This window comes from Acanthochromis polyacanthus, chromosome 7 (genome assembly GCF_021347895.1).
Source record: "Acanthochromis polyacanthus isolate Apoly-LR-REF ecotype Palm Island chromosome 7, KAUST_Apoly_ChrSc, whole genome shotgun sequence".
In the NCBI taxonomy this organism is placed as follows: Eukaryota; Metazoa; Chordata; class Actinopteri; family Pomacentridae; genus Acanthochromis; species Acanthochromis polyacanthus.
The window spans coordinates 11,810,548-11,954,726 of NC_067119.1; the positions used below are offsets into that span (position 1 = coordinate 11,810,548).

Here is a 144,179-nt window from a genome sequence, read left to right on the forward strand (position 1 = left end):
CATCGACATAAGGCTGAATGAAAACCATTCCGCTGATCTTTCCCCAGCCGCAACCAAACTGTGTTTATGCCTCAGTCTAACCAAACCACGGCATCGTCACATCACAAACAGATCTATTTTACAACCATGAAAACTCATGAAAATTAGAGAAACGTCAGATAGATGCTGAAGGGAAGCTGTTGTTTAATTTGGATGACTTTGTTGGGATTCCCAGATGATTTTACATCTACAGAATTCTAAAATATACTCAGATGAGTCACTCTAAGATGGGATAAGATGGGAGATAAGATAAAAACATTAATAATCCCAAAGGAAATGCTTTTGCCGGATATTGCTCAGAAAACAAAATTACGTAACACTAGAAATGCAGTACCCAGCAGAAAAACATTAAGATATAAGCACAGTGCATTATAGAAAACAAAATAAGTACGCTACAATAAGGCTATAGGAAAGAAAAGTAATACTGACAGTGATACTGAAGTAGTAAAATCCATCCATCCATCATCTATACACTGCTTAATCCTCAGCGGGGTCACCAGGGGCTGGATCCCAAATGACTTAGGGTGAAGGCAGGGGACATAGAGACAATTTCCCTCACATTCACACCTACAGACAATTTAGAGTGACCAGTCAACCTCAGCATGCTTTTGGACTGTGGGAGGAAGCCAGAGTACCCGGAAAACCCACACATGCATAGGGAGAACATGCAGAAAGATCCTGGGAAGGCTGGGATACGAACCGGGAATGTTCTAGTTACAAGGCGAAAATGCTAATCACCAAGCCAGTGTGCAGCCTCAAGTAGTAAAATATCCCACATAATGAAATGCTGCATATGACACTGACATTTAACACATGTTAAAGGAATATTATACATTAAATTTGGATATGGCATCTGGAAAATGAAATATTGCACAACTCACTTATAAAAGTGAGACATTGCACATGTAATTGAATTGAACAAATGTTAATGAAATATTATGAATGAAATTGCAATATTGTGCATGAAAAATGTCATATTGTACATGTACTGAGATGCTGAACATGAGAACAAACAATTACACACAATACTAAAACTGATAGTATGCAAAGTATTGAGAAAAGTAATATTGCAATTAATAATAACTGACATAATTGTTCAGGTTTGAATGTTTGACATTGGAGCTTTCTAGTGGAGAAGATAAATCTTGATAAGCTCATAACTCACAATCATTTGCATTGCTGTCCCAGACACCAAGTCTTTTTTAGGTGTTCACAGGTAGCAAAAGCATTCTGCAAAAGAAAGCTGTTTGAACTGTTTGCACAAGCAATCAGATGGGAGAACCGCAACGTGCAGGCTTGTTAATCAAAGCCGGTAAAAACATTTCACACTGATTCTGTCACCTGCACCAGTGCCATGGTGGCGATTGCATCATTTCAATGAGCTGTTAATGAACCCGTTTCGTCTTCGCCTCTGTCTTAGCCACCCACTTAACTTTAGTTTTTCTGGCTCGTTTCTGACACTCCATTTTCACCTGCCCATCCCAACAAGATGTCACACCCTCAGCAAATATCTTTGCTGCAAATCATCCCCAGTGCCACCGAGAGAAAAATTCCGGGTGAAAAAAAGAAGAGGCTGCCTGGAATGTGACTGTGGAATGAAGCCAAATTCTTTTTTAGATATTTCTATTTTAATGCCAAAAAAACTCCATATTGCAGCTCAAGCAAATGTTGCTATTGGCTCGGATCTGGCACATTTCCACATCTAAAAAAAACCCCCAAAAAAACCACTGATATTTCTCTACTGTGTGAGCATCAGCGCCCTGATTTCCAGCACTCCTGTCAAAAAACTAAGAAGAAATTTGCTTCACAAAACACCATACATCTCCAGTGCAGCAACAACACCCCATCTTCTGCACTGAAGAGCCCACAGAAACAGCTACAAGCTGTACTTTGGAGCTGACCCGACTCAGCCCCAGTGATTGACCCAACTTCCTGGGATCCCCGTCCCTCACCTCCCACAGCAATATTCGGAGCCCCTAATTGGGAAGACTGTGGGCTCCTAGCAAAGAATGAGCCAATCAGGATGTCTTCTTCTCCACAGGAGTGGAACTGCATGCTGGCTGTGGAGCTTGTTAAGGCCTAGTTACTGTTAGCATCATGGGAGCAGCAGCAGGCAAACACACACAGACGGACACACACCAGAAATACAGCGCAGTTACTCAAATCACCAACTGTGTCTACACCATTAGAAAGCACTGAGTGGAAATTTTATGTGGTGCATTTGAGGAAAGTGCATAACATCACAGTGAAAGATGCTGCAATTAATCATTTTATCTTAAAGTCCTTATCAGGTCCGGAGTGGCTGATCGGGAGGACCGGGACAATTCCCGGTGGGCCGGACTGATGTTTGGGCCGCGAGGGCCGGTGTTCAGTCATGGTTCTGGGTTTTTTTTTTTTTTTTTTGCAGACGCACCGTGACGTAACACGCCCATGCACACGGTCACAGGTGTTTGAAAGCTGAAAACAGGAAGAACAAGGATGGTGTGGAGAAGGTAAGAATAGGGTATATGCCCGAGCTAGACTGACGTACTTCCGCGAGATTGTTAAGCAGCGTAACCACTTCCGGTCACTCGTTTAAAATGGCAAAGTGCGAAAAAATCAAACTCCAGCGAGTGGTAAATAGTACTTCAGTGGAGCATTGTTCTGTTCCGCTGTGTCAGGCATCCATGGAGAGGATGACATTGAGGCAGCGGTTTGGCATCCATCGTTTTGCCCACTCAGACCAAGACATTCGGTTTTTCACAAGGTAAATAATATATCCTCCAGCTAGTCTTAATATGTTAAGCCTGCAGTAGCTACAACATTAAAGTAGTGATGATCCTTGTAACGTTACTTGGAATGCCATTATTATGAATATGTAACCCTGATTATTGTGATAAATCAGTAACTTCAGCTGTGTGTGCGTGGGTGCGTGGTTGGCGAAAGGGAGTGGGAAGTAAGAATAGTCCATAAGGTGAACCACATTTTCTTACACTTAAACTGTGGGGCTTCTTGCTTTTCCTCATAGATCTGTAGCATTCAGCCCTAACAGATATTTCTTCCGTATCAGGATCTTTATTTGACACTGACAGTGGAAATAACAATTGAAAATGTACAACAATGACAGGCACATGATCATATTAAAAATGCATCCAATGTACATATTACATATGCTATAAAAGCTTGCAATGTAAATTATTTTAACTAAAACGTGTTATAAAACAACACAGTTTCGGATCTTACCTTCGTACTTGTGAATGTAGCTTGTAACGTAAAGTTGGAATCCCTTGCTTTTTTTACTCGATGCGGCTCTTGTCGATGCTTGAATAAAACGACTTACGTCGTTAATCGTTATTATGGGCAGATCCTGGAGCAAGCGTGTGAAGAACGCCATAGCTACTCTGCAGCTACACAAGTGACTGGAAGTGGTTACGCTGTTTGAGAATCTAGCGGAAGTACGTCAGTCTAGCTCGGGCATATACCCTATTAAAAACAGGAAAGCTCTGGAAACAGACGCAGCTGAATATTCAGAAATTGGAAAATTTTTCACGAAAGCTTGCTGTTTGAAATGACAAATGAGGCTGAGGAAACGGATACGGACTTTGTTGAACTTTGCAAACCACCGTTCAAGTTAATTATCAAGTCAATTAATTGTGTGTCATTGTGGCGTAAAGCATAACGTTATATAATTTAAATAACCGTATGATGCAACCACATAACTGGGAAACTTTGTCCTGTAGCCCCTCAGAGTCAGAAGAAAGATCCAGCACCAAGCAGCAGTCAAGAGCCACAAGTCCAGAGTGGGAGGTAGGACTGTTCATTGAGTGAATATTATTAGAATGAACATAATGAAGAGTCTGGTGTAGACCTGCTCTATATGAGAAGTGCCCTGAGATGCGAGATGATTCAGCTCTACATTAATGAAACTGACCTGACGGCTTTGTAAAAAGTGGAGATTTGTGCTGAGAATTTTGACCATTTTAAAAATGTGATTTCGTGGCAACTCCGGCTTCCTCCCACAGTCCAAAAATATGCTGAGGTTAATTGATGACTCTAAATTGCCCGTAGGTGTGAATGTGTGTGTGATTGTTTGTCTGTATATGTAGCCTTGCAACAGACTGGCAAACTGTCCACGATGTCCCTTGCCTTCGCCCGAGTCAGCTGGAATAGGCTCCAGCACCCCCCGCGACCCTAGTGAGGATAAAGTGGTGTATAGAGAATGGATGGATGGATGGATGGATTTCGTGGCAGAGCCAGCAGTGATGAGAGGATTACTGCTGTCAGTATGGAAGGAACAGGTGAGCTGTTGGAACAGAGTGAACAGACAAGCATTAGTTCCAATACTTTCTATGCCCAAACCATAGCAGTGACCCATTTTACTTTTATCATTAAAAGATAGTACACAAAGCCCACAACTGAAAGGGAATAGGATGAGATGAAAACATTTACTTTCATTACTGAAGTTGTCCAGGTTTAATAAAGTTAATGCTACTTTTTTAAAATGATGACAGTGAATAAATTGTATTTCTGTGATCTGTGTTTGATTTCTGTCTTTTCTCCTGCTATCCAGATGTTCAGAGGGAGCTGATGCCACATCTGGTCCAGCCGATGGAAAGTCTTGAAGTTCTCTGACTGAAGATGGTCCTCTCACTGGATTTAAGGTTCAGATGCTCAGGAACAAACTCCACCGATGAGTCAACAAGGAAGCTTTAGGTTTATTAAATGTTGCGATGAAGCATGAAGACTAAACTCTCCTCAAGGATCCAAAATAAGTTGGACTTCTACATGAGAGCTTTAGTTATTCTTCATCTACTTCCTGAAAAGTTTGGTTAATAAAAAAGACAAAAATTAATATTTTCAGCTGAACTAAAGACAGACTTTGTGATTTTTCTGCTCACATATTGTGTTGTTGTAAACTTACTCTTTCAAATAAATATCCGCCTAACCCCCTGGAAACCAGCGTTTCTCCTGTTTTTGTGTTGTTCCTCGGTGACCCTAGACAGCCGGGTTGTAATGTTTTTTGAGCAATACACCATGCTATGATGTTTTTACAGTGAAGGTTCTACTATGGAACCAGTTTGACATGTTCAGGCGTTCTATGTGTCAAAACGCAGAGATTTCAGGTACCAGAAGGTTGTTTTCAACTTGGTTTGTTAACTTTCTGCTTCAACTTTAAACTAAATTTACTTCATTAAGCCAGCCCTCTGGACTTCCAGTAAGCTGTGTTCCTATTGGCTGTCCAGGTGGCTGCTTGGTGTTATCAGGAACACCTGAGTAGCTCACTGTCTTCCTGCTTTATGTCTGCAGTCAAACTTTTCCTCTGCTTCTCTTCACTGAACTGGGTTGGGTTCCAATGCTTTAGTTTGTTCTTTAGGCGTTGGCTTGCAGCTTCCTGCAGTAAAATCCTCTTTCATGTGTTTCTTGGTGAGTTTTAGGGCTTTGTACTGGATAGTTGGTAAATGTGGTTCTTTAGCCACAGTTAGCACATGGTGCTAACATATGCAGTGTTTAGTGGATTTGGTGCAGCTGAGTTGTGTTTATCTTGGCTGTAGTGAGTCTTTAGAGATTTTTGGTCAGACACATTCTGAGTTCTTGTTTGTGAACCAACATTGGTTGTCCAGAAGGTAAGAGTTCCTGTCCTGATTCTCTGTTTAAAGAGCTTCTCTGGTAGGCTGCAGGAGACTTTAGCATTTGGGTTGTGCTAGTTTGGTTTTTGTACGGTTTCATTTGGACGACTATCTTGAGGCCCCTCCATGTGGTTTAGTGAGGTTTTCTGTAACAGTTCTACAAAGCAACCTGCAGCAGAAGAGACTTTGAGAGTTTTTAGGAAGTTCTGGAGACCAGACTTTAGAGCAGCAGAAACGTTTGTCAGCAGTTTGAGCAGGAGAAGGTGAGCTTCAGAGTAGAAATGAGAAGAAAACCTTCTTGACCCATGTGGTGAGGTCCTGTACCAAGAGTTTGAGCAGATTGTGAAGAGTCTGTAGTTCTTTGGTCTGAAAGCACCAGAAGAGTCGACTCATTAAAGGAGAAAACAGGAGATATTGTTGGTTCTTCTGTCGCTCTGCAGTTTCCTTAGACTGAATATCAAGTTTATATTTTAAATGATTTGCTGTGAGAGCCCAAAAAGACTTCAATAAACTCCCTCCATCCCCTGGACACAACATATTTTATTACCATGTTAAATCTTTTTTTTTTTATGTTTTTGAGTTTTAATCATAGTTTTAGCATAGTTTTTTTTTTTATTTGCTTGTGCAGTTTTGACATCTGTGTGAAAGGTGCTGAACAAATAAAGCTGAATTGATAAACTGAATAATTGACTAACTCATGATTGTGACAACAGAAGTATTTTCATTGTGATTTAAGGGTTTGTTTCATTTTTAAGTTTGGGGTTAAAATCTTGACAGAAAAAGATGAAAGAAATAAACTAAATTTTAAAAAAAGCAATTAAATCAAAGGAAAATAAACATTTAATACAATAAAACTTTAAAAAAGAAAATTAAACATTAAATACAATTAAATTTGATTAAACAATGAAATGTTTTAGATAATTAAACATTTAAAAATACAATAAACAAGAATATTAAACAAATACAAAACATTTAGATTATTAAACCTTTAAAAAGACAAAACATTTAATTAAAAAAATTAAATATGTAATTAGAAATTTTAAAGACAATAAAACTTTAAATAGGAATTAAACAGAAAATACAATGAAGAATTTAAAAAGAAAATTAAAAAGGAAAAGGAGATTTTTCAAACAAGCTGATAAAACATTTGAAAAAACAAACATTAAAAAGTCAAAACATTTCGAAGTCAAATCAAACATTGGAAAAGAATGAAAGGTGAGAAAAGAGCAAAACTAAACATTTAAGAAGAATCAAACTAAAGACAAAACATTTGAAAAGACACCAGTTAGGCTTTAGAAGATCAAATTATACAGAAGAGACAATAAAACGATCAAAAAGAGCAAAAACAGATTAAGGTCTTAAAGCGTTTTCTAGTCTGAAATGAAAACATCAAGTTGTTTCTTCAAACATTTCCTCTTTCTGTGTTCTTGGTTTGATTGTGGACAGATTTACTAAGAGCTCATTTCAGAAAACTGCTTTCCAGATAACGTCTACTAGTACTTGAAGGCATTGATCAAACTCATGTCACCTTCTGATCTCCACAAACTTTACTGTTCAGTGAAGAGAATCAAAGTTTGTTCAGGATTTCTAAAAAACCCACAATGTTAATGACGAGAGAGTAGATTTACTGTTTTCTCCAGTTTAACTTCAGAGACTCGGCAGATATTCAGGACTACTGACAACACAGAACCTTAACCTTACTGTTTGAATCACAAATAGGTTTTCTCAACTTTACATTAATGTGAACCAGCATCTCCACTGACAGTTTCATTAACTAAATGTACCACATTACAGTAACACAACACATTTCAGTTGTTTACATGAAACACAACGCAAACATCGCAGTGTTGCCAACTTAGCGACTTTCTCGCTAAATCTAGCGACTTTTCAAAGCTCATAGCGACTTTTTTTGGTCAAAAGCGACTAGCGACAAATCTAGCGACTTTTTCTGCCGTTTTGGAGACTCTGATAGGAAAACTCGGCTCATTCTGCAGTTACTGTTTTCAACAAGCAGTAGGTCATATGCTGCTGTGAGCTTCTCCCCCTCCCAGAGCACAGGCTGTCAGTCCAGTAACCCCGCAAGCAGACCCAGTGAGGGGAGGGGGAGACCCACATCACTCCGCGGCCAGACGACAGATGAATCGCGCATGCGCAAAGTCACTACAGATCCCATCCAGACTTACGGAGCCATATAAACAAAAATGTTTCTTCACTGTCATACTAAAATATACTAAAATACTAAAATGACGTCATTTAGCGACTTCTAGCGACATTTAGGATAGCCAACAGCGACTTTCCTTGCTGAGGAGTTGGCAACAGTGAAACATCGTTAGCTGAGCTACATTAGCTTTAATCAGGCTACAACTGAACAGCTAGCTCGGTTAGCATCCCTAACATTAAAACTAATATTTACTGGATGCTAACTTTCTTCTCTGGTCAGCACACACAGAAATAAACTCCACCAACATCTGGAGTACATGGCACACATTACACACGTGGACAAAATTGTTGGTACCCCTCAGTTAAAGAAGGAAAAACCCACAATTCTCACTGAAATCACTTGAAACTCACAAAAGTAACAATAAATAAAAATTTATTGAAAATTAAATAATCAAAAACAGCCATTACTTTTGAATTGTTGATTAACATAATTATTTAAAAAAACAAACTAATGAAACAGGCCTGGACAAAAATGATGGTACCTCTATAAAAGATTGAAAACTATTTGACCAGAGTGACATGATTAACTCAGGTGTGTCATTTGATTGACATCACAGGTGTTTCCAAACTCATAATCAGTCAGTCTGCCTATTTAAAGGGAGACAAGTAGTCACCCTGCTGTTTGGTGAAAAGGTGTGTACCACACTGAACATGGACAACAGAAAGCGAAGGAGAGAATTGTCCCAGGACATCCGAAAAAAAATTATAGACAAACATCTCAAAGGTAAAGGCTATAAGACCATCTCTAAACAGCTTGAAGTTCCTGTGACAACAGTGGCTCATATTATTCAGAAGTTCAAGACCCACGGGACAGTAGCCAACCTCCCTGGACGTGGCCGCAAGAGGAAAATTGATGACAAATTGAAGAGACGGATCGTTGGAATTGTATCCAAAGAGCCCAGAGCAACCTCCAAAGAAATTAAAGGTGAACTCCAAGGCCAAGGTACATCAGTGTCAGATCGCACCATTCGTCGTTGTTTGAGCCAAAGTGGACTTCATGGGAGACGACCAAGGAGGACACCACTGCTGAAAAAAACTCATAAAAAAGCCAGACTGGAATTTGCAAAAATGCATGTTGACAAGCCACAAAGTTTCTGGGAGAATGTCCTTTGGACAGATGAGACCAAACTGGAGCTTTTTGGTAAGGCACATCAACTCTATGTTCATAGACTCAAAAACCAAGCATACGAAGAAAAGAACACTGTCCCTACGGTGAAACATGGAGGAGGCTCAGTAATGTTTTGGGGCTGCTTTGCTGCATCTGGCACAGGGTGTCTTGAAAGTGTGCAAGGTACCATGAAATCTGAAGACTATCAAGGCATTCTGGAGAGAAATGTGCTGCCTAGTGTCAGAAAGCTTGGTCTCAGTCGCAGGTCATGGGTCTTCCAACAGGACAACGATCCAAAACACACAGCCAAAAACACCCAAGAATGGCTGAGAGAAAAGCGTTGGACTATTCTAAAGTGGCCTTCAATGAGCCCAGATCTGAATCCCATTGAACATATGTGGAAGGAGCTGAAACATGCCATTTGGAGAAGACACCCATCAAACCTGAGACAACTGGAGCTGTTTGCTCATGAGGAGTGGGCCAAAATACCTGTTGACAGCTGCAGAACGCTCATTGACAAATACAGAAATTGTTTAATTGCAGTGATTGCCTCAAAAGGTTGTGCAACAAAATATTAAGTTATGGGTACCATCATTTTTGTCCAGCCCCATTTCATTAGTTTGTTTTTTTAAATAATTATGTTAATCAGCAATTCAAAAGTGATGGCTGATTTTGATTATTTAATTTTCAATAAATTTTTATTTATTGTTACTTTTGTGAGTTTCAAGTGATTTCAGTGAGAATTGTGGGTTTTTCCTTCTTTAACTGAGGGGTACCAACAATTTTGTCCACGTGTGTATATCTGACACTAAAGCTGCATATAAAGTGCATTAAAAGCAGCGATAAGAAAATAAACATTTACTTACCGCACAATCAGAGTCCTTTCAGTGTCTGCTGGTAGGATCAACCGAAGGCAGAAAACTAGTTAAAACAAGCCAACAGGCAGAAAAAAACTGTCTGTGGAAAAGGTTCTCCTGCTCCACCGATAAATAAACCAACAGTGATCGGATCAGAATTAATCCAAAGGAGGAGAACAGAGTCTGGGCTGTCTCCTCCATCGACTATATATCTTTATATACAGTGCCTCCTCCATAGGACCTGTCAAATTTTTACCATGAAAACTAACTAAAAAAATATACAGTCTACGCACCATACTCTGTTTGGCTCCACACTTGGTGATGACCACTTCCGGGCTCATAAAATGAAGAAAGGGGCCTTTATTCCTTTCTGTCTCTTTCTGATTTTATTTTCTTGTTATTGTAAATACAAAATGAAAATCAAAATTTCATTATCAAGTTATGTTATACTGTGAATAACAAACTTGGAGAGAACAGTGCAATAATTATTCTTTATTCATGAGGATTAGATTTCTGTGAACACTAAAATGCTTGATATTTGATATTGCAAAAAAAAATACATTGTGATGTTGTTAAGAATAGTGTTGGAGATTAGCCCTTTAACTGATGTTCTCATATTTGTGAAATTTAAGTTGTGATGGAACTTTTTCCTTGCAGAGGAAAAAGAGACAATAGTGTTATTAGAAAGTGCAACACCTTTTATTTTATTTTTTAATTTAATATTTTTATTTCTTCTTTAATTTCATTTTTAGCTTTGGATATCCTTGAACACTTATTTAAACAGAATATAGATTCTCATATTGTTGTAAAGAATAATGTTGGAGATGTGTACTCATGTTGGAATAAATCCTCACTGTGAAGCAACCCTTACTTGCACTGAATTGGAAATACTTTAGAAAAACACACTGAATTACAAGACAAGGCTAGAATTACATGATTTTAATAGTAATAGGTCATGATCTAAAGTGGGCCGGTCTGAGGCATGAAAGTCCAGGGCTGAAAATGAGTCCCACTCCGGCTCTGGTCCTTATTAATAGCATTCAATCAAATCAAACCAACATTCCATGCTGATGAATTTACAATGAAACAAAGGAAAGAAATGGAAAAGCTGACATGCAACAGCACAATTAATCAATCAAACAGTCATCAAGACATATGTCTCTGAACAACAAATGTCAGCCTGCAAATGTAGGAGTTCATTCGAAGTTGTCAAGATACGTCAGTCAGCAACAAAGTGGTGGAACTGACATCTCTGGCGAGGCAAAAAAAAAAAATTAAAATTGTCAAAAAAAAAAAACTAAAGCAAAACAACCAATTCATCCAAAAAAAAAAAAAAAAGTTATCAGAAAACTTCAAATGTGTGGAAATTTGAAGGACAGTGGCTGAGCTTCAGATAAGAGTGTGACATGAGTGACAGACAGTGTGTGAAAAGAGCAGAGCGCAGGTCACATCCGACTTCGCTGTGAAAGATGAGAGGCAGGAAAAAACCACACTCATCTGTCATATCAACTTTAATCTGCAGGGAAGCTTGTTTTTATGACTGCTGCAAGAGGAGTCATCAAGCAGGCAAAACAGTAAAAAAAATATGATGGCGATTCCATTTCACAGTAAAATGAAAGTAAGTAAAATGAAATGCTTCTCGACATGCATCACATCATATATTTCCATCACAGTTTTGCAACAAATATGACACATTTTTACACGCATTCGGTTGTCTGTGCGCTAATTGTTGCTGTCATTGTTGTCCGCATGAGGACTGATGTGCTGAAATGGTTAATTATAGCTACCTGCACACTTCACCAGCTGAGCGAAACACACATGAATGAATGACAACCTCACAAAGTTTGTTGCCAAAGTTTGTTAAAAGCAACTTCGCTCTTTTAATCATGTCATTTAGAGCGATTTTCATAATTTCATAACACTCAGCAGCTGGCACAAGCCTAAATGTGGTGTGCTTGATAGGTTTGACTATTTAGCATAATGCATAACACCCCTGGAAGCAACAGGGAGGCCAGATGTCTCTCATGATATGAAATACAACCGAAAAAGACCAGAGGGATGCGTTCGGCTCTCCCGCAATTTTAACGTGGGAGAAGTTTTGGGGGAAAGCTGCAGTCGAACGGCGGCATGCTTTTAAAAATGGAAATGAAAGCAGTGGGTTTAAATGATATCATGCTGCAACACAGGTGAGAGCTGGTCGGTACATTTGCGCATTGAAGGTTATTTCCTGGAACATGTGCAACAAAGAAATAAAAGCTCACAGGTCTTTAGCAGGTTGAGCTTTCAATCGTATCTCATGGTCTTTGTGCACGTCAACAAATTGAGAAAAGCTTCAACCGCACTTTGAGCTGAGATCAAAACATCATAACGAGACGTCAGCTTTTATTTCACACTATTTATCTGCACATACCATTTATCATTTTATACAAAAAAGATTTCACGTCCCCATTCGCCTTTTTTTTTTTGCAGATATGCAAGAGTGAGCTAATAGATGAATGTCAGATGAAATAAAAGTCTAATATTTGGCTGCGTAGCACTTTGATGTAATGATGGTATGAAATCTATGACCCACTGACATAATTGAACGTTTAGCATCTTCTTTGGAGATGCTTTTCAGCGCCTTCAAAGCAGCTGGCTTCAGTTTGATGTTTATGAGGGCTGTCTGTCTTCAGTCTCCCTTTTCAGAAGATAAAATGCATGTTTGATGGAGTTTCAATCCGGCGACTGACTTGAGAAAATCCAGTTTTTGTCACTGGTAGAAGCTGCACAGACGGCGTGTTTGAGGTCATTGTCTCGTTGCAGGATGAAGGTCTGTCCAGCGACTTTTGTACAAAGCCAGAGACAGTTTGCTTGTGCACTTCTGACTTCATCAGGCTGCTGCCATCCTCTGTTCCATCACCAATAAAGGCGACAGTACGGACATACATGTCCATGCCACGACACTACCTCCTCCATGTTTCACTGCTGAGGTGGGATGTTCGGATTCTGGCCAGGGCCAGACTTTTTCTGCACTTCTGGCTTCCTATCACTTTGGTAAAGGTTAATTTCGGTCTCTGTCTATAAAACTTTGCTACAGAACCTTTCATTTCTCGGGCTCGTGTATGCCTTCTGGTTACAACTGGAATATCTCTAACAGCTGAAAGGAGAGACTGAAATAAAGGTGAGAAGCCCTCTGCCCTTTTATGTGTGAACAGTCTGTGCGAAAGGAAACACCTGGGCAAGAAGTTACACTTTTCAACCAGTCATTAACTGAGACACTTTCTCACATGTGAAAGTAGGGACTCAGCCAATTACTGGAAATAGTTAAATATATGTGCATTGTTCCTTTGTTTAACACTTAATTTTTGATTTCAGTTCCAAACATGTTAACTGTAAAAATATCACATTTCGCTCTATTTAACTCACAAGTCTTTGAAAATCTAAATCTGAAGTTAAATCTAAATCCAACTCAAAACCTAAATCTAAGAGCAATGGATGATTTTAGTCAAGTCAAATTGGAAGCTTTTGTGAAATGAGAAAAATCTTTTTGTTGCCTCATCGAGCAGTGTCGAGAAAGTGCCCAAAAAACGTATTATGTGTTAACATATGTGGAATTCTGAGCTACTACAGCCATCTATGCGGCATAGTCAAATATATGTGCGTATGCAGTCCATGTTTCTTTAATTTAACAGTAAACTTTTGATTTCAAATTGAAACAAGGAAAGTTAAAGTCAAAAATATCAAGTTTCACTCTATTTAACCCGCCACATTTTTTGAAAGTCTGAATCTGAATCAAAATCTGAATTTGTATCCGAGTGTAAATATAAATTTAAATATGAATTAAAATCAGAATCTGATTTGAATCTATGTCTAAACGGAAGATTTAGGCGAAATCATACAGGAAGCCTTTGGGAAATTAGAAGATTTAGCTCCTGCACTGAGAGCAGGTGCTGATTCAATAAAATGTCAAATAAAATACTTTATATATCTACTTAAGTACAATTCTGAGTTAAAGTACTGGTAAAACTGCAAGTTACAGTCAATTTATTAATCATTAATCTATTAAACTGCATGATAAAACACTAAAAATGATCAACATAAATTATCATATACAATTTTTTTTTTAAAAAAGGGTACATCTCATAGAAATTATTGATTTTTTTTTTTACATATTTTGAAAGGAAACATGTTATTCATCATTGATACAGTGCCTACAAGTCATATTTGAACACAAGCACAATGATTATTCAACAAAAATATCAACAGATGTAATATTCTTCTATGAAGAAACTAATTACACCCCCAGGAGCTGGTGTTGCTGGCTCACGCAGAAAGAATCTTTGTAGGTGTTTGGCATAGCTGTCCACCAGTCTCCTCGAGATTAGCTCACTGAAATTTTTTGACCACTCTTCCATGCAAAAATTCCCTCTGTTGCAGGATGTGTGAGGATTTTCTTGCATGTACTGCCCATTTCAAATCCCCACATCCCTCACTGCATTCAGACTTGGCCATTCCATAACCCTCCATTTCTTCTTTTAGAGCTGTTCCTTCCTCGTGTGCTCAAGATCCCATCCATTCTCTATATACCGCTTTATCCTCACTAGGGTCGTGGGGAGTGCTGGAGCCTATCCCAGCTGACTCGGGCGAAAGCAGGGGACACCCTGGACAGGTCGCCAGTCTGTCGCAGGGCTACATATACAGACAAACAATCACACTCACATTCAGACCTACGGGCAATTTAGAATAATTAATTAACCTCAGCATGTTTTTGGACTGTGGGAGGAAGCCGGAGTGCCTGGAGAAAACCCACACATGCACAGGGAGAACATGCAAACTCCATGCAGAAAGATCCCAGGCCCAGGCCGGGATCTTGTTGCTGCAATGCGAAAGTGCTAACCACTACGCTACTGTGCTGCGCTGCTCAAGATCCCCTATATTTTATTTTTATTCATTTGAATCATGAAATAAAACTACAAAATGCCAGTTTTACTTGTCATCTGTTTGACTATAGCTCCTGCCAGTCGCTACAATTTCTGCACAAAAAGGGGTGCAGTAATGTTTTCAGTCTTTCCCTTTTAAATACAATCTTAGGGGACATTTTTCAAAATCTCACCTTGAAATATAGCACAGATTTCACTTTTGTTTGATTAGTTTCAGACGCAAATACAACTTAGTAAGGTTCGGGAAGACATGAGGACCTTTGGCATCATGGCTACAACAACAAACACCTAAATAAGGTCAGAGTTTAAAGTAATGCTGACCAGCAGTTTGAAACGGGAAACAAACAGCGGTGACCTCCATTAAAGTGTAATATTTTGTCAGCCCATCCATCCACCCTGACCTCTATATGCAGACTTTGTGGTTCTATAAACCTCGGTCACCTCTCTTCTTAATTTGTTAGTGTTGTAACTACTGTGGCCACTACATAATGTCACAATAAAAAGGTAATTATGGGTCATAATGAGCTGCTAGTACCACCAGCACAGTGAAGTTGGAGGCTGGACAACTGATCTATGACCTGAAACTCGCTATAAAGCTGAAGGAAACTGCAGAGTCTCTGTAGGTTAATCACTTTTTTTCCTCACATTGTCATTGCTATTATAAAAATATTAATGAGCAATTACCGCAAATCATCTGTGTCACTTTTTAAGACAAGGTTTTACACAGTTATTATTTTTCTCTTTTGAACGTTGCTGGTTTTATGATCGTCTCACTGCATCTGTAGCTGTTAACTCCCTCAAAACTGTGGCAAACTTGATAACGCCCTGAAAGATTTGGCATCTCAAGAGTAACAACAGAGTGTTGACATTGAGGAGTGATAATTAAAGCGCATGTCCTTCTGACCAACAGCACTCAAATCTGAGGCTACACCGCAAGGACAAGGGGCCTTTAATTCTCAAGTCTCTACATTATTGCTTCTTAAACTGGGAGCATCATTAGCACTCTGCAAAACGCCCCCAGGAGCTTTTTGCCGTTTTCAAAAGCCAATCTTCATTTAGTCTCCGTATGACAGATGCCTGTGTGTGGGGCTGCACGTTGCATATACCCACGACAGACTTTATTAAATCGCACAACTCCAACATTCAGCCAATCCCTCTCAACACAGCATCTGAAATGTAGCATGACCTTTCTGGTCCCATCAAACTGCCAGCCTGTCTGCTTGATGTGTTTGGGTCCAGTATGTGCTGACAGGAATCCGGAGGAGGAGCAGCGAGGAGCCAAATCAGAGATGTGAAGCTACTTATTCACATCTACCCTGTTTTGACAGTTTTCTTCCCCCTTTCTATACTCCTCTATTTAGCACTCCCTTTTAAAACCCTCCTCCCTCAAATTTTAAGTGACATTGAATGATCAGTATGTAAAAGGTTCAGACTAGTCAGAGGCATAGTGTTCTGTGAGGAATTCAAGATGCCTATTCATACGAGATGATCTATGAGTTGCCAGCAATAATTTTGGAATAACCCTGTCATTTTTATCGTAGGGCGACACGACCAAAGTGCTCATGGGATACGGAACTTAGATCATCAGTCGACTGTTCGGGGCGCACAAATGTCAAAAAATACAACATAATTAGACTTTGGCTTCTTTTTTTATGTGTGAACGTAATGGATGAGTGCACAGACTTTCCGTACATGTTCAATTTGTGAAATTTCAGTTTGTAGCACTTGAGGCTGATGGCTCACAGGCTATTTCCAAATCTTGCGTGCCAGACTAATGATGGATTATGTGAAAAATAAATAAAAGCATTTGTGCCTTTTAGCTTGACGGAAAACAGATTTTTTTCCCCCTCCGTGTAGTTGTATTGCCTGTGTAATCTAATGTAATGATGTTTGAAATACTTGTGACCTTGCAGCTTTAAGTAAATACCACAGGCCATCTGAATTATTAATTTATCAGAACCAAAAGATGTTATTTTGGAGGCAGCTCCAGCTGAATAGAAAGAGGCAGAACATTGTTGCTTTTGTTTTTTGGTTGAGATTTCAATGAATGTCGCTGTTTCCTTTTGTCTTTGAGTCTTTTGTGTCATGATCAAGGGTCAGATATGTTTCTTTATATGCTATGTTTATTTAGAAATGTATTTCTTCTGTGAGTTTACTCCAGAAGCAGAACTACAGCCACACTATAGCACCTGAGGCTGTACTTTGGCACAGCAGTGTTTTGATTCTTGCTCACATCAGCATGCTAAATTGCTCATTATTACCAAGATAGTGACAATACTGTTTAACTTTTGGAAAAACATCAGCTAATTAGGATTAAATACAAAATTCTGGCTGATGGGAGTGTTATTGGTTTTGCATTTTTCAGTATAATAAGCCAAATTACTGAAGTACAAATTTGCACATTTAATAGTTGTTGGTGCATTTCATTCTGAACCAAAGTGGTGTCTGACAGACCAACATGCCGCCCCCAGAGAAACACTGTTAACATGGCGAAAATTTGCTGCAAGCGAGAAACATACAAGCAACAAGTCACTGCTGAAGGTAAATAACACCACAACAAGGAATCCTAAGAGACAGTGGGAACAATATGATTTGGCCTTGGGGGGATTTCTGTATGGGATATCGATCCGCTGCACACTGAGCACCAGTGACCAGCAGGTAGCGGCTGTACAGCGAGAAACGGCTGCCATTAGGGATAACTGGACAGGACAGCGTCTGGTTCTAAACAATGTTCTGTTGAAAGGTCTGAAGCTCAGTAGACTGCTTCCTCCTCCTATTAGCTGCTAATGTTTACTGCTGGGATTCCACAGTATTTAACCTGCAGCCCTGAGCCGAGATAAAAACTCAAGAGTCTCCGTATTTTTTCCCTTCGGTCTCTGTTTGCGGTTGCAGTTACAGAAAAGCTTCTCTGAGCTCCTCCAACTGAGAGCCACAGCAGCCGTAACAAATTCATCATTGGTTTTGCTCACTCTTTCCTAACTTCTAATCTCCCTCATGGACATTCACTCTAATCTCTCATTTATATTTAAATCACAACTTTATGCAGAATGTCTGGTTCATGAGGCAAATGAGGCTTGTTGCTGTTTCAAGCTCAATTTAAGCGAACGATGCGACGATGAAGATGGAAAAGTCTGTGTTTTGCCCCGTGATGGATGCGTTGGAACACGAGCTTTGACCTCGATGACAAAGTCAATTTAATAGTAGAAATATGGAAAAAAGAATGAGGCAAAAATCCTACTTTGTTTTTTCCTCTCTAATTGAATTAGGCTGCTGAAGATGCAATTAATTCCTTATTAACTTAATCTCAACTAACCCAGCATCATTACAGACCAACATTTGCACCCCAGAGTGCATCTGGTCCTATGAAATGGGCTCATATTTCCCGGTTGCTATGCAGTCGTGCAGAACAAACCGTGGACCCGATGTCTCTCACCAGATGGATGCCTAAACCTCTGCAGATTGACCGTGTTTAATAGAGGGAAACAGACATCGCCGGTTAAATGCATCCTTTGGCTTTCTTCAAATTCAGACCCTGAAAAAGATGAAAAGATGAGTCATTATTTCCCCATCCAGGAGCCCTTCAGCGTTCCTGCACCTCAGACCGCATTATGCCTCTTTGTGTTGACCTTGGATACAAGCGGCACTCAAATTGCATTTCTGTTATAGATCCTGTTTGAGGATGCTCATGATGTGCAGGCCTGTTGACATCGAGGTGGAAACTCTAAACTGAATTGCGTTGGAGGCTAAACTGTATTTCGTGCTGGGGCAGTTTCTCTATGTTGCCATCATTTTAAAGAGCTCTCGCTCTGCTGCATTCTACACTTTCTTTCCCCTGGAGTTTGAGGTGCACATTGTTCCTCTCACTCTGCAACTCTGTTTACTGTCTTATGTTAATTTTCACACTCACACTCTCAGAACTCATACACTACACGCACTGCTAATTAGCACTGAAATTCATATAACTTTCTTGCATGACTGCTTTGTCATTGTGCTTTAGTTCATTTAGCTTCTTTTTTTCACAAGGTATTTGCATTTTATGCACTTCTTGTCATTTAGAACACGGCAAATTTCTATTGTGGAGAAGCTTGTGTCTATTTGTGACATTTTAAATTGGAAATTGTTCTTGACAATAAAAGAATAACATACAGTATGATTTTTACTTACACACACCTGTTTGTCCCTTTCTCCAGGGTTATTGTTTTAAAAAACAGCCTGAAGCAACTTGTAACACTGAAAGTTGCGAGAGCAATGTGTATGTATGAACATTCAGTAGGAAGAAGTACAAGTGTTTTACATTTTATGAATGTGTTCAGAATCACAATTTGTGCAAAGCAAATATGAGCAGCTAAATTTGAACTCATTATCATCTATCATGAATAAACACACACTGAATACTCAGACGCAAAAAATGTGGTCCTAAACAAACTGTTGGTTATAGTTTGGAAGTAAGTGCAACTCTTTAGATTACAATTGTTGAGATAACAGGGATGAGAATATCATTCAGGAGTTGGTTAGTCCACAATTAGCAAACGAGATTTCTGCACATACTCTTTATTATTTTTAGATTGATTTGAATGAGTGATGCATAATGTTGGATGACTTTTTTGGCCAAACTAGTGGCTACCAGTGGACAATACACTTACTGCTTACTTGTCATGTGTCAGAGTCACTAAACAGTCCTGTGACCATTTTAAATGCAGTTCCAGTTTCCTTTGCATCCTACACCTAGACAAAACCTCTCAAATTGCATTGGTTTATCAAGGAACAATGACAGATTTTAAAATTTAAAATCAGATCCCTTTGCTAGATTTTGTACTGCCAACCGACACTGTGGATTTTGTTTTCTCTCGACTCTGCTTGACCAATGGCCTTATTCTTGAAGAGCACCTATTTTCTTAGATTTACTCTATTTGCATCTATTACTGCACCTCCACAACTGCTCTTCTCAATGCAGTACTCCTTATTTGTTTCTTTAGGATTCAGTATTTTGGTTTGGCATCAGTTAGTCAACCTGCAGATCCAATATAGGTGTAGTTTGTGTAAAAAAAAAAAAAAAAAAGCTGATAAACAAATTTTTAATGTCTGGATTTTGACATTATTGTTATGTAGGTAATTGAAATATTAGTGATAATAAGGTTATAGTAAAGTCGTAATCTAGCTACGATTTGTCCCATTAATTCTGAATGAATTGGCGATATCGAACAATTTATAAAATGTAAAATAATTTCTGCCTGTCTTATCTAACATCTATGCTGCAGCTAAAACAAATAAATTTGAAAATAAAGTTAACTGTAGGCATGAGTAATAGTATTATATAGATCAAAATTATTTGTGATAAGACTTCCCCCAGAGGTTTCCTCCATGGGGATGGGGGGCATTTACTCCCCATTTGGCTTTAAAATAACAGGATTGCAGTACATTAGGATTTAAGTAGATTCTAAATATGTTTACTTAAGCATATTCCTTGTGTACTTATTATATTCATATTCAGAATGTACATATTTCGGCAGAAAATACACATTGTTCTTAAAGGAGGCGTCTTACCCCGATTTAGCGGTTTAGCTTCAAATACCTGCAGACCAAACGACGTTCCCATCAGCCATGGCTGTATTGTACTTTGCATTTTATGCTAATTAGCCTATGTTTGCATATCTGCATAGCATCAGCATGTCTGCACCATTATAAGCACGATAATAAAGTAATATTAGAATTTAGCTCAAAGCCCCACAGTCTCACAGACTTCCATGCATGACTGTGGACGTGTAGCTTAGTTTAAGTGGACCAGCACGCCAGAATGTAAGATAGCAAGAGCCAGACAAAATAAAAAGGAGCAAAAGTTGTATTTTGGCACGGTGCAGTTTACATATTTGAGTCCAGAACAGTGGCTCTGTGCTCAGACTGCAGAAGCAACAACAGCCATGCAAATAAGCCGAGCTGAAATCGCTCTCGTGCTGTAGGTTATGGTGTTTCAGAGTAATAATCCTGTTACGCTGGCAGAGAATCCATGAATACAAAGGAGATGCTTGCTTTGATTTCGTGTGTGGTGGAAGTATATGGATATCCGCTGTTTGAAATTTCAATATCTAAGACCTTGTCATTTTGGTGTAATTTGTCTCATTAAGCACCGTCACAGGCCTTTCATGCCTGCCAAGGGGAGCACGCCACACTCAGAATATTCAGTCTCTTATTACATGAATTCCCATTACTTGGGGTTCCATTGAAGTGGCCAGAAATATTCACAGTTTTACAAAGTTCTGTGCTGATTTAACCCAGAGTTTCATTTGGCATTGCGATGGCGCTTTATTATTCCTTTCAGTATCAGCAAGATCCTTTACGAACAGTGTTTCTTAAATCATCTGCTTGGGTTAAAAAGGGAAAAGACGGCCAGTGTGCATGTCTTTTTGATGAGATGAAGCAAGCAACAAAGACTCCAAGTTGTGTAGGATGTAGAATACCTTTTTCAGTTGAATATTTAATCCTTAAAAAATGAAATAAATGATGTAGCTATGAGTATGAATCAACACAATGTGTATAGAAGCAGAAAGCACAGTGTATTAGTCATATTGCTCTTATTTAGAAGCCTTGCTCTGCAGAGGCCCTCTTTCTTGTGCTTTTTCCCTTTTAAGCAGAAAAAGAGAAGTTAATGTAATAACTTTATATGGCCTCTAGTGACCTCATTCCATCATATTTTCAGAGCTCAACAGACAGTCTCTGGGTAAAGAATTGAGGCATAATTAGCTGCAGCAGTGGCGACTTTGGTAAAAATCCTCCATCTAGCCCTGTGAATAAACATTTTGCTTACAAAGCCTGAATAAAGAAAATGTTGTCATTTGATTAAGAGATTAGAACAAGTGTATGTGTGTGAATGGATCTTTGGTTTCTCAGTGATTCTCAGCTTGATTGCTGACTAAATTCACATGTACAGCACATTGCTCGCGTTGCTGTTGTTGTTGTTTGTGCTTATTTGAATATTCTCACAGGAATCGGTTGACATTTGGGGAAATATGCTTATCCACTTTGTTGCCAAGGGAAAAGTGATACCACTTTCATATTTGTTTATTAAATCTGAAGCTATAGCAGCACAAAACCTCTAAAGATTTCTATTTATATAATGTGTCTCTACATTTCCAGTCTTTAGTGTTAAATTAGGCTAAGAGTTTCTTGACTGTAGCTTTGTGTTTATCATACAGCAAGGAAAGGAAAAGTGATTAGGAATACTAACCACAGCACCAAACTATTCCTTTAAGGTCCATGGGAATTTCTTATACGTGTGACATCAAGGCCAGGTGCAATTTCCACTTTGCTTGCAGTACAGTATCTATGCTTGCCAAAGTAATTAATTCTTTAATCTTTTCTGAAATAATCTGTTTCTTGGTTGGAGCTTTGTATTTAGCATACAAGAGAGCAGTTCCAACCATTTAAGGACAACAAAAGTGATTATCCAAAGTAGTCAGACGAGTCTTGGTATTGGTCGTTGGAATAATAACCCCGGACACACCTCACAGAGGTTTAAAAGCTGAGGCAACACCAACCACCACCAGAACTGAAGAAGCCTCTTGGATGAGAGGTGAAACATCTTCAAGGAACTTTCTTAAAGTCCAGTGGATTGATTTAAACAACTTGGATAACCATGACCTGGATGAATGAGAACCTACACAGAAAACAAAAGTGATTAGAAACACTAACCAAAGCATCAAACTGGTCCGTGATGATATCAAGGCCTTGTGCAATTTCCACTATGCTTGCAGTAAAGTTTACACACTGGCCAAAATAGTAAATTACTTCAGCGTTTCAGTAATTATCTCTTTCTCGGCTATAGCTTTATATTTAGCATACAAGAGAGCAGCATCAAGCGTGTAAGGGCCAGAAAAGAAAATACGCAAACTACCCAAGCGGTTCCTTTAAGGTCCGTGATGATTTCTTATATCAAGACCAGGTACAATTTCCACTTTGCTTGCAGTGCAGTATGTATGCTTGCCAAAGTAATTAATTCTTTTATCTTTTCTGTAATAGCCTGTTTCTTGGCTATAGCTTTGTATTTAGCGTACGGCGAAGCAGCATCAACCATCTAAGGACAAGAAAAGTAAAGAGGCAAACTAGGCAAAGCATGTATTCCTTTAAGATCTGTGATGATTTCTTATGTCAAGGCCAGGTGCAATTTCCACTTTGCTTGCAGTAGAGTGCATACACTTAAGTCAATTCTTTAATCCTCTTGAATAATCTGTTTCTTGGCTGTATTTTTGTATTTAGCATACAAGAGAGCAGTTCCAATCATTTCAGGACAAGAAAAGTGATTAGAAATACTAACCAAAGCATCAAACTGGTCCGTGATGACATCAATGCCAGGTGCAATTTCCACTTTGCTTGCAGTAATGTTTTCATCGTTTCTGTAATTATCTCGTTCTTGGGCATAGCTTTGCATTTAGCATACAGGAGAGCAGTATCAAACATGTAAGGACTAGAAAAGAAAATAAGCAAACTGCCCAAACTATTCCTTTAAGGGCCGTGATGATTTCTTATATCAAAGCCAGGTGCAATTTCCACTTTGCTTGCAGTAATGTTTTCATCGTTTCTGTAATTATCTCTTTCTTGGGCATAGCTTTGCATTTAGGATACAGGAGAGCAGTATCAAACATGTAAGGACTAGAAAAGAAAATAAGCAAACTGCCCAAACTATTCCTTTAAGGGCTGTGATGATTTCTTATATCAAAGCCAGGTGCAATTTCCACTTCGCTTGCAGTACAGTATGTACACTTTCCAAAATAATAAATTCTTTCATCTTTTCTGAAATAATCTGATAAAAAAAAAAGACCTGGCATGCACACACAATAATAAATATTGAGGAGCTGCTGATGGATCACGACTAAAAAAGAATACAGCAAACAGTCATAAAACTCTCACAGCTCTGCTTTCCCTTACATAAGAAGAGAGATGCTACACATCGACAGTATGCTCTGAAGCTGCCTTCATGCTGCCGCTGTGTAGGAGAATTATTTATCTCTTGCTCTATTCCTGGGAGGATGCTGTTGACAGCGTCTCATCTCACTGTCTGAGAACCAGTAGCTTCCATTAGGACCAGGGATTGCAATGTGATGTCTTTGTGGGAGTTTGCGCTACGTTTAAAAGCTTGGAAAGCAGCAGAGCAATACTGAGGCAAAGAAAGAAAACATTTATTGTTCATGAATGTGGTGTCACACACAGGTCCTGTCAGAAAAGAACAGGGAGGTGAGGTCTTGGTTTGAGGTCTCTGAAGTAATCCTGCCTCCCCCTCTTCTCTTTCAACAGGCAGCTGGACTTTGGAATTGTTCCCTCCGAGAACAATCAGCACATTCGTGTAAAAGCGATACATTGCGATTGCAAAAGACAGTCTAACATTCCACATGACAACTAGGTTTTACATTTGTGATGCCCACTGCGGTTTATATTGTTATAAAAATTTACAGAATAACATTTTTGTGTCTCAGTGCAAAAGATATATCTCAAAAGAATTTCAGAAAAGCCGTGCCCTTGGTAAATGTCCACCCATGCCCCCTGCCCGCCCCCAGACCTGTGCCCCTAGAGTAAAATAATTGGCCTGTTTACAAGACCACCAATAAATAACCAACAGAAGCAGTTTTACAGTCACCGTCAGATAGCAGCAGTGTTTCAGCTTGACTTTTAAATACATATTCACAAACAACAGTGTGTCACTGTACACCCACGATTCATCAGAACTTTAACTATTGATAATAATAATTACATTTGTATCGATAGTAATTACCATGACAATAACAACAGAAAAAAAGGAAAGAAATCCAGTGTGTCACATCAGCATTAAAGTATTTACATTGCTTTTTTAAAAGTTCTGTGGCTTAATTTCCCATGTGTGAATTTCCCAAGTAAAAGAAGGCAATGGAGTGTCTCTAAGGTAAAAGGCTGGGGGTTTGGGGAGTTTATCAGCTGGTACAGATGCTGTTGATGGAGATGATGGCCGGGTCCACCAGGCCCAGCTCCTCGTGCTCGTTCACGCACAGCTGATAGCCGCAGCCCCGCCTGCGTTTCAGCGGGGTCACCTTGGTGTCAGGTTTGGCGCGGGGCGGCAGCAGGAAGCCCACGCTGCCCGCGATCAGCATGTGCCAGATGCTGTGGATGTAGAAGTAGTTCTCTTCAGTCTCCACGAAGGCGTAGAGCGCCACGGCTGATGTGGCGATCATGGTGCCCGGGAAGAGGAAGAACACCCAGCGCTTCCAGGTGGGCGGATAGCAACGCCGGCGACGGATGGTGCGCACCGTCTGACAGGTCAACAGACACACAACAAGGTTGTCAACCTCACAGCGTAAACCTTTTGTCGTTCTAAAGCAAAAGATGGCAAACTGTAGAATAAATGTATTCCATAGTTCATCTACTAATGCTAATTTAGCTTTGTCAATCATTCCACTAATAAACTTGCACTATTTTAGTGTATAGTGAGTAGAAGTACAATTGTGCACATTCTTAAATAAACAATCAAATAGTTAATAGTTATTTATATTATGTACACATGCTATGATGAGAGGGAAAATGTATTTCATAGTTTATCTGGCAATGCTAAATTGCTAATTTAGGTTTTTTTTTTCAGTGCATTCCGCGAATAAATTAGCAGTATTTTAGTATATAGTAAGCATAAGTAAAACGGAACATATACAAAAATGTATGTGGTTATTATTTATTTAAATGGTATATATATATATATATATATGTTATGACAAAAAGCAAAATTATGTCATTGTTTCTATGGTAATGATAATTTAGTTTTTTGAATACGCCCGTCCAGTAAATTAGCATTTGTTTGATAAAGTAGCATTATTTTAGTATATAGTGATCATTGGACACTTTCTAAAAAAATATGTACTTAGTATTTATTTAAATTAACATACATACTGTATGTTATAAGATAAAGTAAAATGCCTACAAACATTTAGCTATAGCTTTCCAAGAAGGTGGACTAAAACATGGCTATGCTAGCTATTCTTAAGCTGGATAACATATTTAAGGGAAATTATATTTGATCCAGTTTGATTGTTTTTTTTTTAACCACAGCATGTGTTTTGTGATCCTCAAGAATTTTATTTTATTACAAAATTCTCAGTTTTCAAAAGATCTAAAGGAGTACAGAAAAGATCCTTAGCAATGCTGATACATAATTATGTGGCATTTCAAAATAAAAGGCAGTGAATATTTGTTTTTAGAACAATATTTCATGTCAGAACATTGTCATTTCAGTTCCCGCTGTGATTCTGGGATCAAGAGTCAAAGTACGTGATGTCCAGTTTTGTGATGTCATAACCTTATGAACTTTTTCTTTTCATCAAATCCCTTTTCAGCGACTCATAAGCAGTGTTTCTGGATTATTTTGTATATATATTCCTTTAAAAGATACTCTCCGCAAAAAGCTTAATGGTTCCAATTTGCCAGGTGTCCCATTTAAACAATACTCATTCCTAATTAGGTAAGAATAACATAATTTGTGTGAGTTGAGGCCCATTTGCTGACCAAAGTAAATACTTATCTAATTTATTCCCATATGTTTTGAACCGCTGGTAATTTTCACCCTCAGAGAACCAGCAAAACATTCATTTTTTGTAATTATGTTTATCGGATGTGTTCACCGCTGACTAAAAGCTGGAATGTAAATGTTCATTTAAATTCACATGTGTGGTTTCTTTATATTTGTAGGATTAAAAGTATATCACACACTTCCCCAGGCACCAGTTTAGAAAACCACAATGTAAAGAAAGCACACCGTTTTCATTTCCACTTTTTGTTGTGAGCGCATTATGGTTGATTTTCTTTATGAATTGATCTCCAAAGCCCACATTTTTAATGTTCTTTCTGCCTTAATTTAATGCCAACAGTATAACATGGATATTGGAGTGGGAGAACAAGTAAGGAGGAGCCTTTCAAAAATAGACACCAATGGGGTTTCAGTCAGGGACCAGCTGGCATCTGACTTTTATTGAAAGAACAGAGGGATAGTGTTCTTCATAAATCTCCACAGACTTTACTGTCTGCAAATCGGCATTCATGCCTAATGCTGCAGCAAAAAGTCCACCACGCTGTTCATAATCAGCTGATGGATTAGTGATTGGCCAGTCACTGCTTTATCTAGTTTGTGATTTATGCTGGTGTTCTGTTTGGCAGTAACTGGATGTGATGTCTCCGTTTGTTTAATCCACGGAATGCGCTCGCTCTTTCTTTAAGTGGCCGAGCTTTGCTGCACAAAGTGACTCGAACATTTCATTCAGCTTATTTTTTCATCGCTTCATAAACAGTGTTTATGAAGCATTGTGCTTTTCCCTCCAAACCTTACCACAAAAAAAATTGCCCCTCTGTCAGGGGAGATGTAAGCTGTTCATGAATGACAAAAATAATTACCATGTATTCTAGCAGGAAACGGCTCTGATGAAATTATTATGCTGTATACATTTTAGATTAAAGCCTGATAATTCTATGTGAAGCCAAGTGAGGAAAAACATGGAAAGTGGTTTTACTGTGGTAGCCCCTTTGGAAGTGCATATTTTCCTGGTTAGGATAAACAATTCCAGGCCGGGATGCTCTTTTCATGCGGGAGTCAGTGAGCTCATTTAGTTTGGAGAATTAGGGATATTTGGCATTGACAGATTTGAACTTCTCCCCTTCCTCTTACTGCTAATGACACCCTTTGCACAGCAGCAGACGCTCTGTGCCCTGCGCTTGACTGATCTAATTCGGTTGTGCCTGGGAACATTCAGAATGCCAAGCTTTGCAGAAAGATGACAAGCCGAAATGAAAAGGGCTCTTGTCGAAAATGTGTGGCGCTCAAACTCCGAGGTGCGGCACTGAGGAAGAGATGTTGAAATGCAGGCATACGCTACTGAACGGCTGATGAATTATTAAGGGCCAAGTAATCCAACCACGAGCCCAGGTTTGTCTATAAAAATTGCGACATTAGCATGAGATCCGAGTGAAACGTTGCTGTGTGGAGTTCGTTCTTCTGGCTAGTTGGTGTGTAGTATACTTTAGCATAAGAAGATCGGAGCTTATGTCTGAGGGTTTTATTCTTTACAGGCTGTGACAGCAAACCAGACCATGATGTTTGCATTCTATATTTGTCAAATAACATATGTCAACAAGACATCTATAATTGAATTACAAGTCCGCCAAAGCCTAAAGAAAATCAGCCAAACAGTGGAACCGAGTGGCTTTACGTAAATCTCCCACAGTCTCGCCATGTGTGAATTTGAAGGCGTTAATCAAAGAAGAAAACATATTTCACGATGTAAAAAAAATAAAAAATACTGTTTCCTACTCTTGTGTTCAAGCTGGAGGGTTTACATGCAGGAATTAAACAGTACTTCATCTTCCACTATTTCTGTAGGATCCTCTGGCTCACAGAAAGATAATACTCAGAGCTACAACTCCCACACTTTATTCAACGCAAAGCTTTCTCCAAGGAAACCACAAACCTTGTTTTCAAACTCATGTCAGAGGTTTGGTGTTAAAGGTTTTTTCTTCTTCTTCTTTTTTTTTAGCAAGAACCTTGCCTGAAAGACTATTATTTTTTATCTTCTCAGTTCAGGGAGCACATTATGACTCGAAGAAGAGTCAGTGAAAGTACAAGCTGAGTTATAATGGAACTACAACCCATGACTAATACCCACAGGCTGCAAAACTTTTAAAGCCCCTTTCCATGCTAATGTAAAATAGCTTCATTGGCCAGAAAACCGACAGTTTTTAGCCATGCACATGTTCCAGCCCTCTGTTAGCTTAAATGACAGATTAAGTCCTGTTACACTTACTGGCATAAGGAACAATAGTGGGACAGTGCAGAGACATTTCATCTGCATGTTTGAACAAGCTTGTCAATGAATGTTAAACACACATTATGTATTAAAATAATTACGTTTCACCCCGTGTGAAAATATCCCTTGTACAGCAGTTGTACAATTTTACGGACTGTGTGCAGTTATAGAAATATTTTTTCTCTTGAAATACGGAACTAAAATTGCATTAATTTAATTACTGTTTAATATGAAGGCGCACAAGAAAGACTTAGGCGGCACAGTTGTTTCATTTATTTCTGATTTCATTCAATATTCTCTATCTTAGATTAGCGCTTGCACTGCTACAGGTGAATTTTTCAATTTCCTCCCTCAGATCAATGAACTTGATCTATTTTTTTTCCAATGCAATTAAATACATCATGAAATAAAACTGGAAAAAAAAATCTCTTCTGCAGTGGACTGCTCTTCCCCTGTGCAGTAAATGTGTGAATTTTCCTTACCCATGCCACAGCCATGATGCCCAGAGCAAACAGGCTGGGTCCCAGCAGGTTCCACAGACCGTGACGGTCGAGCTGCAAAGCCATGGACAGAGACATTGCCCCCAGCAGATACAGCACCTTGACAAAAAGCACACAGATCAATATGTGCCCTCCACAAGCCCTGTCAACCAGCTACATCCCCAGTAAATACAGGAAGATGTTTGTGCGGTCAAGCAACAGCAACTTCTGGAGAACTACAGGCTGGTGTTGGTTTGTCCAAATTCTAATCTTTCCTCCGACATGTGGTAGAAGAATTTCTATATCAAATGACAGACGGAGCCTAAACCACCAGGTGATGATTCCTGTATGTGGACTTGACTTTTATTTTTCCCATTTTGAACCAGTGTCCTCTTTTGTTTGGCAGCGAGAGCTTGACTTCCTAACCAACACACGCTGTTTGTGCCTTCATGGAGGTCTAATGGGAAACTGTGCAAGTGCAAAAAGGCTGAATGTACCATAAACAGGCAGGAGAGAGAATGTTGCACCTTACTGAGCGAAGTTGTAGATCTGTCAGTACAAGTGAGTTCGGTATGGTTATGGAAAAGGCATGGCACTGGGCTGAATCGCTTGTAATTTATAACGCGTAGCTATCTTCAATGCAGATATTTGGCTTCTCCCTCAGTATTTCTAATGCTTTGTTGTGTTAACCATAGATTGCATATAGAAATCAGACATAGGCTGCAGGTCTGAAAAGCAAAGCAGAAGTGGAGGTGCATAAACCTACATTATTTTTACCAGCCAGTAGGGGGCGACTCTTCATGTTGCAAGAAGCAGCTTGATTCTATAGAAATCTCGGGCAAAATTACTCTACCTTGATTTGATTTGTTGCTTCAGTAAACATTTTCCTTGTGCATTTGTGGCCTCAATTACTAGCTCAAAGCCTCTCCGAACTAAGCATGATGTTTATATTGTAAATTATGGTCACCTTTGGAATAAAAGAAGTGTTAAAGCAGGGTTTCTACAACAATCTTTTGTATGCCCTCCGTGACTTTAACCAACACACTCATTTTTTGCTTTATCATCTACCTAAAAATTCACGATTGAACTCCTCCTCTTTCCGTAATACAAACCTACAATATACAGCTTTTTAAAAAGAACTGCCGACATTTAACAGTTGTGATCTGTGGTTAAAGATTTCCATCTTTTGTAGGGACAAATAGGTTTGAGACTAAAAACCACAGCATCCAGAGGCAGTTTCATGTTTTGCAGTTTGCTTTGCTTTCTGTGATTTGTTGACAATAAGTAAAGCATAAAAAACAAATGCCAGCCTTTTTCTGCATTGTCAACAGCCACAACTAGAGTGGACTTTTGCAAACAGCATGCAAGCGTGTGCTACAAAACGGTAAAAGCCTCTCATTATGTAAATATGCCACCAGTTTAATGCACCAGTGGGGAAACGATCAGCACAGAAAATAACCGCGTCTACCGAGTTCAGGTGAAATCAAATGGGAAGTAATACACTGAACTTCCTCTGTATAGAAGCGAGCCACAAAACAACAATAAAAAGCAAATGCTAACAATAGAGGCCCATTCTATAAATAATACCTTTTCTTTTGCCAAGCTCGCAATTGGACATAAAGCCACAGGATATAAAAGAGATAAAGAGAGAATGGAAAAAAATCAATAAGCTGCGCTACACATGCTTTGGGAGAACTTAAGCCTGTCCAGGATGCCTAGGGTCCGCATTCTTCTGTGTGAAGGAGAAATTGTGGATTTTTTTTTAGGAGAGAGTGGGATGACCTGCCTGCAGGAGAATAGGACTAATTGGCACAAACCAAGGAGGAAAGGCGCAGCATGGTGCAGCCGGAGGACTGTGCAGCCACAGTCATCAGTCATGCTGCACCGCTGGATCATACAGAAGCACCCAAACATGCATGTACTGTATGCAGGCATGAACGCTCCGACACTCACAGGCAGGGCTTTTTGCTGTAATGAATTATTATCTGTCACTGTGACAGAAGGAGCTGGGAGGAATTCTGGTAGGGATGCTATTTTTATCTGCTACGTGTATTTTCATGCTTACCAATATAGATTAATATGGACTCCAGTGGTATTTGTACATGTGTAAATTACAACAAGCCCAATGGCAGTGACATAATGAGCTGTCATATAAGGCCTGAACATGTCTAAAGTTACTACAAATTGAAATAATGCGAGTCCGGGCATTAATTCGTGGCATTTCAAAGCAGTATGCAACGAAGAACACCTCAGAGTAAACTTGTACTTGTGTGCTTACCAGCTTTCAACAAATCTCCGGGTCACTTATTAAATATAAAATCATGTCGAAGCTCTTTGCTCTGATTTTACTGCTTACACTTCATGATTCTGATGTATTTCTATGATTGGTTGACACTAAGATTTCTCCAAATGCTATTTTTTTGTCAGGTTCACACATCAGGAGGGTGATTGTTGAGATTTTCTACCAGCACTGTTGACACTTTGCGGATTCGTTGGACCTTTTGTTGAGCTATTGCACATCACAGTGTCACATTACACTTTATTTAAATAACAATGAATCTGAATATGTATGAATACTGAAAAATGTCATTCATTTGATGGTAAATTAGCATCTCTCTTTAGACAAGCGATATCAATGATATAAAGTATATGTCATGTGTTTAAAAGCACAATTATGGCTTTTTTTTTAAACATAGTTGAGTTTTGTAACTGCTGTAACACTGTACCTACCTACATGAAGATGCTTGAGATCATTTGGCTATTTTTCTTTCCCTAATTGCCTAATAACGTCCATGTTTCATGTCCTGCTGCACCAAAAATCTCAGCAATCACTTTGCTGAAAACGATGTTATCCTAACCGCTCAATAAAAGGGCTCCAAAACTACCAAATATGCGATAAAATGTAATTATCCTTTAAACTGTTTTATATGTTTCCGACACCGCAACCTTCAGCAAGTTGAGACGAGCAGATCTCCTGCAGCTCTTTCTTTATGTGAACCAGTAAAAATGTCCTTGGAAGATATTGTGCTGACAAATTTGCGAGGACTTTTTGAGCTTTGAAGGTCCAAAAGTCACAAAACACACACGCGCTATTACACGCTGCTGGGTCCTTCACCCTCTACTGCTGCCATAGACATTACCAACTGTACACACACACACACACACACACAAACAAACAAACGGACTCTCTTTCTAGTACACAAACGCACACAGTTCCACTTGCCAGTCCTGACATGTGCGATTTGATTAGTGACTGTGTACTGCAGCGCTAAGCAAAAATGAAAACTCTAGAGGACAGCAGATGTTCGCGTACGCTCCCTCCCTCCCAATGCTCCCTCCCTTCTCTCCCCCACCTTCCTCCCTCTGTCTCATTTACGGACATGGACACACATTTACGCAAACACACACTTTTTTTTTTTCCTTTTCTCTAAGACTGCTCCATCTTGGTGTGCAGCCAGGGAGTGACCCAGGGAGAAGGTGCACCTGCTAGTGTTTACCGTCATCCAACGCAATATGTCAACAACCGGAGAGCTTTCGCGCCGCGCAATGCTGATCCTAACACATTGATCGTTTAATTTATAACCAAAAATTGAGCCATATGTGCTGTTCATTTACAGCCCTCCTATAAGGCTCTGCAGCTTCTCCATCCTATCATCTCTCTCTCGCTCTCTCTCTCTCTTTGCTTCAGGGCTTTTTCCTCAACTTGTCTCCCCGCTAACATGGAGCTCTCAGTTTAGGTGCTGCCAGACTGCATAACAGTGGAAATGCATTATGGTCCGAAGATGTCTGGCTCCACTTGTCTGAATCGCTGCCCACGTCTAACATTTTTTTTTTTTTGTCGAACAAATCAAAGAGGTCGAGTTGCTCTTCTGAGCGGCCGCTTCCTCGTTTAGAAACAGCACCGAGCCAATCGGTGCAATTTGTGGGCGAAGCTAAAGGTGGTGACATCGGCTGCGCTCTACGCGGCCATGCTGATGTGCCGCTTATTACTTAGAAGCCAGGGCAGGAAGGGGAAAAAAAAGAAATTCTCATCTAGAGTGCAGGCAATTTATGAGGTGACAGGTACAATGTTGAATCATTGTCAGCTAATAATAAAACTGCAGCAGGTACCGGAGATTCCTTGATAAGCTTCATCACAATAAGCCATGGAGAATATGTGTTTATTAGGCTGCCGTAAATTTTCTTTATTGGTTCATGTCGTCGTCGTGTTTTCCCTCCTTTGTGATTGCCCGCCTCATCGTCGCTGGGTTCGCCTATGTTCAATTAGTCTGTTTGTGCATTCGTATTCCCGTGCTTCCTCTTGTCAGTTGTCACTTTCTCTGAGGTTGTCCTTATTTATCTCGCTTGTGTCCTTCATGCCTCGTGTTCCACTACTTTCAGTTTGTGTTTTAGTTCGACTTTACTGCTTTGCTGTATTTCTATTTGTCTGTAATAACAATAATAACTTTATTTATACGGGACCTTTAAAAAAAATGAGTTTACAATGTGCTGTGCCAAGCAAAATTATAACGAAAAACAAGTCAGCAGGCCAAAAAAACAGAAAAAAACGGGAAGCCGAAACTGGAGAAAAGGTGACAGGCACAGTGAAAGATACAAAAATGCAAAATACACTATTTCAGTATAAACAAATGAAAAGAGCACCGATTGATACAAATAATAATCGAGCGCATTAAGACGCCATAGCATAGAGTAAAAGAGAGGACATCACACATAAGCATGTCTATGAAAATGGGTTTTAGGAAGTGATTTAAAAGGAGAAACTGATCCTTCCAGCCTTATCTGTTCAGGTAGGTCATTCCAAAGCTGGGAAGCAGTAATAGCAAAAGCAGGGTTACCCTTGGATTTAAGCCTTGAATTTGGAACAGTCAGAAGGTCCCCACCTGAGAGTCTAAGGCTGCAAACTGGCTTTAATGGGATCAGCGGTTCTGTGTAAACCTCAGCCTGTTCCCTGCTTTTCGTTACCTGCTTGGATTTCTGCATTTGAGCCAGTTTGAAGAAGAATTTGCCTTTGCTTTTTGAAGCCTGCCTCCAGTGCCAAAGTAAACGTTCTGTCAGTTCAAGACTCCGATATATTGTCATGGCTTACATGCAGAGCTTACAAAGCAGCGTACTCAACGTCCTAAGTAAAAAAATACAAGTTATGTGGAAACAAATGGGATATTTCAGTTTGAATAGCAGAACAAAAGTTAAAATGAATTGACAAACTACAGTTGTGTTTTTAAAAAAAAACTGCCATGTGATTTTTTCATTCCACCCATGTTCCCAGATTCGTGTTTAGAATTACAGCAGAAACATACCTGCTTGATGATGGACTTCAGCCGGGCCATAGCGATGACGGTGACCCACACTGACATGAGCGAGCCGAGGAAGTCACAGAACTGCAGCACGTCATACTCCATGATGCAAAAGACCACAATACCTGGCTGGTCGCATGCATGGTAGAACTGTGAGAAGAAAGGGAAAAGACGGCAGATATGTCAAAGTAATACGTGGAATAACTCCCATTAAAAATGTTTACTTCTTTAAAAATGTACTCTTTGTTAACAGGTAGGTGCATGGTGGGTTCTTCCTTCCTTGACAAACAACTACAGCTAATATTGTATGGTGTGCTGGATGTGGTTTGTTAGGCTCTAGGTAGTAAAGTAATCTTAGTTGACTCCAGTACAGGTTATTGATAACCACTTTTTATTACAAACTGACACTGGAACACACTGGAGAACCTTTCATGATAACTAAAAGCTAGCATTCACATTCAGGATTTAGGAATAAGTGCGACAGACATACTGGTAAACTAACTTTCTTGAATATATAAGTGAAGGCCGGCATGGATACATTATCTAACCATGTCGTTTTCAAATCTGACAAAAAAATCTTTACGCATACCGAGACAAATTTCAGTTGTGAAAGCCAGTGATAATACATACAGTTAGATATTATTAAGCCATCCTTTCTTATGGGTGATTGAAGCTTTTGGAATTTCATTCTGGGGCACTTATTTTTTGAAGTAAATATATGAACTGCGCTATGTGTTAATGTAAAGCAGCTTTAATGGAATACAACAGGGAATAAAAGAGCATCTATATTCAGTATAATAAGTGAGGAAGGACATTCATTTTTTAAACTGCAGCCATTTCTGAGTCTGGTATGTATCAAATAGGTTATTCATAACTAGGACTGTGTCATCTGCATACAGTGAATTGTTTTCTGTATTATGTGTCAGTTATTTTAGCCAAACGTGTCACAACCTAATTACCGTCTCAAAACATCTACTATTGCAGTTGCTGTCATGCTTTAATATTTTTTCTACGAATCTATTCATACAAACATCACTCCATATTTAATGGCCATAAACTCTACAGGCAGCTTGCTGTGATGACTATAATCAACATATTTCTTTGTGTAACTGTTTTTTCTCTCTCTCATTTCTCATCACACTATAGCTATGAATATATACAGTCACTCACAGTGGAGAAGAACATGGTGAAGATGTAGACTGAAGCCTCCAGCAGGTAGTGGCTTCGGATGGCGATGGCCACAGGTGGGACAAACATCAGGTTACTGAGACAGAGCAACAGAGTGGAGAGGAGCTGGAAACTGTAGGAGTAGGCTTCCGAGTTGTCTGTGCATCCCCAGCCATCCCAGCCTGACGGTACACACACAAACACTGTCAGTACTATGCACTGACCTGAGAAAAAGAGATCCAACAAACCTATAAAAAGCATTCATTCTCCTTAAACGTTTTACCTGTTTTTATTGCTTTCCATCATTAAATCTTGGTGATTACAATTTGGCTTTTTTTAAAAAAAAGAATTTACAAAAAAAGAGACTTTTTCCTGGCAGCATGACAACAGATTTCTACAAGCCTACAAACCAGTATTTATTAGGTGCACCTTTGGCTGCAAATACAACACTCAGCCTGAGTGGATATCTTTCAATCAGCCTTGCACATCTGGACACTATAATTTTACCACATTGTTCTTTGCAAAACTGTCAGGTTGCACTAGAAATATGAGTGAACCGTCTTTTTCAAGTCCAGCTACAAACTCTCAGTTGGATTTCAGTCAGGCTTTAACTTGGCCACTCCAGAACCTTCACCTTCAACCAGTTTTGGCTTTATGCTTCGGTTGATCTGCTGGAAAACTTCACAAGCTTCACAAGCTTTCCAGATCCCTCTGCCTAGAAGCATCCCTACATCTCAATGCTGCCACCGCCAGGCTTCACAGAGGGGCCGGTGTGTTTGTGATGATAATATCTATTCTAACGGCTGAAAAATTCAATTTTGGTCTCATTAGATCAAACAATCTTCTTCCAGTTGACTTCAGAGACTCCCACATTCCATCAGGTGAACTCTTGTTTTTTCCAACAGTAGCTTTCTCTTCTTCTCAAGCTTTGACTTGTGAAGAACGTTCAACTGTTGCTGTTTAGTCTCTCCCACCTCAGCTGCCAGAGCTTGTACCTCCTTCTATACGCTAATCACTCCAGACACATTCTCTGCACTCAAATTATCTTCAAGTCGTGACCTGTGTGACTTCTAGCACTGATTCTCTGCACCTGTGTTGAATCCGGTGAGTCACTCGAAAGAGAGTTAAAACTTACAAAAGAACTTCTTTTATGCTTTCAATTTATTGAAATGACTTTGTAGAAATCTGTTTTCATTTTGGCATGAATGAGTTTTCCGTTTTGTAAATTCTTCTCAGAAAAACAAATGAAACTGACCATGTTTCAATGTTGAAAAGAAATAAAAGGGGAAACAAACATCCAAGCGAGGTGAACTCTTTTACAGACTGTAAGAGGGCTTTTGTGTTGGCAGGCTTTATAGGCAGAAAAAAATGAATTAAATAGTTCCTGTCTTCCTTAAACTCGAATAAATCTTCGGAAAGAACTCTTAAATGTTTTTGTTGATGCATGCGAAGGAACGCTCCAGTAGATGAAACAGTTTATTTCAAAACCTTATGCTTTGAATTTATAGCATCTCTGAAAATGTATAAAATATTTATCTCTTGACAAAATGAATACTTCAACAGCTCTTTCTTGTGGACAGATATTTTTCTGTAAAAATAACCAAAAACAAACAATACGTGTGAAGTTGTTTATCCCGCACAATACAGTCTCCTGGTGCGAACTCCCTTCTATTTTAAAACACTCCTGCTTTGCCACATTGGATCCTTATCAAGTGGTGGATTGGATAAGACAGTGTGAATTAAATATTCCTGAGCTGTTGAACAGAGGTTTTGCAGTGCGAGACGGGCCAAGGGCAAGTGCTGAATGCAAAGTGCCTGCCAGGAAGCAGTCACACATGTGAAGTATGACAATGAATTTAACTGAAGAGAAACCAGCTATGATAAAAGAAGATCAAAGGCAGGATTTAAAAAAGCCTCAGAGGACACGCTTTGTTTAGTTTCATAAGCTCATCATTTATTGAAAAGCTGTTCGTAATTAGGAGTGTGTTTTATTGTCTTATCAAAACGGCTTGTATTAAAAGATTAATACCAGGCCGCTGTATGACTCATTGGACAGTGGCACATACAGTTTAACTGCGGCATTGTCGGTTCAGTTCTTAAAAAAATGACCCATGCCACCCCACATGGCTCTCTCCCATTTTCTTGTCACTCTGCATGATGTATTTTCCAACAAATGAGAAATTCTTTGTAGCAGTGATGACCCCGTTTCTTCAAAGAGATTTTTGTCTTATTTTGCATGTGAAAAAAATCTTTTGACCCAAAGACAAGTCCAATTATTTATTCATAGTTACACTGCCTACTGATTATTAAATGCTAATAAATAATTTAGGGCATTGTTCAATATCCTGTACTAACGATAGAAAAAAAACCTCACTGGCTTTTGACAGTAACTGAGTAACTTGGATTTTAAGTTACAATCAAAAGAAGACATTAGTAGACCACACAATCTGAATTTAATTCACACTGTGCATGAATTCAATCAACAAACACGGAGGAAAACACACTTATCATGTGAACTTGAGAATTACACTGACAATGCAATAAGCCACCATGGATTTTTAAAGTAAACTGTTACCTGCTTTGCATTCACATGCAGCGTATAGGTAGTTGTTGGTGCGCAGAAGCTTGCACTGTCCATACGTCCCACAGTCATTGATGCATGGAGTTAGATAGGAGCGCATGTAGACTTCAGCAGTCACATTGGTGCATGACTCAAATCTGGAAAAGGCGCAGACAGGATGCTGGTTTATCATCTGAACAAAGTCTCCAATTTGTCCAATACGGCTAAACACTTCCAAACTCGAGCATCTCTTCACCCTCAGCTGCTGGTGGCGTTCGCTGACAGTTGTTAACATGCTGAATGAAGACGGTAAACATGATCCTTGCTAAATATCAGCATGTTAGCGCAGTCATTATGAGCATGTTATCACGCTGGCATTCACATTCCACTTCAGAACTCTCCACATTTGGCCTCGAGAGCTGCTAGTGCACCTGTGATGCTTTGGTCTTGTTGTTCCGTGTCCCCCAGCTCTCTCATCCCCACAGCCCAGTGGAAGATCAAAAAGGCTGTTTTTAGGTTTGTCAGATGGAACACAACTTTACTCTATTAGGCGTGTGCAATTTCCGACTTCATCGGGCAACTGCAAAAGTAATTTTCTGTAAATGAATGTGTTCCATACAGACCAACAAGAAAACTAGAGTTCGACTGCGATAGTGGTACACCTTCATTAGGTGTTTCAATTAGGTAACTCAACTGGAATATTTGACATTACCTATAATCACAGCCTCCATTTTTGATTTTCTCCTGCCATTTTTAAGGAAATGTTTCTGAAAAAAGCAGCTTTTTTTCTTTCTTTTTTTTTTGTAATTACAGCCTGACAGAGGTTATTGTTATGCAGAAAACTACAGCCTACTAATTAACAACTGCACATAGACCTATACATAATTTATCTCTGACACTACATGGGATAAAAGGGAGAAAGAAAGACAAAACGAATGCTTGCATTGTATATTTTCTAATTGCTAGCTTCTACAATCAGTTACATAAAATGACACTCCAGGAGGTAAGAAACGTGGTTCTTTGTATTTTCCCCACAACACATTTTCTTATAATTGACACAGCTGCTTGCTCCTTTATTTTTCAAGCTGTATCAATCAACTTAATTGTAGCCTTAAAGAGCACCTGTCATTCACACCACCACTTTTCCTCCCTAACAAGGTCTGACTGATTCAGCAGGTGGAAATGCGTAGAAATGCAACGCATAGCAATACGAATGTTGTCCGCATTTTCATACCTCCGCGTGTGAGGATGAGTCCATGTCCCACACCATCTGTTATTATCTGTTATTCAAATTCAATTGGAAGTCCCAAGTGGCCAAGCAAAAGTCTGCTTAATTTCATTCCGTTCACATTTTCATGCCATTACGGGTTCGGCAAAAACAGCTCAATCTGCTGAATAGCTAATACTTAAGAAGTCATGGAAAACACTGCGATGGACAACTTAATGGAAACATTCTCCCCCCCCAACTTCTCTTTCTGATATTTCTCGTAATGACTTTAATGAACCCTCAGAGAAAAAGCGTGTACTTATTCAATTCATCTGTGGAGTTAAAAAAGAATGTAGGAGGGTGGAGAGAATAGCAGAGATTGCAAGATCTTTTCGAACAAAAGATAACAGCTGTGCCCTTCTAGCCCAGCATAACTAGTGGAAGGTGGCAGAAAATGATGGCTTTTCACCAGTCATGCTTTATTACGTAAACATATTTACAGAATTTTGCTTGGAATTCCGGAAATGCAAATGCAGGGATATAAAAAATCTGGCTTTTAAACCACTAAATCTGACCCTCTTCCATGTCATATGTTAGGTGTGCGCCATAAGGACATTCGTAAAGCCGATGCCAAACCAGTCTGCTGGGTGACAGATGGGAGAGGATGTGGCTGAACGACCGTTCAAACAGTAAGAACAGTGTCTTAATCAGGGCGCTGAATTATTAATTTTTGGTAAACAAACATGGGATTGTTTTACGAAGATGAGTTCAAAAGACATATTGAATGTCCTATTTTGCAGCTGTTTTCCTGTAATTGACAGCAAATATTGCTTCACAGAGGTTGCTGTGGGGCATTGGGACCAAGCCTAAGAATTGATTATGAGAGTGTCAAAAATTTATGAGCAACAGTCATTCAACTGGTTTCAATGAATTTCTGCTTGTAAATCATGTTTTTGAGATTTTTTTTTTTTTGGTTGAGCACTCCAGAGAATACAATTTACAGGGTTGTTTATATTATAGAGGCGTAGTTTGAAATGTTGGGAAATGTATTTATTTGCTATCCTGCCAAGCGTTGGATGAAAAAAAATAAGTACCCGTCTTGTCAGGCGTCATTTTACATTTCGTCGGAGATGTTCAACCCTGTTTTTACAGACTTTTTGCACTAAGCTAAGTGAACAAAGTGCTGGAAAAAGCTTCATATTCAGCATACAGTTATTAAAGTGATATCGATCAATTCTACTGGGTCAAGACAGCAAATGTGGGTCAGTTTAATGCTTTGCGGGTCTTTGTTCTGGCTGGCTGTGGAGTCCCCCGGCCGATCAAATGGCACAGTCCAACCACACAGAGCAAAACACAGACATGGAAAATAAGGATAATTAGTTTTTTTTTTTTAATGTTTACTCAAAAAAATTGAATTCTGAAGCAACAACCGAAACATAGCCAATTAAATATGAAATTAAAAGGCTGTTATCCCATTTGTGAAGTAATCAAAAACAAAGGATAATTAAAGTTTCAAAGCCATTTTTCATTTGATCTATTCTGATGATACAACTTGTACGGAGGATCCCTGTGCCAGCTTAAAGACATGCATGTTGGGTTAATTGGTGATTGTAAATTGGCTGTAGGTGTGGTTGTCTGTCTGTCTGCACTGGCAATCTGTCCAGGATGTACCCCGTCTTTGACTCACTGCTAGTTAAGAAGCCTCCTATGACCCTCTACATAATGTGGAAACAGCTAATAGATGAGTGGATGGACTGGAACAAAGAAAGTGTTACATGGACCAAATATGTCTTTTCAAACTTTCCCTTTAAAGAGCCGCAAAGCAGATTTTGTGCCAGTAGATTCTATTTATGAATAATTGCTTTAATGGTGTGAAGTTTTGCTGTGAAGCAGTATTGTCTCGCTCACCCGTGCTCGGTGGCGCATAGAGAGCGCAGACTGAGGTACCAGGTGCCCGTTTGTGGGTAGGGAATCCTCAGTTTGGTGATATTAGCAGAGGCGTTCACTGAAAGGAAAAACCCAGCCACAGATTCTGGAGACAAACAGAAGAAAACCATGAGACACAGCTTTACTTTGTGCTCTACTAATTGGGGGATTACTAAACACATGGCTATTGTGTCCAATTTAAAGTCGACGTACCTGATTCACATTTCAGCGATGAGTTTTCCCGCAAGAAAAGAGGCATGCCGTGGTTCAGGCAGCCGAACACGGTGAGATTGGCTCCTTTCAGCGTCGACTGCAGAAGAAGCACAAACAAAACGTCATTCATCCGTCCAACCATCAACCATCTGCTGCCATCACGCCGGTGTGCAAACACCGTTCATGATTACCTCAGGCCTCTTTTCCCCCTCAGCGATGAGATAGTAAACTTTAAAACTAACAAATCAAGTGAAACTGCTCTCTCTCTCCCTCTGCCCGAGGCACCTAAATGAAGATGTTGGCAGTTTATCTCCTTAAAGCATCAATTATACATTAACATGCTCATACGTTGAAAAAATGCAGGAGAATTATTCAAGCTTTGGGAACTGCATACGCTTATACAAATTGGCTCATTCTGCAGAGAGGTGAATGGAGGCCACCACAGTCCAATTTGGTGTATCAGTGGAAGAACACCAGAAGCACAAATAACAGCAGCACACGAGATGTGTTCAGAAATGCACTCAAGCACCCAATCTGACACTTTATTAAATCCTATCTTATTTACAGTGTCTTTTCGAATGAAGAGTTGGCGCATCAGAGCACTGAATTGATTTACTACTATCGCAAAAGTTACAAAGTGCACTCGAAACCAGTAGAAGTCCTTTAAACTCAGACAAAAACTTTATTGAACAAGATTCAGCACATTACATGTACTGTCTTTGTGTGCGGAGGGATATACACTTGGTGGTTGGGATAACTTTAGGCAATTATTTCTTGAATAAATAAGATTTCTACCGCCCCCTTAGCATAAAATGAGCATAATGTATATGCAGGGAGTTGGCAAAGTTGTTGATTAATGCAATGACTAACAAACACTTTGCCAGGTGCTGAGATTTCAGGCTTCTTAAACTCACCATCTGGCCTGTACTCTCTCGGTAGTAAGACTAAATCACGCCCACTGGCATTTGAGATAGTACCTCCCCTCTCCTCCCCTGCTCTCTTCCCAACTATCTCCTACAGTTTGAAGATTTAGGAAGAAACACTCAAGTATGGAAAATGACCCGTCCAACACAAAGCAAAGGGGACAAGAGGCCTCCAATGCCGGATTCTCAGCCAAAAATTCAGATGTTTTTATCCATTCTTGCAGCATGGCAACATTGGTGTGTCAGTCCAGACTAAAATATCTCAACAAATATAACATGGATTGGTATGGAATTTATCAGATGTAGCCAAGATATCGAAAGACTTTGGTGATCTTTGGACTTTTTCCTTGAGTGACACCAGAAAGTATAATGTAGAATATATAGAATATATCCCCTTTGTGCCCTACAAGCTGTGTCCTTTTCCTCAATGTAAGCTGATCCATTCCAACTCCACAGTGTTTGGAATAGGATCCTCATCTTCCAAGCATGATATCCCAATTTTCCTAGCTGTAATTCTAAACGGATGGTTGGTTTTACTGCTTTGGGAATCAAGAGAAAGAATGACCTGTTTGGCTCTACAGGCAGCCAAAAAAGGCACTGCAATTGGTCAATGTTCCTAGACGTCCTACATTTCTGCCCTCCGATTGGTTCCCTTGTCTCGACCAGCTGTATCCTCCTCTTCTTCCTCATTATTGTTCATGCCATTTCTGTGATCTCTCTCCTTTTTTGGTCCTTCCTGGTGTTTTACTTCATCCTGTTCTGGGTTCTGTTTTTTGGCTGCCAGTAGAGACACTCAGGTCATTCTCTCTCTTGATTCCCAAAGAAATAAAACCATCCATCCATTCAGAATTCCAGTTGGGAAAATCAGGATATCATGCTTGGAAGATGGGGATGCTATTCCAAACACTGCGGGGTTACAACAGACACTGTGGAAAAGGACACAACTTGTAGGACGCAAAGGGGATATATTCTGTTTTTGTTTTTTTGCACAGGAATTCATGGTCCCCAGAGGGTGAATCCAACATGAAATTGACAGTTTTGCCACAGAGTTAAATGTCCACAACTGCCATGAAGTTTACAGCAGACCACTGAGGTGCATAGAGGATTAATTCTAATGATTTTGGTGATTCTCTGACAATTATTCTAGCACCACAAGTAAGTCAAATTTTAATATCTATTGGATGGATCAGAAGAAAATTCAGTTCAGACTAATGAATCCCAGTTGATGTATTGTAGAAACTTTATTGACTTATTCTTTAGCATCACCATAAAGCTGACAATTAAGTTCTTTACTAATATATCTCAAGATCTACTAGGTGACAACTACTGATTTCTGTGAATTAATAAAACATTCATGGAGGCTGTAATGTAATGGCAATAATCTCCTGACTTTTCATTCAGCGCCATCATCAGGCCAAATGAGACAGAGGGAAACCCTGGAAGTTGTTACCCGTCTTCCTGGCCCAGAAAAAGCTCGACAGAGGATATAAGAGACTCCAGACTCTTCTTTTTTTTTAAAAATTGTCAGAGTACATCATCGAGCCTAAACAGAACAAAAAAAAAGATTTTGTTTTCTTTTGTTTCAACATCTCATTCCTTGTTGTTAAAGTCACCGTCCAGTCAAAGTTGCATATTTACAAGTGTTATTTTTTTCCAGGATAATGATCCTATCCTGCCTTACATTGGCCTAGATGGAACTGTACACTGTTGCTTCCTTTAGAATGTGCAGATGCACTCTCAGTGGGGGTCAACCACACCAGCTCACCTACAACTCCGCTCAGACACTGTAAAACCACTCTGAGCTACACAAACTGTAATGTTGCAGTAATTCAGAAGTGCATGTCCGAACTGGAAACGGAAATCCTGAATAAGAAGAATGATATGGAAAGTCTCACCTCACAAGCTGACAGAATCGGGAGTTTTTATGGTTTCGTACATATAAAACTCTATAAATTGTAACCTGTGTAGTTGAAAATCTCCTTGGTACAATATGGCTTCAAGGGAGAAATGCTCAGCCGTAGCACGGACTGTTTATTTCACTCATGATGCATCATCTAAAACATAAATAAACAACATATGAACAAGTTAACAAGGCAGAAAAACTTAACTGAGGGGGGTAGTGGCGGCTGGTGGTGAAATTTGTTGGGTGGGCTAACAAATGCGTAATACCGATTAAATGGTTAACACAGCTGCAAAAGCAACATCACCTATGATACACACAGTTACATCAATTACAGGTACACTATACTTTTTTAGTGCCCTACATCAACACTCTCTCTCTCTCTCTCACTCAATCAATCACTCACACACCACTACAAAACGTGTTCCAACTGCAACGACTGCCCACAGATAGCCTGCTGCAACTGTCTTATTACAACTGTTTGGCAACATGTAGTGCAAAACACGCCTTCAATACAACAGATGACCTCAGCAAAAACAAGGTGTCACAGTCCTTTAACAGGTCAACATGGGCCCACCTTATTTAAAAAGAAGCTCACATCGACGGCCGATGTGATTCCAGTCTCTTCACTTCCAGCTTTTCCTCCAAAGACATTGAGGAAAATGGACATGAAAGCAAATAATCCACCTCGTTCATGCTAACGCCTGCCATAGCTTAACCTTTTCTCGCTGCGTCATAAGCCTGTGGGCTTACCAAAGTTAGGCCAAATGATCAGTAAATCACGGAGGCAGGACATGACACCTGTCAATCACTTACAAGAACCAAATGAATGAAAGCGGACGGTATCTGCTGGGGCTGTAAAAAATAAGCCCATTTAGAGATATTCTATGTTTTTCTTTTGACTGATTGGTGCTGTTGCTACCTTTTTTTCACCTAAACTTAAAACAATCTGTTGTAAGTTATTTAAAAAATAATTTTCTCATCTTTTTTGTGTTTGCTTGGGAGGGCTTAGCCCTGTTAGCCCATTTATACCAGCCGTCCCTGGAAGGGGGTTTTCTTCTGCCACTATTAAAATGAAACTATAGGAATAACTAAAAGTTTCTATCACATATTGAACGTTAAACATGATGTAACTGCATATCATTTGTGTTTTGAAACTAATACAACACATTTATGTTGGAAGTATTTCCAATGAGAGCACTCTTACTGTGTGCATAAAAAAAGAAAATGACATGCCTTAATTAAACGTCGAAGCATTTTGAATCTTTTTGATTACAGTCAGTCTTTTCTGACTTTGGAATTGACCTTCAAAAACTATTATCTCATCGTAACTGTATTATATTATCAACTGTTCACATAGTAATACCACATTCTTGAAATGCTTCACGCTGACAAACTCGTGAGGCAAAGTGTAGTTTGTCAAGGTTTAGTGAGGATTCAGCTTTATGCCATCTCATATAAAATACCAAATCCCAATGTGGTGTCTTAACCCCACCCAACCCTATCATTCAGGCTGCTACTGGGATTGTTATGGGGTTGAATTTTGTCACTTGGCTCACATGAAGCCACACTACCATGACTCTCACACTGTTTGGGGTGTACTGACTCTTTGTTCTGTACTGAACAAATGAGCAAAGTCAAAGTATGCAACCGATAAAATGTAGGAGTTCATTTCTGTACACCAAAGCTGGATTTAACGATGGAGCTCAGGTTGCTGCACGTCCATCAGAATTTAAAACACTTAAGCACAGAAACACAATAAAGTAGGGCTAATTTGTAGCTCTTTATAGGTGCTGACAACCCAAATGAGGGCAAAAAGAAAACGGTTATCTTGATTTATTTCTAAAGAACTTGAAGAAGCTCACATGGGCCTGCAGTGTGTTCATTCTCACAGTCAAAGTAGAAGCATCTTTCAGAGCCAGTGTGTTTTTTCCCCAGAGTTGATGATCTGCTCCACCCATAATATCCTAATAAGAGATCATTTGTCAAAGTTAACACCTTAACAAATGATCTCTTTTCGTTATTTCCCTGTAAACATCCTGGTTCCCCTGGAAAAAAGACGACATTAGGGAAGCAAGATTATCTCTAGATCCAGATGATTAGTTTGTGATATGTTTGATTTATCACCCCAACCTCTAGAAACCAGGAAATTCCTCTTTCCTTTGTTTTAAACTGCCTCTCTGTGAGGAGCTGAATTAAGATTTTACTGATAACTTTTGAGGCTCAGTTTGTCTGCCTGGATAATTTCCCCCTCAGTATGGATGAGGACTCTTCCTCAGCACCCTACAGATCTGCCGTCCAAAGCCCAGCATTTTGAAATACCTTCAGCTGTCAGGACATTATGTGATCTGTTGCTAATCAGTATTCATTTCCTGTTCTCTTTTAAAATCATGTCTGGAATTTTAATGTAAATGGCGCCCAGGGTTCTATTTACTGCTTATACGTGTAAAGCGTTTTGTAACAGTGTTGTGAACATGGTATATTAATTACTCTTAACATTGTGATTTATATGCTCAGTCCATTGTGCAGCTGTTAGCTGTGATTGCTGAATGTGAGCGACGGAGACATAATTCAATTAAGAGAGCTACCTACCAAGAAAGTAACGCTCAAGGTTACCGATTGTAGAGTAAACATCTTTTCAAAAGCACTACTGCATTAACACAGACACGTCGACTCTGATCGCAAGAATGAAGAGAAGAAACTTTTGATCGATGCCAGCGTGTCTCTGTTGTGTGCTCATGTGTCTTTTGCTTCGCTAAATTTCCCAGGAGTTTTGCGGCTGACACGTGCCAGGAAGGACACAACGCCAACTGATGCAGGAACATGGATGGAGCTGGCATGTGTGCTACACGCTGCACATCCCAGTGCCCAAACTAATTAAGCAACTTCGTGATGGATTTTGATAAATGAAATATTAAAGTGCCTCATGTTTTGACTCATATTCAGTATAGTGGTTTCAGCAAGAAATGTCATCCTCTGAGTGTAGGCATGCTGCTTAGCAACAGAAAACTGATTTTTTTTTGTTTGTTTGTTATTTTGGCTTCAATTCAGCATTTTCATTTAACCAAAAAGTAAAAGACAAAACAGGTTAATGGACAACCAACACATGAATAATCTTAGATTTTATTTTAAGTATGTGTTTACTTATTTTGACATTCATTTATTCCTATTTTTAAGTAAGAAATGCTGTTCTTTTGTACATTTATATATATTATACATTTATATTATTCACATATGTATTTCTACACATTTCTGCCACTGACTCTGGCTCAAAATAAAAGTAGATAAATGAGTGCTGCAGTAAATGGAGATAAACAATTTGTAAATAGATAACTAGACACAGAAAACATGATATAATTACCCATTTCACTTTTCAAACACAAACTCAAATTCCTTGTATGTTAAAACCTAACTGCCATAAATCATTTCTTATTCCAATTCTCTGATTTTGATTCTTGTATTTATTATTACCTGGAAAAGTTTGTACGTATTATTTTATGTTGAAGGCATTGCACATATTCTTTCATTCATTCATTTCCCACCTCACATTTGGTCCCACGTATTCAGAGTCGAGTGTATTGCTGCAGCATAAAAGCTAACAAGTCAAACACTGATAAGGTCTCGAGTACTAACACTCATTACAGGGCTTACAATTCATTTTTTTCTGCACAAAACCTACTGAAAGAACTTTTGAAAGATGCCTCTAAAGCGATTAAATCGATGCACTTCCAGGGGAGGTATCAGTGGTAATAAAAGCCATATGCATTCCTTTCACACTCTCTCACAGAGAGTGATGCAAGGCAGACAAGCAGCGCCAGCTATTGTCTCCTAAAGCCCTGCAAATCTGCCAGAGTCCCCCACCAGCAGCGGCTGACTGGATTCTGTGCCTGTGACAAGCACAGTGACAGATCATCGCTGAGGGGGAGAAATCTGTCCATAGAATAATATAGCATGACAGTCTCTCTGAAGAACACATCTCGCAGGCTCATACAACAATCACACAAACCAGGTTTCATCACAGCGGCTGTGGCATTTACAGACCGAGTTAAAATCAAGCAGCTATGCGCACTTATGACTATATTGGAATGAAGGGCGAGAGGGATCACGGTCAATCCCACTCAGAGAGCATTCAGATTGATATTGCAAAGCTCGTACAGATAAGTGCAAACAGATGTTCTCCGGAGAGGACTGTAGGATGAAGCACACATACATAAACATGAGGGCAAAATGACCACTCCACAGAGAAAGGAGCAGGGCTGCCATTTAAACTCAGGATGACCTTTCTGGAAGGTGACAGCGGACACATGCAGCGAGCGGCTGGTCAATAAACCGTCAAATTAATTACAGTCAATTATTTTCGTTTCCTCTCCAAAGTCCACTATTTCGGTTTTTCTCTGACATTTTGGGAAGCAAGTCGGTTGGCTTTCTTACCAGGGGTTAGATGAGAAGATTGATTATCAATTTCATCTCTGTGTGTTCAGTAGAGATGAAGGGTGTGTGTTTAGCTCAGCTTATCACAAAGTCTGGAAGCAGAGAGAAACAGCTTGGAGGCTGCATTTCAACTACTTCAAACATGTCAGTTTTACATATAAAGCTGCAACTGGCGATTATTTTAATGATGAATCCATTGAACACTTCCATAAAATCTTGAGCGGAGATTGTTTTGTTTTTTTTGTGTGTTAATTTTAGAGTTGCTAGAGGGGCAGACTTTTTCTCCTTTTTTGAACGTCAGCTGTTTCCTCCTGTTTCTGCCTTTTGTTAAAGCATCAGTACTGTAGGCTAAAAGTGTCCTTGACCAATATCTTTTCCGAATACAGAGGAATAAAACTGATATCAATCTAACTCCCAGGAAGGCAATATTTCCCAAAATGTCAGGATATTCCTTTGAACCAAACAATCAAAGCTATCTATTTGGATTTTGTGCTTCATCCTCCAGTTATTTCAACACTAGCTGGCTTGCTTTTCTATTAAGAGTGAAATGTTTAAAAGTCCATCTGCCAGCCTGTAGCTCTCCAGTTTCTGGCTCCCCGCAGACCTCCAGAGCTGCTGCAGGTGCATTCCTAATGCCATTACTATCTGAAGGACAGATCAACAGAGACAAATCAAATCCTGCTTGGCTTGGGTTTTTGCATTTTGTTCGCTCTCAATTAGAGACATATGTCACAAGCCCAAACACTGGCGCCTGCTTCGTTGTGAACTTTTTCAGTTCCCACTGCAAAGTCTACGACCATACGTGCATCCATATTTAGCAGGCTAGCTCAGCCAGACACTTTGTGAGCCCAATTATTCACCCTTGCTAGCTGGGGATTTTCTCTTCACTAACTGTTGCATATTTAGTTTCCTGATTGCAATCTGATCCCTTGCAATAGTGAAGCGTAAAGCGTGTGAAGGGTGAGGGTAGCAGCAGAGCACTGTCCAACATCTTGCACCAAATGTCTTCTTCCACAAATTGCTCCAACATATAATGGTAAAATACAAGGAATGGTTTTAAATTTTATATTTTTAGAACATAAAAGAAACAATTTAATCAGAGATTTTGCCCCTAATCCCTGGATCTGTGTTCTTTTAAGGCATGCAGTAAAAGAATCATCTGTCTGACTCACCATGTTGAGTTTGAGCTCCATGTTGAGGACGCCTCCGCTGTCTAAAACTGGCATTAAGTTGATGGCGAACACGGCAGCCCTGTCTGGTGGAATCGATATATTTGGACCGAAGAAGACGTAGAAATGCACGGAGAAGGTGTCCAGCTCATTGCGGAGGGTCGGACGGATGGGCCAGCACTTGTTCGTGTCTGCAGTGGGGGCGAGGTAAATGATGCTGTCTTCGGAGGTATGCAGGTGACTGGCATTCTGGGACAAGCTGGGCAGAGCCGCCATCAGCAGCGTCTCAGACAGAGAGAAACCCATCGCTGTGCCAAAAGACTGAGGCATGTTCATGGAGGAGCTGGGCTGTGCTTGGTCCTTTGACAAACTGGGCTTGGAGCAATCTGTTCAGGAAAGAAAAATCGAATTCGTAAAGGAAATCAATGGAACCAATTCCTGCATGAGCTGAACATGCCGGTGAATTTTCATTGGCTTCTTGCAAAAGGATTGAAAAATGCCCCTTGCCACATATTGTGTAATGTAGTAATCCCTATCATGAAATCAAATAACCCCCCCCAAAAAAAACCTCTACTATGCACGCCAACCAACCAAGTCTTTTTCAAATGATCCCCCTCATCTGGCTTCCATGATGTTTACTGGAAGGTTCAGTACAGTACACTGCTTTTTAATAAGCCAAAGATTCACTGTAATTGCAAACAGTATGCTTTCAGTCAACACAAAGCAACTCACTGCAAAATGGTCATTGATGGCAACTGGCAAAGTACCATCAAATACCGCCAATCCCCAAGGGGAAAAGATTTCAAAGGCTTTTGTAGCTCAGCCTCGTTTGCATAGTGTTGTCTGTGAAAGGGTTTGAAGTATTTTGATGTCCATTCAGGCAGCTGAAGCACTCCTAAAAATACCAAAATTCCAAATACTGTGGGCTGGAGACAAAAGTAACTTTGGTAAGTCAAATCAGCAAAGGCCCATTTATAGAGCTCATGTATATGTAAGGATTTATGGAGGTGGTTTGGAGGGGAGGAAGGGCCGTGTAAACACACAATTTCATAACATTGATAATCCAAAGAACTGGCTTCATTTTTTTGCTCCTATAATCAGCATAAATCATGAAGTCTCTTCACTGCCCAATCATCTATTGAGGGCAGGACACCTGCAGTGAAAACAGTACAAACAACAACAATGAATAATAAAGTGCAACCTAGTTTTACCACGCTGTGTCTAGCTGGCGACGGTGATACCTGTAAATTGGACTGAATTCAAATAAGGGCACATATTTCTGAGACGGCTCATCACAACAATCACAAATCATAAAAGCGTAAGAAGGTGAGGACTCCAGATGGTCGTCTCCCTGAACCTGAGGTGTTCTTCAATTTAAATCCACAAAAGGTCAAGTAAGATCTGCCTGGCAGGCAGGAGGAGAGGCAGAGTGTGAATAATTAGTGTCTGTGTTGCCATGGTGACAAAGTGCACTGTACAGTGTGAAACAGAGGGAGGGGATCACTACATGGGAGTGGACTTCCCACAGATTTGTGAGCCATCCCTGCGGAGTGAGCATAAAGAATATCTCAGCTCTCCACAACCCCAAAACAGCATGTAGCACTTAAGCATGGTATCACTGGCCTCTTAGCAATCCCGTATGAATCACCTCAGTTTGGGCTTCTCCAACAAGCCTCTTAATGGTCCAACTGTGTCTGGCCTCCGCTTTTCCATCAAAACACATGTCCAAAAATCAATTGCTGCCTCACATAATTCATCTGTTAGAAGCATGACTGTGAGCGATACACTACACGTGGAGTTTTTTGTTCTGATATGTGAACACCTCAGAATCATTTTTTTTCACGTGTAAATTGGAAGCCAACATCCTTTACGCTTTGACTGCACAGTTTTGTGCACTAGGATATGATATGCTGCAGAGATCCACTCTGAGCTTTTGTGTACACCTAATTTACGAGTTCTCAGATTTACAGAGACCACCCCAGCATCGTCTTAAATTAAAACATCCGAAGCAGCAGGTAGAAAAAAATTATTGAAAAATGCTGGAAGCTCACAGCTCACAGACTGCGGTGATAAACACTGTCACGATTTATGTGAAAATAAAGGGAGGAAAAAAAGATATGCAACACATTACCTCTAATAAATCATTAAAAAAATTTTGGTTTAATTGGCAAAATTGGTAAAGTAGTCTCATTTACAAAACAGCCTGCACCTCACAGTAAGAAAAACCCTGATGGGAATAAACCAAGCAAAGAGAAGATGGTAAATTACTCTCACCAGTGTGTTAAAATAGCTTGACTTTAAAATAATGAAAGTAATAATAAATGCAAAAGCAACCTGTGATTCTTCATCATAAATGTCAGGCGGAAACTTAGGCAATGAGCAGAATAACTATGAGGAAATAACAGGAGCTTATTTATAGTTGAAACCTCTGCTGCTTTTGATGTGCTATGTAAATGTGTTACTATTATTATTGTCGTTTTTCAAAGGGTTTCAGGGATAAAGTAAAAAGATGAGGAGGGGTATTCTCTGCTCACTGCCTCAGTTGTTACTTCAGTCTCACACAGTGAAATGAAATGGATTTCTTTTACAGCCACAATGGACACTTATTTCTTTTTTCCTTTGTGTCTCCTTTTCCTGCTCTCCTTCAATTTTTTAAATCCAACAGATTGGGAATCAGCTGATAAAACGCAGATATGCTGATAATCTATGATTGTAGCTCATAATAAGGTAAAATAATCCTCTCATTTGTCATCAGCAGCAGAGTTCAACCTTCAGAAATAGAAATAAATCCTTTCTTAATTTGATAGGATACAGCTGTTTTGCTTTAGACTTGGTGAAAGTTACCAAACAGAGACCAACTATGACTCTTCTATACAGCTGTTACGCTGTTTTCAAGCTAAGCATTGTCTTGTTGCTGCCATTTTTGACTGGAAAAAAAAAGCTGCTGTTCAACCAAAGTTAGAGTATTTTTCATTATTTATTTATTTTTAAAAATGATGATCCGGTTTTCTAATTAAACCGATTCAAGCTGAATGCTGATTTCAATAAATAATTACTGAATGAGAGCTTCTCCCTACATGGCCATGATTAGAATGACTAATCAGTACTATCTGTGTATTTATTGTGTACTGATACAAATAAAAGAATGGATATTGTTTGTTTCATGCAGATTATTTATTTATTATTCTTAATTTTAGCTCATACAATGGTAAAATAATGTCCTTTCATCGGTCATCAACGGTTAAAATTATATAATGCAGTTTTTTAAAAAGAACAAATGCACACTATGTTGTAAAAATGAAAGCTTAACGTCGTTAGAAGTAAAATAAACCATTTCTTAATTGAACAGACTGAGCTGTTTTGCTTTAGACTTGGTGAAATGGTGAAAGTTATCAAACTGAGTCTGACTATGTGACACATATGCAGCTGTTCTAACGCTTAGTATTCTCTTGCTATCTTGCATTATCCTGTTTTTGCCAGATTTGGTTGGAGAATCTGTTGTTCAACCAAAATCAGGATACTTTTTGGATTCAGTGATGATGCAGTTTTCTAATTCATCTGATTTAAGCTGAAAACTGACTTAAATGAATAATTAGTGAATGAGGACCTCTCCCTGCATGGCCATATGGATCATATCTACTCATCTCTATTTGTGAATTTAATGTGTACACATTCAAATAAAAGAACACATATTGTTTGCTTTGTGTAGATTATTTATTATTCTTCATTTTAGACGTTTACTGGCCAGGATTGTAACTGATAATATGGTAAAATAATGTCCTTGAATGGGTCATCAGCAGGTAAAACCATATCATGATTTTTTTTTATAAAGAAGAAATAACACACTTTATGTGGTAAAAAATTAAAACTTAACATCTTTAGAAATAAAAATAAACCATTTTTAATTTGATAGGCTACAGTTGCTTTGCTTTAGACTTGGTAAAACTTAACAAACGGAGTCCAACTAACTCTTCTGTGCAACTGTTACACTGTTATAAATCTTAACATTGTCTTGTTGCTGCCATTTTTGGTTGAAAAAGCTGCTGTTCAACCAAAGTTAGGATTTAAAAAAAATATGATACACTTCTCTGATTTATCTCTGTAGGCTAATTTAAATGAATAATAAAGGAATCTCTGCATGGCCATAATGATAATGTCTAATCATTGCTTTCGGTGTATTTAATGTACTGATACAATCAAAAGAATATATATTGCGTGCTATAAACTATGCTTAGATAAGAAAGAATGAAAAAACATAAACCCTGCCAGCTCATATATATTTGCCTTTTAACCACACTCACCTGTGACCTGCACCCCGATGCGAAAGTAGACGTCAGAGTTACTTAGATATCGCTCCACCAGGATGTAGTACCACTGTTCCCAGGCCGGTACCAGGGTGACTAATTCACAAGGGTTCCACTCCCTGCAGTCGAGGGCACTTGAGTTATGCACCGGCGGCGCCCGAGCTCTTATCTTCAGCACCACGGGACAACTGTCGCTGCTCTTGTTCTTGGTGCTGCAGTTTACCAGCTGGACCTTCACCTTTGATATATAATTGGGGATGAACACTCTGCACAGGCACACAAAGACACACAGACACACGTTTAAGGCACCGAACCGTACAGCGGAACGTACAAAAGCACCGCGTTAACACAAAATGACGTTTATCAAGTTTTATTGGACACAAAACTGTTTAGAAAAGGCCCCAACCATTATTCCTAGAAGAGAACAGCATGCCTTTGCCACCATAAGTGTAATTATATAAATTTCTTTCATGGTGATACGTTGCTGTTTGTTTTAAAGCAGATAAACTCATGCCTTTGCATTAACTTCACAACGAATATAATTTCTGTTTTATTTGAATTAATGGTCTTTTGGACCTTTTGCCTGTCCTGTAATAACCATATTGTTGAAAGTGGTGCTTAAATCTAGAAATATATATATCATTTTTATGTAGACAAACAACAAAGACCAACTTTTAAAAGCGTAAATACAATGCATCTATAATATTCAGCTAATAAACATTTCAGTTCCCTTTGCATCATTCTTTTTTTATGAAGCGCTCACAGAATACTGCCTCTCCTTACTTGAAGCACCATAAAAAATCATGAAAAAGAAATAAACATAAAACTCAAAAAAATTCACACTGCTCTGCTCGCACGGCTCAAAGCAGGGGAAGTGGAGGCTGATATAGGTGTGCAGGCTATGAGCACACAGCGAAATTGCATCTTTTTAAAGTGAAATTGCAAGATAAGCTTATAGAGAAAAACTCGAGGAAAAGCATAACTCGAGAGGGAGATGAGGGATTGGACTGGAGAGGTAGGCCGGGCAAAATGAAGCGCATTTTCTTCTCTCTTTGTGCATAATTTCAAAGTCAACCCAAGACTCACTTGTAAAGTGCGGATCTGTTGTGGACTGGGATCATCTGGTCGATGAAGTATCCGGGATAAAGCACTGAAATCCCAATCAGCCTCTGGACAATGAGCTGAGGCTGGAACAGATACTGGCATTCCTCAGACAGACCCTGCGACGATAACACAGCAGCAGTTTAGGTGGCATTTGGGTGGTTAACTCGACAATTTTCCTTAAAAGCTAGTAAGGAGGAGATTAGATATCATTCAGACGGAGTGAAAATTCCTAATAGACTGTGTGCATTAGTCCTGTCAGCCTCCTGGATTAATATCACTCTGTCCTCCCCCTCCCTGCTACACACCGTAACATGCACCCGCTATTTCACCGGCGCTGTTCTGAACCATTAATGCTCGATGTGCATTACTTTGTGAGATGAGCCGAGCAGACCGAATGACTTAGAGCCAGGAGAGCGTGCATTGTTTCTACACATGATGTGCTGTAAAATTTGTTTGGAAAAGAGAAAAAAAAAGAGGCCGTTTTGCACCTGATTCCAAAGGACAGAGGGACAGGTGTGAATGCCAAATTGGGTCCTTCATTCCTGTCAACTGATCACTAACCCTTCCTGCCCGAGCCACAATTACTGTGGCATGTCATTAGTCTAGGAGCTGCCGGGGTGACCCTTTGATTTATTACAGCCTGTCAGTTGGACCCGCACATGCGTCTTGTGGAGCAAGTTGTGTTTTAATTAAGGCTCAACCACTGTGGGTTTTTGAAGGCCAATGCTTTTTGATGGCGTTCAATAGCTTTAAATTTGACCATCCTCATACCAAATAGGATACAGCCATTCATTTATTTCTCCCAGAATTTCAGTCTTGGCAAGATGTTGAAGCCTCTAAAACTCCATTAAAGCCATAAAGCACTCAAATTCCCCAATGAAACCCTGACTAATTGCATTAATTTAGCTCCTTCAGTCAGAATTGCCCGTTGAGACTATGCAATTTTAGGGTCAACTCAGGGGTATAGTGAGTTTCCAGTTTATTAGGTATACCTGAACAATCTAATGCAACCCATCGCAACAGGGCTGCAATAAATGCAACCTTTGAGAGCTTATGTTCGGCTCTATTTAACTCTACAGTCATTTTATGAAAAAAACAATACATTTAGCAATTAGTTACTCCTGAGATAGTGGAATAATTCACACACACAAAGGTATGCCTGGATGAAACAGATATGTCATTCTCCAATCTTGTTGTGTAAAGAGATACATTTGGCGTACTCCAACTGCAATAAGATCCGTTTCAGCAAGTGAAGAAAACAGATGCAGGCTTTTTACCGTTTTCAGCTTCTTGCTGTGCGCTGGGTTGGGTATTTAACTGGAATTGTTATCAATGCAGTGTGCATCCCCCCACGTTCTGCTTGCATTGCTTCTATTTGTGTTTCCTCTCTGAACTGAAAGCATCTTTGTAGCTGGAAAATTGCTTCAGAAAGCAGAATTTGGAAAAGGTATGTCATTTCCATCTATAGAGTGTGTCATTTAAAGCTGGTCACATTTTAGCCACGGCGACTTCTATTCCCAGTGGCCCCTAAGCAAACCATTTCTTTTGTGCATTTGATGTTGATGGCGACTTTTGATGGTATTTTTGATTGTTATGTATGCCAGGTGCACTTTTGCCAGCCAGAGGAAACCACAAAGGAAGAACAAGTGAACGCCATGCCAGTGACAAATAAATTGCCTGAAATGGAAATCAGCAGGTGTTTATGCAGCCAAATAGGAGAACATGATGAGATGAAGAAAAACTCTCTGACACTGTTCTGCCTCTTTAGGCTGTGCCGCACAAGCTGGAATACTAATCCCAACAACTACTTAAACCATTTTTATTAGATTTTTTTTTATATCATAAAGGGGACTTAAGTAACCATGAAAAATAATTTAGATGTAGATCTCATGACAGTCATGTTACATAACACTTTCACATAAATACGCTTCCATTTTACCACTGGTGGCGGATGCATACGACAGCAGTGATTCAAGCTTTTCATAAACCGCTGATGCCAGATGGGGAGATTGTTGTATTTTTAGCCAAGTTAACAGCACGGCTATAAAGATGACAATATTGGTCTTGCAGTTCAATATAAAGACAGATTTATTGGCAGTATTTGTTTTGTCACTGCATCTCTACAAAGTTCAGAGCAGGAACAACAAATGGATCACTGCCTGCAATCACCAGCTTCAAAGTCTGAACAGAAAACTCTTGCTGTTTATTTGTGATAAATGTTCAGGCTCACCTTGACTGAGATCTTGCCTTCATCCTTGGGTAAATGTGCGGCTAGGAACCAGTCTCCAGGGAGAGGGCTGGTCACGTTGAATGCTCCCGTAGTACGATTGGGGAGAGTCCAGGTGAGAGTCACCGCAAAGGACCCTGGGACGACCGTATCCCGAGGGAAGCGGGTGTACAGGGGGTTGATTACTGGAGGAGCCCCGGACCTGAAGTACCTATTAACCACAAAGCACAATCCGATCCCTGTTAGGCCCTAATAAGAAACAACACAGACATCTGCCAAACACAAAAATTCCTCTTATAGGAACAGCTGACAGCCTGAGCACAGATGGCACCTCCTATTTAAAATATGAATAATTCAAATTCAGATAACAATCAGCTCCACATATTCCAATGGAACAGCCATGCCCAGCACAATCGCAGCATCAAAAGGGGGAAACTGAGGAGTTACTTGAGATACCAGCACTCGTGAAAAACACACTACTTACCAAGACGATAAAAATAGAAAGGCAATATCAAAAGCTTAATGCAGCTAATGCTTTAATAGCAGTTTCTCCATATGTCGAGGCTGACAGCGATAGTCGGCCCCGCTCAGATTCAACCAGCTCCTCCTAATCTCTTCCCCACAGGTGAGGTGTATAAGATGCTTATTATTATCTATTTAGTCCCTAGAGAAGGAGGCAAATTCAACAAAAGAACAACAAAAGGAAAGCTTCAAGCCATTTCACGACGACTCTTTGTCTTACACAGTCACATTGCGGTTCGGGCAGCTGTCTCCGAACGTGCCCCCTTGCTCCTTGAAGGTGATGAGGTTCCATACGGCCATCATGGTGTCATCAGGCACATTGAAGTGGAACAGTTCCACACTGGCGAAGGAGTTGAAAGCATTCAGCTTACGAGGCGTACGGGTGAAGTATTCAGTCACAAAAAGGCAGTCTGTGGGGGACAGAAGCAGATGGAAAAGTCCCACAGTATAAATGTAAGGAACTCTCAACATATACTGATTTAGAAAACAAAAGCCTTTCCTATTTCCGATCAACAAGAATAGGCAAAGCTGTTGTGCTGTTGCCCAGTACTTCACTGAGGTAAGTGACATGTTGATTCACATTGTATAATATTTTCAATGCTTACAACATTCATGAATGTACCATGTTAGCATGCTGAAATGATGCTATTGCTTAGCATGTAACTACAATGTAATGATTCACATGTTTATCACTGTAGTTTGGCGTTTGTTTGGAGGTTGATGGGAACATTGTTGGTCAAAGGACAAGACAAACTGAAATTTAATCGAATATTTGTAATTGACAAAAAGTCAGGAGATCATAAAAGTAATCAGGATTAATCCTCTGGAAACCATGAGCATGTAGCAGCATGAGGGAAAACATCGACCGACTGGTGGCACCGGATACTTGCAGTTCATTCATTAAATACCTGCACAGAATCTCTTGGCAAACTGTTGTCAATAGATTTCTGAGTGTGGACCAAAAATCCCAGAGACAGATCAACACTGCCACCCCTGACCATGCCGCTGACGTGACTAGCAATGAGTTATGATTAACTTCTCCTTACAAAAGCTAAATTCCAAGCACAAGCAATTTGTCAATATATTTACTCTTGCAAACAGGCCAGAGGCATCCCTCTGTTTTAAGTTAATAATCACAGGCTTCTCCTTTCACCCAGCAGACTGTTCGCTCAAGAGCCAGATCATCTAAATATGTGATCACACACTTTAACGTCTTCTAAAGCGGCTGAGGGAGATGTATGTATGCAGGCTCACTCGCGTCCTGCATAATGTCAAATCCTTGGATTATATCCACCAAAGCCTCTGCATATGAAAGCAGCAGAACAAGTGGCAGGTGTAATCTGGCACGTTATGAGCAGGGCTGGCATCAAGCACGCCCAGTGGGTGGGCAAAAACTGGGGGAAATTGTGTGTGAGTCATTTAATTGCTACACTAGAACATAAAGCATCACCTAGATAAGTGCTATCATAAACGTAAACACAAGTAGATAAAAAAGACGGCAGCAGAATTTCATGGAAACAGTGTGGAGGCGCCTTGATGTTTCACCAGGGAGAATGTTCTTCCATTTGTAGCGCAACTCCCTTTGTGTCTGAGCATGTCAACTACTTCTAACACCTGCACTTGCCAAACATGTGGTGACATCTTTCGCTCTGCACGCTTTTGTTTTTGCTGATAATTCACCTCACCTGCAATTTGCACAAAAGATATTAAAATTCCACCGCATTGTTTTGCAGTGAAAAGCCACAGCGTGTGAGTCCAGTTCATTTAAGAGTTGGCAAGACAATAAGCGCTGCACTGGCGCTGTCATCTGCTGCATCTTTTGCTATTGTTTGCCTTCGCGATGACACATTGTTAAGAAAGCCAAGTGACCCTGTGCAGCGACAGGGCACCGAGGTGCGCGGAGGAAAGGACAAGGTTTTCTCGAATGTGCACCGTTTCCCAACATTTGTGTGAAAAGAGAAAAATGGCTCTTCTCAGAGCTCCTTTATTACCAGTCTTCAAAGCTCGCGTCTGCCTCTCACCTATGGAGGCAACCTTGAATACTAAAACACAGAATATGGAACTAGAAACTGAGAAGAATGAAGCAATCTTTCTGTCGAGAGCTAAAGCCCAACCCTATTCAAAGCTCGCAGCCCTGACTCTACTCTACTCTCTCTTGCAATTTGCATTATATGTGAGCCTTCTCCTGCATTAAGCTCCTTCTTTGTCCTTCCATGACACGGACTGTGAGTGAGGATACAGACTGGAGTGCTATAGGGTGAGTTTGGCGCTTAGACTGCTGGAGTCTGCAATACGCCTGCCGTGTATGTTCTGCTTGTGTGATTAGAAAGAAACAGACAAGATCTTGTTTCTTGCAAGAGATCAGTTGGAAGTTAATGACTGACTACACAGTGGCCAACAATTTTGCACGTCCGAAAGTAGCATTGGTTATGGATGGTGATTGTATCATTCAAAGAAACTCTTTGAATGATACAATTGTCTCGTAACCCTCATTTAGTTACATGAAAGTCAACATTTATCGTCAAAAATAAGCTGAAGTGGTCCTGAGGTTGTTACTGGGTGCAGGAACTCAGAAAATCCAATTCTTGCTACATAAACTTACTTCTATTTTTCAGGCTGTTCTTCAATCTTTTCTTCTCTTTGGTGCAAAAAATGTTCCAGCAAGGGAGAATCACTCCTCATCTGAGCTGCTCACAACTCAAAGAAATGCACCCTCTGATGAGGTTTGCAAGGACTTTTGTATTTCAGGATCAAAAACCAACAAAAGGTGGTTTGTGATTAGATATTTATGAAATGTAACACAAGTGTTGCAGTATATCATTTGTGCAATTTTTAGTCATTACTTATTTCTTCACTATTTCAGTAGATTGAATCTCCTGAAACAATTTTATGTGCATCAAGCTTGTTTCACTTGTCACATTGCTCAATGTTTTCTACTGTATAAGGTACATGTAGGTAGCTATCCTCAACGGGCTTCATTTCAAACATCCAACATCTGAGCCCATTGTCACAGATTCAACACATGACACAAGAAATTTAGAAAAGCCAACTGGCATATCTATTTTCCTCAACCCCCTCAATGTGAAATTCCGATTCTGCAAAGGAAACGCATCCAAAACAACACACAGCAAAGACTCAATGACAATCCAGCAGTCGCACACAGAGGCTGCACTTCACGTGAAGGTGCAAACATGCCAAAACATCCAAATATACTTGTTTGTTTGCCAGCTAAATAAAGACCTTTCATTTGGAGATAAAGGCGGTAGAGTGCTTACAGGCTTTCTTACAGCACGCTTCTGGATTCGGTAATCTCGTCAATGAGCACCTCCCTACCACTGTTTTATTCTGTTAGCGGCTTAATATAGACATAATCCTGCTTTTTGTCACCTCAACATGAGATTTAGTCTTAAATACTGAACTGGGTCGCATTTGATCTTTAGACTTTAAATCTTAATTTAAAAAAAAAAAACAGTAGGCTGAAGAGGAACTATTTGGAACAAAAAGCCTTAATAGTGACTGAACTTAACAATTACAGGTGATCAATTCATATTTTGGTCAAAAACACCCACCAATAGGAGCAAAACACCTCAGAAATCACCCAAATCCATACAGATAACTGCATCATCCACATCTACACCAACACAATAACTGTCACATGTGAAAATCCATACAAATATTCAAGATCTGTGTGTCGATAAACTGAATAAACATCTATTCCTTTACGTCAAAAGCCTGAATAAGACCCACTTCTCGACTATAGTACATCCTCCTCACTATGATACAAACAAAGCAGGGCGGACAAAAGGTGCAAAGTGGCGAACTGAGCTTTCGGTCTGCAGTCAAGAAAGAAAGATTTCCTCAAAACTGATGGAGCAAAACAGCAACAAGTCTGCAACATCCTCACACAGACCTGAAGGGTCCTGTGTGACCACAGCCAGCACGGCAGATGCTGCAGGTACAGATTCATTGTTGTCCCACAATTCAGAGCTGAGGTTTTTGTTTCACGCCAGCAGCAAAGACATCTTGGTGGATGGACATCACAGGAACAACACAAGAAAAATACTCCTGCTTTCTGTCTACATGGGATTTTTGCTTTTAAAAAATGAACATATGTATATAACGAAAGAGTGATGGATTCTTGTACTTTTTGGTCACATTTGATCATTTCATGAAGGTTTCACGTCAGTTTACCAGAATAAAAAACGCCAAAAAACAAAAGGTGTGACATAAACATTGCCCTTATTATGGAATTACATTGAGTACTATCAGTGCAGTGTGTCCCCACTTGTCTTTGCCAAGTACAATAAAGCAAAAACAACCACAAACAAGCACAAAAAAAGGCAACAACAATGAAAGCCTGCTGTGTTTTCAGCCCCACTATATATACGTATACAGTAAAGCCTACAACCTATAGGAGCATCTGTCAGCGCGCTGCGTGCCAAAATTAGCAGCAACCTTTCCCCGTGCGTCACGTAACTGAAGCCAGTCGGTGTTAATGAAAAAGCCGTTTGGCTGGTGACTGAAAAGCTGTGGATGCTTAAAGGAGACTGTGCTGAAGCCACAAACGGGATGCGATGCTGCCGCTGCTGCTGCTGCTGCTGCTGCTCGCTGGGTTGGATTTCAGCACCCCGACAAAAGGAACAGCGAATCAAAGCCAAGCCAACAGTGAACGGAGAGCACTCACCTCCAACAGCGCAGAGAGAGGTGTAAACAAGCAAGAGGAGCCTCGGAGGGCTACATCCTGAGCCCAGGCGCTCCAGTTGCCACATCGTTGAAAGCAGGAGATTTCGCGGAGGGGCTGCAGCCCGGGTGCAGTTCTCAGTCGCTGTGCTGGTCTACATTTTTTCAGATATTTGCCAACGACCAGCTGTTTGTGCATGACGTAATTCAGACGACGCCGGGACAGCGCCTCCTCTTTGGCTTTGATTTGACAACCTCAATATGTCGACTTATTTCATTGGACCTCCGGCCCTGTCAGTCCGGGGGACGGCGCACACGTAGATTGCACCACAAGGCTCGTCACTCTCCGGAGCCCGGGCCACCGCGCACCGAGGGACCGGAGAGGCGCACGGAGGCTGCAGCTGCTCCCGGAGGCTGCGGCTGGCTTCCTTCCCCCAGGAGCCGGGACGGAAAGCTGGAGGATGTGGGAGGGTGGATGGAGGACTTGACCTGATCTGATCCTGTAAAGCTCTCACAGACTAACATTTCTATCCATTTCTAAACTGGAATCCATTTAACAGATTTAAAAGAAATCACCTTGATGCTCATTTTTTTGCACATTAATAAGAATTGCTTATGATTTTTGCATTCATGCCACTATATAGAATTCTGATTCACTTATGGGGAAACATATGTTAACATTCTCTAAATAAATCCCACATAGGTATGTCTGAGTTTCTGCCACCAAAAATATCTCTATGTTGGATAAGGTATTGTCTTCAACATGGTGCATACTGGGTTTGAATGAGGTCAAATCAAAAGGAAAAAAGAACGTTAAAATGGAAAATATTGATTGATTTTGAAGAAATAATTCGAAGTTTTACATATAGCCTACAGCAGTGTGATCAGTGGGTCTCCACACATTGACAAAAGTGAAGCGAATTTCAATAAAACACAGTAATTCACAGATCCATGAGCATATTTATAAGGAAAATGAAAGAATTATTGCACCATTGTTATCCTCAGGGGCTCTGATACACAAATTTTAAGCATCTCCCTCTTGATCACCAGTTTGATTGGTAAAACTTACATTTGATCACCAGTGTCAGCATCAGACAATAACAGAAAACTGAGACAGAGTGAAAGTCTTCTTCCCAGTCTGTGTGGTGACTCAACATGAGTCACAACTGTCCGAACAGATCTGTCAGCCAGCGAATGAACTCCCGAATCCAGTCTGGCGTAATTTATTTGCCCTAAATGAATCATGTGACAGAATTGTGACAGATCTGAACTACGGTTAACAATGCAAGAAAGCTTAATATTTATTACTCAGTGATGACTCACTATTGACATGCAACTCTAGTTATTCTCCACCTAAGCTAACATTCTGTCAGTCGTGCAAAAAAATTCACATTTCACAGTTTCATTTAGGCTACAGATGAAAGAATAGCTTGCTATGAATAAATCTCTTCTCTAATCAACATCTTCACAAACACTAAACACAACAAAGCCAACAGATCTACCACATAATTTGGTATTCTATTGATCGAAAACAGAGATTCACTTTCAACCTACCCTCCTCTGCACGGAGGTCAGAGGTCAGTCAGTTATAGAACAAAGGAGGCTGGTATGAACTTAAAATAATTCAAGACTAAGAGTTTTTGTTGTGTTGCTCAAAGAGAGAAATGCACAAAACACAAGTGGTGGCTAAACAGTGGAGTGGTGGTTGCACTCAACTTTTAAAGCAAGTTAAAATCAGACAAATTAAGATCTATAAGATGTGCCGTGTCCATTCCTTGTGCTAGAATTACTCTATAAGGATATGGAACCATGCAGCAAGAAACAGAAAACAGAGCTTATTTTGTCCATACGCAGCATGGAGATGACTGGTGCAGTGCTAGTTGCAAAGTTTACTCTGAAGTTTTCTTCAAAGTTGTAAAGATTTCAAGATTCCCTGGATACCGCGACCCACGCATAGCAACCCATTGTCGATGGCTGGCCTCACCATTAAGTACCACAATAATCAGCCAGTGAGCAGCTTCACTGTGTCTGACTGAAAGGGCCCGTCCTTCTGTAGCTGGAGACACAAAAAGCGCTTCTGTCACTGTTTGTTGGCTTTCAATGTACTCCGTGAACAAATTGACTTTTTAAAAAAAATTCCTCCTGGGCACAAACACACAACAGTTGCACAGCAATGACATCTTTCTAACAGGAAAGGGCCTCGTCATCTAAAGAGAGGTGCTTCCACGGCGGCTTACGAGGTTCAAGGTTCATCACTTGACCCTTTTAATGTTGGATTTATGGTTTTGGTGCGGTGGGAGTCTCTCTAGTCGTGTCAGCTTGCTCCTTTCGCCCCAAGATATTTAATTTGGTGTGGACTCACTGCCTACACATAGTTGTTATGAAAGTATTTGTCTGTATCTGGCAATTTGTCCCGGCAGCCTTTTAATCCAGCGTATGCTTGGGAAAGCTGTGATCCTCAAAAGCAAAACATTGTACAACAAAGCAAGATCTTGCCAGATATTGTGGCCAGACAAAAACATAAACTCACCCTTCTGTAGGAGAGCAGGCATGGAAGCCTGTGAGGGATTTCTGCTGCAATTAAGAGCTTTTTAAAGCAAGAGGGTGAATATTATCGTTATCATTTTCCCCGATTGTTCAAGATTTTAGCTTTCCATAAGTTGAAAACATGCATCGAAGTCTTTCTGAATCATCAGCTCTTTGTAGCTGTGGTGAGTTTTGCTACTCCAATGAACATCAAAACATCAAAAACTGCTGTTTGGCAATTCCTCCCACTCCCACAGTGACATTTGGTTAAAAAAAATGAAGGCATAACTAGGAAACCAGTTTAAAAAAAATTGGTTGTAGGAGGTGGTGGAGGATTTGTGTGTGGGCGGCACACGCATATCCTCCATGCATATCATGGCCCGAGTTATTTTCTGCTCTCCCTAAGGTGAGGCTCTCCACAGCCTCAGTGTACCAGCCACACAGCCGTACACACAGGAGCATGAAGGGCTTCCAGTTAAGCATTTTAACCAGCTGGCTTCATATAAACATTCAAATCCACTGCTGCACCAAATCCCTGGACTCAGAAAAGTCCTATGGAGCAAAAAGCTACTTGTTGCCAGAGTGAACTCACATGGTCTATACCAATATGTGAGCATGCCAACTGAGTGTTCACTTCAAGAGATAAATTGGGGAAAAAAAAGGAAAAAGAAGGAGGGAGCAAAAGAGAGGGTGGCCGGCTAAAGTTAAACTCTCACTCTGTGGCTCTGCTTCGGTACATAGCACAGTCTGCCTGCAGCATGTGGTAGAAGAACACAGCCTATTCATTCACCGCTACAACACAATACTGCACAGTTATAAATATGAAAAGCAAATGGAAGAGTGGCTCAAAAAAAAAAAAAAGAACTACAAGTGTCTCCGAACAAGAGGTAAGTGTGTATATAGAGAATCTGACTGAGCTTGGACGTCTTCAAAAAAAAAACAAACAAAAAAAAAAAACAGCTTTTCCGTTATTAGAACACCACTATGGGTTTTCTAAAAGACATTCGGCTTAAAAAATGAAAAGCGTCCTTCTACCGTCCCTCTAATCCTCACTCAGTCATAGATTTATGGCTAAACAGTGCCCCCTTATGAAGAGATGTTTTCACTCACACTCTGCTTGCAGGTGATCCCTGAATGAGAAAGATTGAAAATTTCAGTTTTCACATTGTTTTTTAATTCTCCATTTACAGTATTAATTCTTTTAAAAAAAAGAAAAGAAAACCCACCAAATGAAACATTTTTATAAGTACAGTTTCATTTACACTGGAATAGTAACGGTTAAGGCACAGCTTGACAGTGGAAATGTCCCACAAACACGCTTTATCGTCCAATCACATCAACTCCTGTGATTTCTTTCTTTTTTTTGTGTGTGTGTGTGTGTTTTATACCCTTAATCTGGTGACACATCACAAAACTACAAAAAAAACTAGCAAAACTACAGCACACATTTGTTATAAGCTCGAGGTCTATACCTGTATAAGCTAAACAGCATTACATCCTGAACACTCCAAAATGTGTCTTCTGCGATGGTGCATTGAGCGCTGCATCGAGGCTCAGTCCCAAAACCATACGAGTATCAGCAGGATCGATTATCCCGTCATCCCACAATCTGCAAAAAAAAAAAAAAAAAAAAAAAGTGCTTCACATTATTAGATGCCACCTGACAGGTCACTCATCTGATGCTTCTTGTAGTACTTGTCTAGCTGTACAATCAATTACTTTAATAGAGTGTCAAGATGTTGTTCGTCTCTCTGGATCACTCCAACGCTCATCTAGCTGTTTTAATACACTTGTAGAGGTTCAAAATAAGTTCATCAGATCTGCATTTCTCTTGGAGCGAGATCACATCTTCCATCATCATCTCAGATCAAAGTACATTTTTAGGAGTTATGCCAATATTAAAATTTACAAGTTACTTGACTGTAATCACATAAAAAAAAAGAGTGAATAAGAAACGATTCAACATTTTCGCATGTTTTATAATGTATGAAATAATAACATTTCACAACGTCAATTCAAATTACACTCGAAGAACTGCAGAATTATTAGGCAAAATCTATTTCTCTGGATTATCTTACCGTAAAACAAATCAGTCAACTCAAAAATGCTACTGAACCTCAAACCTGACCGTTCAACAAAGCATAAGTGATTTTCTGGAGTGCTGTCCTGCATAAAGATCAAGACCTTTGTGAAATGCCGCAGATTTCTTCTCGTACTGCTTCTCGAGCAAAACTGGCGGCAGGTTTCAGCGTTCAGCTCAAAAAGGTCTAATTAGCTCAACCTTAAAGACAGCACCCACACCAGTGCCCCTCCTCCACCTTGCTGGCGCTCGGCTCAAAGTGGTGCCCTGTGTCCATTAGTGATCCAGCCACAGGCCCATCCATCTGCTCCATCAGGAGTCACTCTCATTTTATCTGTCCGTACAAAAAAACCCCATGAAAAAAAAAAATCGCTCCTCGTGTATTTCTTGGCTCAATCCTGATGCTTTAACTTCTGAATCTTATTCAGTGGCGGTTTCAGCCGTGTTTATTGTAGCCACGTGTCTGAGCACTTCTACTGCACGAAGGTTGTGACTTGGAAATATGGTGGCACTGGAAGACAATGGATTGCTGATTCGGCTTTTAGTTTTCAGTTAATTTGCAACTTTTTCGTTTGGTTCGTGCGACCCTGTTGACTAACTGCAACTAAATATTTGAGTATCTGGTCGTATTAACTGAATAGTTCAGCTATTTCAAGAGTGTTGCATTCATTTGAAAAGCTTCTTGCTGACTAATAATTACGCACACTGTAGAGAAAACCATTCCTCATTTCACAAATTCTTACCTGAATACAGCTGAACCCATTGAGCATTGAAGTTGATACGGTTTAAAGTTGGAAAATGAGCATAGAAATTATGATAGTCAAAGTCTTCATGCTCCTAATAATTTACACGCAGTGTTGTGTACAACAAACCAACAACCTCCTTAGAAATCATTCACATATTATTCATGTACATACAAGTCTTTAGATAGTCAGCAGGGCCGCAACAGACAAATACTTTAAATACTGGTTAATGGGCTGGATATTTACTTGATTAATAATTTAGTTTTAAAAGGTCAAAAACCCAAAGTGACATCTTCAAGATGATGTTTGTAATCAAATACTAGACAGAATATATTACACTCGTGATTATAAAAGACTAAGAACGTAGCCAATCATTACACTTGAGAAGCGAGAACCAGCAGGTGTTTGTCAAAAGAAACCTAATCAATAATCAACAAAAAAAAATGTTGCAGCTCGAATAACCAGCAAGAAATTTTTATATAAATGAACACAAGATTTACTAATTTACACTCATCTGGTGAACGCCAACGCTGCACATTGTGATAATTATTGTGGCTTTGATTACTGGTCAATAAAGTCAGAATTTATGTGCTCCTCATCCTCCTGTTCTCCAGTTTTTAATCTAATTCACTGTTTAAAAAAAAAAAAGAGATGTTTTGAAATCTCCATTTAACCTCTACTAGAAAATTAATCTGTATCCTACGTGCCTAAATTTAGCGTTTAAAATTACTTTTAGGACCACAACACAAACAATTTCCCCCCACATGATTATTTGTAAGACCACCATCGTCTGATATGTGTTCTGCTCACATGACCGATGAAAATATCCCACTGCACCAAATGAAAAGCGAACAAGGCTCATATTAGCAACTCAACAGGACATCAAAAACACACTTGAAACACATCACAGCATCACTTCGCATTCCTGAAGAGTGTTTCTTGTGGTTTCTCGGTTCTTAGAAAAGCTGGATCACATGATTTATTGAAAAGACTTAAAAATAAAAAATTAGAAACGCACGCTGGGGGCCTGTCGGTAGCCCTTTGATTTCACAAAGAGCATTTTCTCTCAGTGATGGTGGTAAACTGCTACGATTTCTTGACATTTAAAAACTTCATACACACCTGCCTCATACATATGATGTTTCATTACCAAATCTCACCTAGCACTGGAGTAATACGGACTGCCTTCCTGCTCGAACCGCCGCACGATCGGCTCCTTCATGGCAGCCTCTTGCTCTGCTGTGAACTGTGAATAAATTGTGAAAACAGAATTAGGCAATAAGAACCTGAGCCAAAGGCATTTTAAAGGTTGTCTGAATTATTGAACGTGGAGTGGAATGTAAAGCTGAAAGGACACAGCCATTTCATTTGCCGCAAAGTGCAGTTTCATCAACTCGCGAATACAAACCAGTCCTTGTGAAAACAATAAAAAATAATGAAAACACTGAATAAATGCTGTAAAGCTTTTCATCGCTTATATAAACAGGGTGACCCACTGTAAATATTAGAAACACTTCTCAATATAAAACATTGCAAATCAAACAGTGACACATGCTATACATAGCTTTTTTTCCAATGGTTTCAACGTTAAGTAAACATTGCAGCCTTTATAAAATTTTGATCCACTGCAGGGCTGTTGTATCGCACTAAGTTTTAGCTGCGACAGCTTCACAAATAATGTATTGTGAATGCTACATGTTAGTTAAGGACAGAGTCACTGTCTGCAAAATCACTTCACTCCGATTGTTGTTTTACTGTGACTCTGAGTCGAGTTGATGCACTGATGGAAGCAGAGAGTGATGGCACTTGTCTCCTTCATGAATTTCTCATAGCACATGTGCAAAAAGCTCTCAACTGTTCACCTGAGTTCAACTGTGAAGATAAGCAGAATAACAATAGAAAAAAAACAATGTTTCAAATGTATTCAAAAACTGGCCCATAATTAGTTTTTGCTACCTTTTCATGTTGAACCTTCTTAAACATCATTGAAACGCCTGTCATGGGGGCACTGATGCGAGGTGTCGTTCTGAAGCTATTAATGCACTCTTAATACACCCATAACAGCACACCTGACACCGTTTAATTACAGTCATTTGCTGCACTATTCAGGATAAGTCATCACAGTAACACTTAACACTGATATAATTTTATCCTGCCATGTCAAACCATTACTGAAAGAAAAGTGTCTTTCATAATGTTTATGCTTTTGGCAGCAAATTCCCCACAGCTAATTCAAGCCCTTCCAGTGAGGCGCAGATGGGATGATTAATGTGAATCATTACCTCCTTCCCCTCGCGTGCCCTCTGATCCTTCGTGATTGTGGCCAGGACAGTAGCTGCCTGCTCGCCGCCCATTACAGAGATTCGGGAATTTGGCCACATGTACAGGAACCGGGGGCTGTGAAATGAGAAAGGACGTCAGTTTGCTTGTGTTTCAGGAGCTGAATCAAAAACGACGAATAAGACAACAAAAGAGCGATAAAGCATCATTTAAAAGGGCTTTACGTAAGAAAAGCACTACTTAAGATATATATATATATATATATATATATACCAAGTAGCATGTAATTCAAAAAGCCTAATCAAAGCTTAATCTCATTTTCCAAATTTTAAAAATCCCCAGAGCTTGTTTAAGTATTTTAAGAGAACTCTTAGCCCTTGTTTTACTAATCTGACACCAGGCAGTGTGCACAAAATGCAGACACACACAGTGAAGGGAAACTGTTTGGATTTTACACACTTTAACAGAGTTTTCTGTTTACAGGTCGTGGGGAGCAATAAAGCACAATAATAAAAAAAAAGAGGCCTTTGTAGATCACCAGAGAGCTATGCGATCTGATAAACTGCCTGAAGTAATGACATTTGAGGAAGACTACACCACATATATACACACACATAAAAATAATCAGTATGCAATGCTTTATTAAATTCTATTCATTTTTTTAAACAGAGAGGAATAAGTATTTATAGTTCTAAGATATCGCCTCACTACAACAGAATCGATGTCATGAAACAACCAAGTACACACTTTATTGGAAATGATAATGAAAAGATCAAGAGTCGGGTCACAGACTAGAAAGCACAAGTCAACAATGACACAAAGTTAATAAGGTTGTCAGTATTGCTTGTGGTGTATTATTACACCCTTGCCGAAGGGCATGGTGGACATTTTGTGGGACAGGATCACGTAATACCACATTCCTACACATGTCCACATAAAGTGTTAAGACGGAGATTGTCCATAGCACCATGCATCTTTGTGGCATCGTACCATTTGAATATGCATTTATCATAATCAACACGGCATTTTAAGTCACCCGTGGAAATAAGATCAAATGTGTACAAAGATCATAGTTTCACTGGCATACTTTGTAACAAAATAAACATGCATATTATATAATAGTCACTCATCAGAATGCATTTTTATGATAATTATCAGGTATTTGTTTTTTCTTGCTTCAGCTTTGCTTTCTTCAAAATAACCTCCTCTGCTTTTAACAACAGCTTGGCATATACAAGGCATTCGTTCCACAAGTTTTTTTTAAGGTATGTGCTGGGAATTGCATTCTAAACTTTAAGTTTATCAATGAGAGCCTGCTGTTCGTGGGACACACTTTTCTGACTGATCGATCCTATTAGTCCCACACAAGCTCAATTGGAGAGAGGTTTGGAGACTGAGGGGGTCAAACCATCTTACAAACAACACCTTCCACTTCTTTTTGTCTAGATAACTCCGACAGAGCTTGGAAGAACATTTAGAGTCTTAATCTTGCTGCAAAACAAACTCTGGACCCACAAGTCTTAGTCCAGATGCAACTGCATGAAGGTGGAGGATGAGTGGTACTGTTCCGTCTTCATGATACCCTTTACTTCAAACCAATCTCCTACTCTTATCACCCGTAAATTCTCCCCATACCATGGTACTACCACCTCTATGTTTTATTGTGGGTGTTAGGCATGGTGCTTTAAAATGTGATTTGAACCTGATAGTTCATACTTGCTTTTGTCGGTCCAAAGAACTTTTCTCCAATCATCATAGGTCCAATTTTTGTGTGCTTTTGCCCACTTTTTCTTGTTCTTTAGACAAAGCAGTAGTAGTGGTTTTTTTTTGCAGACACAGAACCCTTCAGACCAGCCTTTCTCAAATGTCTTTTCACAGTTGTCTGAGATATTGCTTTTGACCTTGTCATGTTGCTTTCCTCCTTTACTTGTGGTGCTGTTTTCCACCAGTCTCTCTTACTGGTGACAATAATGTGTTTGTCCTCTGCTGTAGTAACCCTCTTCCAGACCTTTTTCTATCATCATAACTTCCAGTTTCCATTAGTCTCTCCAGGGTGTAGTGAACGCCTTTGACATCATTTAGGGTCTTACAATTTCTCTTTCAGTGTATCCTTCTTTCCTCAATGTACAAATCTGTACTCTTGTTTCTTTACTCAACTGCTTCTTTCAGGCCATTTCTGTGGTAGCTTGTCATAGATATGGAGACAGTTGAGATTTATTGGAATTTTTCTATGGAAACTCTCAAAAGCCAGAGAGCTAAAATGAATTACTGAAAACAGCAATTTGTATTTTACTTTTGTACTGAAGTTGTGACTCTTGCAATTTTTCTCAACCTTAAAACTAAGCCCTTCTTTTGTTAAGACTTATTCAGCAATTGTCTGGTAACTTCAATGAATACCTAAAGGTGAATTGAGGGAAATGGTGCATGTCAATGAAAGCAAAGTCTGTCAGAATTCATATTGGTTTTTAACCCTTTACGCTTCAGTGCGTAGTAGGTGTACCGCCGGCGGTACACCTACTAATTTGCATAGGAATTTCAAGAATGTCCGACGGCTGCAAACGTGATTATACAAACACTATACGCCGATGGAAAGCTTAGATTCTCATGAATCCGCCGGTATAAACCACTTTCAGATGTGATAACCACAGCAGGTGAGAAAAACATATTTGTCCGACAAAAACGAATATTCATCCTTCCGTTCTCTATACACGGCTTCAACGCACACAGCGCGACTCACATTTCCGGGTTCATTATTACACACAGAAAAAAAGATTCCACACAAAACGGCCATAATCCAACCTTTTACATCCAGATGGCACAAGCCAGTAAACTATTTTGTCCAAAACATGTCCTGAAGTCGGTATAAAATCCACGAATCGGTCGTTTTCAAGGAAATGCACCTCGCGATGTGTGATATTCCCCGTATTTTTCGTAATTTTTTTTATTTAAAAATAGAATATTAGCGATTTTTTGTACTGAAAACGGCTGGAATTGACTGAAGCTTAAATGGTTAAGAAAGGCCCTATGAACAGAAACTTGAAGTTGCTTACAAATGTTTTTCCTGTATTGGCCTCGTTTCCACACTTTTGGCCTTTAGTGTATATATTCAAATTTATCATTTCCAGTTTTGGTGGCGTGCTCTTGAGTAACAAAAAAAATTCTCTCTAAGGAATTATGAAGCAGCCCCAAATGGTAGCAAAACTCAGAAAATTTTAATTAAAATGGATGCTTTTTATGATAAAATAGGTTTTCATCTTTGAACAAGGGTTAACTCTGAAAACATCTTGTACTACTGTCACAAAAGGCCACTTCCAACGCGTGTGAATCAGCCAAGGGCGACTCATTAGTCAACAACTGTACAGCATTTTCAGTACATTGTTCACTTAAATTATGCCCACACATGCACTGATCTTCAGAATTTTGGACAACAGCTCATGGCCAGTCCATTCACTTGTGTTGTTACGGGTGCCGTCTTTTTACTCTAAGAAACATCATCATACCTGTAAGCTCGGCCACACATGCCGTAGTTTCCTGCACCGTAGGAGCCGCCTATGATAACTGTAATCTTGGGTACATTGGCACAGGCAACTGCAGTAACCATCTTGGCTCCATCCTTGGCAATTCCTCCTGCTTCATACTCTCTACCCACCATGAAGCCTGAGATGAAGATGGAAAATAGAGACAGTAATTGAAAACTGTGCGAGACTGAGTGTTGTTATCACGAGGGAAAATTTGTGTTAAAGATCATGAGTAACATGTAAAACTGTGGGATTGCAGAGACAGATTTGTACATAATCTCATGTGGTCTGATTGGGACTTGCACTGTGGCATTATATTTTGTATAATCACATATCATTTTGCAGCAAATACATTGATAGTTTTTTTCATGTAACACAAAAAAGAAAATCCACAACAGAACAAAATCCCAAATGTCAATAATTCCCAACTGCCAGCAGACTTCCCACTAACCTGTTATGTTTTGGAGAAAAATAAGCGGAATGTTTCGCTGGCAGCATAATTCGATGAAATGCGTCCCCTGAAAATAAAAATTCAAATATTCAGTAAATGTAATACATTCCCAACGTTGGGGAACAACTACCCAGACGTAAAAACACAGACAATAACAATCACAACTTTAAAAAAATATGTTGGTAATGATTTATTGTTGCAGGCAACTCATGAAAAAAATGATAATATAAATTTTAAATGAACTGCCAAAAGAAGCAACAGTGTAAATATGGAACACAGAACATGTGTACATACTGAACTGCTGGGGATAATATCTGGTCAACAGCTTACTGAAATGTCTGGATCACACAACAGTTTGTGCTTTCACAGGAAGCTCCAAACTTGTTAAACATTCCCTGAAGTGTTTGAATCTCCCTAGAGATCAGTTAGCTTGATATCTGGCAATATCGAAAACTCAGTGAATACTGTCTGACGAATGAGATGGAGGTCTCAATTCAATCATCCACTTCATCTGAGACAAAATGAGTCGGGGCAAAAACGAGCCGCCTTAGGATGGAGGTCATCTGGCTTCGCGCTGGTTTCGCATTTACCGGATTTTAGCTTGAATGTGAAGAAGCTGAATAGCCCTCAGCTGTGCCAGAAAGAAAATCACTACACAAAACGGAGCTGCCGGAAGCCATTGAAACAGGCAAACAAGGACAAAAGACTGTGCACTATGTGGACACAACTCATTTCCATATACTTTGTATTGCTAAATTGCTCAGGTGTTTTCTTTATTTTGGCAGTTACCTCTGCTGGCTGTCTTTCAGTGAAGCAGCTTGCTTTGCATTGCAAAGTATAAACGCAAGCTGGAAACAATGTGAGAGATGGCTGCCCATTATAAACTGTCACCTGGTGAAAAATAATCCATCAGTTTGCCTCTGAATGCCTGCACAACAACAGATATCTAATGGTTTCTTTGATGCCTCTCCTTTTCACCAACACAAATACCTGGGGAAAAGCTTTTAACACTTTCACAGTTTGCATAACAGAAACCTGGATCTGTCTTAAGCGATGACAGCATGTCTGAAAAATGCATCTCGAAATGTAGGTTCTGTATTGATTTTTCTTCAAGATGCTCCCCGAGCATGTCTGTTCCACATCTGTGCCTGTCTGCAGCACTGTGCCAGTCCCTTTTGACTATAATTACACTGATGAGACAGCCAATGCTTATACCATCATGTTAAGACCTCACAGAATAAAACGAATTAGAGGAGTCTTCTTTCAGGTCAAGCTGGTTACCCAATTCAAAACGTGGTAGGAACAAATTATTAGTCTATAATCACAAATTCAGCTCCTCATCTTCGCTAAGCCTGTGTAAAGTTCAGCTCTGTTCACAGCAAATTGGGCTGCAAATGAAGTGAATTATATTGAATGAGAACTATGATTGTCTGTTGTCCATGGTTTCTAAAAGCTATAGGCATTCATCAGAGCACTCATGACATGATGCAGACGAGTGAAATTTGAGAGTTTATTGCATGAGAAATTCTGTACCTCAACTGTGAAGGGTCAGTGCAAACCAGCTACTAAGACTAAAGCCGTCTCATGAGGGAAACATTGATATTCAGTATTGTAAGCAGCAGATCTCTGAGGAGAATACTATCTGAGCGGCTACACTATTGTGTTTCAAGTCCTTGACATTTTGAGAGGCACATAACTAGTACAAAGCTCAAGCATCCAAAAATTCAACATAATCATGGTGCTCAACTTTTTACACCACACAGGTGCTGCCTGTGTAGTGAGTTTATTTATTCTATAGAGAACACTCAGTTTAACCATTCAGTATGCATTTGGGAAGAAAGTATATTTACCTTTTTTGCAGACTCTGAAAACAATACTCCGTTGTTGCCAATGATTCCAACAGGGTAGCCGTATATTCTTGAAAATCCTGAGCAGGTGCACATTGGAAATCAAATGGGGAGACTGTAGTTTCAACAGAAGACAAGGCACAATTTTTGGGGCAATAAAAATTGAAAACAATATCATCCCACATACCCGTGACAAGTGTGTCTCCATAGAATGCCTTGAATTCATCGAATTTACTGCCATCTACGATTCTGGCAATGACCTGAAAGCCAGAGATAGAAAAAGCTATAAAGCAATGTTAAACAACAGCACTGGCGACGGAAAACAGAGACGACTTGAGCAACAACATTACAACAAATATTATTTAAGTGATTTTATTAAAGTGATCTAAGAGCACCCTGTGTTGAATAAGCCAGATTTGAAAAACTTCTGTAAAGATGGTACAGTCAGTTGATCCTGCAAACTAAACGAACTGTCAATACTGTTCTACACTACAAACACTTTGGCATCTCCAGAGTTACCACTAATTCTTGCTCCTGGGTCTACATCAAGAATCAAAAACACAGGCTTTAAAACAAATGGGAACATCTGGCAAGCTCTGTCAGAGAGCAAAAACAAAGTGATTGAAGCCAACCACCCATTATCGACTCTGTTTCTCATAGAAGAACCTGACAGCTTAATGCATTCAGAACCAGTAAAGGCCAGGTTTGTTGTATTTTTTTCCTACATCTTAAGAATAACAGTGCGTCTATGTGCTATATTTCATCATTTCTGCTTGTAGTACTCTAGCAAATCTAATTAATGGTATGGTTCTACTTAACACAGATTAAACAAAGGGTCTCACAGCAAAGTAATATCTAATTAGCTGTCTGAGTGAAGCTAAGGAATGATTTTAAATTATCATTATGCATCTTCACGTAGTAGCTTCTCCTCTCACATAAACAACATACCATGTTTACATCACATATATAAATACACGAGTGAAATTCAAGGATGCCCCACTATTAAGAGTCTTGGAAAGGTGTTGGTCCACCACACAGCTTCAATGTTCTTTCACACTGAATCTCTAATTAAATGTACTGGGGGGATGGAAAACCATTCCTCCAAAAGATATTTCCTCATTAGGTGTGCTGAGTATGTATTAGATGTGAGTAACATGTCAGTTCAAAATCTCCCAAAGGTGTTTAACCCTTTAAGCTTCAGTCAATTCCAGCCGTTTTCAGTACAAAAAAAAAAAAATCGCTAATATTCTATTTTTAAATAAAAAAATTATGAAAAATACAGGGAATATTGGACGGGCATTGCGAGGTGCATTTCCTTGAAAATGACCGATTCGGGGATTTTATACCGACTTCAGGACATGTTTTGGACAAATAGTTTACTGGCTTGTGTCATCTGGATGTAAAAGGTTGGATTATGGCCGTTTTGTGTGGAATCTTTTTTTTGTGTGTAGTAATGAACCCGGAAATGTGAGTCGCGCTGTGTGCGTTGAAGCCGTGTATAGAGAACGGATGGATGAATATTTGTTTTTGTCGGACAAATGTGTTTTTCTCACCCGCTGTGGTAATCGCATCTGAAAGTGGTTTATACCGGCGGATTCATGAGAATCTAAGCTTTCCATCGGCGTATAGTGTTTATATAATCGCGTTTGCAGCCGTCGGACATTCTTGAAATTCCTATGCAAATTAGTCGGTGTACCGCCGGCGGTACACTGAAGCTTAAAGGGTTAATTGGGCTGAGATCTGGTGATGAAGGCCTTAACAAACGAGTCGCATCAGTTTCACACTCTTCTCTGTTCCATATGGACGACGACAACGTTCTCTTTGGAAGAAAATGTTTCATCACAACATAAAAGTAAGCATTCTTGAAAAAATTACTGGCAGCAATGCGTCAAACTATGACGACTAGTGGATCCAAATCATAGCAGCAGAATATCTCTTCAACAGCATAACATAGCCACTGGATTCCCTTAATGCAGGTTTTTTCCCCCCTTTGTATCACTGAAACCTTGGTAGGCAGCAAATTTTTTTTTGCCATCACTGGGCAAAAATCCCATAATAACCTTTCAGCATACTGTAACTGTATGTGGTCTTGGAGAAAACTAGACTTCTGCACCTCCTTCTGGCTCCATTTCAGGCTTTAGAACATCTACCCCCTTGATGGGAGACTTTGGGCAAGCACAAGTGTTTTCAAAGTGAGGAAGTAATCTGTTGGTGATGCAACAAATGCAAATATGCTTGTGTGTCCATTCAGATAGTAGATGGTAGTCTGATTCAACAGTGGAAAACCCTGCAGGAAAAGCTGTTATTCCAGGATTGGCAACAAATGCCTTGACCACAGAGCCACACAAAGAGAAAGAAATTCTGACAATGAACACGATAAAACGTCAAGTAAAATCTACATTCTGACCTTGCTGTCCCTACTGGAAAGGGAAGCTGTTAAATTCTCTCTATATGTGTAATAGTTTGTAATTAGATTGTGTTGATATATTTACCATGCAAGCCACAGGTGAAAGGCTATGGTGATAGTTGCTAATAGTTAAGCCTTCTGTTAATTGTAGACTCACAGATACATCTAATTCAATTTCATGCTTATGATCATGTTTGTGTTGCACATATGAAGGGCATGCATCCGCCTGTGTTCACTAAGAAAACTGTACTTTTAAAATTCTGTTTCATCTTTTCCAGATTTCTGTATACCCTGCTTCAAGATAAATGCACATGTTTGAACAAATCCTGAAGCCTTTAACTGCCTTAATCCAATGTGCAGGAAACCAGACAAATACCTCTCTGACATCAAAGTTGCGTTTCAAGTTGTCTCCAACTATGCCATAGAGTTCATCGGCAGGATAGAGAGGATCTTCAGAAGGTTCTATATTAACCTGAAAACAGACTCCGTTTCAATAGAAGGCACAAACAAAATAACTTAAATGTAATTGGTAATGATTATAATCACTGGACTGACCTCAATCTTTGGCTTGTGGTTGAGGTTTCGTACTGCCTTTCTTGCTAAATGGAGTGCATGGTCATCGTCCAAAGCGTAGTGGTCTGTCACGCCAGATTTTCTGTAAAACGCGCAACAAATCAATCACTCCGAAGATATTATAGCACATAAATCACTCCTCAAATCATTATAGATAGGACTGTGAGTGTCTATGAATCTGGAATAAACACATACTGTAGCTAAACATAATCTTCTGCTTGTTTGCTATAAAGTCATGAAAATATAATAAGAGTGAAAAACAAATGCCACTTTGTGTGTATGACATTGCACAGTGTTAACAAAAGCACACATTCACACAAGCATATGCAAAAGGCATCAATTCCCCACAGACAAGATTCTGAATAACATTCAGGAAATCCGAATTTGCATATTTTGCAAAAGATGCTGATCTATCTCTGTGGGATTTAAGGGCTAAAATGAAAAAACTTAGAGAACTTTGGACCACTATCCCATAAAGTCCATAAATTTGGTGAAAAATGCTGTGCTCATACTTGCAGTGTAGATCAGCACCACCAAGGTCCTCTGCAGAAACTTCTTCCCCAGTGGCAGCTTTGACCTATTAGGACCGAGGCACAACCAAAAGGAATTACGTTCTCCGACACATCATCCCTGCAGTACGTAATAATTCACTTGCGTGCAGCAGTGATATTATATGTCAAGTTCAAAGATATTGCCTGGTACATGAATCACAAATGGAACCTACTTGACTCTATAAAATCATACGTGATACATATTCGTCTGACTGTCACATCATATTTCAAATAAGGAAATATTGGCAAACCAGCGGAGGTCCTCCAAGAAAAATGGTTCCTTGCTTCCGCACAATAATACTCTCATCTGCCATGGCTGGTACATACGCTCCTCCAGCAGTGCATGAGCCCATCACAACAGCAATCTTGAAGAGTGAAAAAAAGAGAACAGTCCGGCCTAGTCATACGCATGTACAATATTAAAGAGCCCCTCCAGGCATCTTCTCAGATAGATAAGATACTCTGCTCTGGTTTTTCCCTATAAAAGTTATCTGATTATCTCGTCTGAAATTAAAATGCCATCTTCAACTACTCGGCCATTCAAAAATTAAAATATCATTTTCCCATTTGAAACGTTTAAATATGGACACAAAATGTCGCCCACTTCACAGCTCTCAGCATAGACTCGCTTCAGGCATCGAGCTGTCAAACAGGCCAGGAATGTATTGCAAATTAGTTGTAGATGCACACTTTAAACTTCAACTCCAGGTGAGCTCGGTGAAGCTTTTGACTTTCAGCAGAATAATGAGAAAACAGTCTTCTAGTGGCAAAGTCTGAACATACATTATTCTGCAAAGTGAAGGTCAAAAATCCAAGAAAAGTGATTTCTGAAAAACTTTCCCCTTTTCAGCAAATGAAATTGAAAACAGCCTTCTGGTTGTAAGCTTTGCACGTGTGGTCTTCTTGCACAGCGAAGGTCAAATTTGAACAAATACACCTTTTCTGAGTGGAGAGGACCTTGGGCATCAAGGCCAAGACATGAAAACTGTTGTAGATCAAGTGCTTTGCTTTATTTCACAGTGTAATACAAGCACAGGGGAAATTATGAAACCCACGTGCTCTTTGAAAATGAGTGGACGATGCAGAAATAATGGCTGAACCAGTAGGAATTTTGACTTGTGTTTGCTTTGGCATGTGCAGATTTTGACAATTTCATGGGCACTAAGAGGTGGAAATGAACCTTTAGTAATTTAGAGGTAAACCTTGGAAAAGCAAACATGACACAGAGAAATAACTATAAAAAAAATAGGAATAAATACAACAAAATTAGCAAGAATTATGATCTTCATTACACCTGTTGCATTTTTCCACATTTTCCCCAAACAGCATGGCTTTTCTTTTGTTTTTAAGTAGAAGCACATCTTTTCTTAAGTAGAATATAACAAATGGATTTCAGTTGCCTAAAAACAATGAAAAAATGATTAGTCTACAGCTGTGTCGTTCACTGAAATACACCATCTCTGCTCTGTGATATTGCTTTCAGACATGTTCTGCTGGAAAGAACTAGTCCACAAAAAAAGGCGAGAATTCTTAAATTACAACTATGCAAGACAGCAACAAAACGCTATTTTAAAAGTCAGTGATCGAGGGGAGACAAACAAATTATGAACCCACTCTGCCGCTGCTGTATGCGTTATGTAATCTGCATGTGATATTCAGTGTGAACCTAACAAGTATCACCTGTGATATTCCCTCTGAGGACAGCCTGGCCTGGTTGAAGAAAATGCGTCCAAAGTGATCTCTGTCTGGAAAGACGTCGGCCTGTCTGGGCAGATTGGCTCCTCCAGAATCCACTGTAGGAAATCACATCACATATTTAGAGAGCTAACTAATTATTATCAACACCTCATTCTTTGGCAATATTACAGACTCGCAATTTTCCCTTATATAACTTGCTGCCTGCAACTCTCAGCCAAAGCCCTCTGGGATGTCCCGAGCCTACGTACTGACAAAAAAAAACTTTGATTCCTCCCACAGGGCCCTTGGAGAGGAGACTTGGCTGACAAAGTTGCTGAATTTCATAAACACAACTTCAAGTACAGTATGCTCATTTTATAAAGGCACTGAAATACATCTTTTGAATTTCTCTTTATCTGGGGATTTTAGATTTATTGTGTTTTGTTTTTTTAATTTACAGTTGCGATGGTCAACATTTGTTTTATTTTCTCCCCCTTCTTATAGGTGAATGTTGTCTTACCAAAACCTCACAAATATGGAATTACTCACCCAAGTAAATGCACGGTAAGTGGTTCTGCTGGGCTATTTCTTGTGCACGAAGGTGCTTCTTTACTGTAATTGGGTAGTATGTTCCTCCTTTGACAGTAGCATCATTTGCAACAATAACACACTCCACTCTATGAAAAAAAAAAAACATTAAATCGTCTTAATTGCACCTAGAACACTTGAGTGAAATTCCATGGCTATAAATCCACATTTTGGCCACATTTAACCAACTGTCACTCATTAACACATTAGAACCAAACTACTTTTAAAGAGGCAGCTGACTTGGTAAATGTCAGAAATGTTCATAGCACTTACCCAGAAACGCGGCCAATCCCAGTAATTATACCGCCTGCTGGGACTTCCTCTGTGCCATATAACTCATATGCTGCAAATTGGGAAAATTCCAGAAAAGGACTCCTGCAAAAAAAAGAAGAAAAAAAAAGGCAAAATGTGGATGAGAAACGAACCATCTACTATTTATCCTCCTCTCCCTGTGCTTCAGTCTACCCGTCCAATGGTTTATATAAGGACATCAAACCAGAGCACTACAAGTTTTATGCATCTAGAGGGTATGAAAGAGCCATGAATTTTGAATCTGTCAGAATCCCAGATAGAAGCAAATGATAATACCATGGATCCAGCAGCTTGTCTATACGCTCTCTAGGCAAGAGCTTCCCACGAGAAGTATGACGTTTTCGTGCTTTTTCTCCACCACCTGGATTATAAAACAAAAGGCAAATTGCAGGTAAACAAATACTATACTGACACTTCAGTTAGTTTAGTGACTTAATTACATGTGTGAAAGTGTAGATTCAAACCTAAACTTTAAGTATAACCTGGCTCTAACCCAGAGCCTCCACATTAAAATTAAGAAGAACATTTTTCATTCTGTATTTATACACAGTAATTTACTCAAGTTAGTCTCTATCTTTTATTAAATGAAGAAAGTTAATTAAGTGCAAGTTGTTCTATGAAGGCAATAAATTAATGTTAAAGTCTAAGAACCAAGAAGCAGGTCCTTATAGCCGTAATCATCCGCAAGTGGATCCTTCAGTCTAAAATGAATTGAAAGGCTTTAATGCAGGTGTTTTGTAGACAATTTTATCACCCACACTGCCTGACCCCAGATAATGTCTGACTAATTTGCACTGCTGGAATTAAAACAGAAAGTGGTGTTTGTACCTTGTAGCAATCTGAACGTGATGGCTTTACATTGTAAGTGTGCTGCAGTGTTTACACTTACCCAAACTAATCTTTTCTGCCCGGCTTCTCAGTTCATCAACAAGCACTTTCATTCGGTCATAATTCTCCTGAAAAATAACAAGAGTACATGCATTGCTGTTTTGTCCTTGGTGCTATAGGACTTGTACTGATCACAATTTGTGATCTATGCTGGCACCACATCAGGAAACCAATGGCAAAACTGAAGATTGGCTGAAGTAACTTAACCTGAACAAGTAAGGTATAACATTTGGTTAAGTGAACTGATTCTTTAGAGGGAGATTTAAAAAAAAAAAAAAGACATTTATTTACACATTCATCTCTGTTGATGTCAAAAATGTGTGTACTTTAATGAGTCCTTCTGCAAGCTGAGAACATAAAGTGCATGTGTCTGTGGTGCCATCCAGTGCCACTTTTTGGTGTTACATCAGTGAAAATTAATGTTCCTGAATGTGGACCTCAAGTACAAACAGTTACACTGATGCATCATGACTCAAATGATTCAATTATAACTTTAAGCCAACAATTTTATAGGCGTTAAAACCCTATAGGTATACACATATAAAAAAGTATTAAGTTCTATATGATTACATTTTTCGAGGTGTTTATGTGAGAAGTACTGCTGGATCCAATCTCTTTCTGGGGTTAACATTTGAACGACGGGGTGTGTTTAAGATAGACTTTGTCCCTTACCAAATGCAACTTCCACTGTTTACCCTCAGGCAAATGTTCTCCACTCAATTGTCAAAATGATGCTAAAACATTAGCTTCCAGAGGTTTTGACCTCTAAAATTAGTTCCTTAAACTATTACCTTCGTGCTTGCCAAGAATAATAGACTTATGAGTGATTTGTAGCTTGTCTGTCAGGTGTGAGCCACCTACACCAGGTGAACAGGTATCGCTGACATTAGCAGCGAGTCGAAATGGAACGTTACATTTTAGCTAGCAGACGTTAGCAACATGCTAACATACCTGATATTCAGAAGACAGTTTGTCAGGCTGAGAGCCTATTGGAGCTACTTTATCGGCGTGGTACGTTCTGCTGCAAACCAACGGTAGACTCCTGCAACGAAGCAACCACGGTCTGACAGATTGCAGAAGCATTTTGATGCCCACCACTAACTCAACGCGAAACTTCTAGCAGCTAGCTTGCTATCAGTCCAGCGGAGTTCTTCTTCTGTGGTTCTTGCCAGCGGAAATAAATTCCACAGCGTCACCACTGATTGGTGGAAATTGATGCTGCCAGATTTCAGGAGGAGGGTTAAATGATTGTGAACACTGAAAAAACATTTCAATATTTTTTTTTCTTTCTTATTTTCTTATTTTTGAGATGAAGTCATTTACCACTACAAATATGTTCCCATTAATAACTCTACAAAAGCAACAAAACTGACCTTGAATTTCTTGTCCATTATTTTGTCAGTTCACTGTTCTTAAAGTCATAAATGAATATTCATGACTTTTTTCTTAATTAAAAAAAAGTTCACATTGACAACATATAACATCAACATTCATTCATGTGTCAATCAGATATATTCAATTGATCAGTAGTCAATTGAAGTCATAAATGAATTCATCATTTCAAATTTCAAAGTTCATTGTTAAAGCCTTCTGTACCTAGACCAGGCTATATCTTTTTTTAAATTATTTATTTATTTTTAACCTTTATTTATACAAGTAGTCTCATTGAGACACTGGGTCTCATTCTCAAGAGAGACCTGTGCTCAAATAACATAACAAGACAACACGAGTCACTGACAAACAACACTAAGGAATCTGTACTAGACAATATAATAATATAACACTGAGTTACAGACAGCTTCATGACAAAACACAACATAGACATCGAAATGGATGTGCAAAGCACCAGGCAATGAACAAGTCTTTAATAAGTTCTATAATATATGTTATTAAAACACAACCAGCTGCTGTTTTCTGAAGGGTTCCTCATCATGGCACATTCAATGAAGAGGCCACTTAGTAAAATTATTACTAAAACTAATTGTTGGATTCCCTTACTGTTGGCCTAAGTTGGAGAATTTTTTAAGCAGGTTCAATAACATATGTGTCATTCACTTATTGTGATCAGCCGTTTTACTCACATAATTTTGAGTTTTAAAGGAAGAGGAAAAATACCATATTTCTTGCTGGAGTTTTCAAATCTCACTTTGGCCTGCTTGTAATGATAAGGAGACTTTCTGTATCTCAAAATTCTCCCATGTGTCTCTTTTCCACAGAGACCAGGTATTTTTATTTTTTAAATGGGCTTAATGTTTGGTTTGAAATTGTTGAATTTATACTGAAATCAAGACACTAAGCTGAGTATGGTGGTTCAAAGCTGCCACCATGTGGATTTTAAAAGCACTGCAACCTTTCATATACATGCATATATTTGTATGTTGAAGGTACATTAATCTGTTCACCTGTCTTTTTCTTTTTTAAAAAAGAATATAGTCCTCATAAACTAAAGCATTAAATTATTATTAATTATGTTAAATTTAGGATAAAATTGGGTTTGGGTGAAGGTAAGAGCAAGGGTTTTGGTAAGCTTTAGTAAATATAACTCTTCAGGAAACCTACATTAACAAAATGTTTGATAAATCAAACGTTTGGACACAATTTCTTATTCAATGGTTTTTATTTATCTTAATTATTTTTCTACATTGGAGATTAATACTGAAGACATCAAAACTATGAAAGAACACATATGGAATTATGAGTAAACAAAAAAGTGTTAGACAAATCAGAATGTGTTTCATATGTTCGGTTCTTTAAAGTAGCCCTCTTTTGCTTTGATTACTGCTTTGCACACTTTTGGCATTCTCTAGATGAGCTTCACAGGTAATCTCCCGGAACTGTGTTTGAATTAACAGGTGTGCCTTGTCAAGAGTCAATTTGTGGAATTACTTGCCTTTTAATATGTTTGACACCATCAGCTGTGCTGTGCAGAGGTAGGGTTAGTACATAGTAGATAGCCCTATTTGACTACTGTTGTGTTCCCCATAATATGGCAAACACCACTCAACTCAGTAAAGAGAAAAACAGTCCATCATCATTTTAAGACATGAAGGTCAGTCCATCCAGAAAATTTCACGAACTTTGAATGTATCCTCAAGTGCAGTCACAAAAATCATCAAATGCTCATGGCTCCTATGAGGACCTAGGTAGGGAAAACCAACAGTTACCTCTGCTGCAGAGGATAAGTTTATTAGAGTTACCAGCCTCAGAAACTGTAAATTAACAGCACCTCAGATTAGAACCCACAAAGATTCTTCACAGAGTTGTAGTAGCTGACACATCTCTACATCAGCTGTTCAGAGGACAACGGTTTACTTCCTTGTGTGACACAGAAAAGGTGAGCAGATGACCTCTTCATGCATGGTTCTCACCATGAAGCATGGAGGAGGAGGTGTGATCAAGTAGGGGTGCTTTGCTGGTGACAATGTTGGGAATTTACTCAAAGTTGAAGGTACACTAAACCAGCATGGCTACCACAGCATCCTGCAGCATCATGCCATCCTATCCGGTTTGAGCTTACTGAGACCATCATTTATTTTTCAACAGGACAATGACCCCAAACACACCTCCAGGATGTGTAAAGGTTGTTTGACCAAAAAAGAGAGCGATGGAGTGCTATGTCAGATGACCTGGCCTCCACAGGCACCTGACCTAAACCCAACGGAGATGATGTTTCCAAACTTTTGACTGGTATACTGTACTTTAATTTCACTCATTAGGTAGAAGTTTGAGCTTCATTTCTCTCCGATGCATTTGAACAGATTAACTTCGGGAATTATTCTCCATTCATTATAAGTTCTTCTTTGCACAAAATACTGTATTTCCCAACATGTACACAGACAACTCTAGTTCACGACATGCTACACCAAGACTGAAATCAGTGCAGAGAAAAAAGGCTTGTCTTGTTCAGAAATGAGAACTAAAGTTGCTTTTAAGTGGAAATCAGAGTTAGCCTAAAAGCTTCAATAAAACATCCCTTCTGACCCGAGTGCTTTGTTCGAGCTGGAGTACATTTGGGAGAGTACGGGCTGAAGAGCATTCAACACCAAGAGCTTTTAGTTCATTTGGTTTTAAGAGGCCTTTCTCCTCCAACGCTTCCACCTATTCTATCGGCATGCATAGAAATGTCCATGACCTCCACTCAAATGGCTGCTCCTGTTTTCTTAGGAAATGTACAATCCTCCACTCTCAGCGTGAACTTAAACCCCTCTCACTCATCCAGCTCTCTCTACTTTCCCGCAACCCCTGAACCCATCGCAGCGGCAGCCGTGAAGTGACAGTACAGATGTAGAGGCACGAAAAGCCTCTCTAAAGGTAAAAAAAATAAAAATAAAGAAATACAATATTTTGATAACTGGAAGGTGAGAACAGGAAAATGGCTGAATAGCACACAAGGATAAGAAAGAAAGAAAAAACAGGAATCTCTTAGTTTGGAATTTGAGGCTGTTTGTTTAATTTTTGCTTTAAATTTCCAAGTATTCAGTTATAAATCAGTGTACTGGGCAAATTTACATTGTGGCCTGATGGTGGCTCCAGAGGAAACACTGAAGGATCAGTGGCCACTTCGCTGTTTCTATTTTGTTTTTACTTGGCTCAAAAACACAATTATCAACCTCCTGCTGGCGATTAAGTGCAGAAATCAGAGTTTTAACTTTTCTACAGTATTAATGTAAATGACAACAACACAAAGGTCAATTTCCTGGTCATTTGCTTCCCTGGTCATTGAAGTTACTTCCTGGGATATTTGAATGGAATATGCACTTAAAGGGGAACTTCGGTTTGTTTCAACCTGGGGTCTGTTTTCATATGTCATTTCATACAAGTGAGTGATGGAGAAATTCATTTTCGACATAGCTCCAGTATTTAGCCAGGCAGGCAGCTTAGCAGCTCAGCTAGCGAAAAGTATCTGGCAACTGGCCCCCCCGCATCAAATCTCGTTCCGAAATCGCGCGATAGCTCGTTTTGGCGCGAGCTATCGCGCGATTTCGGAACGAGATTTGCTTTCTAGTGTCCTGAGTTTTGGATACAGACGACAAAAAATAGCGTTCGCCAGGTAATGTGGAGGTTTTCGTTCACTTCTCATCTCTAGTATGTTGTGGGACACTCGTTGAGACTATCCGAGCCGGTCAGTGTGGGGAAAAAAGCACGTTAGGGCGGACTTTGACACGGGGGGGGGGGGGGGGGGAGTTGCCCGATACTTTTCGCTAGCTGAGCTGCTAAGCTGCCTGCCTGGCTAAATACTGGAGCTATGTCGAAAATTAATTTCTGCATCACTCACTTGTATGAAATGACATATGAAAACAGACCCCAGGTTGAAAAAAACCGAAGTTCCCCTTTAACTTTGTTTTACCTGAACTTTTCCGCAGTGGCCTTGAGTTCTGAAGTTCAGGTTGAAGTTGAACTGGACTACACTGGAATTAAAGTGCATCAACTCATTAGCATAAAAATGACAAAGATGTAAATGCTTAGACAATTGATAATAAGGTCACTATAGTCCGATGTGTACACTCCCACATGTCGCTCAGCAGAGGTCAAATCAGGCGAGAGAAAATGCACGTGGGTGGATTGTGGGTGGACGTCCTTCAAGAAGGATGCAAGTTAACCCAGTTTAAATAAATGAACTGTGGTCAAGCTGCACTGTAAGAATTCAGTAATTCACTTAAATCTGTTCCAACAAAAAAGAGTTATTAGTTTATGTTGAACGGCATGCAGCAAGAAGACGCTTCTTCCATCCTCGCCTGCAGGTGTAGCTTGCAGTGCTCAAGTGTCACTCACCCACTTACACACACACACACACACACACACACACACACACACACACACACACACACACACACACACACACACACACACACACACACACACTCACACACACACACACACACACGAACACACGGTGACTGATTCCTCCCCTGTCTTTATACAAGCCGAGCTGAAATCGCTCATCCTTCCCTTTTTGGAAAGAGATAATGATGCTCGTTTCACAGCTCAAAGAAGTCATTAATGTGTGACACAGCCTTGAATGTAGGATATCAAAGCGCTGCAGAGTGCACACCCCCACCTCCTCCTCCTCCCCCTTAACCTCCCTCCACCCCCACCCCCACCCCCTTCCCGCCCACTAACGGGCACAACCTCGTTAAGACGGCGGAGACATGAATTAATCATCAGTCCACCCTGCAACAGGGCAGGAAATTGTTAGCAGCATCAGCTGTTGCGAGAAATGTCCCTTTGAATCGCTCCAAAGTATAAAGCTCCTTACAAATCTTTCATCTCATTACAGGATCACTGTCAAATTTACTTCGCCGCATAAGCTGGTGGACGTGCCCCCCCCACACACACACACACCCCCACACACCCCCACACACACACACACACCCTCCTATGTCCCCTACCCCCCTTCATCCAATCTTTTTCGCAGATGTGAGGGTGCTGGCAAGGTGACAAATGGGAGAGGATGGAAATTAGTAAGTCAGATAGGACAAGGACAGATTTTGTCAAAAGCAGTACAAGGGCATAAGAAAAGAATATGATAAGATTTACAGCTGTGATATAATCCAATTAAAAAGTACACCCTGAATACGCGGCATAATCTGTCTCTCTAAATACCAAAGATTCTCCTCTCACGCTAGTTTATTTCAGAGGTCTCACCCTGTCTGAGTCCCATAAATTCAAACATTCAGGCAGAAGAGCTCACACTGTGACAAAACTCGCTTCTTCTAATGCCATGCGATAAAATTCCACACTGAGTTATTGCGTTCCTCTCTAGTCACTCCTTTATTTAGTTCTACTCTCTGTGGACAAATCCTGTAAGTTTCTACAACTTTATTACCATCTGAGAGCAGGCATTCTATCATCCTGAGGTATAAGATGAAGTCTTGAGCTAGGCAGGAGTTATTATTATCAAGCTGCCTACAGTGTGATCTTGTTCACAACCATGGCTTACTAAAGAGTTTAAGCCACCCCATTATTGTTCACTGCATGTTGGAGCAATTCATCTGTTTAAGTGAAAACTCCCAACATTTCCAGAGGTACTTGTCACTTTGTGCACTGTGTGTCTTCTTGTGTATTCCATCAAAGACAAAACGCTACAGGCAGGTATGTTGAAAATAGTCTTAGATATCACAGTTAAGCTTCCCCAGCTGATTATTTACATTTAGACAGGTGCAAGGTCTCTGAAAATGTATGTTTAAATATGCAAATTTACTTAATTAAATATGTGCATACAATTAACACTGAATTAAGTCGGGCTTAATTTTGTTAAGGTATTAGTGTTTTTACACAGGAAATATCAGATACTTATTTTTCCCTACTATCAACAGCCAGAGAGAAATCAATGTTCACTATGTTTTTAGGTACAAAATGTTGTACAAGTCATGCTACAAATGATAAATGTTCAAAATGTAGAGCAAAATTGGAACATTTGATGTATGTAAAGGCTACTAAAGCTCAATTTGAGACAATAGCCTTTAAAGATATAAATTATAAAATACTGTACATATTCATTGGAAACCATTATTTACATGTAAACAACAAAACATTTAAATGAGATAACACTTTGAAGCTGATAGATATGTTTTCTAAGATTTACTGCTCAAATATGCAAATACCAAATAATTAAAGATGAATTCATATGCATAGATTTCCAACTGACTGAAGGTAGTAAATTTAACACCTAAATGGGTGTTTTGGGACTTTTTTTCTGAAAGAAGACATGTTTTGGAAGCAAATCAGCCCAAACTCTCAAAATTAACAAGTGCATGAAAAACAATGTTTTTAAATGATTTGAAGTTCAGCTGATGTAGAGGACTGGTACAGTCAGTGGAGAGAAATGATGTTCTACAGTAACGTAACGTAACATAAAGTCCTCAGACCAGGTGTTGAAGTTCTGTTAAAAAAACAAAATAACCATACGAACTGATGCGCTAGACAAGCAAGAATTTTATTCAGTCTTTGGTTGACAAACACAGTGAAAATACCAAATCATTTTTTCCTGATTAATAGTTAATAATGAAATACTATCCAACATGGTTTAAGTTAAAGGCTACTGTATAGGTGGATTCATTTCACTGATTGCTGAAAGACTTTTGTGCTGTTTGTGGTTTTGTGTGGCAGTTTGCACACTCAGTGACATAATTCTTTGTTGTTTTGGCAAATGTGCAAACAGAGACCTTGATGTTTTACGCTTTTGCCTGCGCTTACTCTGGCTTGAGTGATGGCAAAGTCTGCCAGGCAGTTAGCCACCCTGCCAATTTGATCCAGACTGAAATTTCCCACTTAGAATTGAATAACCACGAAATTCTGCACAGACATTGATGACGATGGTGATATCCTGACTTTTCCTTGAGTGCTATAACCTAAATTTGACTTCTTTGATTCCTCAGAAAGAATTGTGAATTTAGTTACATCATAACTTACCTCTATAGCACCAATAATGAGTAATATTTCAATCTCATCAGTACTTTGATTTGCAAATGTTCCCATCAGCTTCAGCAGTACTTTGCATCGACTTGTAATTCTCAAATCTTAGTATTTAAATCTCATGAAACAAAGATGGCGAGCCTGGGAAACATCAGCATATTTGCGTTATTTTGATGACATCATTCAGCCAAACGAACTGCTGTATACTACAGAGCTGCTGCAGACTCGTAGTCTTGCTAATTGCTTTTGCAGTGAGCTGTTCTCTAAAGGAGACCCTCCCATACTTTGTTTGGAGCTGCAGTAAATATTCACTCTGCTGCATCCATAATCCTCCTCCAGAGTCTCCAGAGTGTGCCGTCAGTGCTGTAAAACAGTGAATTAATTAAGAGCGATTCTGACAGCGCTCTGAAGTTAGTAGAGTATTGTAATGGTTCTGTAAAGTGGCACTTTGCAAACATTATGCCAGCAGACTGTGAGGTCACTAACACAATCACAGAGGTTTTTGGAAGTACAATAAATGTGACAGGAATGGTTACGAACTGACATACTCTAAATATCCGAACGTGCTGTCTTGTTGTGACGTACATATAGATGCTATTTTTGCAGCTTTTTGAGCCTAATTTACCAGAAACGCGAGGAAACACATGAAACGCCATCTTGCTTTTGTGTGGCCTGTTTGTTTAATCCAGCTTCTATGTCTGTCAGGAAAGTGGGCAATTTGCATGCTGCAAGTGCTCTTAATATAAAATGTTGAAGTAGGGTGGCTCATTCCCACATTGCATCCCCACCTTTCCTCCTTCTCTCCCACTTTTGGCTGTTTGGAGTGCTGGTTGGAGAGCTGTAACAGGAGTATCATTCACTGTAATGGTGGAGCATCCTCCTCCACAGCCCTCACTTAGATCACTTAATCCACTTTAGCAGTCCAGCGATGTGCTCTGCATGAACACAGCACATTCACAATCGGAGGTTAGACAGAGACTGGCGATGACCTGTCAGCTTGCACTAAAATGCCACACTAAAACACTCTAAACCCTTGTTTCTCACAGCTCACTTAATATGCCTGCACACGGGTAAAAACCCTAAGCTGTCACTGGCAAATAAAAAATTGTCACACTATACTTCATAGTGAACTACTTGATCATTTACTGCAATATTAGTATTTTCACATCTAATTTCCAATGTGGATACTTTTCTTGACCAGTTTATTCAACCAAATTCCTGCTTTCTGCTTAGGAAAAGAGAGAATCTTGAGAATTTCAGGAGTAGGTTTGTGCGTCTATACAAAAAGGTAGAAAGTGTTGTTCTGGTAGCTTTTCCACAAGACAGTTCTGTAAGTTTCATTCAAGGGCAAATAGCCAGCACTCAATAGAATAAGCTTTATTGCAAAATAAACGCCTGCCTGTAGCTTCTCAGCATACTAGTTTTGCAGTAATATTACACTGTCAGGGAAACCATTATGATATTAAAGCCCTGGGCATGCACAGAAAAGAGGTCGGATGATAATGAGGCCATTAACAGGTTGCCATTCACAAATGTGTGAATTGAGAAATATGTGGAGAACAGCGGACAAGTCAAGTGATCTGTCATGAGCATTTAATATCTTTCTGCAGGAGGGAATGGATCTGCTGTCGCTGAGTATAGGTTATTCTGTGTTCATCACCCACACTCACTCGTGTTTTTTTTTTTTAATTTCTGTTACACACCATCAAATACCATGGATAGCCTTCAGAAATACAGAAAATCCTTCTTTGACGCACACCCACCTACAGAATACTGACCTGCGCTGCTTTAACTTCTGGGCACAGAATCATTGCTGCAGAACTTTGCTTTAATATGAAACATTTACTATGGTTTTGTAACGCAACAGGACAACAAATGGGTGTGTTTGGATGTTGATTTAACCTCTAAAAATTCATCACGGGGGATGGTAGATGTCTATTTTTCTCTACTGTCCACAGACAGAAAAAACAATCCACAATAACCAAGTTTTCAGGAAAATGTTCTATAACTCATGCTATGATAAATGAACAAACCAAAAAAAAACAACAACTTCGTAATGTAGACAGAATACGAGAGAAATTTCATTTTGAGAAAATTGCTTCAAACATTAGGTTTTTGTGGACAGTATAAGGCTTTGCGTTTGCCATACAATGAGAATTATGCCCCTTTTTCTATTCTTTTGTAGCACAGTTGCATATTTAGAAGTTTTTTCCCATTAGAATCCCTTTCCTGCACATGAAAAAGCTTGATATGTAACTCTAAACCATTATTTCCTCTAGAATTTGCACCTCCTTGAAATCCCAGGCTCCTTTCCCCCCCCATCAGCTCTTTCCACTCATTGCAGCTCGAGCACACCAGCTCACTTATGAGTCTGCTCCAACACTGTAAAACTACTGCACAATGTCAAGGTGTAATATTGGAGTTTAGAACCAGAAATTGATTCTGAACAAGAATAATAATGAAGTTACTAGAACTGGGTCTTTAGGTTTGTTACATATGAAAACCCAGAAGTCTGACTGTGTTTTTTAGATGGTCATCAGTACACTATAGTTTCAAGGTGGAAATGCTCTGCCACGGTGTCGACTGCTTATTCCACTCATTACGTGCCTTCAAACATACCAAAACCCCACCACATGGACATGGAAGTCAGTCAAACTCTCACAGATTGTTAGAAGAGTGAATGAGGCTCACACGAAATACTTCCACACAATAATTTAATAAAATCAACCACAGACTAGAAAAAAGAGCGCAAAGGCATTTTGTATTGAATGAAAAAGCTCAACTAGCAACAGGTTTCTTTCTGCTGTAAGCTCGAATAATTACATGTTTACAGTGAAGTTATAATACCTTCATGAGCTCAGTCAAGCTAAATGCTCTACACATCGGTGTTGTACGTAACATCATTTCTGCGTCAGGTCATGTTAGCCACCTAACTTGTAGCAATCAGATGAGACGAGTAACATTCAGATTCGACATGAGCGCCAGTTGTGGTTTCCTATTTTTCCAGATGAAGATTGCAGAGTAGATACAGTTCAAGAAGGTGCCACCAGATTGTTGAGACTCATGCCAGAGCAGAAAGCACAGCAGAGTGAATGAATTGTCGTGTTAATTTGAAAGCATATCTGACTGCAGCAAACAGAAATGTTTCAGATTTAGAGAGAGAGAGAGAGAGAAATAAACACAAGATAAGGCAAACACTGTGAAAAAACAAACTACTATTAAGACCCGTCCTTCAGAATGTACAATGTCTCTGTGTGTGGCTGTCAGGAAAAAAAAATAAATCACAAAAATATCTGTAACAACACTAAATTATGTTTCATATGGTCTCAACCCGGTAGAGCTTTTCTCCTGCAGAGGTGACGACACCATAAAACTTCCATTTGCCTTCACACCAGTGCAGTTTTCACGACACTTTGTTCAACTATCACATACATGCTTGTATATAGTGTGTCGTAGATTTACAGAAACATCTCTAGTCATCAACCTGAAAGCTCCGTCTCGTTACATTCCCCAAAAACGCCAAATACTGCAAAGAAAATTTTAAAAACACCATTACTTAGCTTTCTTCTCCTTTAAAAAAAAACACCTTTCGTTCCAGTGCAAGATGGTATCAAGACTTAACAGATTTGATGTATATTGATTTTCTGCAAAGAGCTTAAGGAGGCACTTTGAGAAAAACTTTGAGATGAGTTAATACTTGCAGGAGACTTTCCCAGGCTCTGAAAAGCTGAGCTTTTTTCTACCAGTTCTTTAGATCTATATTTAAGTATTAAGACCTTACAGAAACATAAGACAGGAGGGTAGATCCCAGGCAGGTTAATGCAGAGCATGAGCACTTCTCTCTTTACCAGTTTGAAAACTAAACCAAGGAGATACATGGTTTAACTGAGTTTTTGGTTTGTCAATTTGGTTATTTTTACAATAGGCATCACTGCGAGACAGGGCTACTATGAAAGAAAGTAAAAAAAAAAAGAGGAGTCTTTGACATGGGCTACATCACATCTATTTCTAATGGAAAAAGGTGATTCCATCTGGTAATATGACAGTAACATGTCCATGAGGTTCAGTTTCGTGCCTAGGCGCTACATCAACCTTCACATTGTTTGGAGGTAGATGCTTTTCTTTCTTATTCTGCCGTCTGAATATCATTTTTTGGACTTAATAGGCCTAGAATTAAAATTTTAAGTTGCAAATCTGGTCTGAAAGAAGTTTAAACAAACAGGAATTATTGATAGTGGCTAAATGAAGAGTTTTGGTTTAGGCACACAATTAAAAATGATTACTGTTCAAAAAATTAGCCGCTTCATGGTTAAGTGTAGTGAACACCTTTAAATTTGTTGTTCAAGGTACAATTAGTGATATTTGACATCAAATTTGGACATGTATTGATAGGGTTATTGTCTAGGAGAAGCATAAGTCTACTATTTCTATCGGTACACTGTTTTTGTACGTGAATGTCTTTGTGTAGATTAGTGTAATAAGGGTGTGAATTATGCAGGACAGTTGTAGCAGCAACAAGAACAATGTTACAAAGCAAAAAAAACATACTGCAAAAGTCTATTTAAAAAGAATAACAAGTCTTTCACTTGTGATTGACTTCACCATGTCTGAAAAAATCCAACTAAAACTGCAAGAAACTGTATATTTAACATGCATGCATCCAGCAAAGCAGTCAGAATAATGAGAAATTTGGTCCTGATCATTTCAAAGTGGACACTAAAATGGTTAACCTGGGGTTACCTTTTCTTTCTTTGCCGAGTTTTTTTTATTTTTATAAATTCACCCTTACATGTTGGAAGATGTACACTCAAAAACAGCAAATTTTAAAAATCTCTCCAGTAGCGGAGTCTGTCACATTTCAGCTCTGCGTGTCGTCGAACACTCAGCATGACAAAATGGGGCCAGAAGCGTAGCGGCATAAAGGCACTGTGTTATTTCTACAAGCCAACAGAAGTAAATCCGAGAGAAATCATGGCCATATCACTGTCCACTTGTTTTTCAGATAAATGCCCGAAAGTCTTAACAGAAAATCCAAGCAGGAAATTGAGGGGTGGGTGACCTCCAAACACAGATAAATCAGTTCTGCTGAAATCTGTCAGACAGAATCCAGCGAGCATCCAGAGGAGTCCAAACTGAGGGACAGAACCAAGTGCAAAGGTCAGTCAGTAGTGAGGGCACCGAGGAGAAACTGGTTAGTTTGTTCAGTGCAGACAGGGTCCAAACATACACACACACACATTTGCACACTGAGCTCACACAGAAGTTGAATTACACGAGAAAATGACAAAAACTAATAAAATAATTTAAGGAACACAGGTAGAAAAATGTTGGAGGTAATGAGCACAAGCTGCATTTGAAGAAATGGTTTGAAATATCCTTTTTTGGCTTTCCTACAGAACTATACCTTAGAAGATCATACCACACTCCGTTAAATATGAAACTAAAGGCAGCAGCTGGTTAGCCTAGTTTAGCATAAAGATTGGAAACAGAGAGAAACTGTCAGCCTCTATCTGCATCACAGCACTTACATAGTTAACTATTTAATAAGCTTGTTTGATTAATCTGTGACACTGTGACAAGTTGTGGTTCTACTTGAGACTTCCCAGAGTTTCTCCGGTTGCCTGGTAACCTCGCCGGGACAACAATCGTCTCGTAGGCATGCTTTATTTCTGGACAGAGCAACCTCTGTGACCGGCCTTAATGCTAAGCTAATCTAATTGCATCCTGCCTCCAACCTCTTATTTAGCACTTAGAAACGAGTGTTATTGATGGTTATTCTCCCTGTAAAAAAAGAAGCATGTTTCCTAACAAACTATTCCAGTCTATTGCTTGAAGGACAATTGGACTGTGCTGTTAATCATTCAGCCTCTGTTTGTCAGTCCTTGGAGGATATTAAGCAACCCTTTCTGGATGGGTTCTACATAAAGCTCCACTCAGCATGCATCAGTAATTCAATTAATTTTTGATGGAAGGCTTTTTGAGACAAATATTCCAAAACAAGCAAACAAACAAAATGCCTTAATAGTTTAAAAAAGGAACATGTGGTATGAGGAATATACTGCATGTAAAGACAAGGCAAATTAAGAATGAACTCATTAAAAAAACACTTCAGTTTTGTTCATGAATGAAACCTCTGACACATTTGCTTAAAAAAACATTCATATGTGCATAATTGCTACTGCTGTGTATCCTGTATTTTCACAAATCAATGCAAGATGTCTGCAAGTTGCAATTAACAGCTCAGAAATCAGCAGTCGAAACAAAAATGGCAAAAAGTTTAAAGAGGAAACTGCTGCCACTTTTTCTGCTGTGATCTGTATATTAACACTTAGTTAACGGCATCATTTTTATATATTCTGTGCAGTTCTCTACAGGGACATTCAGGAGTCGTCCAAGAATGATTAAACCCTGATCTGTCAGCTAGTTCAAACACTTTTTAGGCTTTCAGGTCCACACAAAGTACAATATTGTACTTTTATCCAATGTGCACCATCACGTTGCATAAAAGCAAATATATCAGAGGCTTGCAAACGATTTTTACATGAAGGAATGTTATCCAGACAGCAGCATTCGCTTGAGATTCAGTGCACATGGACATTCATTCATCCTCACAATAACAAAAAAGCCACTTAAAAATAAAAGAACAAAAAAAATCTCTGTGCTTAGTTCCACTTGTTCCACGACCAGCTGGGTAGGTCAAAGAAAGGTCACGGTCCAAGAGAGTGTTTGGTTTGTTCCATTCAAATCGATTTTTATACACGTTCAAAATTGGACATAGGTGATGGAGACGTCAGACCTGGATGGAAGGATGGCCTTGCAGCTTAATGACCAAAGCTCTTCTAGTAGATGACCTCGTAGACAGTTGCTTTCTTATCTCCTGAGCCTGTCACAATGTACTTATCGTCTATGGAGATGTCGCAGCTCAGCACTGAGGACGACTCCTTTGACTGCAAGGGGAAGAAAAGATGTGTGAAAATGTAAGAAAAAAGGAGTCGACAAGGATGGAGGTCAAGCTTGTGACAATGTATGTTTGACAGAGCAATTTTTCTATAAACCAATTGAATTACTTGTCCAAGCCACAATATCTCTAAAGTAAAGCGTGGGCACACACACACACTTGCGTTTTCTTCTTCGAGACCTTGATAGAGGCTTGATGTTCTAACATTTGTGTCCTTGTATGTACAGTAATGTCACGTTCTATACATTCTATAAATAACTGTTTTTATTGACTGTTTTCATATAAAAGTTTACATTCATTAAGCAGAAAAGGGGTGGATAGCATTCTCAAAGACATATCAATAAAATCTGCAACCTTCCTGCTATTAGATCGCGCTGTGTTTGGCCTCTCATGCTTACATTCTTGCAGCATGCTGTTCTGCACTTACCTGGAAAATGCTCGCTCCATACGGGGTTCTCCATGCATTCAGCAGATTGTCTTTTCCTGTGCTCACAAACCACTTCCCTGCAGAAGATAACCAGCTACTTGAGGCCACGTCAAGAAAAATTTTAAAAATGTTTCCCATGTAGACGTTGCTAATTCAGCTGTTAATTCTAACAGTTACCACTTCTAGTCACATTACTCTATTCATTACCTACCATGTAGTACCATAACACCCCCGCAAATTACAATATTCTCTACAATATATCACTTAACATGCTTAATAGTGAAGCAAGTCATTAACGCTTCTCATCAATTCACATAATTTGAAAAGTAATTCCCTCAAATTATATATATATTAGATAGATTAGATTCAGCTTGACTGTCACTGCACAAAGTACAGTGCAAAGGCAACCAAAAGCAGTTTACCATCAAAGCAGAACTGTTAAGAAGTAGTAAAAATGCAATGCATTGAGAAATGTATTAATGTGCTAAGAGACATATCGCACAGGCAGTATGAGCAGTATGAACAGAGCATGTTAATATGGAAGATATATAAATAACCAACACCTTCCGGTAATGTATGGAGAGTATGGATATACAGTGTCTATAAAAAGTGTTCACCGCCTTGTAAATTTTCCCCTTTTGTTGCTTTTTCACAAAGAAACACAGTCAGTGTAATCTGTTTTTTTATGTGTACAAAAAAGATGAAATGAAAACAGATTTGTACAAAGTAATTAATTAAAAACATAAATCACAAAATACACCCCCTTCAAGTCAGCTTTTGGTAGTTGGATCTTTGGCTGCAATTACAGTATTGAGCCTGAATGAATATGTCTTTATCAGTCTTGCACATCTAGATGCTGCAGTTTTACCCCATTCTTCTTTGCAAAACCGCTTAAGTTGTGTAAGGTCGCACACGGATCATGACTGAAGAGCCCTTTTCAAATCCAGCCATAAATTATTAATTGGACTGAGATCTGTGCTCTGACTTCCCCTTGCTGTCTTTAAACCACTTCTGTACAGCTTTGGCTTTATGCTTTGGGTCACTGTTTTGCTGGAAAACAAAACGTCTTCAGTTTTGTTGGCGACTGCATGAGGTTGCCCTCCAGGAAGTTATAATGCTGCCACCACCATGCTTCACAGTCAGGTGTCTTCCATGAGTAGCGTCTCATCTGATGGCCAAAAAAGCTCAAATTCGATCTCATCAGACCAAAGAACCTAGCCTAGCCGCACTAGACCCATGCTCTGAAAACGCAAGGGTCTAGGCACACTCAACAGGGAGGGAGGCGGGCTAAAAGGTTGTCTATCAAATCCCTCTGCAGCAATCAGGTAGGTATACAACCAATCAGCGCAACGAATAGGCTCCTAGAGCGCCGGAAATCAGGGGATGCGGTAGTTCGGTGAAGCCTTATTTATACAGTCAATGGGTGAAGCTCAAGTATATTACAGACATGTTAACAGAAAGATTATTCAGTCGGTGCTAATGGAGCTCAACGACTGTTGTTGTTTTTGTTGTCAACCCTGGCAGAGAATTAAATTCGTTGCCGTGGGTTGTCTAGCACGGCTAGGCTAGTTGTTTCCGGTTGTTTCTGTCAGAATCGTTGCGCCTCTGTCATCACTTAGTTACGCCCGCCTTCTGACTCTACACTTCATGGTGATTCGTCCGGCCAGTTTTAGGAGCATCCATCCTCAAGCCTTATGGAGGGTAACTCGACCCACCCTGGCAGAGAATTAAATTCGTTGCCGTGGGTTGTCTAGCGCGGCCAGGCTACAAAGAACCCTCTTCCAGATGACTTCAGTCTCCCACATACTTTCTGGTGACCTCTAGTGAGCAGTCAGAATAATGATAGAGGTTTATTATTTTTCAGCTGTGGCTTTCTCTCTGTCACTCTCACACAAAGATGGTGAAGAACCACAGCAACAGTTGTGTGTACAGACTCTCTCATCTCAGCTGCTGAAACATGTAACTCTTTCGAGAAGTCATAGGTGTCTTGGTGATCTCTCATTAATCCTTATCTTGCATGGTCAGGTTTGCCTGTATTTAACTGTACTCCAAGAGATCTTCAGTGGCTTGGATATTTTCTTGCATCCATCTCCTGATTTGTGCTTGTCTGGACAGACTTGCTTGCGGTTTTCTTTTATCTTCATGGTGTAGTTACAGCCTGAAGAACAGATTCAGGCTGCAGCTACACCATGAAGATAAAAGAAACCTTCCACATACAGGTGTCTTTATACGGCTCACTTGAGACACAATCACTGCATTTAGATGATCTCTGTTTCTCTTATTGTTTGACTTTTAGCACCAATAGGCTGCAGCTGCGTTGAAATAGGTGAGACACTTTAAAAACATAATCATTTATTTTACATTTTAGATTTTTACCTCATCGACATTACTTTGTAGAAATCTGTTTTCATTTTGACATTTGGTGTAAATTCTTGTCAAAAAAGCCAGATTTAAATTGATTCAATGTAGAATATCCACTAAGGGAAAAACTTCAAAGAGGATAAACACTGTTTAGAGGCGCTCTATACTCACTGACTTTCTTTTCTTTTCCTTTTAAAATTCTGTAAGAAACATATCAGAAAACTGAATCATCTCAAGACATTTGTTGCTTCTTACCACAGTGAGCGAATCTGAGCGACAGCACGCAGCTTTCGTGCAGGTGGAGCTGGTACTTGTCAGGTTTGGTGACATGCAGAACCTCCACATTACTGTTCTCCATCCCTACTGCGAGCCACTCGCCTGTTGGACAGTATCCCAGTGAGAAGATCTGCAACCAAACCCAACAGAGTCATGTTTATGGCCGATACATCGCCCATATGAAAAATGCACATGATCACGTTTAATATTGGAGTAAAGGATTTTTGACAGCATGAAGACAGTTTGTCTGTGGACTCACTTTAATCTTAACATCTGTATGAAAGCTTTTCCGCACCAAAAACACTTCAGTCACTTACATTTTTCTTTGTCTAAAAAGATGTTTCAGTTTCTAAAGGAGTATTTACAGTATTTTCTTTTTGCTGAACTTGTTGAGGAGCAGAGGCAGGACGTGGGTGAGACCAGTTATTCCTGGAAAGCAAAAGAACGCCATCTCCCTCCCCGTCTGGCCTGCCCTCTCTGAGCTCCCTTTAATGCACACTTGCCTCCTTGTGTGCACGCTGAGGTTGTGAAATGGGTGTATTCAGGAAAATTGCAGTAATGGTCTATTATTGCTGCCTTTCTCCTCACCTGGAAAAAAACTAAATCCTCACCACAAGTATTATTTTGTGTTAAAAGTATATGAAGACTGGCCAAAAAAAGAGAGCTCACTCTGGCCTTTAGTGTGGGTTAAATGTTCTGAACTGAGCTTGTAAATTACTGCAATCAATCAAAACCCGAGACAGTAATCACACAAACTGCAAATGGCAGTGACTTGTCCCGTGATGCACAATTTTCATCAATCTGTGACATTTCACTCCAACTTAGCCACTAAATAATAATAACAGACATTTGTGCAAAACCAAGCTTTGTGATCACATTACTTGGAAGACCGCGAATTCCCACAGGACTGAACAAATTCCACTGTGCTGCACAAACTGCGATCCTTGCACACGTTTAGCATCCACATGGTTACAATAACAGGTCAAACAAAAGCTATTTGAAGGTGTATAGATACATTTCTGTGATTTTCTTGCGTACCTGGGAGGTGAAGTCGTGCTGTTGGAGTTGTCGTCCCTCCCTCAGGTCCCAGGAGCGGACGGTGTTATCTAGACCTCCAGTCCACAGCTTGGTCCCGTCATTAGAGATGTCTATACAGCTGGCTCCGTCAGTGTGGCCCTGGAACTGCCTGCAGAAAAACGCAAATAGACAAACAACAATGGCTCAATAACAACGCTTACAAAATTCAAAGAACACATATGAACATTTGTATCATGTCTTGGGGGCTGCAGACACTTTCAAGATGGCAAAAGTAAAGAAGGGATATTTGAATTTGCCGTACATAGGCATCGAGTCGCAAGATTTGTGGTTGAAGTTGGACTAAATCAGCAGCGGCAGAAACTAATCCCAGCTTACATCTAAATTTGCAATAATTCTGGAGGCACAAGAAATGCGTCTACACTGGAAAAAGAAAGTCTGTAATGTTAAGGGTCAAGTTACATGTCTAATGTAATCTATTAAAAATACTCTATTTTTATGTAAAGTTGAGTAAAAACTCATATCATACTCAATATGATCTAAAATGAACTGTTTATTATTTGAATTATAACTATAAATACTTGCTTAATAATGGTGGTTTGACTATTTATAGGTAAACAAATAAATATTGTAGGTAAGCATAATTTTCTAACATAAAAATCTATTAACACATTTTTTTGCTCCGCTTTATGTAATTAATAATAATGTACATGATATGGTTTAATTTAACTGTATATTGTTGCTGTAATAATCAGTTATTGGTTTAATAATAGTGGTTTCACTATATCTCAAAGGCAAATCCATTCATTTTAAAAGTGGAGATACTTTTTGATAAGACCTGAAAAATGTTTATGTACAGTTAAACCTAAAAACTCACGTTACACTTCATATGACCTACAATTCACAATTGATTCTTCCAGTTGGAAATCAAAATTTAAATATGACCCTAACTGCAGTATTTTGACATTTTTTACAAGATTTTTACTTGAAATTATTTCATAAAAAATAACTAGTAATGACGGAAAATTGATCGTTTTTAACATGTAAATAACTTTCAACAAACACAGAAAAGCCACAAAGTACATATGACCTCATGTAGAATTCAGGCTAGAAGGAGTGTTTTATTTTGGAAAATGATTGTATTTTTAAGAGATAGTTATATTACATTATTTTATTGCTTTGTTTTTGTTTTTTTACATTTCTTTTTATACGGTGTAGAGTACAAACCATTGATTGATTAACAGTGATTAAGTAACAGAATCTACTGCCTGCATAGAGAGAATGCATAATACAGTAAACAAAAACAACATTGTGCTTTTCATATTTTTGAAAAAAACATGAGCCAATCAAGGAGAACATATGACAGTTTGAGAACTTGTTTAAGCTCATGGTTGGATGGCTATGGCTGATGTAGCCAGTTTTAGTTTAATCCTCTCAGGCTGATACATTTGATGTATTGTTCTGTACAAACTGAGCTCCATACCTGACCAGAGTCTGGTTGTGGAGATCCCACACGGCTATGTTTCCGTCGGAGCAGCAGGAGAAGCAGACTTTGGAGTCGGGGCTGATGGCTAGAGCGTAACAAGCAGGCGCTGATGAAGTTAGTTCGGCTTTGATCCGAGGAGTCGGTGTCGCCAAATCCCAGATGGACAAAGTACTCGCCTCGCCTCCGACAATGAGAGTCCGTCCATCCGGGAGTAGCCGACAGGAACGGATGTAGTTATCTCTGTTCTGATGTGACAGACACAGCCAAGTTATTAAAAAGCATCCATGCAGAAAGCAGTGGCTGCAAGCAGCAATCATCTCCTCGTGCAGTATTATAATAATAAGGACCAACGTGTTGCACTCACAAGGCAGTCCAGCTGGGATACGGGGGTCTTGTTGCCCGGGTGACTGATGTCCCACACCTTGACACAGCCCTTGCCGCCGGTGTAGACATGACGCGTCGGGTTACTGATGGTAACAGCGCACACCACCTCCCCGTGGCTCAGAGTATTGATTTGCCGAGCGTGGCGCGGGATGCCGGGGCCAATCAGCGCGTCCGGAGGAAAAGGCACGGGCTGCATCTGACCGTCGGCGCTCACATGAAAGGAGTAGGCTCTGGAGGAAAGGAAAAGGGGTCATGTGGGGAGGCAGGATAAGGAACAGGGAGAACAGAGAGGACGAGGTGCAGGGAAAAGTGCTATTTGTGAGTGAGGAGGGGAAACATACGGTTTTCCACCAGGAATGCCCGACAGGTTGGGAGGGAGGCCGGGGACACGTATGTGGTGGTGAGGATCAAATCCCACCTACAGGACACGAGAGGGTGACACGGTTTGACAGCAGTTTAGAGCAAACACACAACTGCTCAAACAACTAGAACTGAGACGTCTCAGTTAGAAGTCAGAAGAGGAAAGACAAGTGGTGCTGGTGGGGCAGGAAAACAAGACCTAACAGGGATGGAAGACATTTATAGACTTATAGGTACTAAAGTACAAAGCCAGCAGTCTGCAAGCACTGATTTGGTAATAAAACACATCCAAGTTAAAGCACTTACATTACATGCAGTATATCAAACAGCAGCATCAACAGCATTTAAATTCATAACAGATTTCAGCATTTTTTAATTGGAAAAGAGGTGATAAAGTGGTGTAATTATCCCACAGATGTCTAAAAAACACTTCTTTTCCATCAAATTTAGCTTGTTTTTAACTTTTTCTAGATGTTTTAACCTGCAAATCATTATCTAGCCGTCTACTTGATAAAGTAATACCATCACTTAAGGCACATTTTTTCATTTGTATAATTGTTTTTGACAATTGTACACTTCTTATGATCATACTAGCACCTTCAAATACTGAAAAAATTCCCTTTTCTAAATAGAATGACTTGTAGCAACTGTCAAACGATTACAGTCGCTTCACAAGATGTGTCGCTGTTACTGGTGGATACATTTTTTTTTTTAACCGGTCCTTGAAGGTAATTTTGGGAATACTGACACAATATGCAGGTATTAGTGTTTACACATTTAGTGTTTCTGTGTCTGCGAGTGTTCGGTTACCACTTGTGTGCGTCCGTAAGCCGCCACAGCAGCAGCAGCGACTGCGCTCATCTGTGGGGAGATGTTATGGAGGCCGCTGTAGGCTGCTCCGGCTCCACCGAGCTCCCCGTTTATACCCGGGTGAGGAACCATCCCGAATGGACCCGGGTATGAGCAGGGCACTGCCAGCGGTGTGCGAAGACCAGGAGCTACGAGACAAGAGAGGCAGAAGTCGTGTCATTTGCATTAAAAGGTTACAGTGCTGCCTTCTACTGTGTGGGAATGTTTTCAAGTTTTCACAGTCCAATCAGTGATTACATGTAAAATATTCTAATGTTCTGTCTCAAAGTAGCACGGTCTTGAACAATACTTTTCTGCATGCTAATGAAAACAAGAAGTCATAGGTCTAATTCTGCCTACGCCAGAATACGGTGCTTATCTTGAATGGACATAAATTGCAAAGGCACCTAGATATTGTGTTGTATCAGAAATAATGGATGTATGAAGGTCTTGAGAACTTGTTTCCACTTGTGTGGCAGGAAAAACATCATCTATAAAAACACAGATCATTGACACATCCAGTTCAGCACTTTACAAAACTAACATTTAAGAAAAATTTAAATCAATCAGACCCACGTTAGAAAACTGTAAATTATTGTTAATAATTCCTCCGTAAGTTTTCATTTTTGTCAGTCGTCAAAAGGGCTGAGAGGCCTTAAACTGAAACATGCTGGGTTCAAAGCTAAATATAGTCCTTTGCCTTGTTGTGTTTCTCTCTCTTTGTCTATCATCAGCTGTGTGGATTGTATGGTAAAAAATTGGCACTAAAATCATGAATATTAGACCTGGTAATATGTTTTTCCATTTTCAAATTCATCTACTTTAGCTTCATGCTAATTCAGATCCACATTCTCGCTGATTCATGCAGTGAAGTTTTACATTCTCTTTGCATTTCAGAAGTTTTATCTTCTGTTTTGTTGCTCACCCAGCGTCTCCACTCCTGTCGGTTTACTGGGTGCAGACCTCAGGCCCGGGGTGGTGGTGCTGCTGGGTGTCGGGGCTTCAGAGCGAGACGTCGGGGTGCTGGACTTGGACACAGGAGTTGTGGACTTTTCATTCTACAACACAATATAGCAAAGTAATCTTTGCACATATCTGTGGACATACAGAAGGGTTTTAGAGCTTAAACATACTATTTTTAAACTTAAAAGCAGAACAGAATCATTTAAATAATACAGAAACATGCTTCGAATGGGTTTCTGACTCACGGAATTGATATTATATCAAATAAATCAAGCTTTTCACTCTGATTTGTCCTTTATTTTTTTACATTGAACCATTATTCTTTTCCATACCATACTCCCAATGATTTCTTATCGTTCTTACATTTAACAGGAGGTCTAAAAATAGAAAACCACCCTGTGAAATAATGAAAAAGAAGATCAGAAGGCTATAATTACCCAAATGACTCACCAAATTAATCTCTTTGGACTTGGATGAAGGTGTGCTGCTGGAGGAGGCGATGGAGGAAGGACTCAGGGGCGCATCTTTCTTCAGCAGGCGACTCTTGTCCAACCCGTTCTCCCGAGGCGAGTGGGCGGGACTTCCTCGAGGAGACGCTGGATCCTGCAGTGAGAGAGGAACAAGTGAAGATGAGAGAGAAAAATGAATTTATTTTTCAGAAGATGCCACACTGGCCTACGTTTCGTACCTCATTGGAGACATCAACAACCAGGTTGTCATCACTCTTCTCTCCATCACTTTCCTACAGCGGAAAAAAAGAAAAGAAAGAACATATTTGATTTTTTATGTCATGTTACAGTCAAGAAAAAAAAGTCATTTATTTGTTAGGCAGACTCAAATTATATGTCTAATTAGTCTCTAGTATGCACAGAAACTGCAAAGACAACTAGAAATTGTGCGTTGGATATAACAGAAGCATTAAGAGCTTGAAAACGTTTGTTTCCACTTGTGTAGCACAAAAGAATCACCCACAAAAACACACAGATCAGTTCCAGATCCAGTTCAACACCTCATTAAACTAATTTAAATAAAAGTTTCATCAAGGATTTAATTACCACCACGGAAGACAACCACAAACAATTTTTAAAGATTCCTCTGTAAGCTTTCATTTCCTTCAGTTGTCAAAAAGCCTGACACAAGCCATAAACTGCAACACACAGGGTTCAAAGCTGAACACAGACCTTTCCGTGTCATGTTTCTATCGCCAGCTGTGTGGATCGTATAATAAAAATCAGCACTAAAATCCCGAACTTTTGAGCTCAGACTCAAAGAAGACAAAAGGTGCGGTTATGGCAACACAGAGACCATGTGATTACCTGCGATCTGAATAACTGAATCCTCCGTTTCCCTTATCTTCCCTTCCAAAATATTAAGTTTCACAAAAGGTTCAGCATTTTCACTCACATAGCGTGTGGAGGTCAACTCCTTATCATCCGTCTTCTGTTTCTTGCTGTCGGAGGAGTAATCGCTCGAACTCCGGTGCTTCTCTCCAGTCCGGAAACTGGCCGATGGAGACACAGATGAGCTCTGGAAGAAGCAACAGACACATATTTAACAAAAGAACATAGATTTCTCTGTACTGAAATATATTAGGCACAAACTGGCAAAAAGCATCAGATGATAGAAGGACAAACAAAAACAGACTGGCCAGAAACCTGTCGAATACATGATCTTTTAGACACTTTCTATCAAAATAAAAATAGACCTAATGTCAGTTCACAGCAGTGTTCACAAAGCTTTTCGGGTAATCTCTGACGCATTTTTTAGGTTTCAGTTTTTTTTATTTTGATGTAACCTGAATACAAACTTCAATTCATTTCCATTGTTTTGTGTCAAAAAGCAGAAATCCATTAAAAAACTGAGCGAAAAAACCCCAAACTGTCTGCCATAAGTAAAGATTTGTCCGATATATATGCTATACATACATTTTATTGCCATTTGGCTGAAGCAGCCCTTTAATGAGCAGTAGTATAAAGGGTCCACTAATAGCTTCCCAACCTAATTAGATCCCCAAAGTGCCTTTAACTGTAAATGGACACATTATAAAAACACAAAGATGCTGGAAGCTGCACCGAGGGAGAGGCGAAACTAGCTGCTAAAGAAAATGATAGACCGGGATGAATTTCTTATATTTTTCTGAAAAGGGTGAAAAGCAAAGTGTAAGCTATAATTTTGTGATATTTTTCTTTTATTCGTATTTTTTTTTGGAATATGTCAAGACTTCTGCTTTGAGCTAAACTGGGAGAAATCTGGCACCAAGTGTGCAGCCAGACATCAGTGCAAACAGAAAGGCAAAGATCCACTCCACTGCTAGATTTCCATTAAAAAAAAACTCTTCTGCTTGTCAAAACCATTTTATTTTTACTGTATCGCGCAATAACAAAGCAGCGCTGCATCCTTGACAGCTTGACTACATCGTCAGGGCATCAGGCGGAGCAGCTCCGCTGATGTCTCTCTTTCTTAATCAAATATGGCATCCTTTTAAATACCGTTACCGAAGGATTAATCTTCTTTGAGAAGCAAAAGATCAAAATAAGGTCAACTAAACATTTCCCCTCTTGCTCCGCCTGTCTCTGCTGATCTCGCTCTCATTGGGAGGCGCTCCTCAGCCGGCAGACGACGGACAGAGGGAAGAAAAAATAAAGCAGGACCTTTAGCTCGACCTTTCCACTAACTCACGCTTGTAACCTTTCCGCTGCCCTTTGCCGTGCTGCAAGTGTTGATGACAAAGATTCTGTGGGGGAGGAGTGATGTTCAGTGTGTGTGTATGTGTGTGTGGTTTGGCAGCACTTGTACCTGTTTACATTTTAGTACTGCGTATGTGCAAATAATTTCAGTGTGTGTGTGTACAGGTGTGTGTCTCTTCTCGGGTGAGACGCAGCGAGCCGAGCCTCTCACTCTTTCTCTCTCTCGCCCTCTTTGCAGACTGATTAGATTAATTAGCCTGCAAATTAGCTCTTTCACAAACATCAAAGCAAATTAATTTTGCTGCAGAGACAAATGAAGGCGCCGGCGGCAGTACAAGCACCGTGAATGTGAAGAACTCTGCGGTGTGTGTGTGTGTGTGTGTGTGAGAGACGGGTGAGGGTTTTCATTCGCATCATAATTATATTTGCCTCTCATTTCAAATTGATTCTACAAGTCCTGATAATGATATCTGTATCCTCCAGTGTTTTTTTTTCCCTTTTCAATTTTACAAACAGCCTGTGTCTCTCTAGTGATCAGAGGGACGGAGTTCTAGGTTGGCCAAGATTCTGCTGTTAATAATTATACCATTGGGCACCCAAAGTCACGGCTTGCATGGGTGCAGCACAGGCTTTAAAAAATATCAATTCAGCAATTGCTTCTTTCTACCCTGCAGCCATTTTCAACATTGCACACCATCATTATTATGTGCTTTCACTGTGTAGTTTTACTATGTATCTTTTAAAACTATATTTATGTAAAAAAAAAAAGACTTTTTTTTAGGATTTCCCTGATCACACAGCTACTGGACACACACCTGGAAGCTGCTCAGTTCAATCACAGTCTGACCTGTTGGCCACTGAGCCGCCCCCAAGCAGTCGGAGGGTTTGTATTCAAGGTCACCTGCCGGCTGATAATGAGGGAGTTTCAGCTGCTGCTCAAAAATCTTAACCTTGCCTGTCTTCCTTCTAGTTGTCTTCCCTCAAAGGGCCCAATATTCATGCTACCATACTATACCATATACCAGAAATAGATGCAGTATGTCTCACTGCATTGTATGCCAAATCTAGCGTGCCAAAAATACCAAGATGTCTGATTACATCTGGTTGGATTTTGCAAGCCAGCGTGCTTTTCTGGGCATTCACACCCACAATCCTCTGTGCAGTTATGTCACATATGTCAGTGTCTTGCAAGAGTAGAAACAAAGCTGAGCTAAGAAAGAAGCATGTCCCAACTGTATGCACACTGCATGAAACGGTGCATACACTGTGAGCGCAGCTGTACGCACTTAAAGTATAAAGTATGCAATTTGGAAAGCAGGCAAAGTGGCAGTAGAAGATCTCCGTTTGCTCTCCTTGATGACATACATGGCAATAAGCGGTAAGTGCAGGTGTGTTTTTGAACCCTGAGACAGTGTGTGAGATTGTCACTTAGCCCCTAGACCAAAAGTCTTAGAAGATAAGAAAAAAAATGGAGTGGGAAAACAGTACAGCTCCACATAAGGTGAGTTCAAGTGCGAGTCCTTTGCATTATTTCTGCCTTTCCTCTCTGGCAGAAAGATAACTGCAGGGTGATGTAACAAGCCCAACAAACATCACCACAAACACCCAGTTCATAACACTGTAAATGCAATTACATTTTAATTGAATTTCATCAGTGGGTCATGGGCACAATCAGCACTGTGCTGCCTCATTTAGTGATAGATAGTAACTCAATCAGGTTTTAAGTGCATATGAACTAAAAAAAAAAAAACATACATCTTTATGAGAGCCAGAAACTGCAAAAACAGAAAATAATTCTTAGATTTTCAACTTTCTGACAGTTCTTCAACTTTATTTTAATCAGATTTTGTAAAAAGCTAAAAATTCTGCGCTCCTCACCGTAACCAACAAGCTATTTATTGTAACTCCGGTGCAACAAACAGTCACATGACAAAAATTCTGGCACTTTTTGGTTGAACTGGGCTGAACTGCAGGCCGTGTTTGCACTGAGCAGGAAGGAAACAAGCATTACAGATTAAAAATGTACACACCAAAATATCTTTAGAATGTAGAGCTAACAATTTTTTCCATGATTCGTAGCACCTGTGAATATTTGAAAAAATGTTGTACATGTTAATTATTTAAAAATAAAATAATTGCACTTAGTTAAATGAATTAATTACAATAATGTTCTTTATTATTGTCACGATTCTAACGGTGTTGCACTGCACAGTGGACATTTCTGAGTTTCCTCTACTAACAGTCACAGTTGTGCCGTTTCCATAAAGGTGCAGGACTTTATGTTGAAGTGAAAAATGTTCTCACAGTGAGTAAAAATATGACAGGAGCAGAAACTGAACAGAAACTGCTTAGGGTTCAGAAGGTTACCAGGCATTTACTTGAATGAAAATTTTGAAATTGCCTCACTAAAGAAGAGTTTGTCTTTTCATTTGGTTCAAAGCACACACAGCAAAGCACAATCAGATTTACCTCCAAACTTTATCAGAAAAAAGAATGGAAAAAAAACAAGAAGAGATGCGTCTGCCGTTTTGAAATTCTGTGTTTTATTCCCTTTGTTTCTCAGCTTTGTTCTCTCACCAACACACACACAAACGGTTTCTGCACAAAAACCCGAAATCTGGTTCGAAGTCATTTGGTGTCATCCATCTCTCACCCTGTTCAACTCAATTTGTCTCTTATTGTGCAGCCGACACAGCATGGAAGGCCCGACTGTACACTGTATTCTGAGCTTTTAAAAGAGCATCCCAGCAGTAACAAAGGGAGGCTGACTGCAGCTGTAAAGCTTGTTTACTGCTGACAAAAACCAGGACAAAAAGTACAAAAAGAGAGAAGCCTGAGCGCCGTCGCAGCAGTGATCACACAAACAAGCTGCGGTGCACTTTTTACTGCAACAGGTGATTAATTGTAAAGGTCAGTTGAAAACTCGACCTTGTTTGGAATTCATCCCTCGGGTTTTTCCAATCAAAATTTGATAACACGATTCCATTTAAGGCCATTTAAAAAGGAAAAAACATTTGTGAGAACTTTAAATACACCTTTCCTCAGAAGCAAAAACCTCAGAAGCAAAAATTTAAAAAAAGTAATCGATGGCACTGATAGCTGAACCAACACTTGGCTCCATCTGATCAGTGTATTCAGTCCCATCACCTCTAACAAAAGGTGCAGTCCTTGAACGCACCACGACTACATAACTGACTGCCTGTACTGGCAACAATAAGCATGCAGACACACAAGAGCGTGCCGTTTACACCCACATGCCTTTATCGGTGCGCGAGGTGCTAACGCCAAGGACATTAAGGCACAGATGTTCATGCAATTCACACACACTGTACTCTGTGGACTGTTGCCAAGGCAACTGTAGACCACTGACAAGGGGCTTATTGGTTTCATGAAGTGACTGTTGGCCGCCATGTCAAAGAGCAGCGCTGTGTGTCTGCGTGTGTGTGTGTGTGTGTGTGTGTGTTCTCGCAGGGCACTAATGAAAGGCATTCATCATTGTGGCCTCTATCTTTATCACTGATTTCTGACGACCTCACAGACACACACACACAGCTAATCGCTCCCATCATGGTGCCTACATTTTGTGTGTGTGTGGAGGAGGATATACTTCACGGGGGGGCAGAAGATAACATATTAAAACATTCCTCCCGTTTCCACCTCCTCCAAAAACACCAGCGAACACACACACACACAAACACACACATAAACACACACGTACAGCCTGCTAAACTCACGCGTGTGTCTGTGAGCTCAGCCTTCTGGTATAAAGACATGCTAATCTGCTCATTGAGTATTCAACAAACCAAATGTTTGCCTTGGGAAAAAAAACTCCGCTTAAGGGACTAATTACTACAAGCTCTGGATGTAACCATGATCTGTTGCGCTCCCTCTTTCTGCTCCCTCCTTCCTTCACTAAGCAAACTGCGCTTTTTTCCCCCCCTTTTGCTCATTTTGGGGTTTCTCATTCACCCAGTCATGTCGTTTCTTCACTGTGCTCACATATTGGAGGTTCAAAATGCTAGGTTTTTTTTTTTTGGCACAACGCAAGTGTAAAAACCAAAAGCGGCTAGAGGATCAGAAAGTACTATTAGTAATATTAGTGTGATCAGCTACACTCAAGATTTTAAAAGGCACAGTCACAGTGTAGAATTCATAATTTGTGAAAACATATTAAGAATCATTTTGTTGCCTCAGTTATTAAATCATACTTCAACATAACAAGGGACTATCCATGTGATACCTTTGCCTGGTTGTGTGTTTTACATGAACAGACTTAAACATAGACTTCGCTCGTAACAAGATCAAGACATGTCATGACATATATGCATAGATTTTGTAGCCAACAACAAAAGATTCCACCTTTGACAAATGTATCAAACAAGACATGATAACACCATATTGTCATAGTACAATACACGTCAATCTTAGCATAGCCTCGCTCTGCCAGTCTATTCGACAGAACACAACAGTGCCGCTGCGCTACTCAATCATTCCGCTCTGGTTTGTTTGTGTTTCTTTAAACCAATCACATACGTCGTGGGCAGAGCTAAGCGAAGGATGCAGCTTCGTTGTTGGGGAAACATTTGCATATAAGGAGACGAGCACTGTAATTAAACTGCATAATACGCCACAAACAAACTTGCAGGGCTGTCCTACCGCATCATCCAAATTCTCAGCAAAACTTGAACATGTCAGTGTGGTAGGTTGCTAATCTTAAGGTGGTGGTTGTTGTTTCCTGTAGCGAAGAAGACGCAGATAGTGGATGGGAAGGACAAAATTGCCTGAAATGAGCGGCTAATAGCAGGGTTTATACCTGCTACCTACGTCCAGTGAGTCAGACTACCTTCAGTCTGACTAATCTAAGTCTGACTCATGAAAAACATGATGGGCTTCTCTCTGACAACAGCTGACCTCATCAACAATGCCAGAGACCTCCAGTGATGCTCCTCTCTCCCCACATCCTCCACCAAAAACACTGATTCTACATGTGTACTAATGCACAGCTGTAAACCACACAACCTTGTACATTCTCATGTAAACAATTTGCACATTCTTGCCCAACATAAATAATTCTGTTACTTTTTACTACTTTTACAGCTCCTTGAGTTTTCTACACTTGCTGTTGGTTTGACTTCTCACATTTGCTCATTATTTGTGTTGTGTAACATTTACTGTCAACGGACTTGCAACATTTGCTTTGTTATTGTTTGTATCCTACTTATTAAAAAAAATGTACACGTTCGTGTTCCTGTACCAAAACACCGCATCAAATATGTGAAAACCTACTTGGCAATAACATAGATTTTGATTCTGGTTTGATTTCTGAGTAGGAAGGCAGACATTCACTTTATTTACTTTATGGACTTTGCCTAAAGAAAAAAAAAAGCATTCAATCCATACAGATTTTACCTTTCAGCCGTTAGCAGGTGTCTTAAGAATAAAGATCAATAAGGAAGGAAGAAGTAAAGAAGCCAGTGCTGCACAATGTTAACAAAATTGATTAATCAATTTACTTTTTTCTCTCTTTTTACACGTACTGCAGGTATGTATATAAAAAATCTGAAGTTGAATGAGAATAAATGAAGTTTTGGTCCATACACGTCTTTTTGCAAATGAAAGAAAGGAAGGAAGGTCTTACCTTGACTGAGTCTCTGTCTGAGGAGGTGAAGAGCATGGGACAGAAAAGATTTGCAGGTTAAAGCATTTCATGTTTGAAGAACAAAACGCAAACACGCACAAATAATTCCTGGGACTGTCACTGATTGTACACCTTCAATGCTGTGCAAGACTAGAAAAAAATGTATATGTGATAAATGATAATGAACTGTCTGCATTTAAATAGTGTTCTTTTGCCTTAACAGATAAAGTTTTGCCTCACATTCACCCATTTACACCCACTCTCTATGTCACCTTAATCGGGAATCAAATACAAGTGTGAAAATGGGAAAATTGGGGGATCTGGAGTTAGTGGGAAGTCAGCTAATGAGATGTTTGTAGCCTGTTCCTATTTGGTAGGGAGCAGCTGCATGAGGCTTCATCAGTCACTACTAGCATTGTAGTCTCCAACATGGTTGCATCATGTAAACTTTGTCAGCTCCAGGCTTGGAAAAGAAAATATTATATGTGGAATAAAGAAAGACCTTAGTTTGGTGCTGTTGCATATGTTTAGATTTTTCATTTTTGCTATCCACAGTGAGTTTGACAATGTTACAGACACCTTTTGGTGTCGGCTAAGACAGAAGGTTAATTTAGTATATTCCTGTGCTTTCCAGTTAGGGGTAATGAGCATTTGCCAACTAGCCTCCTGCATATGAACCCTCTGAACCCCAATAGTGGTGTGAAAAGCTTACTGTACTTTTGAAAAAAACTGCCTTTTTTTTTTTTCATCAGAGACAGAAAATGTTAAAACAGAAATAATCATCTGCTTCTCAACTCACAGGCTGTCCTTACACTACTCATCTGTGATTCACTATTCCATGGAGAAAATTAACCAAAAGCATATTTGATCTATATCCATTTATTTCACATTTCATTTAAAAATAAGAATACACTGTTTAATCTAACCAGACTCTATTAAAAAGCTCCGTCAACAACATTCTGCGTTCCTTTTTGCAGCCGAGAAGCCACTAGTGGCTCAGCTGTGACCAGCAGTCATGTGACCAAAATTTAAGGATTCTCAGCTGAACTGCAGGCAGTGTTTACACAAAGCAGACAGGTGACAAGTACAGAAACACATTCAACATGCAAGGAGTAACATATTGAGGTAGAGTCACCATCTTTTTCCTGAATTGGTAACACAGTTGGAGAAGTGTTGTACGTGCCGATGCAAGTTTTTTTTTCAATTGTTGTACAAATAATATATTCAAAGAAACTCAAATATAGTTGTTTTTTTTTTTATTGACTTATTATATTATAGCTGTGTCATATTGCACTGAAGACTTTTTGAATTGTCTGTACTTCTAGTCATGGTTGTGACATTTCCACAGAGGTGTGACTTTATATCACAGTGAAAAAGAGCAACAATCCTGTTCAGAGTGCTCGATCATAACATTTTGCAGAATATTGTGGATTGGGGGAAATATAAAGATATTTTGGCCACAGTGACTCATCAATAAAGTTGCACGCAATGTGAACACCCTGTTAGCACAATAAAAGTCTCTGGAAGGACTGTAGCAGCTACTAGAAGTCATGATTTGGAAAAATTTGTTCAAAATAATTTAGAGAAAGGCAGCTGAAAGCCTTCCAGAAGTTAGAAAACTATTCTTCTTTGCAACCCATCAGTTACACAAATTAAACCCGGAGATAAATAAACAATCAAAAGCAATGTAAGTGCAGTGAATACTAGTAGCCTGAATGTGTCAGTCTGGCAACACAACAACACCAGCAACATGAAAACTGCCCAAAAAAGCTGCAGGATTTATAAATGATGGAGCCCAGGGGTTGAAAATGACACTAAACTTGGCAAATAAATAAGAAAATTTGCAATTGTATAAATTAAAATAGAGACATGCCAATAAAAAGTTTAAAAAAAAAAAACAAGCAACCAAATAAATCTCTCCTACATGCATGCACTCCTCAGGAACTCAGCAGGAGAGATGGGATTGCATTGTTATCGATTGAGCTCCTAATGCGGGTGAGCATTACCTGAGTTAGCAGCTGTTTGCTTTACTGCAGCTACAGGGCAAGGTTAACTGCTCTGCTGCACTGCAAAAAACCCTCACAGCCATGCTGCAACAGAGTCATTAAGCGCTGGCACGCACACTTTCTAACACACATGCTCGCATTCCCTATGAACAGTAATTAAATGCTCGAGCTCAAAGTCAGCTCTGAGAAGAATTACAGGCGTTCTGTGTTTGCAAGAAAAGAAGAGGCATCATGGTGCTTGTGTATTGCTCCCTGATAGGCCAATTAAAATGGCATAATGACAAATCAGCTTTTAATTGTTTTAACTGCTGTTCCTTCAGAGCACTAACAATTAAGCATCAGCCAGTCTAAGCGGTGATATAATTCATGATGCCGACGGAATATTCTAGACGTGTAAAATCGGTTTGGGATCATTAACTTAACAAAAGATTTGATCTTCCACTTTTATGTAGATTTAGCATACTTAGCATGTGGTAATGAGTGAAATAAAACAGCACAAGTCACTGCGATCTGTATTACACGAGGGAATGTAAACAAAATGATACTGTAGCTCTGCAAATGGAAAGATCTGGAGCATAAAAAGCTCCTGTTTCATGATGCAGAAATGCCAATTTCATGAGATGAAATTAGTTGTTTGTTTGCATTATTTCTAGATTTCTAGTAATGAAAGTAATATCCATAATAATAAAAGTGACACTGTTAAACACGTACACAGCCAGTGATGCATGGTGAGACACGGAGAAGCCAACACTTGCACTGCCACAGACATGTACAAACCAAAATCAACCCCTGCAGCACATCACACACATCCAGAGCAGACCTCACCTCTCGCGTGTTCGCTGTTGTTGTTGTCGTGGTGTTTCCTCTCGTCTTTGAGCGGCAGCTGGTGACTCAGGGCGGAGGACAGAGCCAGCAGGCTGGCAGTGCTGGCCCCGGGGGGCAGAGGGGGCTGGAGGCCGGCTGGATGAGGGGTGAGCGGGACGGGGATGGCGTGGCCGTGGGAGAGGTGCTGAGCTTGGAGCTGCTGCTGCTGAAGCGCACACAGAAACACGGATTAAAACTTCAAGGACTCCCAGAGACAAAAGACAGACAAGTAGGTGGAATGGCGGAGTGCAACAAAGGACGTTTTGTATTAAAATTATACTCAGTCTCGCATTGCAAATGGTGACGTCGTATCGCAGCAGTGTTTGAGCTATAATGCATTTGAGAATTAAAAAAAGAAAAGCTGGGTGCCCTGATAGCTCAACAGGTTAAGTGCGAGATCCATAAACAGTGCAGTCTCTAGACGCAGGCCACGTTTTCGATTCCAGCCTATATGAGGTCCTTCCCCTATCTTCTTCCAACTCTGTCTTCCTCTTGTTACTGCCCTGTTTAAAAACACTAATACTAAAAATCCCCCCAAAACTATAAAGGAATAAATGAAAAGAAAGTAAAGCAGTTCATGACACACACTACAGATTCATGAACCCTTAAAAACCAAAACCTGTCAGCAGGTTTGAAAGGCATGTCTTCCTTTCCTGTCCTTTAAAAAAAAAAAAAAAAAAAAAAAAAAATCACTAAAACGCATTACATTAGTCAAAGCAAGAAACTCTAAAAACACAAATGAGTTGGTGAGAAAACTAATATCAGGAAAACATTCAGGCTACAAAAATGGCAGGTTGTGCATAAAAGAGGCTATAACAAGTGTGTATTTTTTTTCCAATTACTGCAAACATGCTGCATCTTTGAAATGTCTGCTATTACTGGCCAACATGTATGCTTCTATTTACAGACAAATCTGTGCAATATTGATGCTTCACTACGAGTATTCACTAATATGTGCATATTTTCCTTTCCATATCTGAGCTAGCATGTGTTTTGTGGATATTTCTACTGCTATTTCTTAAACGTCACATGAATGTTTGGTGGTCTGACAAACTAAATTTGGTCAATAAATCCATCTACATCTCTAAATAAATGGGGTTTTTTTTAAAAATACTGATGTGGTCATTATACAAGATTATCAGTTTTTTCAGTGGTTAAAGGCCATTTTCTTCCAAACTTTTAAATCTGTGCAAATAAGCCTGACCTATGTATCCAACAAAGCCTCATTGAAGTTGAAATTGTAGGCCAGTTCATTGAACTTTGGTGAATGCCGAAGGAAGGAGTGGGTCAAAAACCTTACTAATCTTTCTTGTTGTAAATGCATTTGATTCATTTATTAATTTGGCATGTCATTCAGCATTCAAATATCTCCGCCACCTTTTCAACATTTATGTCCGCTAGAAGAAAACAGCTCCTGCACTTTCATTTTCAGTGTGTGTGTGTGTGTGTGTGTGTGCTGTGTGTGTTACACCCACTCCTATGATGGCGTTGAGTTCAGCCATGGTGACCTGCTTGGCCCTCTCCACTGCCTGCACCACCTGCTGCTGATGCTGAGAGACAGAAATAATCAGAGACATCAAGTTACTGAAACAGCAGCTGAGAAAGAAAAAACAGCAATTTGTTGAATTCAGACATCTGGATTTTAAAGAATGATTCCAAAAACTGTGATATCTACGGATTAGAAACATAACTACAGCGGTACAACGGCACAGTAAATCAATTCCTTCAACATAAAACTTATCGAAAAGTCTCTGCACACACTTGAATAAGCTCCTGCTCGAAGAGGCTAAAACTTCTAGCAACACTTTTCAAGGTAAAAAATTATTTATTGTGTGATGATGTGCTTTCATTATTGTTGTCAAAAAGCACATTACAAAGAGCATTTAACTCTCAGAACTCCATAACAATATTACTATGTTTGAAAAAAAAAAAAATCGCAGAAACTGAAAGAACGGTCAGATTTTCTATTTCCCAGTGGTCCTTGAACTATTGAACCATGATTTGCCACTGCTTCAGGGAAATGATGCAAATCTAAGCTGAAAAACGTGACATTTCATCTAAATGACTTCATTTGACATGTTTCATTTGGGGGAAAAAAAATATAATTGCCAGAAATACACTGTTTAATGAAACAAGATTCTGTAAAAAAAAATAAATATAAAAAAAAAAACTGCGCTCCTTCTGAGAACCAAGAAATAATTGGTGACAAAGCTGCAATGAACTACATGACAAAAACTCAGCGACTCTTCGGCTCAGCTGAGCAGCAGACAAGTATGGACCCAAATTAAACATGTATAGAGAGTATAGATAGACATATTTTTAGTATTGGAAACACTTGTGGGCATTTGGAAAAACACTGCATGCATTGATTCTATCTTTTTCTTCATTTATTTGTAATATAAATAATCAAAGAAGTTCAACTTATTAGCATTTTTCCATGACTTATGGGATCTCTACTTGTAGATGCAGTTGTTCTGTTTCCACAGAGGTGCAGGACTTTATGTTGCAGTAAAAAAATAAAAATAAAAAATGAGGCCACAGTGAGTGAAAATGTGGCTGGCGCAAAACCTTATACATTTATATAAGACGCATATGGGTACATCCATCTATGAATGTATTTTATGTTAACCTTCTACTTTTTCCATCCAAAGCCATCAGCCTGTTTTGTGTATCAAACCTGAATTACAGCTAAACAGCAGCTGCCAGTTAGTCACACACACTAACTTTACACAGACATTCACTAATCAGTTTTCACTGATGATAAAACCTGACAAACAGTTTTTCATGTCCTCAAACCAGCAATAAATGCAGAGTACCTGAGGGAGATACAGAATTTTACTGTACCTTGAACTCAGCATTTTTTTCCAATTCAGTTTCTGGACAAACGCATCCGACATGGTATTAAAAACCCAAAGTTCTGACCAGATCCAGTTTAAATGCCATCAGAGGAAAAAGCCCTCTGACGGCTCTGAGTCATCACTGCTGTTTTTGGGACTTTATGTGGAGAATTTGACATTCATCAGTGCATTCATTAAAACTCAGCGAGCAGGGGGGAAAAAGCAGCTAATTAGTGTGCTACTTGGTCAAGTATAACTCACACAGGTCAGTTAATTTCCTTCAGTGTGAGCAGAATTTGAAAAACAGGATGGATGTTCAAGGGGCCAGCTCAGCGTCCAAGTCTGCTAACAGATCCAAGACTCCTGTTATATACCTCTTTTTAAATTCCTCAAACATTTTCCGCAATTTAAATAACATGCTAATGGCACGGCAGCTAGAACCAGAGATGCTAAGTGATTCTGTCATCTGTTTTTTTTTTTTTTTTTGGCTCTGCCCCTACACAGTACAGCTACAAAAACGTACACATAGAGAAACAGATATTTGCAGAGAGACAGACCCCCAGAGAGACAGACAGCTACCAGGGCAATGTCATACAAAGGGTACAGAGAGCCGAAGACGGATCCAGACAGCGAGCGAGAGCAGCAAGATTCATCCAGGAGCGCCAAACATCAAAGTAGGCCAGAGATGAAAGAGCTTATCAGGTGTGAAAATGAACCTGTCCATCGAGTTCAGCTGTACCTCTGCAGACTGAGACTAACCTGGCTGAACGTGACACACACACACACACACACACACACACACGCGCGAATAGATCCATCAATATTGGCAAATAGGTTTCACACCATTACTGTGCACAGTTCTGATAATTGCAGGCCTGGGAGGAAGAATGCACAGTTCAATGATATAGTTAATAATTTAAGTTTGACATTTCAGTAAATTGTTGCTTTATAGCTAGCACTGGGACATGATTGTCAGGGAGGCTAAAAGTCAGGCTGTGTTTGGGAAGTGCAGCAAAGTGCGAATGGCCGGTACAGTAAACAGTAAAATATGACAGCAACAGCTCAACATAGGAGGATATGGTTAAAAAAATCATCTTGCTATCTGCACAGCCTGATATCCACTTTTTGGTCATGTGGATGTTGTAGAGCAGCGCGATGCAAACACAGGATCAAATGTGTGCAAAAATGTAGGTACAATAGTTGCAGAAGTAAACCACGGGAGTTTTGTGATCCCATCAGTCTCATATTGTAAAATCTTGCAGCTGTCTTTGTAGTACAATGCATTTCCAGAAGAAGAATCGAAAAGCTAAAAACAGCTAAAAAGAAAGGTGGAAAGGACATCAATATGCATAATATTCAAACTCTGAAACCAAAATACAGCAGCAGGTTGAAAAGGTATGTCCTTGTCTTTAAAAAAAAAATAAAATAAAATCACAAAAATCACAAAAATTCATAATTTATCAGTGAGAAACTAAAAACAGAGAGACTCCTCAGATTTTCAACATTTCTGATGGTAATTGAACTAATCTTGTGTTCTGTGCCACTCCATCAGGAAAAAACTGTCAAACCTAAGTTTAAAATTGTGATATTTAATGAAAATATCAAAATCTGTAACCAAATTTTGTATGGAAAAAAAAAATCTGCAATCTGTGGTGCCAACCAAAAGCCCATGGTGACTCATTTGCATCCAGCTGTCACATGACAAATATTCATTGACTTTTTCAGCTGAACTGGGCTGAACTGCAGAAAGAGACAAGTCTGGAAACAAACTAAACATGTAAATATAGAGTCAACTTTTTTTAGAGTGAAAAATTGAAAAGAACAAATGTAAAATGTTGTGTCTTCTCTGTGACGTTTCACTTCTCAAATCAGAGGCTGCAGATTTGTCAACATATTTGTCCTGCTACAGGAATTCAAAGAACTGACGAAGCTCCTCCGACGATATACAGCAGCTCTGTAGAACAGGCACAACAACTTGCTTGTCACAGCCTCATTGAATATGAATGAACCTCCCACCTGGTTGTTCCTCTCCCTCCACCTGTGTTTTGTGCACCGTAGCACTGCCAAAACACCACACAGATGCCTGTCTAACATCATAATATGATATCATAACCCTGTCAGACATCCTTTTTGTTGTGGTTACTCCACAGTGGGTGGATCACTGAACACTTCCCTGGAAGGCTGCAAGAGAAAATAGGACTATAAATATTAAATCCTCCCATATTTTTCACTAAAAAAGAAGAATTTAAGATTTGATCCAAGCAATGGTCGGGGTTAAGGCTGCAGTTGCTCAAAAATATTCACAGATGCCACTGTGCTAACTAAATTTTGCACTGAAAATTAAACATAACTTTATTCATTTATTAAGCTGCTGAGCAGGAATGTTCAGCAAAAACAGCGTGCGAGCCAAACAGAAGAAGTGACATCATAAACAACACCGCTCCCAGTAGACCACACATGGAGAAACTGACATGTGACTGACATCAACACGTTTAAACCTGTGCATTATGAATGTTTTTGCTTTTAAAAACTCAGAGCAACATCAGTCTCTCTACATCGTCAAGCATCTGCACAATTTCAGTATTTCTACGTGCATTCTTTCTGCGTTCTTGCACAAGAATCTGTGCAGTATGGATTGAATCTGTTCAGTAACAGGAAGAATTTACAATACTATTGTTGTTCAATATAAAGAAATATGCAATAGCGGTACTTCCCACATCTAGAGGAATCCATGCAATATCAGAATTTCAACTACAATCTCTACAATATCAACTTATGTACTTATGCATATTTTTGCTTTTTATGTTTTCCACTGATGTTGCCTGCATGTTTGCACGAGTGCTGGGGTTTGGGAATTCTGTTGCCATGAGGGATGGCTTGTGTGTAAGTAACATCCACATAAATACCAGAACCCAAGGTTTTCCAGCAGAACATTGCACTGTAACATGATAAATGTCTTTCAGTGCAGCTGTCGGTGGCTGTAATGTTCTGGCTGAACAGGACAGCTGATTTAAGAAAAGGCACACGATTCCCAGCTTTAGCGAAATGACAATTTGTGATACTCAGCAATGCAGACACTATTCTACTGTTAACCTGCTATTATTAAAATGTGACTCAGCCATGCTTAAAATGCACAGATGACCTATTTCAAATCAATGTATAATCTTATTAGCGACGACAATGCTACTGTCAAATAAAATTCCAAGTACGTGGACAAACAATATCAGAAAAATGACCAAAATAAAAACAAAGAGCTCTCGCAAACAACCACAGTCTATGTGATTTGCTGCACAATAATAACAACATGAATGCGCTGCATTTCATATGCGAGGCTGTGCATCAAAACAAAGCGGCTTCCTGTCCCTGCCTCCCCTCTCTGCGGGCCTCAGGGCTGTGTAGCAGCACCACAATCTAATGCCATTATTCCTAATCCACCCTAAACCCTCCTAATCCATGGCTAATCTGGAGAAGAGCTTTTGGAGTCCACACTCACTCCTTCCTGCTGTTCCCACCCCTCAACACACACACACTGTTAACTCCTCAGAGGAAGGATTTATCAGCTAAACACACACACACACACCTAAAGATTCCATAATAAACACACTGTGTAAAACGCACTTCTCACACCCACCACTGTATGTGCACACAATTTTAATGTGTTTTAGCACAAAAGTATTTTTCTCTCTCACACACTCAGCCGCTGGCTCCTGCATATGTTAGTGGGAGACATTTGATAAGTTCAGAGCATATCTGCCTATCCTGAGCAGGGAGGATTAGCCCAGGATAATCTGTGTGTGAGTGTGTGTGTTCATATTTGTCTCCTTTGCCTCACAATCCACCACACACTTCTCCTTCTATGTATTCTGTCCTCTTTTCTCCCTCTCTCTCTCTCCCTCTCTGTCTCACACCCACCTCCTTCTTAACTCACAGTGACAGGCATTTTGGAGTCTTACCTCTTGAGAGAGGAAGGGGATGACTTGGGCGCAGATTGCGTTCAGCCGCTTGACGATCTCCGCCTGCAAGAGAGACAAGTGGGTGAAGAGAACACAATCATCTTCAAATTCACCGGCAGACAAGAAGGCGTTGTCCTCAACCTTCAACCACTGACATCAGCTCAGGTTATGTTTAAGCAATAACCCACATCGTTGTCACGGAAATATCTGTGTGGCGACTTCATATGAAATGATACAAGCTTGATACAGCTGTTTGAAACATAACTGCTAGGAGAATCTCTTGGCTCAGATGAAGTCGTACATTTTAAATATTAGTTCGTTGAGCTTCGCAATCAACCAAAGAAGAACTGTGAGGACGGCGGAGCAGCGACAGACTTGAAAAGAATAAACAGAAACTTCATCTGCAGGAAAAATGCAAGAAAAAAAAAAAGACACCAAAGTACCACCCCCACTGTTTGGTTTTAAAGATGATCTCTGGGAAGCACAGGCAGCACGGCGATGAGCGCTTTCACCAGTGTCACCAAAACAAACTTAGCAGACGGGCGCTCTCTGAAACTTCATTACAGAGTTATTATTGTCAGCTCATCGTAGCAGCAAAGAAGGCCGACTAAAGAAGCAGATATAGATATGATTCTGTGCCCTTTTTTCCACGAAGTTTGCACACTCAGAGAAAAATGCAAACATTTAAATGTAATTCAGTCTCTTGAACATATTCACACATACACTTTGCAATTATCACCACATTCATACTAATCTACTGTTGTCAGTTGCACGAATACTAGTCATTAAGTTGCATTTGAAACTGTAAAAGACTTCAGGAAGTGAATCTCTATGCACAGCTAATAGAAACACAGACATCTATACTGTATATAAACACACAAGTCTCATGAATGCGGAGGGATGAAGCTTTCACAAGCTTCTTTCTTAAGGAAAAAATATTTACCGCCTTTACATTTCACCCTTTGAATGTCAAGCACTCTCTTTCTCAGGCTACATGAACATGATTGCAAAGTTATCGCGCCACGTCTTTGGCCTTAACATCTCACTGTTGTTTGCTTGCAGCGTCAGTGATCTATATGTTAACTTAATAAATAGCACAGGTACATGCTTTAAAGGTCCAGTGTATAGGAGATTTAATGGCAGAAATGGAATATGGCCTTCGTAATTATGTTTTTCTGAATTAATCACTTGAAAAGAAGACTGTGTTTTTGCTGCGTTAGAATGAGCCCGATAGCTGTAGAAGAAGCTGGTCCTCTTCCACAGCATCTGCCAGGTTTCCACAGAAGCTCAGAAGGGAAAACATCAAAAACTGGCTTGTTTTTTGGCCTCTTTTTCCTGTTTTTGGTGTCCACCATAGGTTGTCCAACACACTTGGAAGGGGAGGGTGAGATGATGGGGTGTTCAGCTGGTTGCAGTCTGCAAAGTTACCGCCAGACACCACTAAATCCTACACACTATTCATGTTTCCACAAACTTGTCAGCAAATTTTTAGCGAACTACTGAACTTTTGCTGTACACTCCAAGCAGGAGGGATATGCTACGTGGCTATGTTACACATTATTATTTTTTTTTAAAAAAACAGTGTGGAAGAAGCTGGAAAATGAACCAGTAGTTTAGTAACCACTGAAAACCCCTAAACAAGAAACAAAAAACTGAGAGAAACTCTTCAGATTTCAGTTGGGAAAAGTGTAAGTATTCTCTCATGTCAGCTGGTATTGGTCATATTTCATGCTGTTCTGAGACAAAGACAACAACAGTAGCGGAAAATTCTGATCAGTCAAGTGAGTTAAACGCTCATTACATCAGAATCTAGGTAAAAAAAAGATCTGCACATTCCACATCATGTGACTTCCTGTAGCTCTTTTAATGTCATAAACCAGTCAAATGAGGGCAAATTTAGCCGTTTCCATGAGCTTTCTCCAACTGCGATACTTCAAAACACACGCCAACAAAAAATGTGCTGGAAACAAGATTGCTGTACCTTTAAATATCAATGTCATTCCTGCCAAGATGGCTAAGCCATTTCCGCACCGCTCGTTCGTGCGGAAAGTATAAGCCAGCCTTTATCATTAACAGAGCAATTGATAAAACAATGGAACAAAAGTGTCAGTCCAACAAAAATCAAAGACTGAGAACAACACAGTTGCTTAAGCAAACAATGGTAATAAACACCAATTTTATGGACACAAACTATGATATTAGAGGAGTATTGTATTGACAACATAACACTGTCAATGGACAGTTTAGAAAAAGACATTAAATCCATGCAGCAAAGAAACATTCTATTCAATACTCTATGTTTGCGAAGCAGTCTGATCATCATAATGTCAACATCTGTGGCTTTTTAAAACTATTTGAGACAATTTCGTCACTATAATTTTGCACCAACTTCATGATAGTCTGACTCCCATATCCAACTTCAAATGACCATATCATCACCAGGAAGCAGGGATCTAAGTTAGTATCTGCTTTTTGGAGATCAGAACTGATGTATTGGCTGATAAATAACAAGAAAATGCAGTACAGAGATGCCAGACAAGGTTAATGTCATTCCAAAACAGTGCCACCATTACATTGTTCGTCCACTATAGAGACAAGATCTGTTGTTTTGTTTTTTAAATCAAATATCTGATTTAAGTCAGACTTTCTCAATTCCCAAATACAAACGTTTTAAATAGGAGTACGGTCCAGGCCGTAGCATTTACCCTTCAGTATCTCTGAAAGGTTATTCTACCGCTGCACTCTTTGAACATCAATCAACGTCAGCCTAATGGATGATTTTGTAAATAGAAACCCAGGATTTGGCCCTCTTGAGGATGTGGAGGAGTGCAGAGGGAGAAGTCCACTTGAGCGGACAGCTGAAGGAAAAGATGTGAGATTTCTGTCGACTCAATCAGCTAAATGAACAACCGAGAAAGCCCTTAACGGACTGAGATATCGCTTCCAAGTCCATGCAGAAGATGCTACAGCTCTAACTTGCCAAGCACTTATAACCTTGGCAGAGGTGAACTTTGCTCTGGCATCAGTGGTAACAGAAGCCCTCAGTGGCAATGACAGCAAACCCACAGACTCACACTGATATGAACCCTACAGACAGCAACACAAGCAACACTGCGGCAAGATGCTTCACCTGAACATAACACACACACACCTCCACAGCCTTCTCTGTATTCATCAGATGTTTTTGCTGAACCCAAGGGTTGGCTTTTTAAAGATTATACAGCACTCTCTCTCCCTCTCTCTCCAGATCAGGTAGGATTTTTTTTAACAGGAAATTGCCTGATCCACTGTCCCAAAGGGAGTGCTAGTAGTGCAACTCAAATCCAAACACAAACACAGACAAAAGACAGGGACTTGTGCAGAAAACACAAACTAATGGGCACGTGGGGATGAACATCACCTTCTTTATTTGTAGCACTAAGCATGTTCGGCTATAACAGACAGGGTTTCCTCTTGCGATTAACTCAGATGAACATTACCGCATCTATTCCTGCAGGAGGCAGGTTTATGTGGAAACTGCTGGCAGTAATCTGCACTTTATAGTGTTGTTGTGAGACAAGGATACTGTTTCAGGGTAAACGGGAGCTTTGCTTTGTGACCTTTAGACTGAATAATTAAGTGGGTGCAACTAAAATATTGATCCATTCCATTTTTTTTTCGAGATAAACAAATGTATTATTCACTCTATAATTCATCAGAAAACACAGAAAAAAATAAATAAATCACAAAAATGATTCCAAAAAATTCAATGTGGTGTTTTTGAAAACGTTCTGTTTTGTATGAGAAGCAAAATAAAACTAAAAGATTTTCATTTTCTCCTCACATAAGACAAATATGCAAATGGTAGAGCCTGAGATTGGTCAGAATTTTGATTTAAAACAAGTAACCACTGTCAAAAATGATCAGCTGTATAATAAATTAATCACTTCAGCTCTACATCAGAGATATACACACTAAGACATACAATTTTGCTAAAATTGCAAATTAGATTTAAAGAACATGCATAAATTATAGCTTTCATACGAGTTTCCAATAAATGCAATACTATTATAACTACTAAGCACAGTAGTGTATAAATAAAGCATATTCTTATGTATTTAGTCAAATTCTTTGCCAGTGTTCAGTGTTATGGACCAACAGTGCAGGGCTGAAAGTTGACTTTTACATCTCTGACTCTATCTCGACTGAGGCTGAAGATGAAGAAGCACTCTGCCGAAGCAGCAGCAGCAGCTCAGGTTGAAGATTTCTGCAAGTTTACAGAAAAGATGTGTAGGAGAAAAGGCAGCCATTTTCTCTAAAAAAAATAAAATAAAAAATGTGCTCAGCGAGGCAACACACAAAGAAAAAACATATAAAAGACAGAAGCACTACTTCAAGTTGAGTGTTATTCACTCATCAGACACTAGCAGTCATACATTTGTGAGAGACAATGTACTCAAGAGGAGCAATATTGATTCATGTGGTGTTCAGTCTTGATTATGCTTGGAGCTGTCTTACAAACTGCGATACTGTGTTAGACAATACTCTTAGATATGTTTGACATTCGGGGGCTCTCATTCTTTCTGATGAGATTTTCTTTTGTTTTTTTGTCCTGAACTCTTAACACAGCACTTCAGAGGGCATAGATGCAGAGCTTGAAAATATTTTTTGCAAGATACAAAATGTCTGAGCGCCTACAATCAGCAGAGTTAGGGAGTCATTTAGGGTCAAGTAGAAAGGGAGGGTTGCGCTTCAGTTTACCTGTGATTAACACCGAGCTACAGCCGTGCACACACACACACACACACACACACACACACTTGCACAGACAAACTAAAACACTGACATTTTCATTTAATATTTAACGTTTATCCAGGGAAGACTTTGCTGAGCACACATGCCCTTTCTCTGCTCCGTTCTTCTTCTCCACATTCATGCACACCGGAGAGCTGCCCAGCACATATTAGCCTTGGAGATGCTCCACTGAGGCAGCTGGTTGGGGTTTAAGCGCCTTGCTCAAGAGCACCGCAATATTTCACAGCTAAGAGACGAGTCGGTGATCCTCTATAAGGAAAACGTCAACCCTGGCTGTAGCTTAAGAGGTGCATTGAATAAAAGAGCTGCTTCGTTTGGTCTGGAATCAGTGAATGGACTTTCAAGGAGACGGTGAATGGATGGCTGACACCTGCAGTGCTGAAGATTTGCTGATAAATCACCTTGAAAGCAAGAGAGCTGCCACATACAGCACGACCCATCAAAGACCCACAGCTGGCTGAAAATATATCACAAAGCATGAAAACCATTCCAGTGTTCTAAGCCCTTAAGCTAATGTTGATTTTGAACTAAGTGGTCGGAGGTGAAAGATCAACTACAAATCAAAAATACAAAATGTAGATTCATTATGTTCATTTTGTTGTTTTCTTATATTCTTAGCAATTCTTTTTGGCCAACAAAGGTAGTAAAGGTTTTTTTTCCCCTTGCTGACATGTGGGAGACTGGAAATGCAGTTGAAACAAACCAGCAAGGTAAAAAAGTCACCTTTACTAACTTTACCGTCAAAAAGGAATTATAACATATATTGCACTTAAAGATCACCTGCACTGAAATCCAAGTTTATTCTCATGTCCATATGGTGTTTTTCTATATCCATCCATCCATCCATCCTCTCTCTATACACCGCTTTATCCTCACTAGGGGGTGCTGGAGCCTATCCCAGCTGACTCGGGCGAAGGCAGGGGACACCCTGGACAGATCATTTTTCTATATGCTAGATTAAATATCTTGAGCAAAAGAAGCAGTTAACATCATGGCTGAGCAATTCCACCTTGAGACTGGAGTGCATTTTAAAAACCCAAACACAGATTCAGACTTAACATACGGAACAACCCTAAGACACAATCCTCTCAGCTTGCAGGGTGGACTTTGCATATAATTAGCCTTCTTTACAATCAGTTTCCGGTTTGACAACGTACGCCTAAATTGCTCCAATATTACAACTTACCAATGCGTAGGACAAATTTAATTCTTTGAGGCAGCAACTCAAAAACACTTGCATCTAAGTCATTGTACAGAAGAAAGGGATTATTAACATAGAAAATGCTTCTAAATGTGTAACTTTGACGCACAGAGATGAGTTTTCAGGGGTTGAATAAACAGCCAGAGAAGGACATTCATTTTTGAAAGCATTCTGAGGTTTAACGCTTGTCTGTTTATTTCCTGCCTTTTCAGTCATTGGTTTAATTCTTTAACATTTTTCAATGCAGCGTTAACTCTTCAGATCAATTTGCACTTACTGTATAACCAACTAAACTATAATTTTACATAGTTCAAGGAAGAATCTGCTAAGTGATTTTGCTTAAGTCTCTGCTGACTACTTTTCACATTCTACAGAAATGGATAGAAGCTTATAGTTATCTAGAACACAAATGCAGGGATTTTTCCTCTTGCTCATGGAATTGTTGTTGGAATTATTTTGCCATTTTCAAACAGAGATGCCTTGAACTCAACAGGTTCCAGTTTCTCACATTTGGATATTTTCTTCCTCCTCTGGTAAACTTAGACAACCATTTAAGAAATTGGGATAGAAATGTCCTTATTTTGAGAGAAAGGCTGTTTTTTTTCAATGAACATAACATTAAATTAATCAGAAATACAGTCTAGACATTGTTAATGTGGTAAATAACTATTCTAGCAGGAAACAGTTGATTTTTAATGGAATATCTCCATAGGGGTACAGAGGAACAATTCCAGCAACCATCACTCCTGTGTTCTAATGCTACATTGTGTTAGATAATGGTGTTGAAAGACTAACTGATGATTAGAAAACTCTTGTGCAATTATATTAGCACACTAGTAAAAGTACTAAATAGGATAAAACATGCAAAACCCCTAAAACTGTTTTTTTTCCTTTTGAAAGTAAAACTAAAGAATCTAAAGTTTTTGGATCGGTTGCAGAGGCGCTGATCTTAACTAGCAACCTGCACGTCTGATCGATTCATTTTGAAGACTTGAGCGCGAGACGTTGGCACCGAAATGGAAACAAAAGCAGTGGAGCAGAAGAGGAAATGGAGCTGCTTCTCCACGATGCAACACAACCAATTTCAGGTGACATTTTACATCAGAGGCAGACCGTCGTGAACGCTGGCCAGAGTGCAGAGATGTCAGCCAGTTTGGCCAACACGCCTGTTCTCACAGCAGAGACCAAAGTGAAAAAGCACGTTTGCCTTTTTCTTCTTGCAAAAAAAAGTGTCCTGCCGTGTGTGCAAACCTTAAGAACTTGCTTCTTCAACAATCAGGGCTCAGCTTCGACCTGGACCCGTCAGCCCGGCTTGACAGTGAATAAATAATAAGAAAACGACTGGCCAGAGAATCCTCTAAGGTTAGGACTCAAACCGGGTCGATCCGTGCAGCTTAGCGCTAGATTAGAGGACTCTGTGGTCACATAAAGCAGCAGCGACCTCTGAGGTGAGATCACGGGCGCTGAATTTATCTCTGAAACGCTGGAGAAATGTTCCTTCAAAAAAGAGAAGTGCAAAAAAATGCTACAATCTGTCTGAGCCGCTGAATCTGCTTTCATTATTCACCTGAAAGAACCAACTTGTTCTAAACAAACTGGCTGGATTACAATATTCTCTTTGTGATAGCAAGGCGGTAAGCCAATATAGGACAAAAACAACCCGGCAATAAACACGTGTCACTAAAGATACTGTCCAAAAGGATGATAATAATAATAGAAAACAGAGAACTGGCTCAAATACTCCCACTTTAACTCCTAACAACAAAGAAATTAGATCAGGCAGGAGCCCTGGAGTCAGATTGGGTCAGATAGAAGATCAAATGTCCATCTCCCCTGTGGAGCTTTGTAAGCACCACATCAGCACCACTTTTCACCACCAGCTAATACACCTAATGGACCCCACCATATAAAGGCTATATTCCCCGGTGACTGCATGTGTGTGAGTGGGTGTGTGAAAGACACAGCTAGATTGGTGAGGAGGGACCGAGAAGGAAAACAAAGGGCTTCATACAGACAGACGGGCTGCAAAGAGCTCATGCTGCACAAAGAAGCTGAATGTAAAGATTTAGTTAGCTGCTAATATGACGCAGCTCTTAGTCGAGTTTGAGATAAATTCTGTCTTCTTCTGGATGGGAGTTAGTAGTGGTGACATACTGAACGTCTAGAAGTTAAGACCCCCTTTAGTTTCTTTTTTTTTTTTCGACCAAATTCACTCCAAAAATAGATTTAGACTTTTGTCACATTTCCTAGGCATCACATGATCATTAAACGAGATATTATCTGTATTGTAAAGAAAAATAAAGTACTAAACTGAAAATTTGTAATTTTACTGATTTTTTTGAAGTACACAAAATATCAGCAAAATTAAGTCTAATGTAAATTTAAAAAAAAAAAAACTGTCACTGAATAACCAGAGAATTTCTATCCTTCAAAGAATATTTAAAAAAAATGACAGACTGTTACAATACATGTGCAATATTTCTTTATCACATACAAACAACAGAAGCAAATGCATTATTTCCATAGTTTGCCATAAATTTCTTTGGTAAATCTGAGATATTTGGCATGATGTTTAGTGAATATGCTTTCATTACTTTCATCCTACGTTTTCCACTATTTTACAGAATATTTGGCTCCCCTGCTGAATATTAGTGTTTTCTACAGTGTTTTCAACTATGTGCAAATTGTGAATTATAGTACTATTAAACGCTGCTACCATTTGTAATCTGGATGTTAGCAATACTCACAAATAGCATCTGTCAAGCAATAAAAGGCTTCATTAAAGAGATTTTCGTCCCATCATTTTTTGTTTTTTTAAGTGTTTTACCTTGTCAATATGATGCTTTTTTAAATGCTTGAAGGCATTTAATATGCAAAATAATCAGTCAACATCGCTTCCACCTTGAGACTGTGGCCTATTGATGACAATCTCAAAAACACAGATTCAGATTTTCAGGATTTCATATGTAACAAACCAGTTTAACTAATCCTGTAAATTTGCGGGATGGAACTTTCTGTATCACTGCTCTTCTTAAAAATCCGCTTCCAGGTGAAACATGCATGGCTGAATAACTTCTATAACACAACTTGACATTGTGTAGAGTAGTTGGAGCAGAGTGTCGGTGAGCTGGTGTGCTCCAGCTGCAGCGAGCAGTGGAGGGGTGGATGGAGGGTTACACTGAAGCCATTTGAAGCCAGGAGAGGATTTATATTAATGGAAATTAAACTTACAGACATGCAACTTTGATACTCAAAGATGACTTTTTAGGGGTAAAATCAATGACCGGAGAGGGACTTTAATTAATGAGCTTTCGAGGTGCTGGTAGGTGGATTTTTATTACCTTTGGAAGGAGTCCAGGCAGCTGTCTACCCCATTTCCAGCTTTTATGCTAAGCAGAGCCGACTATTTGCTGGCTCCACCACACAGCTACAGAAGAGGTATCAATCATCATCTAACTACCAGCAAGAAAGAGAATAAGCGCATTTCAGAAAATGTCACACGATTCCTTCACACCACTCAGGTTTACCTTGTGACCTCTTGTGGGTTCTCAGCCCCTAGATTGGATCCACCACAATGCACAATTTACAACTCCTGTTACATGGAAACGTGATATTTAAAGTTTAAACATCATCAGAAGGGATGAAGAAATAATTAGAACTAGTATCATATTATGATAAATCTCATTTACTTTAATTTGAAGGTTTAATCTTATCAAAATACCACAGAAAAAAAAAAACAGAATACGTGAACGAAATCTTGAAAATGAGACAAATGGCTCCCTATTCGTTGCAGGAAAATGAGCTGTCAGACCTCATTGAAATCACTGCCAGTCTTCAGTATCAAAACGTCTTATTACTTCCTTCTTTCGCCACTTTCTCCTCCCTCCTCCTTCCCTTTCTTCCCTCCACATCCTTCGCTCGCTTTATTTCTCTTTCAGCCTCGCTAATTTGCAATTGATTAGCTGTCCTCTCGCCCGCTCGGTCCCATGCTCTACACTCCTCCTCCCTCCTCCCTCCTCCCTCCTCCTCCTCCTCTAACCCCTCTCCCCCTCCCCGCCTGTCCTCTCCTCCATCTACGAGTCAATTTCTCTTTAACGAGCACTGGTACATTTCACTCCCCGGGCACCGGAGCCCTTCTGTGTAAATAAAACAGAGAGCAGAGCCAAAAATCAATGGGCCTATTACCCTCAGAAAATGCTAAACAAGCAATATTAGCGACTCACTTGGTAGCGGAGGCCGACTACCGCCTTAATGCCCCCCTCCACCCTCCGACAACATCATCACCACCACCACCACCTCCTCCTCTCCCTCTTCAATCTCGGCATCCACTCAACCGGCCGCCTGCTCCTCGCATCGTCTCATCGAATGCCATGGATAGAAAACACACATTAACGCCTGGGCACGCTGCTGTAAGAGTCAAAATCATTTGCTTCTACAACTCACACACACAAAACAGGCGCACACACACACTCACACAGACAGACTGCTGGCAGAAATTAGGGATTCACTCTCCAGACAGAAATCACTGGGCACCAAACGGAGCTACAGGCCACATTTTACCGCTTTTTATTTTTGTCTGTCTTGCCCATATAAACACACACACACACACACACACACACACACACAAGTAGCAGCAGGGATTTATAGCAGACGCCCCATATTTCATCAGACCAGGCTGATTAGTGTGCCAGTAAAAAGCTGCATGTGTGTGCAACAATCACACAAGCAGACAAACACACACAACCGAGTAAATCTCTACAATATACGAGCGCGCACACACACGCAAAATAAACAACCACAGTGTGCCGACAGACAAACACACACAATAACACACACAGAGTAAACATGTACAGTATGTACAGGCTGTTAAACACACACATGCACACACACACACACACACAGCAAAGCAAACACACTGTATAGATACAGAAAAACACACACACATGCAGCGAGACAAAGGCCAAGCATTTATCACTTCCTCTCATACTGACACACACACACACTGGCTGCACACACCATTTCTCTGGAAATGAATGTGTAGCTGGTTAGCTGTGGTCCATTTATCCTGGCAGCTGATGTGTGGTTAACACAGACATTTATGCTAATGACCTTCCGTGTTTAAAAAAAGGCAGCAGTAATGTAAAGGCTCGTTAAAGGCCAAATCCTCGTTCACTCGACTCATTTTTCAGCCCATTTTCTTGTTCAATTAAACGGACGAAATTATTATTCACATGTGAAATCGCTATTCAACCTCACGAGGCAGCCAACCACTCTAAAATAGAACACATGAGGAATGATATTGAATTCTTAAGTGTGCTAGTTTTTGGTTATCTCTGTAAATACAGCAGATTTTCATTCTGAAGTACACAACCTTTAAAGTACATCCTAGGATGTAATAGAGAATGCTTCTTGCGTTTTACCATTACAGTCAGTTTTCCAAGAAATAAAGCAGAAAAAAATTCCGTTTTCTGCACTTGTTAAGCTAATGTTTGACAAATGTGAAAGCAATACTTAAAGCTCACAGGTAAAACATCAATAATATAAACTGATTTAAAATGAATTAAATGAATATTTATGGTATGTGCAGGTACGTGTGTATATATAGTTCAGTGATACAGTCAGTTAATAGCTCCATTTCCTGCATTTAAGGCTTAAGAGTATAGTGGGTGTGGCTGCTGTTCAGGCACACACAGTTTCTTTACTTCTGTCTTCTTCTCATTTTTGCTTATTTTGGAGAGGAAAGTTTTGCATGTAAGTATACGTGGAGCATCAAGCTAACGGTTTCCTTCAATGCAAAACTACAGGAGTCTTTGAAGAATCTGCAAATAGCTGCAAAAAACACCGTGTCTTTAGGGAAATCAGATGCTAATGTGGTAACACGTGGTTGAGGTGTTGACCACAGAAAGGCAAAAGCACCATTATAAGGAGATAAAACAATAAAAACCTATGTCTTCTTGGAGAGAACAGCAAAACACAAAGTTGTATGAAATGTAAAGCCTGGAAAAACATGTCGGGAAGCTTGTCTGTTGGTTGTTAAATTCAAAACTGCCATGAAGTCACTGTAGTTTGGTTCCTCTGCCATTAACATTGAAGAATTGTTGGTGTTTAATAATCTCCAAGTTCACTGTGCTTTGAATCACGACATCTGAGTAAAAATGTTTCTTACCTGCTTGTGCATCTCGATGTTCAGTCCGTATGACATTTCGTAGTACTGAAAAAAGAAAGATCAAAGCAAGGTCAGCGAAACACGTCTTCTCCGTTCCTCTTTTTTGCACGCAGCAAAAATACTAATGAGTACACATGTAGTGGATGAGACTCACCATCACATAGTGTCTCTGCATCTCCGTTTTCTCACTGGCCAGTTTCTCACATTCCAACTTCAGACTGTGAGGCAAAAAAAAAAAAAAAATGTCGTTACATCAAACATGTCAGTCTACACACATGATCCAGGAGTAAAATATGTCATCTGGCATGTTTTGCCATGTCACGCAAATTCACAAATATGGCTTTACCGCCTTAACAAACTGAAACTGGAGATGGCACCTTGAGCCTGTAAAGTCACTACATCCTGTCACTTTAAATTTGCATTTCTAAATCTGAGTGCAACACAGAAAGAAAGAAAAAGTTGTTTGGATCACAGCAGCTTTCCCCCTGCAGACACAGGCACTTACTCAGCAGGTGCAGTGCAGTAATTAATGGATCAATGGACGACCACACAAACCTCATCATATATTCTTACAGTGTGAGTGGAAGCCTAAACTGCACCATCAACAAAAAGCAACCATATAATGAGGATCCATTTTACACTAAAGCTTAACTCTTTCAAATGTCGTCTGTTACTGGAAATCTCAGACACATCACTCCATAAGGCTTTCGTGCGTGTTTTTATGAGAAAATCATCAGGTGTATAATGTTGTGAAACTTTTGCAGGTACAATAAGAGAACAAATATTTAGAATATATTGTAAAAATGAGCTATTTTATGTTAGTGAAATTTAAATGCTTGAGTCAGTCGAAAATTTTAGGCACTACTGGACTAAAACTTCAACTTTTGTGGAAATAAGAGCTTCAGCTTGACAATAATGGCGTCCAGGTTGTTGTGTCAACTGAGCCAAAAGATCAATAAAAAGGTTAGATAAATTACTCTGGCAAATGTTTTTAAGCTTAAAGAAAGTCCCATCATGCTTTTAACTTTCACCTGAATGAAAAGTGGCATCCATAAAAATCTAAAAAGCCTCCAAAGACAGCAATTCTCATCCCTTCTTTCTGATACATCTGACCCACCCTTACTTGTTTTTTTTTCACCAAACCAGCACCTCCCTCCTCCTCACTGTCATGAAACGGTTTAATCCAGCAGCTGCAGCATTAAGCATGCAGCACACCGTCCTCCCTCCAGCCCCGTTCAGCCCAAGGATTGGCCAGCAAAGGGGACCGCCGGTTCATCTCACCAAGTGATTGGGTCATAATTACGAGGTGGCCAGGAGTGGCCGATTATTATGCATTGGTATCGTGCTTATGGTTCTGCCCCGAGCAATGTATTTCACACTTCATCATGTCGGGTAAAAAAGTATTTCACACCACTTGCACTCGCAGAGAGAGACGTGCATACCAAGGTCGATGGGGTTTACCTGTGGTTAGTCACCAGTGATAGATGGACCAGAGACAAACCGGGATTGTTAGCTCCACGCGGGGGGCGTTTGAGGATTTCATGGCATCTCCAAATGGATCCACATACGTCAAACATCATTTCTCAATCAGATGTTAAACATAAATCAATTTTCTGTCTTCTATTTCATGCCCTTGCATCATCCCTAATTTTTTGGTCATACTGCGTGATTCATACGTGACTGGTGCAGATCACAGAAATCAACTCCCTTCCAAAACCTAATCTGAGGGTTTCTATTCATAACATGAACTAATCCTGCAACCAGTGAGTATCACCATGACCAATTGATCTATTGATTATTTTCTTCATGAGTCATTTGTCATGTCTGTATCATAATAGCACTGGAAGCCCAAGGTGACTTTAAAGACTTCTTGTAATGTTTGACCGCAAGCATAGAAGAGCCACGAAAACCAGAGAATACCTCCACACCACTGCTAAAATTAATAAGCCAATGAGGGCATCTTGTATGAGATAGTCATTTAATATCAATAAATTAATCAATTAGTCAACTATAGGCTAAATGCTGCAGCTCTGACGTGGACATGGAATACAAGAGAGATCAAATTTCTAATCATGTATCCAAAGCTTCACCAGTATTTTGTCATTTGGCTCATGAGCTGCTGTCTTTACGCAGCTCCATCCATCCATCCACACTCTCACCTGTGATACTGGGCTTGCAGGAACTGGAACTCCTCCTTGATCCGGTCGCAGGACTCGGTGACAGTGAACTTGAACGGCTGCCCCGGCTGGTGGGGGACCTCGACACAAAACCCAAAAAAAAGAAGAAAAAAAAACAGCGTGCGAAGAGGGGGAAGAGAGGAAGAACTGAGCCACCAAAGTTCAGTGTCACGACACGCACACACAGGCAGGACTGTAGCTGACAATAGGCCTCTGTGATGCGGATGGCCTTTTGGGTTTCACTCCTTAACACGTTAAACCCACGCAGACACACACAGACGCACACACACACAGCTGCAGCAGTTTGACAATGAGCGCAATTGTCAGAGCGAGCGCGCAGTGGCACGGAAACTTGATCTAAACTGATTACGCACCAGGCGCGCTGCTGTTAATCTGCGCTGTTTTGACATAGTGCCTTGACTGTTGCTGCTCTCTACTTACCGGATGCCGTGCCGGGGGGTACATCTTGCTCAGATCTCGAATCATTAAAAATGTATTGTAAAGTTCATCCACACGAGCAGGAAAACAAAACGAACGAGGAGCGATCTCTTCCACCCGTGCGTAAAAAAGAAAAAAGGGGTCAGTCAGTGGCCGGTTTGCAGGCTGCCTGCAGGTTCCGTAAAAACTGGACACATCCTCGGACCTTTGGCTGGTCAAAGATAGTAATTCAAAAGTCCATTCAGGGTGATGATGAAAGTTATCAGCCTTCTCCCCCCAAAAAATAAAAAATAAATCACCTTATTCTGTGCGCACAAATCTTAATCTCCCTCTGAAATTAACAACGAATCCTTAATTTTCTCAGATTTTCCCCACAAAGCATCAACTTTTCTTTTTCTGCACTCATGACCCTGCTTTGTCCACCGACGCTGAGCTTCTCTACTGCGTCCCCCCCACCTCTCTCTCTTCGTTTATCGCTTTATTTCCTACTCGCCTCCGTTCGCATCCTTGCGCGGCACCGACCGGGCGAACCAACCTCACCGACTGGAGCAGCGCTGCCCCTGCGACGCCAAATTTAGAAGCAACCAGTCGTACGGGGCGCAATTACATATTCAACAACAATTACCGGGAGCCCGTACCGTGACGTCGGGACGTGTAGTTTAATTCACATTAGTCGATAATAAGCTCTACAGATGTGCGTCCGCTGGAAAGAACTACAACTTCCCGGCTGCTCCGCGAAGCCCCCCGGAGCCAATGGTGTGTGGTCTGGAGGAGGAGCGGCCATTAAAGGCAGCCAATGGCGGGAGGAAGGTGCACGCGCTGCCCTGCATCTTCCTGCCAATCACCCGCAAAGTGTCCAATCGCGTCCAATTTATGCGGACTCCCCACGTGGGGGCTGAATGTGGTACAAAAGGATGTCACAGGGATTAATCTGGAAACTATCTGTTGACTTATGTGTTTTTCATGCAGACTTCCAGGCACAAGTGAACATATGGCCCCTAGGTGTCTTCCTGTGTGTTTTTTAATTGAATCGCCTATTAAACAGTCTGATATTATGTCCACAGATTGCACTTACAACCCTGCAATTAAATTCCCATTCAGTTCTCTCAAAGGTTCCCCAGTCTGCTTGCATAACATGTAAATCATGTAGGAGGGGAGAGAAAATACGGTTAACACTTGCATTTGATTTACGAATACTGCTCCAAAGGTAGGTTGCATGTGTTAACTCTTCATCAAATCTTTTTATTCTATGTCAATGACATGCTGGGAAATGGATTTCTAGATTATTTTATTTTAACTAGGTAGCAGAATCACAAATAACAGTCCTGTATTAGCAGATTTTACAATTACAGATGTATTAGCCACGAAATATAATGAAAATATCAAACTATAAATACTTAAATGGCAGCAGAATGTCTGTTCTCACTGTTACATCGCTGCATAATATATCATATTATTATTTATGACCAGTAGGCATCATTTGAATCCTGTTTTAGCTTCTTCATATACTGTCAGCTTGCTTAATTCTCAACAGTGTATGATTGAATAAATTCATTTTCTTTCTGCAAATGTGTGAAATCTTAACCAAAAAACTAACAAGCAACTAAAGATTCAAATCTCGTGGCGTAAAAAGCAAAAGATTTTCCTTTGAAATGTAAAAAATTGTAAAGTCTATACTTAAGTAAATTTCATGTACTTCAAAATTGTAAATAGCATCTTTGTGACCTCATGCCAACCTTCATCTTATAACTCTGTTGCTGATAATCCAACCTTTTGTGCTATAACTTGCACATAATTTCCTTTGTGATCAAACTATTAGCACTGCATCTCAGATTCAACACAATATATATTCTGCACCTGCACATAAATACCTCCCTGCCAATAAAACGCCTCAAAAGAACCACAGTCGGAACCGGCTTGGAGCACATTTTTGCATTATTTGTGTCCCCTTCAAGTGCCCCAATCCAATTAGGACACCTATTGCTCGGTAAATTGAAATATTACGACCAGGACTCTCTTCCCCTCTCTCTCCCAGCTGACACCATCCATTCTGAGGGAATGTAGTATGCAGTGTGGCAGTGAGTAGATGTTCAGTGTGGGTAGATGAAAAGCGCTGTTGCTGGGTCGGCGGCTCTCTTAACCACTGCTTTCCGTCATTTAGCAGAACTCACTGACTGCGTCCGGAAAAATCTTGATCATCTTGTGCTGCACTTTGGTATGTCTTTTCTTAATTTAGCATCACTTATTGCAGCTATTTAGGATCGGATGAAGTAAAATGTGCACATCTGTCTTGAAACATAACAAAAGAGGGCTTCTATAATGCTTACATGTCTCTTCTTTCCCTTTTTTTCTTGCTCAAACACACACACACGGGCGTCCAAATGGTTATCCACCACATGACACCACATCAATCCTCTTTCCCCGTCAGTCTGTCTGCCTGAGTCTCTCCATCTTTTCTGTTGTCTCTGCCTCTCCTTCATACATACACTGCATTGTGCGCACACACACACACACACACACACACACACACGGCGCCTCAGCCATTCAAATACACATCTCTATCCACCACACATACAAACTAATATCTCAGGTAAGCACAGGGCCTAAAGTGACCTGCTGTCGTGGTGCGTGAATCCACTAAGGCTTCCGAAAAGGTAATATCATGCCCTCCCCTGCTTCTCCATCATCCGAAGGGTTTGAGCCATGATGTGGACGAGCAGTGGGGGGAGGCGAGGGGAGGGGGGGAGGGGAGGTGAGGAGGAATAAACAGATTTATTTGCCTGCGCCCCTCTCTGATTATTTTGCCCCTGCCTTTTGTTCCAGACCTTATGAAACCCAAATGTCAAGTGAGGCGAGGGCCTCATATCGAGTCCTGTCAATCACGGCCCTCTGCGCACCTGAAGCCCTGACGCCGGATTATTGGCTTCAACACAAGGGCTGCCTTTGCCGCCAGGCACGATGCCTCAGACGATTCGACAGCCAAGTTTTTTCTTTTTTTTTTTTCTAAAGAGGAACTTCATTTGGCAGCTGATGCACAGGAGATTGCACAGGAGCGGATTTTGAGGGGTGGGTGGGCAGCAAGCTGGATGTGTGTTATAGAGGAGGAGGGAGGCTGCAGAGTGGCTTACAGGGGGAGGAGGACGGGGGGATAAAGGAGGAGGTACATGAGTTGCGGTGGGGAGTGGGTGGCGAGGAAACCTGACCTTAACATCTTGCTCAGTGCGCTGATCCCACCCCGTACCTGTATGTATGTCTCTTAATCTCCCTCCCTCCTTTTCACTTTCTCTCTCATGCACACTGTCAACTGTATCTGCTTATCTTTAATATTATCCTCCCTCACCGCTACCCTCTGACAGCACAGCACTGACAAACAAACCGCCGGTCATATGTACCCTTTGTTCAGCTTTAACTGCAAAACATAAAGCCCAGAATGCATTGTTTCCTCTGTGGGTGTCACGTCACATTCAAATGTGCAGAATTAGTGATTTAGGTGGAAATGCACAACAAGAACATGTAACAAATTATCAAACAGGCTGCATTCGTGGCTGTAAACCTTCTACACGTATCACAGCAGCAGCTTGAGCTTTGCAAATTATTTACATCCTCAGACTGACTGCTAGCTGCTTCTTTGTGTTCTAACAGGACACTTGAGTTCTACGGAAAATCTCAGTTGAAACACTGACAACATTAAATCCAACTCTCGGGCTGGAGGATGTAAGGTTCCCAGACATTGACATGTTTCATTAAATTAAATTAAAGCCTTTAACTCAACTCTCCATCTTGCTTGATAAACCCAAACTAAAATTTTGCTCAGACATCATATTTGTTTCTATTGTTTTAAGGTTTTAAATTTGGGATTAAATCATATCTGTTGAAGCAGCACATGAAACCCCTAAATAGGTGTCTTCAATGTTCACTTAAGTGACACTGAGCTACTGACTAAAGATAATATACTAAATATCTTACAAACACTGACACGGAGGGGAAAAAACAGATCTGAACTAGTGTGTTACAAACACCAAGTTTCACAGCAGTTGACCAACAATTCCTATGTTCTACTCAGCAAAGTTACTGTTTTTGTCAAGAGAGTCTAGTGCCTTTGAAGAGAGCATCCAGCAATATTAAAGCTTCAGTTTCCTGATGGAAAGCCCATCTGGTATGGTAAAGCAGTGAGAATATTCTAAATAAAAAGTGATATTGAGGTTATAAAGTGGACCTTTCTTTAGGTTGACAGTCCATTGCAGTTCATCGGTTAGTTTTCCCGCAGGTTCTCCTCTCTACTTCTTGGAACGGGTGCTGTACCAACCATACCAAACACCTACGACCCTAACTATTCCATTAATATGTCTGCAAAAGAGTTTATGTTTGGCTCTAATTAGAGCTGAAACTTTCACAACCAGGTCTTCCTGCTGCATGTAAAACAGCTCATCTATTATGCTACATACATATGTATACGTACTTAACAACCGCTTCAACTGTTTTACATGTATTCATCCTGCAGCTTTAGTGAAGGAGCACATACACTGTCACCCTCACAAACATAAATAACTTGTTTTACCACCTGAGATGTCATTATTACATATACTAGGTTGATCAAATGCATTTAAGTCTCATGTGTTTTCGATGTAATTTATATACTGAGGTGCTAATTAAACCTTGCAACACTTTAAATGCTGGAGGAAAGTATAAATATACAGCTCATAATGCAGTCTTTATATGCAAATCCAAAGCTCTTTACATGCTTAGAAATAACTCTTTAGACTGAAACGCAGATAAAAACAGGACATACATTCACAACACCAATGATCC

The 144,179-nt window shown here is 39.8% G+C and overlaps 3 protein-coding genes across 5 annotated transcripts; all 3 read right to left on the reverse strand.

The window, feature by feature from the left end:
* Positions 1-23,898: 23,898 nt before the first annotated feature.
* tmem8b (transmembrane protein 8B) lies at positions 23,899-63,068 on the reverse strand. The gene is made up of 13 exons (XM_022198096.2): positions 62,659-63,068; positions 58,195-58,384; positions 57,456-57,663; positions 55,208-55,341; positions 54,119-54,387; positions 49,821-50,203; positions 41,395-41,491; positions 41,164-41,287; positions 38,064-38,206; positions 35,492-35,670; positions 34,325-34,471; positions 29,031-29,147; positions 23,899-25,020 (listed from the first exon to the last, which is right to left on the reverse strand). The coding sequence occupies exons 1-13, from the start codon at positions 62,741-62,743 to the stop codon at positions 24,685-24,687; spliced, it is 2,412 nt and encodes an 803-aa protein (XP_022053788.1). The 5' UTR covers positions 62,744-63,068; the 3' UTR covers positions 23,899-24,684.
* Positions 63,069-66,331: 3,263 nt separating this feature from the next.
* mccc2 (methylcrotonyl-CoA carboxylase subunit 2) lies at positions 66,332-84,266 on the reverse strand. The gene is made up of 17 exons (XM_022198097.2): positions 84,047-84,266; positions 83,097-83,163; positions 82,484-82,568; positions 82,169-82,270; positions 81,857-81,984; positions 81,311-81,423; positions 79,882-79,995; positions 79,592-79,656; positions 79,062-79,161; positions 78,883-78,978; positions 76,287-76,359; positions 76,103-76,179; positions 74,253-74,319; positions 73,784-73,940; positions 70,286-70,400; positions 69,164-69,249; positions 66,332-66,789 (listed from the first exon to the last, which is right to left on the reverse strand). Exons 1-17 carry the CDS (start codon positions 84,176-84,178, stop codon positions 66,672-66,674), a joined length of 1,695 nt encoding a protein of 564 aa, XP_022053789.1. The 5' UTR covers positions 84,179-84,266; the 3' UTR covers positions 66,332-66,671.
* Positions 84,267-94,207: 9,941 nt separating this feature from the next.
* Positions 94,208-140,177, reverse strand: LOC110953893 (transducin-like enhancer protein 4). Of its 3 annotated transcripts, none has more exons than XM_051950916.1 (20): positions 139,374-140,177; positions 138,915-139,012; positions 136,910-136,973; positions 136,756-136,800; positions 124,595-124,657; positions 119,280-119,354; positions 117,766-117,967; positions 114,935-114,951; positions 108,014-108,136; positions 107,298-107,351; positions 107,060-107,212; positions 106,572-106,704; positions 105,608-105,795; positions 104,779-104,855; positions 104,418-104,667; positions 104,051-104,298; positions 102,571-102,718; positions 101,512-101,662; positions 98,896-98,972; positions 94,208-98,457 (listed from the first exon to the last, which is right to left on the reverse strand). In XM_051950916.1, the coding sequence occupies exons 1-20, from the start codon at positions 139,416-139,418 to the stop codon at positions 98,350-98,352; spliced, it is 2,319 nt and encodes a 772-aa protein (XP_051806876.1). In that variant the 5' UTR covers positions 139,419-140,177; the 3' UTR covers positions 94,208-98,349. The 3 variants fall into 3 exon arrangements, with proteins under 3 accessions (XP_051806876.1, XP_051806875.1, XP_051806877.1); XM_051950915.1 differs by having other exon boundaries at positions 117,766-117,970; positions 139,374-140,176; XM_051950917.1 differs by having other exon boundaries at positions 117,766-117,970; positions 138,915-139,000; positions 139,374-140,172.
* Between the last annotated feature and the right edge of the window lie 4,002 nt (positions 140,178-144,179).

Excerpts from the sequence above, each read along its gene's own strand:
- mccc2 (XM_022198097.2), bottom strand. The coding sequence starts at position 84,178 with ATGCTTCTGCAATCTGTCAGACCGTGGTTGCTTCGTTGCAGGAGTCTA. Across the intron at positions 78,979-79,061 it reads ACCACAAGCCAAAGATTGAG|GTTAATATAGAACCTTCTGA; the intron begins GTCAGTCCAGTG and ends GTCTGTTTTCAG. Across the intron at positions 74,320-76,102 it reads TTTCAGAGTCTGCAAAAAAG|GGGACGCATTTCATCGAATT; the intron begins GTAAATATACTT and ends TTTTATTTTCAG.
- tmem8b (XM_022198096.2), bottom strand. The coding sequence starts at position 62,743 with ATGTGGCAACTGGAGCGCCTGGGCTCAGGATGTAGCCCTCCGAGGCTC. Across the intron at positions 41,492-49,820 it reads TGGAGCTCAAACTCAACATG|TCGACGCTGAAAGGAGCCAA; the intron begins GTGAGTCAGACA and ends CTTCTTCTGCAG. Across the intron at positions 38,207-41,163 it reads CTATGCGCCACCGAGCACGG|ATTTGAGTCATGCACCAATG; the intron begins GTGAGCGAGACA and ends CGCCTTTTCCAG.
- LOC110953893 (XM_051950915.1), bottom strand. The coding sequence starts at position 139,418 with ATGATTCGAGATCTGAGCAAGATGTACCCCCCGGCACGGCATCCG. Across the intron at positions 105,796-106,571 it reads GACAGGAGTGGAGACGCTGG|CTCCTGGTCTTCGCACACCG; the intron begins GTGAGCAACAAA and ends CTTGTCTCGTAG. Across the intron at positions 98,458-98,895 it reads ATGGAGCGAGCATTTTCCAG|TCAAAGGAGTCGTCCTCAGT; the intron begins GTAAGTGCAGAA and ends TTCCCCTTGCAG.